This window comes from Lactuca serriola, chromosome 4 (genome assembly GCF_051521515.1).
Source record: "Lactuca serriola cultivar US96UC23 chromosome 4, Lser_US96UC23_V15, whole genome shotgun sequence".
NCBI lineage: Eukaryota > Viridiplantae > Streptophyta > Magnoliopsida > Asterales > Asteraceae > Lactuca > Lactuca serriola.
In genome coordinates this window covers 141,266,848-141,411,026 of record NC_136411.1, presented here as the reverse complement: position 1 = coordinate 141,411,026, position 144,179 = coordinate 141,266,848, and positions in this window count along the sequence as shown.

Sequence of the window (144,179 nt, the reverse complement as noted above, 5' to 3'; positions counted from 1 at the left end):
AGTATTGACCTAGAGTTGTGAGATATGGGGCTAAAACATCATTTATGAGCAAATAGTTGTTGTTTGAGCACCAAGGTTTGGACTTTACATGATTATCATGCCTGGGGAGGCCAGATCTATGATTGTATGGAATAGATCTGACCTCAAAAGTGAGTTTGAGTTTATGCATGGCATGGACTCGCCGAGTCTGAAGAACAGACTCGGCGAGTAGCATGAAGTTTGCCCGTAACCACTCAGGGAGTGGTCTTGCCGAGTTGAGGGGTCGACTCAGTGAGTCAGGGAGAGTCAAGGGGTGGGGTTGAGTCAAGCCTGAACTCTCCGAGTTGTTCTTGAGACTCGGCGAGTTGAGTCGTGGTGGTCCCGCGATTCATACTAGGTGGAAATCGTCGAGTTCGGGAAGCACTCGACGTGTCAAGAGAGGATCCAAGGGAGTCAGTGGACACGTATAGACTCGCCGAGTCGCCTTAGCGCACTCGCCGAGTCTGGTCAAAGTTGACCGTTGACCTTGTTGACTTTTAGGGTTGAGTTCAGTTGTATTTATGGGTGTATTACTTTGTGTGATTAGGCGGAGGCTAGATCACATTTATTCCGAGACAGATATTTACCGAGACACCCGAGGTGAGTCTTCTCACTATACTTTACCTAGTGTGGTAACAGAGTTAAGAGACAGAGTATTATAGAGTTATATGCCAGTGTGATTGCATGTTATTATGTGTTGTGGTTTATTGTGATATGTGATATGCATGATTCAGAGTTACAGAGTTGGGACTTTCGGGTCCCTAGAGCTAGGGCCAGAGGGCCCACAGAGAGTTGGGGCTGGGGGGCCCCACTGAGACACATTGACCAGAGGGTCAACAGAGTTACAACCTCGAGTGGCTATTATGTGATTATTGTGGTATTTTAGGGAAACTCACTAAGCTTATGCTTACAGTGTTCAGTGTTATGTGTTTCGGGTACTAGTGATGACCGCGGGAAGGCGCCGGCTTGATTCGTACACACATATGGGAATTGGATGTATTTTGATCTTGGGAGACATTGTGATTTGAAAACTTGATGTTATGACGTTTTGTGAACGAATTGTTTAATTAAAAATGTGTTTTTCAAAAGTGAAAAATTGTTTTAATTTTTTTCGGTGTTACAAGTTAGTATCAGATCCTAGGTTTGAGGGATTCGGGTGCACCTTCAGGCGTATCTGAACTCAAACTGAGGATTTGAGAAAAATTTTGATAATAAAACAAGTTTTCAAAAGAAGAACTTGCGAGATAAACAGAGCAGAGTCGTGTGTATGAACAGCCAGCGCCCGAACGGTGATTTCCCAAAATACCATCATTATAAGTGTTATAATATATGATGTGATATGTTATCTGATGAGCTATGATATGCATGCTAGAGTAGACTAGGTATTCTTATTAGGACTAGAGTGGCCTGATATGTGATGCCTGAGTCTAGGAGTGTTGCTGCTAGGAATATTTCAGAGTGGTTAGGTAGCAGCGAGGAGATTTTGAGAGATCTGTTGCGAATATCATATGATCAGAGAGGGTAGAGTGCTTGGGACTTGGGACTCTGGGAGGAGGACTTGGGGTGGATGCTGATGCGGTGTGGACGGTAGTATTGGCCCCGTACTACTGAAGACACCGAGTCAGTGCACAGTCCAAGTAAGAATCTTTGGAGTACCAGGGAACAAGTAGGATGGAGTACTCGAGTGTGAGTATACTCGAGCGAGTCCGTGATATTATTCTTATGTTGTATTTTAGAGAGAGAGATCATGGTTGGGACTCGCCAGACATCAGGGACCAGTGACACGAGGGATGAGGAGATCCGTAGGATCATCCAAGAGGAGGTGGTTGCGGCCATCAGGGCAGAGATACCAGAGATGTTCGGGTATATCAAGACCACGTTGATAGAGAGATTTGATGAGAAGTACCCTGCTCTTTCTGGGGCTGCTGTTGCTGCAGCCATAGCTGCGACAAGGCCGCAGGGTGGTGATGCGTTGCTGTTCCGAGAGTTCGGCAACATGAAACCACCGGAGTTTGACGGGACCCAGGACCCGATTACGGCGATGAGATGGGTTTCAAACATAGAGGGGTGTTTCTTCACTTGCTCATCTCCTGAGCATTTGAAAGTCCGGTTCGCGCTGAACCAGCTTTGCTTGGGGGCGAAGGACTGGTGGAAATTTGTGACGGCACACTATACGCCTGCTGAGCTTGCAGCAGTGACCTGGGAGAGGTTCACTGCTATGTTCCGAGATGAGTACGTTCCCCAGGTGGAGAGGGAGCGTTTGGCCTAGGAGTTTCTGACCCTCAAGCAGGGTACTGAGTCTGTTACTGTGATCACGAGGATGTTTCATGAGCGGGCGTTGTTCTGCCCAGAGCACGTGTCCTCCGAGCAGGAACGTATGAGTCGATATTTGAGCATTCTGAAGAGGGACATACGTGTGTTCGTGGCGAACTCGACGTACCGGACATTTGCCGAGCTTTAGGAAAATACCTGGAAGAGGGAGATAGAGTTGGAGACTCAGGCTAGGGAGGAGGTTGGGTCTCAGGGGAGAGATCGCCGACCGGCACAGTCCCAGCCGGTAGCCAATTGGGCCAAGCCCGCCGATTCGAGATCAGGGAACCAGAGGGGCCGCACTTGTGGCAAGTGCGGCAAGAGCCACGACGGAGTGTGCAGAGCAGGGTCTTGCTACAAATGTGGCAAGGAAGGGCATATGGCCAAGGACTGCCCCAAGGGGTTTGCAATATGTTTTCACTGCAACCAGACCGGACACCGGAAGGCAGAGTGTCTACTGTTACGGGGATCAGCACCGGGAGCACCTCAGGGATCTGCCCCTGCCGCCATCAGAGCTACCGAGAGTCGGCCAATGAAAGTCGAGGCACCGAGGGCACGAGGGAGAGCCTTTTAGTTGACCGCGGAGGAGGTTCGCGCAGCCCCCGATGTCGTGGCTGGTATGTATTCTTTCGTGTATTTATTTTGACATTGAGATATTCTGCTTATATTATGTTATGCGTAGGTACTTTTTCTTGTGAATTCTGTACCTGCCTTGGTGTTATTTGACTCGGGTGCGAGTCGGTCTTTTGTATCTTTGGCTTTTAGTTAGTATATCAGTGTTAGTCATGAGGCGTTGAGTCGGCCTCTGAGAGTTTCCATAGCTGACGAGAGAGTGATATATGCCACAGAGGTGGTCCGTGGGTGCGTATTTGAGATTTTCGGTGTTGAGTTCCCGATTGATTTGATTCCTATCGCGATGGGTTATGTCTGTGTCATTGTGGGCATGGACTGGTTGAGTAGATTCGATGCGGTTATCGACTGCGAGCGACAGCTAGTGACCATACGAGACCCTAGTGGGGGAGTTCTTACGGTGTACGGCGAGGGTACACGTTCTGGGTCAGCGTTTTGTTCGGCCGCTAGGGTGAGGCAGTGTCTACAATAGGGCTGTAAGGGCTTTGTGGCGTATGTGATGGACACGCGGGTTGATTCAGGGAGACCGAGGTCAGTTTAGGAGGTTCCGATAATGCGTGAGTTCCCGGATGTATTTCCAGAAGAGTTGTCGGGTGTGCCTCCTGTGAGGTAAGTGGAGTTCAGTATCGATTTGGTTCCGGGTGCCGCACCTATTATCAAGGTGCCCTATCGCCTTGCACCTCCAGAGATGCAAGAGTTATCCTCGCAGCTTCAGGAGCTGTTGGGGAAGGGGTTTATTCGGCCGAGCAGCTCGCCGTGGGGAGCGCCTATCCTTTTTGTCAAGAAGAAGGATGGTTCACACCGGTTGTGCAATGATTACCGGGAGTTGAACAAGCTGACGGTCAAGAACCGTTACCCGTTGCCGAGGATCGATGATATGTTCGATTAGTTACAGGGAGCATCTTGGTTCTCCAAGATCGATTTGAGGTCGGGGTATCATCAGGTAAGGGTGCGAGATGAGGACATCCAGAAGACAGCGTTCATGATTCGTTATGGGCATTATGAGTTTGTGGTGATGCCTTTCGGACTCACCAATGCCCCGGAAGTGTTCATGGATCTCATGAACAGAGTGTGCAGGCCAATGTTGGATCGGTCGGTGATCGTGTTCATCGACGATATTTTGGTGTATTCGAGATCCAGAGAGCAGCATGAGGAGCATTTGAGGGAGATCCTCGGAGTTCTGAGATCGGAGAGGCTTTACGCCAAATTCTCCAAGTGTGATTTCTGGTTGCGAGAGGTCCAGTTCCTAGGGTACCTCATTAACCAGAAGGGGATTTTGGTCGACCTGGCCAAAGTGGAGGCAGTGATGAGTTGGGAGGTACCAAGGTCACCGTCCGAGATCAGGAGTTTCTTGGGGTTGGTAGGCTATTATCGGAGATTTATCAGGGATTTCTCCAAGATCGTCGTGCCACTCACCAGGTTAACCCGGAAGCGTGTCGCTTTTTCATGGGGACCAGAGCAGCAGACCTCCTTTGAGATGCTTCGCCGGAGGCTATGTGAAGCCCCAGTGTTAGCCCTCCCGGAGGGGATGGAGGACTTTGTGGTGTATTGTGATGCATCGATCTTGGGGTTGGGAGCAGTACTGATGCAGAGAGGGCATGTGATAGCATACGCATCGAGGCAGTTGAAGCCTCATGAGACGAGGTATCCCACCCACGATCTTGAGTTGGGGGTAGTGGTGTTCGCCCTCAAGATTTGGCGTCACTATCTGTATGGGGTTCAGTGTACGATATACACGGACCGCAAGAGCCTGAAGTATTTGATGGATCAGCCCAACCTAAACATGCGACAGAGGAGGTGGTTGGACGTGGTCAAGGATTATGATTGTGAGATCTTGTACCACCCGGGCAAGGCTAATGTTGTAGCCGATGAACTGAGCCACAGGGCGGAGAGCACCCCGTTGCGAGATGTATGTTTGAGATTGACCGTGATAGCTCCAGTGTTGGACGCCATTCGTGGGGCACAGGCTGAGGCTATGCAGCCTGAGATGCAGAAGAAAGAGCGAGTTGTTGGGTTGGTATCGGGGTTCGTTACTGATGGTCGGGGGCTTATGACTTTTCAGGGGCGTATCTGGGTACCGTTTGTGGGAGGGACGCGTATCATTTCGATGGAGGAGGCTCATCGGTCGAAGTTCTTGATCCATCCTGGGGCCACCAAGATGTATTTAGACCTGAGGAGGGAGTATTGGTGGCCATGTATGAAGAGGGATGTCGCATGGTTTGTTGAGAGGTGCTTAACCTGCCGTAGGGTTAAGGCCGAGCACCAGAGACCGCATGGTAAGTTGCAGCCGTTGGAGGTTCCCGAATGGAAGTGGGAACAGATTACCATGGATTTTATCACCAAATTGCCAAGGACTGCAAGGGGAGTCGATGCAATTTGGGTGATTGTGGACAGGTTGACAAAGAGCGCCCACTTCCTTGCTATCAGTGAGAGCTCTTCCGCAGAGAAGTTGGCAGATATATACGTGAAGGAAGTGGTATCTCGGCATGGAGTGCCGATCTCGATTGTCTCAGACCGAGATGTGCGTTTCACTTCCAGATTCTGGAAGAAGTTTCATGAGGAGTTGGGTACTAGGCTGCATTTTAGTACCGCATATCACCCCCAGACTGACAGACAGAGTGAGCGGACAATTCAGACGCTCGAGGTGAAAGTATTGAGAGATGCTCAGGGCGTGTGTGTTAGACAATTCAGGTTGCTTTCCCCCTCAACAGGAGAGGTGAAAGTATTGAGAGATGCTACTTCGGATAGAGAGGGACCAGAAACATCAGCATGTTGTTGTTGAGCAGTTGGAGATACTAGAACTTCGGATAGCTTTGCCGTTCCAACAGGGTCGAAAAGATCATCATAATTTACTTCAACCAAGTTTAGAGGTCCTGAAGAAACAGGAATATCGCTCTTCATAATGGTAGTGGTTTCCTTAGATGGAGGGGTGTTGCGGATGTAAGAGTCATCGAATTTTACATCAAAACTTTCAATGATTAACCTTGTACGTCTGATGAGTACCCGATACGTAACCTTATTTGTGGAGTAACCAAGAAAGATACCTTCATCAAACTTTGGTGCAAATTTTTTAAGTTGATCTCAGTTGTTGATCACAAAACATCTACACCCAAAGATGTGAAAGAAACGAACATTTGGCTTTCGGTTGTTGAGGGCCTCATATGGTGTCTTGTTGAGGCGTTTGCATACGATGCTTCATTTTTAAACAAAGCATGCAGTGGCTACAGCTTCAGCCCAGAAGTAAAGAGGAAGATGGGCGAAGTTGAGCACGGATCTGGCTGCTTCAACAAGGGTGCGGTTTCTTCGCTTAACAACACCATTTTGTTGAGGTGTATACAAAGCTGAAAAGTTATGTGAAATACCTTTCGACACCAAGAAATTGTTAAGCGGATGATTGGTGAATTCAGTACCATTGTCACTGCGGATGCGTCTTATAGGAAGCTTGATCTGAAGTTCTATTTCTTTGATGAAGTTTATTAGAATCTGTGGTGTTTCTGATTTGAGTCTGAGAAAGAATACCCAAGTGAAGCGAGTGAAGTCATCAACTACAACCAGTATATCTTTTTTATGATGAAGACTGGCTACGGTTGATGGACCGCAGAGATCAATGTGAAGAAGTTCGAGTGGTTCGGATATGGAGGAGTCAATTACCATAGGGTGACTTGCTTTTGACTGCTTACCACATTCACAAGTAGGACATAGAGTCTCATTGTTGAACTTGAGAATGGGTAGGCATCTGACCAATTCTTCAGTAACTAAGGTATTGATGTATTTGAAGTTGAGATGAGCGAGCTTGCGGTGCCATAACCAATTAACTTCGAATATGACTTTAGAGAGGAAGCACAACTATGGTTTACCAATGATGAGAGAGACATCCATAGGATACATCGTGCCATCGGATCGTGACCTGATTAAGCAAGTGCTTCTATCACTTGTCATTATGTAACAGAATTGATCATCAAACTCCACTCGATGGCCTGCCTTACATAGTTGACCAAAACTGATGAAATTGTGTTTAAGGCTTTCAACATAGGCGACCTTCTGAATTGAGAAATTCCCTGTAGTGAGTATGCCATAGCCTCGTATGATGCCATTTGCATTGTTTCCAAAAGTGACATTTCCACCATTGCATATAGGCCTGAAATCCCGAAGGTATTTTAACCTTCTGGTCATGTGCAAGGAGTAGGCACTGTCGATAAACCATTCTTCTTCTTGATCCTCCTTGCACAAAGCCTATAGAAATTAAGTGGTTAATTTGGGCACCCAAGCGAGTTTGGAGCCCGGAGTCACATACGAAGTGTTAATTGATGCATGATGCGAGGTGGAAGAGATAGGTTTTAATTCAACTTTCAAGCCTAGTCCTGGGTATTTGAAGTTCTTTGGAGTTTTGTGAGATTGTGGATAGTTACGAGTTTTTTGGGAGAGATGAGATGTGTCATGAGAGAGAATTTTTTGACATTGACATTGACACGTGAACTTTATGTCATTTTCCTTGACATTTGACTTAGTCTGAGGTTTTGAAGAGAAAGTATGCTTTTGTCCAATCCGAGGATTGTGAGATTTGACCCTTTTGTTTGTGTGTCTCTAAAAGTGTTTTGTGCAGGTCTTGCAAGTGTTTAGACACATGCAGACCTTTTGTGATGTGATTTCTTAAACACTTGAGATGACCTTTTGAGTGCCGGAGTTGGGAAAATTCCTTTCCATTTTTGAGATTTTGAAAGTGACATTGGAAGGGTTGGAGTAGGTAGGATACCTTTCCATTTTGGATCATTGAGTGAATAGATTTGAAAACCATTTGATCGAAATGACTTATCCTTAAAGTTGGATGTTTTTTGAGTAATGTCAGAAATAGTGAACTCCTTCCTTTTTGTTTTCTTGGAAACAATTTTCTTGAAATGATAATTTGAGAAAAACAAGTTTTTCAGGACTTGTTGACTTTGGACATTTCACAGATTTCTTTTCTTTTGAACAAATTTCCCGTTGCTTCCCATGAGAACGAAATTCTTCTTTAAAAACTCTTTTTGCTTCGGTCTTAGGAGGACCACAGTCAGTGACATTTAATTGCGGTTTCCTTATATCTCTTGAGGATTTTGAAAAATAGTGTCTCGATGCATCCGAACTTGAGAATTCAGGACTTTGAGAACATTGACCAATTCAAAATTTTCAATTGGTAATTCATGATTAATTGGTTCAATAGTCGCAGAACTTTTGACTACGGTCAGCAATGTAGTGCTTTGGACTACCGCAGAGTAAGTCTTGGTGGACACTTCGATGGGACATTTGATATTGGGAAATGGGACGGATTGTAGTTCATGACTGCGGTTAGAAACATTGCAGTCAGACTGCAAGGATGGGAAGTCTAAAGAGACTTCAGGATTTTCAATAACAATTTCCCCATCGACTACGGATGATGTCTGAGAATTTGTGTTATCAACATGAGTAGGAAATTCAGGGAGAATTTCTTCTATAACACAATTATTACTCAGATCATGAAGTTTACCAAAGTGGGCTTGGCTATCCTCAGGAAATGTTTTGTTATTGACCGAAAATAAGAAGTTGCGGTCTGGTGGAACATAGGGACGTTCCGGTGTGAACCGAGGTGAGGATTCCATTGCGGTTGGATAACCATTGGACCAACCCCAATTATAAGTGTTATCAACATTCCCATTATTAACAAGATTCTCAATGGCCTCAGTTTCATTAAACAACTTTTCAATTAAAAGATTTAAGCGTACAATTTCATTCTGTACTAAATCTCTCTGATTCAAGGCTATTTCTAATTGTGTTTCACTTAACATCCTAGCATCTTTTTCTAGCATTAAGTCCTTCTCTAACATTGCCATTTTGTGTCTCTTATTGTCCAAACGTCCTCTAACATGAAACATCTCCTGCAAATCCATGTTCTTCTCATCTAGGGCTTTATTGTAGTCTGTAAGGATGGCAACACAAGTATCATTGAGTATGTCTATGAAAGGTTGACAATCATGCATGTTGTAATTTAAAGTTTGAATCATAAGTTTTACGTATTCCCAATGCTGAGAGTTCCATCTTTTGCCATATAGAAATGGTTCTTCTTTAGATTGGTTGAGCCATCTTCGTCAGCAGTTGCTACCATACAAATCTTGCCTTTTCCTTTATTGAGAATATCTTCATCATCTTCATCTCCTAATGACCACACTTTATGATTCCTTTTCACTTGAGCAACGTAGGCCTTTCCCTTTTCTTTATCTTCCAGTTCTTGAGCCATTCTGAGATAGAAGGCTCTATCTTTCACTACGTTTGCCTTACAATCTTTGGCAAAATGGTTTTCCTTGTTGCTCTTGTGACATATAATAATGTCACTCTTGTGTGCTAAAGAGCTACCGGAGTCAGTTGATTGGGACTGTAGTGGTACTTCTTCGGGCTGTGTTTGTTGAGGCTGCGGTGGAGGGAGAGGATTCTTGGTGGAACGGAAGTGATTGTTTTGAAAGTTGCGGTTGAAAGGTGGTCGATTGTATTGTTGGTTTTTGCGAAATGAAGGTGGTAAGCGATTGAATTTCTGACTGATAAGAGCAATGACATTCTGAAACTCTTCTTCATCGTCATATTATGAGTCAGCTTCATATGACTACGGTGGTGAGTCATACGAAGTGGGATAGGTTTGAGTGTGAGGTGATTGTGCTACTAATGCAAGTGGACCTCCGAAGTCTGAGCAGTCCTTGAGTATGGTGGAGTCTTGAGCTTGCAACTCTCCATAAAGCTTATAGAGAGATAATGAGTGAATCTTCCTGTCACCTTGTACAATCATTTTGGCTGTTGTTCAGTGTCTTCCTAAGCCATTAAGAAACTGTAGATTTTTTTCATGATTGCTGCGGATGGCACCCGCATTGGACAGTTTTGTGACGATCAAGTTGAATCTCTTAAATGAGTCTTCAAAACTTTCACCAGAGTGGGCTTTGATGTTGTTGAATTCGTTGAGTGTTGTAGTGAGCTTCTTGTCTTGAGCCTTCTCTGAACCTTTGTACAAGTTTTTGAGAACATCCCAAATCTCCTTTGTTGATTTGCAATTTATGATGATGTCGAAGTTTTTAGGAGCAACTCCACAAGAGATTTCATAAAAGACAATACCATCATTTTCCATCTTGTCTAGATCATCTTTGGTGGGAAGGTTCAAAGCTGGTTGACCTCCTCCTAGCCTTGTTGTGGCTCCATCAGTTTGGACTGGTGTAATGACTGGAACATGGGGTCCTTCTTCTATGGATCTCCAGACATCTCTACCAAGTCGTCTGAGATATCTTTCCATCCTCTGAGACCAGTGATGATAGTCATTTGCAACAAGTATTGGGGCTCGACTGGAACCACCAACACTGTTGGAGACATTTAGTGATAACGATTGTGCCATTTTGAAGAATTTTTTTTTTTTAGAAATGAGCTTCAGTGGTATAGAAAGCTTTTTCAAAAATCAGAGTTCCGATTTTCAAAAAGCAACCACTATGGCTCTGATACCAATTCTTGAGAGAAAAACTTTGAAACACACTTGAACAAAGATTAGAACAAGTAAATAGCGGAATAGTTAAGCTCGAAGGATCTGTTAGCTCAACAATAATATTAATCGTTAGAGGTTAGTGAGTTAGATGCGGAAAGTAAAGAAATGTAAATGACAACAATTGTTATATCAAGTATACACATAAGTTGATTCATAATGAGGAATGCATTCAAACCAAGTTAATAAGGAAGATCAAACTTAGTGATTAAGTCTCAAAGACTTGCTCCGGAGAGAGGTTATAATCAGATATGTTTCAGTAATAATTGAGAGTAAGAAGTGAAGAGTAGAGAAATATAGAAGATAACTTTTGAGTAATGTATTCAGAATAGATCGTAAGTTATCAGTGTTTGATACAATAGAATGAGCTCTTATTTATAGAGCCTCATGAAGAACACTAGATTACAACTCTATGGTAGCCATGCAAGGCATACCGGACAATAGAGTGAATTACAATAAGACAAGTAAAGTAATCTATCAATGATGACTGCAGTAGCAAAAGACTCTGATTACGGTTGCTGATGAAGAGACTAACTGCGGGTGCTGAAGAGGTTGTGGTAGCAAGCTTGGATGCGGTAGCAGTTGCGGTAGTTGAAGTTCAAGAGGGTCACTTTCATTTGGGAAGAATGACCTAGTTATTCTGGAAGTGAAAACATGCAAAGTGAAACACAAGAATAATCGAATCAAATATGGTCTTAGAACTTATGCATATAAATAGAACATCTTTTATTTATCACCATATTGATTACACATTATTCATTGCATACTATTTCAAACTATCAACTTTATACTTGAATTAAAACAATAGTTGTCCCATGCTCCAAGCATGTACACTATGGTTTTTTCCTAAACAGTTGTCATGCCATACACCAAGTATGCACACTATGTTTTTCCAAACATCAGTTATGCCATACACCAAGTATGCACACTAAGTTTGTCTATGATCTTTACTATGTGAAATAGATCGATAGAACGTAATTCCAATGATACTCATTTGACAATCCCAAATCCTTACCCTAGATGCAAGAATTCCAAATTCCTGCCATTTACCTAAATCTATTAGATTCTAAACTTGTATGTATTCGTCCTCTTGTAATGATTATGCACAAAGTCACAAAGACTTGTCAACAGACATTACAGAGTATTCCAATGGAGATCAACTCCATGGAAACGAAGTCTCATATTCAAAGTTCATTGCTTTGAACAATCTTCTTGCATTAAGTTTCCTAATCTTACATAGATGTAATGAATAACTTCCACCTATAGGAACATATCCATATTCCCCTTTTGACTATTAGTCCTGAACAAGAGCTGCATCTTTTCAGAATATGTCAATATGGTCCTTCAAAAATTAACGTTATAGTTTCAACTGTCCCTGAGCAACCAATATTTGGTAAAACATAGATTGTCCTCAACAATTCCTCAAGCAAATTAGTCATATCCAGTTCTAGTACTGTTTCCCTCTTAATGCTCTGGGCAAAATTTAGAACACATGAATATTATTGCACATGCAATCGATCCTATATCTGAAGCATATGGGACACGATTCATAAAGACATGATACTAGACCAGTCTTTTGCTATAATATTTCTATTTCTATTTGCCAAGTTCTCATAATTCATGTAACACCCCAGATTTCCAGGTATTATTTATTCTTGTATTTTTGGGTGAATTGTGAGGAGACTCGGCGAGTTGGTGTCCAAACTCGCCGAGTAGGATCGCGGTTTTGGGCGCGGGTTTGCGTCTGGACTCGGCGAGTTCAAAAGTGGACTCGGCGAGTCCACGCTGTTTAATGAAACCCTAATTTCCAGGGTTTGAGACCTATTTAAAGGGGCTTATGGCCGTCATTTGCGGCCACCAACCCCTAGAGAGAAACCCTAAAGAGATTTGAGCGTTTTGGGAGAGAGAAGAGGCCATTGTTGACCCTTGAAGCTTTGTTTGGCAAGGCAAAGGAGATTCTAGCTATGAGAAGGCAAGGGAGGTGGACATCTTTCGATTTTGGAGCTCAGAGCATCATCTTGGGGTATATTTGGCTCGCTTTTTCTGTGGTTATGTTGAACATGGGGGTTTAGGGTTTGTTGACCCCTTTGTTGGTTAGATTTGATGTCCATTTCGTCTCTATTTGTGATGAGGCTTGAGATGAGATCCATAGAGGTCCAGGGAAGCTTTATTCCTTCAGCTTTATGAGGGTTCATGAGAGTATTGACCTAGAGTTGTGAGATATGGGGCTAAAAGATCATTTATGAGAAAATAGTTGTTGTTTGAGCACCAAGTTTTGGACTTTATGTGATTATCATGCCTGGGGAGGCCAGATCTATGATTGTATGGAACAGATCTGACCTCAGAAGTGAGTTTGAGTTTATGCTAGCATGGACTCGTCGAGTCTGAAGAACAGACTCGGCGAGTAGCATGATGTTTGCCCGTAACCACTCAGCGAGTGGTCTTGCCGAGTTGAGGGGTCGACTCAGTGAGTCAGGGAGAGTCAAGGGGTGGGGCTGAGTCAAGCCTGAACTCGCCGAGTTGTTCTTGAGACTCGGCGAGTTGAGTAGTGGTGGTCCCGTGATTCATGCCAGGTGGAACTCGTCGAGTTAGGGAAGCACTCGACATGTCAAGAGAGGATCCAAGGGAGTTAGTGGACACGTATAGACTTTTAGGGTTGAGTTCAGTTGTATTTATGGGTGTATTACTTTGTGTGATTAGGCGGAGGCTAGATCACATTTATTCCGAGACAGATATTTACCGAGACACCCGAGGTGAGTCTTCTCACTATACTTTACCTAGTGTGGTAACAGAGTTAAGAGACAGAGTAGTATAGAGTTATATGCCAGTGTGATTGCATGTTATTATGTGTTGTGGTTTATTGTGATATGTGATATGCATGATTCAGAGTTATAGAGTTGGGACTTTCGCGTCCCTAGAGCTAGGGCCAGAGGGCCCACAGAGAGTTGGGGCTAGAGGGCTCCACTGAGACACATTGACCAGAGGGTCAACAGAGTTACAGCCTCGAGTGGCTTATTTGTGATTATTGTGGTATTTAGGGGAAACTCACTAAGCTTATACTTACAGTGTTCAGTGTTATGTGTTTCAGGTACCAGTGATGACCGCGGGAAGGCGCCGACTTGATTCGTACACACATATGGGAATTGGATGTATTTTGATCTTGGGAGACATTGTGATTTGAAAACTTGATGTTATGACGTTTTGTGAACGAATTGTTTAATTAAAAATGTGTTTTTCAAAAGTGAAAAATTGTTTAAATTTTTTTCGGTGTTACAATTCATATTATGAAAGGGATGTCGTAATCATAATCGAATTTTAGAACGCAAATAATGGACCCATATATAGAATTTATTTATGTTCAGCCATTCCAGCATAAAATTCATATATATATATATATATATATATATATATATATATATATATATATATATATATATATATATATATATCATTGACTAAAGATGATTAATACTTCAATCTAAGCTTTTAGAATTGAAATGAAGTATAATTTCCTCTCCCTTAATTAAAGCAAAACAAGTTTTTCCCAATTGAAACCTTTTGTTTTCTATAACATTGCTAACTTGCAACACTTATTATAATTATCATGCTCCCACTTGCATGATGATTATTAGAATAACACTTATGCTCCAACTAGTTTTGACATGTACTCAGAAATCAGTTGGACTTCTAGAAATCAATACTTTATTGACCTTCTTACCAAAGTTTATATTCCTCATACGAGATGATTTGATAAAACTTTATCAAAATCATACACCTTTCCTTAGATAGCACACATGCGTGTCTAAACAATTTCAGAACAATGAAAAGGGATGACATAATCATAGTCTCAATTGTTTAGACCTTTTCCATTTCTCACAAGTCCGTGTTAGTGTGCCGGTTAACCACACACGCTCCACTAACGACTTTGAGAATGAAAATATCAGAATTGCTATCTAGTTAAAATCTACTTAGTGAAAGCATTGCCTCACCATCATTTTCATGAATCAGACAGAAACCTTATGACACTTAGCGTTTATGGTGTATGTGTTCCTATCCGTGTGAATTTGTCAAAACCATAATCACAGGACAAGGTTAGTGACAAATCCAAACTCTTATGGATTGAAATTGTGCAATCTTAACTTCTTGCCACCTGGCAGCACAAGGGCCTGCCATTGCTTCCAAGTTGTTATGAAACCAATTGAGAACTCTCAAAACTCATAGGCAAAGCCAACTTTTATTGGAAATGGCACAGAAATATAAATATGTCAACACGATAGGTTATAAACCTCACGTCATGTGCTAGTGATAAACTACAGGCTTTTACTCTTGATTAGATCTTGAAGTTTTTTCAAGATCTTTAAGAGTCCCACTGTGATCTTGACACATAAGACTCACTTGCCAAATATTTAAGAGATAGTACGGATTCTTTATCAAGACAAACACTTCACACAATTGGCCTTAGTTGGTCTTTGTTTTATCCAAAACATCACAACTTACCAATTTCAAATGTACAAGAGTAGGACACTTTTACTCTAATATTTGACAAGTTTTATAAACTTTTCTTTAAGATATGTTACTCAAGTTACAATCTTGGAGTATGACTCTAAGACTTGTTTTGGAATGAAGTATAACTCATCTTCTTGATTTAAGCACTTCAACAATTCATGATTCCTCTTCTTATCCATAAGAGTGCACTAAGATGTCCTTAGAGGACCAATTGTGATATGGTTTCTTAATCATTAAGATCATCACTAAACATGATACTAAAGTACTCTCCCATCTTTTCAGATTTGAGAAACTTTTATCCTTCTGCCTAATTTGATTCTTCTCATTCGTTCTACCATACATCGAAACTTTTTCCAATGTTTCAGAATTATATTTAAACTGGTATGTATAACCATATTTACTAAACTTTAGTAAATCATGACGATTATATCGATCTTTTGTGGTGGACTTGACCAGTGCACAAGAATATGTACTCGATCCCTTAGTCCTTCACTTGACGCACATACACATGTTAACAAGAAATTAGTCTTAATTTTCCAAAGCTGAAAGTTCTCTTTCATCATGCTATACAACTTGCATGATTCCATGTTTCAGTCCAATTGAAACCTTGGGTGATGAGAATCTTTCCTTATTTGTTAAATTTAGACACTACCACAAATGAAAGACTCAAATTCACATTTCCATTATTGCTAGAAACATATAAACATCAATTTTACATAAAATCCATTGCAAGGAGATATAAACTAAAATAAAATCAAATTTTTATTTATTTATAAAATGCAAAAAAAACTTTTTCCTTACAATGTAACTTTAAATGGAAACTATGCCATTACATATTTCTTAGCAATCTATCATAACTCTCTAAGTAGTAGCTTAAGAATCCGATCTTTGAACCATGCGATTGAAATCCATCTCCGCGATCAGATTCAACATACTCTTTCTTTAAGTTCCCTTCCCTTTGCATGAACCTGCTATACATCAAAATGTATTATGAATCTTCAAATAGGAACTTAAGAGAGTTAGATAGTAGACTTACCTGAAGCAGAGTCAAGCTTTTTTACTAGACCTTCTCTCAGATCTTTCAGGTAGTTAGGGCAGCTTTGCAACCAATTCCCCTTCCTTTTGGCAATAGAACCATATTGATCCTTTGGGAATGGTACACAAGACTATCTCAGAATTAGCCTTTCTCTTTACCATCTGGTCAACCGAGTTGACTATGGCTGATCCCTTTCCATTGGGAAGAGAAAGCTTTTTGGATGTCCAATGTCACCAATTGTCAATGTCCATGATAGTTTGGGAAGTTGATCTACAAATCAAATATGCTTTACCAGAGCTCCAAATCATTTTTGATTCTGCAACACCATGCAAATAGATAAGATCATTAAGGGTCATGTCATAGTATTTTACATAGTAGTCCCAAAGGACACTCAATATGTGACTTAGAAAGTGATTCAGCAACCAACTTTCTCAAGACTTTGACACCTAACTCTCCCAACTTGTCAATATGTGACTTCATCTCCAAGATGTGATCATACATAGACCTTGCTGGCGAATAGGGTTTGATTGGCCTTGAACTTGTGGGTTAGGGAGAATAATTGGAGGAAGTGGAGGATTTGAAGTATGATTTCCATGATCCAGTCACGGGACATCATCTTCATTAAGAAGGCTTGTTCCTAGAGTTTTGGGAAGATCATAATTGTCTGAACCAGACATATTTTGCGAGATATTCAAGGTAGTTGATTCAAAGTCCTTAATATAACACCCAATATGAAATATTAAGGCTAGGAGCCAACACAATATAATATAACTTGGAAGAGGGATGTCGTACTCCAAGCTATAAAGTATTTAAAGGTAGGCGAATGACGATTCACCAATTTCCACCATGAAAAACGAAATAAATTATTAGGTTTTAACTGATTCTGAAACTCCTAGTTTCTTTGAGATTCATTGAAATTTTCAATGTCATGTTTCAATCTCGAGTGTGCCCTTCAGGTTTTGTAACTGGGATGCCGAGGATCACAAAACATGGTGTGAAGTAACCATGCAAATTACTTGGTACCCTTAATGTATTACACCTCAATCGATGTGTTGGTTAACCACACGCACTCCATCGATACTATGATAAACATTAAGTTACCCTTTGCCTAGCTTTTTAAGTCTAGCTAGTGTGTCGGTTAACCACACGTGCGCCACTAACCGACTTAAGCAAAGTGCAAAGTGTAATTTCATGGGTTAGCACCTTATTCACATTTTCCTAAAGTAACTAAGATTGGGAATTATAAAAAAATTTAGTTACTTTATATTCATCATTAATACTTTTAATGACGGGAGAATTCTAGTCCTTGTCCTACCCATTCGGCTAATGACCCTCCACCGATCAAGGAAGCGGTGGGTGACCGTAGACAGCCATTAAGCTGCCATTTATAGGGAGCAACCTTATAACCCCCGCCCCCCTTATAGACCGGCTTCGTGAATGAGGCGTACTAACGGTAAAACGACTTTTTCTTATACATATATAATTGTTATTAAAATTATAATATTATAAAGTATAAGTGTTGAATTTTAACTTTTAAAGTTGTAGGGAAGTGACTTTACATGTTCCAAAACTTGAGGGAAAGTTTTGTAACTTTCAAAACTTTTCATCTTTCATAACTTATGATTTAAAAGGTTTATTAAAATGAGATACTTTTCATTTTATGTAACCTATGTGTTTCTTTAATGGACTTTAAAAGAATGACTTGTGGTAATCCATAACTTGAGGATAGATTATGGATTCCATTAAAACACATAATGATCAAAAACTAAACAAACAAGAAAGTTACAAATAATTCCTATAATCTTCTAAACTCATAAGTTCATGCACATGCATATCAACAATTTCAAGAATCATAAAATTAACCATATAAAACTTGAAATTTTGATAATAGCCATTGAAAATGGATTAGCATAACCATTACACCATCTAAAACAAGTTTTATAAGACCAAAATAGTTTAGGGTAATGTTTCTAGTCTATTTGCAGCAGCAAAAGTTGAAAAACTGCACTCTAACAAGCCAACTCGCCAAGTGCATGAACTGACTCGTCCAGTTGGTTGAATATAGGCATGGACTCAACGAGTCCACTATCCAGACATCCAATTTTTCGAGTTTTTCAGCAAGTTTGCATCAAATATCAAGAAAACAAGCCTAGGCTCTGATACCACTATAGTGTTTTGAGCATTCTAACACTCCCAAGGTGTACATGCAACCCTAGAAACCTTGGATCTATGTTTTACTATGATACATGCAACAATTTTTTTCCAAGGTTCATAACCTATCTAGCATACCATGGGGAACTTTTAAACATAAATGCTAGAACAAGAACATATATTTTGTAGTTTGGATTCCTTGAGAACCTTGTGAGCCTAGCACCACAAGTGTGATGCCTCAAATTTCTCACACAACACTACAACTCTTGGAATAGGCTTGAGAGAAGTTCACTTAACCTCAAAATCGGCTAGCCCTCTAACTTGTACAAGTAGTAGTGCCGATTTTGGTTTCATAGTGTTCTTTATATGGTTGTGGCACAATTAGGGTTACACCATGTAAATCCTAATTGTCATGGCTTTTCATATTCCACGATCCATGGGTTTGTAACCTTCATGGATTATCCATGGAGAACCTTATGGGTTTTATCCCAATCCATACAAACCATGGATCACTAGCCTACTATATAAGAATAGATTATATACACAATCTACCCCATATATTTAATTAGTCTCTTTTTGATCACTTAATTAATTTCAAATCAATTCGTTGATCAGTACTAATTAAATAATATTATTAATATATTAGAACTTATAATATATTAATAATACTTAAGTGTCCCGTCTCTCATTTAGTCTATCCAAGTGTTGCAATGCCATGCAATCCAAATGGACCATGCCAACCAAGTCCAGTACATCCCAGAAATAGTTATGAACTTAGACACCTAATCCAACACATTCATGGTAAAGGCCCAGCCCGATTGAGAGTGGAAATTATCCATATCCGTATGAAAGCTAGCATCAGTATACCCCACTACTCTCAACTCATCACTCCCACCAAGGGTAAGGACCCAGTCCTTAGTCCTCCGCAGGTACTTAAGATGCTCTTCACCGTAGTCCTATGAGCCTTGCCAGGTTTCCCCTGATATCTGTTGACCATGCTCAAAGCAAAGGACACATCAAGGTGGGTACTAGTCATAGCATACATGATCGAGCCAGCCGAAGCATATGGTAATCGACTCATCTCAGCTATCTCAGCCTCTATACTCGGACTCTGAGCCTTGGTCAGTTTGGCATTATGCTGGATGGTAAGTCACCTTTCTTGGAATTCTGCATGTTGAACCTCTTCAACACTTTGTCCACACAGGTGCTTTGACTAAGTCCAATTAGTCTTTTACTCCTTTCTCTCAATATCCTTATCCCTAGGATATAGGTAGCTTCTCCAAGATCCTTCATAGCAAAGCACTTCCCAAGCCAGGACTTAACCTCCTGCAAGGTTGGGATGTCATTTCCTATGAGTAGTATATCATCCACATACAGTACCAAAAAGCTAACTATACTCCCACTAGCTATGGCATATACACAAGACTCGTCTTCGCTTCTCTAAAAACCAAACACTTTGACTTTCTCATCAAAACAAAGATTCCAGCTGCGAGATGCTTGTTTCAATCCATAAATGTTTTTCTCAATCTTGCGCACTCTATTAGGGTACTCTACACTGACAAAACCCTCTGGCTAACTCATGTAAGCATCCTCAGCCAACATTCCATTAAGGAAAGAAGTTTTGACATCCATTTGTCATATTTCATAATCATGAAAGGCAGCAATGGCTAGCATAATCCTAATAGATTTAATCTTTTCTATTGGTGAGAAAGTTTCATCATAGTCAACTCCCTTAGTTTGAGTGAAACCCTTTGCAACCAGTCGCACCTTATGTCACACCCCAAAACCAAGAACGGCGGAAACATTCTAGGGCGGAGGACATCATGTAAAGTATCACAACACAGTAAGAGTAAACAAGCATACAACATCATCCATTGCATTAAATATATAATTTTAATACAAGCGGGTTCTAAACAGTGATAGGCACCAAAAATAATGTAAATCAAAATAATAAGATGAGTCTTGGATGGGCTCCATCTTCTCAAAAGCTAGCCTCGGTACCTATCTACTGTCGACCTGAGAATACAAGTTATTTTGAAAGAGTTTATCAGCATTAAGATGGTGAGTTCATAAGTATTTTAGTGTCGGTGTTTGTTATCAAAACGTTTGAACAATGTCTCAAGTGTAAGTTTGTAAAATGTATGTAAATGTTTGTAAGTGTTTGTAAAAGTTTGAATCTCTCAGAAAAACCTATATTTTCTATTAAAGTAGCCTTCTACCAAGGCTTAGCTGTTTTGTATGTTCGTTTGTTGTAAAAGTGTGTAATTTCCCAAGTGTAACTATCATTAACAAAATATAGTTTGTACATTAATGTTTAAGTGACATCATCACTAAATATATGTAATGGGTAAATTACTGTAGTACTGTAGTGTTGTATTATAGGAACTACTGTTGTACTAACTACCTTAAACCGGATTTATATTAAGGTATCATGTGATTTATTGTACCATACTATCGACTGGATAAACAACGACAAATGTAGGTCGTAAAAAGAAATGACGTTTGGCACCCGCAGACCTGCAGTTCCGGCAGTAGCTAGCAGCAAGGTGTAGGATAGTCAATCCAGTACAGATCTATACGCAAACTCACGCTCTCCCTTCAAGAGACTCTGGCTACAACTCGGGCCATGACATTTAATTCATGCTCCGATTCATATCACAATAATTAATGTATTCTTGTATATGTAATGTAATGAACTGTTCTAGTATAGTTGTATATGTTCTTTCTCTAGTATAGTTGTATATGTTCTCCTTCTAGTATAGTTGTATATGTTTTGTATGTAGTATAGTTGTATGTGTTCTTTCTCTAGTATAGTTGTATATGTTCTCCTTCTAGTATAGTTGTATATGTTCTCTATCTAGTATAGTTGTATGTGTTCTTTCTCTAGTATAGTTGTATATGTTCTCCTTCTAGTATAGTTGTATATGTTCTCTATCTAGTATAGTTGTATATGTTCTTTCTCTAGTATAGTTGTATATGTACTCATAGTAATGTAATGTATATGTTCTCATAGTAATAAGTATTGACTCATAAATGAACTGACTCATTGATCTAGCAATAGTATAAGTATGATTCTGCGCTACCCCGATGGTAGCCTATTAATGATGTCACTAGTACGCATGAATATGGAAGCAGTTTTATGTCTATATATGTACACATGATATATAATTAATATTTAAAACATTTAAAAGTATTTCAAAGGTTAATTAAAGGGGTATGAACTCACCTGTAGTGAGTGGTTCTGATGACAATGTTGGATTAGATGCTAGGTGTCAAGTGGTGACTTGAGTACACACGCGAATCCTATTTAGCATATATTGTACATATATGATTAGAATTAGTATTATGAACGACTAATTAATGTATTGGGACCACCTTAGGGACTAGCAAACACTTATAATGAAGTGTTACAATCACATATGATTGTATGAGGGTTTATAAGGCTATACAAGAAAGTGTATGGCCAAAATACACACTATATGTGTGTGTGCGGCCAGGTGTGCGGCCTAGTGTGCTGCCAGCACATGTGTGCGGCCAGGTGTGCTACCAGATGGTGCGTGCTGCCAGAAACATGGTGTTCATGGTGTTCTTGGTGTTCTTGGTACCTTTTATGAAGATCTTCAAAGAGAATGGATGATACTTGAGAGGATTTCGAGTTCTATGCTTGAAGAAGTGAAATAAGTGTTAAAAAATGACTAAGTATGGTATATATAGGTGGAGTGTGCGGTTAGGAAGAGTGTGAGGCCGCAAACACAAGTGTGTGGCCGCACATTCCATGTGTTGGAGTGTTTGGCCCGATTTTGATTCCTACACTTCGAGTTAACCCTTTTTAACACTCCTACCTTGATTATATCACATTTAGAACACTTCATTAGGCTCTAAAGGGTACTACCATATAGTAATATAAGTCTAATATTGGAAAGAATTGAAGAGTGTACGCGAGAAATTTTCGGGTTGTCACATCATCCCCCCGTTAGAGGGAATTTCGTCCCGAAATTTGAGTTTAAGCTACTAGGTCATTACAAGTAACTAAGTAAAGAGATGAGGATATTTCAGTTTCATCTAATCCTCTCGCTCCCATGTAAATTCCGGTCCTCACTTGGCGTTCCAGCGAACCTGCACAATCGGGATGCGGCTTTGTTTCGTCTGTTTGACTTCACGGTCCATGACTTCTCCGGGTTCTTCCACGAAGTTGAGGCTCTCGTTGATCTCGATCTCGTCGAGTGGAATTACAAGAGTTTTGTCGGATAGACACTTTTTCAAGTTGGAAACGTGGAAGGTAGAATGTACGTTACGAAGTTCGTTCGGTATATTGACTTTGTAAGCTACTGGGCCAATTCTTCTGAGAATCTCGAAAGGCCCAATGTACCTTGGATTTAGCTTTCCACGCTTTCCGAAGCGTATTAAGCCCTTCTAGGGTGAGACCTTCAATAAAACACGGTCGCCCACCTGGAATTCCAACGGTTTTCTACGTTTATCGGCGTAGCTTTTCTGTCGGTCTCTGGAGGCTTTCAATCGTTCACGGATCTGAACGATCTTCTCCGTCATTTCCCGAATGATTTCCGGGCCTGTGAGAGCATTGTCAGAAGTTTTCCCCTTAGCTAACTGGGTGTCACCCACTTCAGCCCAACACAGAGGGGATCTGCATTTCCGGCCGTAGAGGGCTTCAAATGGGGCAGCCTTGATGCTCGTGTGATAACTGTTATTGTAGGAAAATTCGACAAGGGGTAAGTGAGTATCCCATGCCTTTCCAAAGTCAATCACACAGGCTCTCAACATATCTTCCAGTGTTTGAATGGTCCTCTCACTTTGCCCGTCTGTCTGAGGGTGGTAGGTTGTGCTCATGTCTAGCCTTGTTCCCAGGGAATGTTGCAACGATTGCCGGAATCTTGAGGTGAACCTACTATCTCTATCGGAGATAATGGATATAGGAACACCATGCAGTCAGACGATTTCCCTAATGTATGTTCTCGTAAGTTTCTCCATCTTATCAGTTTCCTTGATAGGTAGGAAGTGTGCATACTTGGTCAATCTATCGACGATGACCCATATGGTATCAAGTCCACCCGTTGTCTTGGGCAACTTGGTTATGAAATCCATAGTGATCCGCTCTCACTTCCATTCTGGGATCTCTGGTTGTTGCAGTAAACCAGAGGGTTTCTGGTACTCGACCTTGACCTTTGCATAAGTAAGGCATTTACTTACGAAGGTAGCAATCTCTGCTTTCATATTAGGCCACCAGTATAGCTTTTTAAGATCCAGATACATCTTATCCGAACCTGGGTGGACGGAATATCGAGTGTTGTGCGCCTCCGTCATGACCAAGTCTCGGAAACCACCGTGTTTCGGGGTCCAGATCCGGTCCATGAAATATAGGGCTCCGTCACCCTTGGCTTCTAAGTTCTTATCCATTCCTCTGAGGGATTCACTCGCCATATGTTTAGGTTTCATAGCTTAGAGTTGGGCCGCCTGAATTTGTTTAGACAAGTGCGAATGGATAGTCATTGTCAACGACTTGAGTCTTCGACCAGAGTATTCCTTCTGACTTAGGGTGTCTGCTACCACATTGGCTTTACCCGGATGATAACGAATGTCACATTCGTAGTCATTGAGTAGCTCGACCCACCGTCGTTGACGCATGATGAGCTCCTTCTGATCGAATATGTGTTGTAAACTCTTGTGGTCAGTAAAAATGGTGCTTTTTGTGCCATACAAGTAATGTCTCTAGATCTTCAGGGCAAACACAACTGCCCCTAGCTCAAGATCATGTATGGGGTAGTTGACTTCGTGTGTCTTCAGCTGTCTCGAGGCATAGACGATGACCTTACCCCGTTGCATCAGGACACAACCGAGCCCTTGGTTTGATGCATCGCAATAGACCACGAAGTCTTCTATCCCTTCGGGTAGGGATAGTATGGGTGCGGTGCACAAGGATCGCTTGAGAGTTTGGAACGCTCTCTCCTATTTCTCTTCCCAGTCAAAGGCCACGCCTTTCTGGGTTAGTTTTGTAAGAGGTTTCGCAATACTGGAGAAGTTCTGTATGAATCTGTGATAGTAGCCAGCAAGGCCTAGAAATTGATGAATTTCTGTAGGCGTCTTTGGTGTTGACCAGTTCCCAATAGCCTTAATTTTGGATGGATCCACGTGGATTCCCTCTTCGCTTACCACATGTCCTAAGAATTCGACTCTTCGGATCCAAAATTCACATTTCTAGAACTTCGCATAGAGTTTCTCCATTCGTAAAGTTCTTAAAACTTGTCGTAGGTGATTGCCATGCTCTTCCTTACTCCTGGAGTAGATCAGAATGCCGTCGATGAAAACAATTACGAACCGATCCAAGTAAGGTCGGCATACTCGATTCATCAGATCCATGAAAACTGTGGGTGCATTGGTCAGTCCGAATGGCATCACCACGAACTCGTAGTGTCCGTAACGAGTCCGGAAGGCTGTCTTTGGAACATCCTCCTCTAGCACTCGTAACTGGTGATATCCGGATCTCAGATCAATTTTGGAAAAATAATTCGCCCCTTGGAGTTGGTTGAATAAATCGTCGATGCGAGGCAGAGGGTAACGATTCTTGACCGTTAGTTTGTTGAGTTCTCTGTAGTCGATACACATACGGAATGATCCGTCTTTCTTCTTAACGAACAAGACCGGTGCTCCCCAAGGTGAGAAACTTGTTCTTATAAAGCCCTTGCTGAGTAGTTCGTTAAGTTGACGAGATAGTTCCTGCATCTCTGCTGGTGCTAATCGGTAGGGCGACTTAGCTACTGGGGTAGCTCCTGGGACTAAGTCGATTCTGAACTCGACCTGTCGTTGTGGAGGTAATCCTGGTAGCTCTTCTGGGAAGATGTCGGGAAAGTCGCTCACTACTGGAATGCTCTTTAGTTCCTTCATTTCGAGGCTCGTATCGACGACGTGAGCAAGGAATACATGGTATTCTTTACGCAGATACTTCTGTGCTTGAATACTTGATATAATACGAAGACTCGCACCGGGTTTCTCGCCGTAGACGATAAGAGTTTCGTTAGACGGAAGGTTTAAACGGACTGCTTTTACGTAGCACATGATGTCGGCGCGATGAAGACTTAACCAATCCATGCCAATGATAATGTTGAAGCTTTTTATTGAGACTGGCATAAGGTCGATTGGGAATGAATGGTTATCTAGAGTTAGGATACAACCTAAGTATATGTTATTCATACTTTCAGTTTTTCCATCTGCCATTTCTACTGTGAATTGTTCCTTAAGTGTGTGTGGCTGTTGCTTAAGCATGCGGGCAAATTTATGGTTCACGAAGCTTCGCTCCGCTCCACTATCGAATAGAATGCATGCATAAAAGTTATCTAGGAGGAACGTACCAGTCACCACTGACGGTTCAGCAACTGCTTCCCCATGGCCTAGTGCTAGTACCCTCCCTGCTCCTCCAGCATTCTTCACTTTGGGGCAGTCCCTCTTATAGTGGCCTGCTTCGCCATATCCATAGCAGTTCGGGCTCGTGCCAGAGCCGGGGACTTGGGTGATCGGCCTCGCCGGGGATTTACAGAAACGGACCGTGTGTCCTTTTCTGTTGCAGTTAGAGCACTACATTTCATGGCAGGGGCCGTTGTGGTGGAAGTTGCATTTGTTGCACTTAGGCAAACTTCCAGCATACTGCCTCACCAGAGCAGTAGCAGCAGCAGGGGTTATTGCGGCATGCACAGCCGCAACTTGCTGCTTTTTGGCAGCTCACTGTTTCTTCTTGTCTTCCCAGAACTTCCGCTTAGTGTCAGCGGGTTTGGAGGGTTCCGGGATGGCTAGGGTGGTTGTTGTTGCAGGGGTTTTGACTCCATGGTCAATGAGTCGCTATGCCAGTCGCTTGGCACTATCGAAGGTAGCTGGGTTTGATGATAGGACATTCCCCTGGTACGGAGGCACTAGCCCCCACAAGTACCTTTCGATCTTTTTCCCTTCAGTGGGAACCATATTAGGGCAGAGGGTCACCAGTTCGCTGAATCTGGCGGTATAAGCGACTACGTTGGTGCCCTTCATGGTTAGGCTCCAAAGCTCCTGCTCCAATTTTTGGATTTCGTCCCTCGGGCAGTATTCCTCAATCATGAGGTCCTTCATGGTTTCCCAACCCATATCATTCGCCACTACGAGAGTCAGCGCTTTAACGTGGCCGTTCCACCACGTCAGGGCCTTTCCTTCAAAGGTGCATGCGGCATATTTGACTTTGCTCACAACAGGGCAAGAACAGATTTCGAAGACTGATTCAGTCTTCTCGAACCATTGCGAGAGGGCAATGACTCCGTAGGTGCCATGGAAGGACATCAGCTTACAGTTGGTGAAATCCTTATAGGAGCACTCTCTCGCGCGCACATGGATTTCAGCATGAGTAGATTCAACAGGGGTTCCACCTTGGCTGTTGTTAGTTTAGTGATATTGAGCCATGGCAGTTGCCATGGCCGTAGCTACTGCAGCATTCAGAGCCGCAATATCGATGACCGGAGGAGGAGGTGGTGGAGGTGCAGGGTTACGTCTTGTTGACTTACGAGGAGGCATCTTTCAGCTATAAGTTTATAAAGACAGATACAATGGTAAGAATCAATTGTAAGCAAGTTGAGAGTGACACATGGACTAAATAGCCATAGTCCAATAGTTGAATGAGTGTACGAATCGAATTCACAATAGGGAAGAATAGTAGGAAAAACGCAAGTGTAAAGATTTTCTCACAGGTTAGTTAGCTGTCAATATTACTGGTATTATTGATGTAATGTGTTCGGGGAAAAATTGACCTAACAGTAGGTATTACATCATACCATACAGAAAAGTTTGACAGTTACTAGATTCCTAGTTAGCGTACTGAAAGTTAGGAATATTTTACAGACAAACGTTACTAAAAGCCCAGATACTAAAGGTTATTCCTTAAAAGACAAAGATGTACTAGTCATCTTCTAACGCCGATGGAAATTCCTAGGGCGAATCCTCATATCTGCCAATTGACGAACCACTTCTCGGAAGTCTTGTTCGTGAGCTCTTTGGCGAACTCGAAGTTCTGCGACTTTGGTGGTCAATTGATGTCGCAGTGCGTCATTGGTTCTCCTCGTCCCTTCGAGTGCTTCTTCCAGATGTCGAATGCGGACGGTATTAACGCTTGAGTTGGCATCAATTACCATGACTCGGTCGATGGCTGCTCGACCTTGTTCGACGTTTCGAGCAATTCTACGGACCATGACGGGCAGAGCTCTATCCGCAGAACCACCTTCGCTAACGTTGTAAAAGCTTCGGTCCCCAAAGTAAGGTAAGGGTTGACCCTGATTGTTGCTCCAGCGATTCAAGTTGTTTACCCACAAGGGTGTGGGACTTGGAAAAGCTGGTTGGGGATTGTTGTTTGGGGCTTGACCTACGAGCGGTAGGTTGTTGACTTCAGGCTCGGAGTCGGATACATCAGAAAAGCCTTCTACGAGGTGATCATCCAAAGGGATTGGATGCTCGTCTTCGGGCTCTTCTTCGATCCACCCTGCATTGCCTTCATTTGGAAAGTACGGGTCGCCGTGATGGAATCCAGCCATTTAAATCTACGTGAGAAGAGAGGTATAAGAATATAGTATATATGTAGCTAGTAGTAGTACAAAATACACCCATAGTATTTTAAGTTTAGGTTCTACTGATCTTCTTGTGGTATTGTTGGTTAGTTTTTAGACTTGTTAACATATCACAACCATTCCAGGGCATATGCTAATCACTCCTCGGACCATCATAGTTGATCAGGCTATGCCATTCCCAGAACTAACCATACATCCCCGAGCTCACTTGTGATATTTAACAATCGTAATACTTTTGTTTTTGTCATTGTGACACTGATTTTAGTATCAATGCAGATATTTAAAGTATATACACTTAGTCAGAGTGCTTTAATCCCAAATGGGTTTATAGTTAGTATATCTTTTATGGGTTGATATACTCAATTCACTATAAACAATGCTCTGATACCAATATGTCACACCCCAAAACCAAGAACGGCGGAAACGTTCTGGGGCAAAGGACGTCATGTAAAGTATCACAACACAGTAAGAATAAACAAGCATACAACATCATCCATTGCATTAAATATATAATTTTAATACAAGCGGGTTCTAAACAGTTATAGACACCAAAAATAATGTAAATCAAAATAATAAGATGAGTCTTGGATACGCTCCATCTTCTCAAAAGCTGGCCTCGGTGCCTGTCTACTGTCGACCTGAGAATACAAGAAATTTTGAAAGAGTTTATCAGCATTAAGCTGGTGAGTTCATAAGTATTTTAGTGTCAGTGTTTGTTATCAAAACGTTTGAACAATGTCTCAAGTGTAAGTTTTTAAAAATAATCGTTTAATTCTTAAAAACACTTTGCTTAAAATCTCATTCATAATCGAATTACAAAATAAAATTCCATTTTCACTTGCATAATAAACCAGGATCCTCAAAACATGACTCTTTCTCTGGTGTGTACAATCGAGCCGGTGCCGTCCCGTCATCCTAAGAGAAACCTGAAACACATAACACAAAACACTGTAAGCACGAAGCTTACTGAGCTCCCCAAAACACCACACATAACACATATTAGCCACTCGAGGCTATAACTCTGTGGGTCCGTGGACCATACTCTGTGAACCTTCCGGTTCTAACTCTGTGAACCTTCCGGTTTTAACTCTGGGAATCTTCCGGTTCTAACTCTGTAAACATGCACAGCATAAATAACATAGAAATAATGCAGTACAACACGTAACATACACAACATACAAATACTCTGTCACATAACTCTCGTTACCTACTCAAGGTAAAGTATAGTGAGAAGACTCACCTGGAAATCAGAAAGCAATTATCTGCACATGCGAACCTCGGACTTGCCACCGCCTAACACATAAGGCAAATATCTCTAATTAGTACTCGAAGTCCCAACTCTAATTAACCGGCGAATACTCTTTCCCTCTCTAGTTAGGTAATGGGTAAAAGACCATTTTACCCCTCCCTGACCTCTATTACCTCTGTTGACCAAAACTCCCAAAGTCAACATAAGACAACTCAAGTCAACGGTCAACACTGACCAGACTCGGCGAGTACACAAGAGTGACTCGGCGAGTCCATGCGGGTTCTCTAAATCCTTTTTAAACCTCTCAGACACGACGAGTTCCCTCTCCACTCGTCGAGTTACTTGGCAACAAAATGCGGGGCAACCCCGACTCGACTCGTCGAGTTTGCCTATGGACTCGGCGAGTTGCTCCCATGACAACCCTCATCTGACCTTCTGAGGTCAGATCTGCTTCACCAAACCATAGATCTAACTCCCTCAAAGCCAATAACCACGAAAAGGTCGAACCTTGGGCACTCATGCAAGGTTCTACAAGCTCATTTGGGTGAAACCCTCCATTACATAACAACCCTAGCTCAAAACTCCAAATAGAATGCATAAAGCAGGATGGAAGGGACTCTCTGGACCTCTTTGGGTCCAGATCTATGGCTTCACACTCAATGGGACACTATACTCCACAAATCAAGCCATACAAGAAGCTAGAAAACCCTAAAATCACCAATCTTACCCAAAACAGAAAAGGGAGAACAATTTGATACCTCAATGGTGAAGATGCAAGCTCAGAAGCTCTGAATCGACACCCCCCTTGACCTCCCTTTGCTGGAAATGACTACTCCATTGCACAACCACCTCAAGAATGCTCCAAAATGGCTCTTCTTCACTCTCTCAGCTCTCTGGTTCGATAGGAGTCTGTCAAAGGTGTAGGTGGCCGCCACTGAAGGCCATAAGGGCCTTTAAATAGGTCCCAAACCCGGACAATTAGGGTTTTCCATGACAGCGCCGACTCGGCTAGTCCAAATACCCGACTCGTCGTGTCCCTTCATTAAAGTAGTCCCCAAAACGCGATCCTACTCGACGAGTTGAGGCGTCAACTCGCCGAGTCTCCTCATTCCCCAATATAAAATACTCAAATTCCCATATCTGGATATCCGGATGTTACAATTCTCCCCCACTAGAATCAGACTTCGCCCTCGAAGTCTCACTCTGGAAACAACTCCAGATGCTGCTCACACATCTCGCGCTCCGGCTCCCAAGTAAGCTCTGACCCCTTCCGGTGTTGCCACTGGACCTGCACCAGAGGCACCTCTTTGTTCCTCAGAACCTTGATCTATCGATCCCGAATAGCCACCGGTCTCTCAACGTAGTTCAGGCCCACATCCACCTGAATATCCTCTAATGGCACTACTGCCGACTCCTCGGCTGTACACTTTTGCAGCTGCGACACATGGAAAGTGTAATGGATCTGACCTAGCTCTACAGGTAGCTCCAACCGGTAGGCTACCCTGCCTACCCTCGCGATCACCCGAAAAGGACCGATATATCGGGGCCCCCAGCTTGCTCCTCTTCCTGAATCGGATCACTCCTTTCCAAGGAGAGACCTTCAGGAGTACAAAGTCACCGACCAAAAATTCGAGCTCAGACCGGTGCCTGTCCGTATAACTCTTCTGGCGACTCTGAGCGGTCAACAACCTCTGCCTGACCTGCTGTATCTGCTCTGACATCTGAATCACGATCTCTGTACTTCCCATCACACGTTGCTCTACCTCTCCCCCGCAAATGGGGTCCGATACTCCCTTCCCTACAACGGCTCAAAGGGTGGCATACTGATGCACTAATGATGGCTGTTATTGTAGGAAAACTCTGCCAAGGGAAAATACGGGCCACAATTCCCCCCCCCCCCCGAAATCTAATACACATGCCCGAAACATATCCTCGAGCATCTGAATCGTTCGCTCGCTCTGAAGTGTCCGCAAACATCACCATGGTAAACTCTAGCTCATTTCTCATATTCATCTTCGATACCGAGCACCAGGTCAGCTTTTGGCCCCACAGCTGAACCCCCAAAGGTCACACATAACATGATCCAAAACATCTCACTAACTTCCTCCCCGTGACCACTATCACGGCCCAGTGACACGCAAGTCATGAAATTCCCTTTTTCCTCATAAAAAAATACAATCCAATCGAAGATCGACTTAGCTCTAACCTCTGGCGTCTGCAGCGCATATTCTCCCACATGCCTCGCTGACCCTCCCGACAGAGACGGAGAGCCCAGTCTTGCCCCGGTTTAACCACTAGGCTCCAAAAACTCAACACTAGGGCTACTCAAGCCTAAAACTCTTCTGCATCATGCACTTATCGGAGAACACTCCATCATCACACTCTCTTGCCGTCTAGTGGGTACTATGGCTTCCCACAACATTACAACAGCCTCTGACTAGTGAGTACTATGGCTCCCCGTAGTATCACAACGCTAACTAACTAGTGAGTACTACAGCTCCCCGTAGTACCACGACTCCCTCCCTCTGACTGGCAAATACTACGGCTCCCCGTAGCATCACGACTCTCTCTCTCTGACTTGTGATTACTACGGTTCCCCGTAGCATCACAACACCCTCTGACTGGCGAATACTACAGCTCCCCGTAGCATCACGACTCTCTCTCTCTCTCTCTGACTCGTGAGTACTACGGCTCCCCGTAGCATCACAACACCCTCTGACTGGTGAATACTACGGCGCCCCGTAGCTTCACCCTATACTCTCATTCTCATTACAACGCCACATTATGTTCACTAACTCATGCACCAAAGACTATCATAGATAGTTACACACACACTTGCCCCGATATGCATTACAGACTCTGGCGGCAACCGCCATAACACAGAACCTACCTCTGCGGAGATCCACTTCCTTAAATAATCCCTCTTGATGACAATACACGAAGGGCTCCCACTGGAACCGTGGATACATGATACATCACTAGTCATCTTAAACCCAAGACTCTAAATAACTCTGAAATCGGGACGCTATACGCGGAAACCACGAAACACCCTAACAGAGCATCACAATGTCCTGCCTCTACCACTGATTCCCTTACTCCCTGCACCATACACATACAACAATACATTTCCTCTGAATCCCATAATAATTTCCTATTTCACTCAATAAGCAACTTCAGTGCATCCAAACACTCAATTGGAATACAAGGAAGGCGCTAACCCTTCAGAACACACTGATGATCCTCCGAAACCCTTTCCACTACTGCTCAAAATCCAAGCAAGAATACACATCCCAGCCCGGGAGTTGGCTATTCGACAATCTTCTACCCATATTTCAACCCAGAAGTTCTCAACTGCCCATACCATCATTACGAGTCTTCCACTTGAAACTACTCTGACCACCACCAGATTCCTGACCATTGACCACCCGCCGTGGGGACACCCATCCTTCTCTCATACATATACCACATGCATTATCTCGCCCTGCACCTTTCCTTGATCACCAATGACCCTGATGTCTTGAATTCAAGCCGCAGGTTTCTTTATCCAACCCCTAACCGCTCTTGCACAAATCTCCGGTTCTCTCAATAAACCACCCGGTTCTCCCCCACTTAGGGTTCGAACCATAACTATCTGACACATCAACAACCTCACGAACTATTTTCACCAGCAATAACGCACCTGCCCCTGGAAAGTGCTACGCAACGCCCGATAATCCCCTTTAAGGAAATCAGTCGATCTCATAACTCTGAACCTCAGATGAAATCCTCAAGAACTTCTCATCACGACTGCCTCTAGTTGTTCCAAGTCTCGTACCAATCCAATACCAAACAACTCAACTATCCAATAACATCACTGACTCATAGACTGGACCACGAAATCATCATACTCCCCCACCTCGACTCATCAACCAATGTTCCAACACATGGATCATCCCAAGAATAGGGACCCACTCCCATATTCAATACCCAACATAGATAGAAAAACCACTGCACTGATTAACTCGACTAGACTCCCCACTGATACCTCTACAATACGCCCTACTATACTAAAATAGGTGTAACGTAGTCCTCAACTATCTCAGTCCCAACTAACTATCTGCTCATGGTAAATCACTGCCTCGCGGCACACATGCTACCTGATACTCTGATGGAAAATCATCATCAATGACAACCTGTAGGGTTTACCCCCAAACCCAAAACTTAAACATCATGCCTCTCATGTTCCGCACACAAACATAAATAGCACCACCCAGGTCATAGAAGGTGACATCTCCTCTATCGACTGATTGCTCAACTCAGACCGAAACTCTCCCCTCCCTCTGACTCCTTACCAAAATACTCTGAAAGGCTCTCGACCTCCCTCTCAAGGGACGCCTCTTCGAACTCAATCATGGCCCACAGGCCTAAAACCCATAGCGTCCAATCTCTACCTCATCAATCGTGACCGGATAACCGGAGAACCACAAGCATCATTCACTACGAACCATGGTACTCATCCCATCACATCTCTTCTCAATATGCTCCGATGTATGGTACCTGAACCATAGCATCGCTCCTCCATCTGCTCCGATGTATGGTACTCGAACCATAACATCATTCCTTCATCCGCTCCGATTTATGGTACTCGAACCATAACTTCACTCCTCGATCCGCTCCGATGTATGGTACTAGAACCATAGCATCACTTCTCAATCCACTCCGATGTATGGTACTCGAACCATAACATCACTCCTCAACCCACTCCGATGTATGGTACTCGAACCATAACATCACTCCTCAATACGCTTCGATGTACGGTACTCGAACCATAACATCACTCCTCAATACGCTTCGATGTATGGTACTCGAACCCTAACATCACTCCTCCATCCCCTCATTAGAACCTTCGGAATACTCCATGTATCAAGTATGGGTCCTCTGCTTTCAGTAGTACGGGCCCATACTACCTGCCACATCTACCCATACTTTCCACACGGACTATCCCGGAGCTCCTAAGTAGCTGCTCGACCTTCTCATTCACCAATTCCGTCGCGCGCTCGCTCCCCAGCGAAATTCTCTACTCTGCCAGCGCACTCATCTGGCTAAGGTCACTCCCTAGGCTCTTCCTAGATTCCCACACTTCTCTGCCATCAGCTGCTGAAGAGCTCCTAATGATGCCAGCCATCTACCTCCTGAATATCGTCATATTCGCTTGGTAGCTGACTCCCATCATCGAGAGTTCCACAAAGCACGAAGCAAGCAGCATTCGAGCATCGAAGAATATATATGACTCACTCTGGGTGATAACTCCGCTTGCTCTGCTCATCCTCGAAAGTACCACCGAACTCTGCAACTCTTCCCCTCGCGGGTTCTAACTATTCTTTCTCTAAGTACCATGGTACTTATCTAGGTATCTCGCGTAGATTACTCCTCTACTGAAATCCCCTAAAGGATTCCAACTAAATATTCTCACTCATCACATACTCAAAAGTACATCGCATATAACAGCAATTCCTAGGCTAAGGCATCACAAATCAGGCCACTCTAGTCGTAAGATATGGAATACCTAGCCTGTCTCTAGCATGCAATAATATCTCATAAAGTGCATCATAAATATCTCATAACACAAAAGTAAGGGTATTTTGGGAAATCACCGTTCGGGCTCTGGCTGATTGTACACACTGCTCTTTCTCGCTTTCTCTTTGAACTCTTATTCGCTTTAGAAAATTATTTCTTTGAAAACTTTTCTTAATTCCTCAGTTTGAGTCCAGATTTACCCGAAGGCGCATCCGAATCCCTCAAACCAAGGCTCTGATACCAACTTGTAACACCGAAAATTTCAAAACAAATTTTCATTTAAAAATAATCGTTTAATTCTTAAAAACACTTTGCTTAAAATCTCATTCATAATCGAATTACAAAACATAATTCCATTTTCACTTGCATAATAAACCAGGATCCTCAAAACATGACTCTTTCTCTGGTGTGTACAATCGAGCCAGTGCCGTCCCATGATCCTGAGAGAAACCTGAAACACATAACACAAAACACTGTAAGCACGAAGCTTAGTGAGTTCCCCAAAACACCACACATAACACATATTAGCCACTCGAGGCTATAACTCTGTGGGTCCGTGGACCCTACTCTATGAACCTTCCGGTTCTAACTCTGGGAACCTTCCGGTTCTAACTCTGTAAACATACACAACATAAATCACATAGAAATAATGCAGTACAACACGTAACATACACAGCATACAAATACTCTGTCACATAACTCTGGTTACCTACTCAAGTTAAAGTATAGTGAGAAGACTTACCTGGAAATCAGAAAGCAATTATCTGCACATGCGAACCTCGGACTTGCCACCGCCTAACACATAAGGCAAATATCTCTAATTAGTACTCGAAGTCCCAACTCTAATTAACCGGCGAATACTCTTTCCCTCTCTAGTTAGGTAATGGGTAAAAGACCATTTTACCCCTCCCTAACCTCTATTACCTCTGTTGACCAAAACACCCAAAGTCAACATAAGACAACTCAAGTCAACGGTCAACACTGACCAGACTCGGCGAGTACACAAGAATGACTCGGCGAGTCCATGCGGGTTCTCTAAATCCTTTTTAAACCTCTTAGACACGATGAGTTCCCTCTCCACTCGTCGAGTTACTCAGCAACGAAACGCGGGGCATCCCCAACTCGACTCATCGAGTTTGCCTATGGACTCGGCGAGTTGCTCCCATGACAACCCTCATCTGATCTTTTGAGGTCAGATCTGCTTCACCAAACCATAGATCTAACTCCCTCAAAGCCAATAACCATGAAAAGGTCGAACCTTGGGCACTCAAGCAAGGTTCTACAAGCTCATTTGGGTGAAACCCTCCATTACATAACAACCCTAGCTCAAAATTCCAAATAGAATGCATAAAGCAGGATGGAAGGGACTCTCTGGACCTCTTTGGGTGCAGATCTATGGCTTCACACTCAATGGGACACTATACTCCACAAATCAAGCCATAAAAGAAGCTAGAAAACCCTAAAATCACCAATCTTACCCAAAACAGAAAAGGGAGAACGATTTGATACCTCAATGGTGAAGATGCAAGCTCAGAAGCTCTGAATTGACACCCCCCTTGACCTCCCTTTGTTGGAAATGACTACTCCATTACACAACCACCTCAAGAATGCTCCAAAATGGCTCTTCTTCACACTCTCAGCTCTCTGGTTCGATAGGAGTCTCTCAAAGGTGTAGGTGGCCGCCACTGAAGGCCATAAGGGCCTTTAAATAGGTCCCAAACCCAGACAATTAGGGTTTTCCTTGACAGCGCCGACTCGGCAAGTCCAAATACCCGACTCGTCAAGTCCCTTCATTAAACTAGTCCCCAAAACGTGATCCTACTCGATGAGTTGAGGCGTCAACTCGCCGAGTCTCCTCATTCCCCAATATAAAATACTCAAATTCCCATATCTGGATATCCGGATGGTACAATATGTTTGCTATCTAGTATAGTTGAATGTGTTCTTTCTCTAGTATAGTTGTATATGTTCTCCTTCTAGTATAATTGTATATGTTCTCTATCTAGTATAGTTGTATATGTTCTTTCTCTAGTATAGTTGTATATGTACTCATAGTAATGTAATGTATATGTTCTCATAGTAATAAGTATTGACTCATAAATGAACTGACTCATTGATCTAGCAATAGTATAAGTACGATTCTGTGCTACCCCGATGGTAGCCTATTAATGATGTAACTAGTACGCATGAATATGGAAGCAGTTTTATGTCTATATATGTACACGTGAAATATAATTAATATTTAAACGACCTTCAGACGAGTACCCGATATCCTATCAGACCACATCCAAATCGAGGAAAAGGAAACAAGGTGGATAGCCTTCCTAAGTCTTTTAAACATTACTTATATAACTATACATATACGGGCATGCAATTTATAATAAGTGTAACAAAGTTTAAGTAAAAGTATTTTATACGTAAAAGAGTTTGTAAAACAGTTTGAAGTAAAATAGTTTGATAAACAGTGTGAACAGTATTAAAATCATTGGTTTTATAGTTATTAATCACATGTGATTGATGTAATAACTATAAATATTCAACTTGTAACCCCCCCCCCCCCCACAAAAGCATTTAAAACATTTAAAAGTATTTCAAAGGTTAATTAAAGGGGTATGAACTCACCTGTAGTGAGTGGTTCTGATGACAATGTTGGATTAGATGCTAGGTGTCAAGTGGTGACTTGAGTACACACGCGAATCCTATTTAGCATATATTGTACATATATGATTATAATTAGTATTATGAACGACTAATTAATGTATTAGGATCACCTTAGGGACTAGCAAACACTTATAATGAAGTGTTACAATCACATATGATTGTATGAGGGTTTATAAGGCTATACAAGAAAGTGTATGGCCAAAATACACACTATATGTGTGTGTGCGGCCAGGTGTGCGGCCTAGTGTGCTGCCAGCACATGTGTGCGGCCATGTGTGCGGCCAGGTGTGCTGCCAGATGGTGTGTGCTGCCAGAAACATGGTGTTCTTGGTATTCTTGGTGTTCTTGGTACCTTTTATGAAGATCTTCAAAGAGAATGGATGATACTTGAGAGGATTTCGAGTTCTATGCTTGAAGAAGTGAAAGAAGTGTTAAAAAATGACTAAGTATGGTATATATAGGTGGAGTGTGCGGTTGGGAAGAGTGTGAGGCCAGAAACATAAGTGTGTGGCCGCACACTCCATGTGTTGGAGTATTTGGCCCGGTTTTGATTCCTACACTTCGAGTTAACCCTTTTTAACACTCCTACCTTGATTATATCACATTTAGAACGCTTCATTAGGCTCTAAAGGGTACTACCATATAGTAATATAGGTCTAATATTGGAAAGAATTGAAGAGTGTACGCGAGAAATTTTCGGGTTGTCACACCTTGTAATTGTGCACTTTCCCATCCATGTCGGTCTTCTTCTTGAAGATCCATTTGCACTCAACCATCTTACGACCTGGTACATTGTCAACCAAGTTCCAAACTTGATTATCATACATGGTTTGAATCTCACTATCCCTAGCCTCTTTCCATTTAGCAGACTCAAGGCCTACCATGGCTTCCCTATAGTTGTTAGGTTCATCAAAATTTACCAGTGTACTATCACTGATAAATGTATCACCTTCCGTAGTAATATGGAAACCATAGTAATGCTCAGGTGGATTCCTAACTCTAGTGGAACGCCTCAGAGGTACAGACTCGTCAGATGGTTCACTAAGAGTCTCATTCTCAAGTTGATTGCTAGGGTTTGAGGTTCCTTCACCACTTGACTCTTGAAGCTCTTCAAGGCCAATTTGCATCCCACTGTTTCCTTGGCTTATAAATTCTCTCTCGCAAAAGACTCCTTCTCTTTGCCACAAAGACCACATTCTCACTGAGTCTGTAGAAGATGTAACCAAAGGATTTATGTGGGTAGCCGATGAATATACACCGCTCACTACGAGGTTCGAGCTTGTCCCGAGCCTCACGTCTCACGAAAGCCTCTCAACCCCAATTCTTGATGTGGTTTAAATTAGGAACTTTCCCAGTACACATCTCGTGACGTGTTTTGGAAACCTTTTTGGTAAGGACTAGATTTAGGATATGGGCGACAGTCTCTAAGGCATACCCCCATAATGAGATTGGTAACGAAGCTCGACTCATCATGGAACGAACCATGTCTAACAAGGATTAATTGCGCCTCTCAGCCACACCATTAAGCTGTGGTGTTCTGGGAGGTGCCAATTGTGAAACAATTCCACATTCCTTAAGATAGTCAAGGAAATCTGTACTAAGATACTCTCCTCCTCGATCGGATCGGAGCATCTTAATGTTCCTGCCCAGCTAATTATCCACTTCCTGATTAAACTCTTTGATGAGAAAACATCTCTTGTTTTACAATATTCAATATTTTATAAAAAATCACTTTCGATACTTAAAATTACTAATCCATTCATTTTTTCATGAGACATTATTCTTCGGAGATAGGAGATAGGATTTCAAGAGCTTCAATTTTGAAAAAAAATAATTTCTACGAAACCAACGGTAACCAGGACCCCTCAACAATATCATTTATGCAATCAACATATTAAGGAACATATCCATTCTTCTTGCATACTCCATTATTTGATTAGATGTCCTAGGACTTTCACCTTTATATGCTTTCATCCGAAACATTTTCTGCAAAATTGGCAACTCACTAAATAAACTAATTACATCAACATCATATTTTTCACCGTATGTAAAATTGGAATCAATATTTAAAAAAACATTTTTAATTCATTATCAACTAAACAAATTTATTTGGAACTATCAAACAAAAAACCAAAAATAATTTCAAAATATTGTATTTCATCAAATTGTTTTCTATTATAAATTTCGGTTTTAGGAAATTCAAGTTCATATTTGAGATATTCAAAATAAAATAAAGTCAAAAGTTTGGCTCTTAATTCACAAGCAGATAAGAGCACCAATCACATACAAAAATTAGATACCATGATTTTTGATTCTTTTTTATTGTAACCAAATAGATAAGAAATAAAGCTAATTTTTGAAACAAACCTAATGAATAGATTTCGAAATTGAACTCATCCACTCCTGATTTCTGAAGTAGGTGTCGAGCATAAAAAGAGGAGAAATCGGATTTCTGAAACAGCCAACAAAAACGAATCACACCCAAATCAGTGAATCCCTAAAGAAGAAATAGAGAGGAATTCAAGCTTCCAACAAAACTTAATAAACAGATTTCAAAATTGAACTCATGAACCGATCCTAATAAGATTTATGAATCAGACAACAAAAACAAATCACACCTAAATTAGTGAATCGGTAAAGAAGAAATAGAGAAGAAATCAAATTTTCAACAAAGCTTAATAAACAAATTTCAAAATTGAGCTCATGAACTAATCCAACTCTGATTTCTAAAGCAACCAAAAACGAATTGCACCCTAATCAATAAATCAGAAATTCAGAATCAGCTTTGTTGTATCATATTATAAAAAAATCAAACCTTCAAACCAGAACAGATAAAAGAAATCGATGCTATATCGTCACAGGTAAGAAATTCAGATTTGAGCACTGAGAGCTATGTATTATCGATTTATAGACTGAAGGTGAAAAACAGAGAAATTTGTTCTTACTTTTTATTTAAGGGAGATGTATTCTAGGTAGGAATTGATTTCTCCCATCTACACCAACGCCAATGGGTCTCTAGGAGGCAGGAGCAACGGACGTTTGGTTTCTCTATGCGCGATTGATGATTGTGTGTCGCTTGCTTTCACCCATCTTTCTTTCTCACGTAGTAAATAGATAACAGATAGGGGCAACGTTCTTGGGCAATTTCAGTATATACTATAAACTGGACTTTTTTATGCCCCTGAAAATTTGATGCCCTGGGCCTGAGCCCAAGTCGCCCATGTATTTGGGCCGACCCTGAGAATCGATATGCAACAAATTATTTCCTATGTTTTCTACGACCGACATAGTTTCATGTACACCATCACAAGGTAATGCTTTAAAATAAAGAACATTATTATAAAAAGCATTAATACCACCACATTCATTATCAAATGAAAAAGTAAATCCTTGTTTGTACAAACCGTGAAAAGAAATAATATTTCTCGCCATTTTAGACGAGTAACAACACTTATTCAAATCTAACATTAACCACTACTTAGCAACAAATAATAAACTCCAATCTTGGTGACAGGTGAAGCTTTGCTATTCCCTATGATCAAGTTTATTTTTCCGTGCTCCACGTCCTCACTTCTTCTTATGCCTTGCAAATCAGAACATATATGAATAGCAGAACCTGTATCAAGGACCCAAGAATTAGTATGCGGTGAGTTATTAGACAATATTGTGTAAATACATGCATGGGTGGGTTTGACCTTCCCATCTGTAACATCTTGTAGTTACTTAGGGCAGTTTCGTTTCCAGTTTCCCTTATCATGACAATAGAAGCATTCAACTTCCTTTAGGTTGGAAGAAGGAGAGACAGAACCACTTTTGGTTCCACTCGAAGAGGATCCATCAAGATACTTTCCCTTGGTACCCTTCGAAGGGGTCTTTACCTTCTTCCCTCTACTTTGCCCAATTGCCACTTTCGGTGGTCTTCAAAAGTCCTTGAAGCTTGTTGAGTGTAACCTCCTCCTTGTTCATGTGATAGGTCATTCAGAATTGATCATAACAAGTATGTAAGGAGTGCAGTATGATGTCAATAGCCAACTCCTCAGGGAAGTTCACATTCAACTTCAACAAACTGTCCATAAAGTTTTGCATTTTCTGCATGTGGCCCATGATGGATTCACCATCGTTCATTCGGGTTGTTATCATGGAAAAGATGATTTCATAACTCTCTTGACGAGCACTGTGATGGTAGCGGTCCATCAGGTCCATGTGCATCTCAAAAGGGTAAAATTCCTCATAGGACTTCTGGAGTTCAGCTGTCATTGTGGCCAACATGATACATGCCACCTTGGTGGCGTCTCTCTCATGTGCCCTAAAATCAGCGATCTCCTGTGGAGTAGAAGTAGACTCATCAATTTCTTTCAGCTCCTTTTCGAGGACATATTCCTTGTCCTCGTAACACGTGACCATCCTGATGTTCTTGATCCAATCATTAATGTTTGAACCATCAAAGATGACTCTCCCACAAAGGTTTATGAGAGAGAAGGAGCCGGTAGGGTTTGAGCTAGAAGCAACATTGTTGGAAGACAATTTTAGATTAGATATAGAATCCTTAATAAGACACCAAAATGTAATATTAAGGCTAGGACTCAACACAATATTTTATAACTTGGAAGAGGGATGTCGTAATCCAAGCTATAAGATATTTGAAGGTAGGCGAATGACGATTCACCAATTTCCACCATTAAAAATGAAACAAATTATTAGGTTTTAATTGGATTGAAACTCCTAGATCTTTTGACATTCATTGAACTTTTCAATGGCATGTTTAAATCTATATTGTGCCCTCTCAAGTTTGTGACTGGGATGTCGAGGATCACAAAGAAAGTGTGAATAACCATGCAAATTAACTTGGTACCCTTAATCTTTATCACGTAAACAATGTGCCAGTTACCCACGCGCGCTCCACCGATCTATGATAAACATTAAGACACCCTTTGCCACTCTTACTAGTCCATGTTAGTGTGTCGGTTATCCACACACGCTCCACCAATGACTTGGTAAGTTACAAAGTGTAATTTCATGGGATAGCACCAAATTCACATTTTCCTAAAGTAACTATGATTGGGAATTTATAAAAAGGTCTAGTTACTTTATATTTGTCATTATACTTTTAATGAGAATTATAGTCCTTGTCTTACCCGTTCGGCTAACGACCCTCCACCAGTCAAGGAAGCGATGGGTGAGAGTGGACACCCATTAAGTTGCCATTTTATAGACAACAACCTTATACACCCGTTATAGACCGACTTTGTGAATGAGGCTTACTAACGGTTAGACTGACTTGATCTTATATATATATATATATATATATATATATATATATATATATATATATATAGATATATATATATATATATATATATATGTATATATATATACATATATATATATATATATATATATACATACATATATATTATTAACTTATAATACTATAAAGTATAAGAGTTGAATTTTAACTTTTAAAACTCTAGGGTTTGGAATTAAAGTGTGTGTGAGACTTTACGAATTCCAAGACTTGAGGGCAAGTTTTGAAACCATTCAAGACTTTTCATTTCAATAACTTGTGAGTTTTAATGGTCTTAAAGAAAAGACTTTTGGAATTTCATAACTTGAGGACAGGTTATGGAGTCCATTAATTGGCATTTAGATCAAGAATTACACTAACAAATAATTTTCAAATAATTCCTAGGATCTACTAAAACTCATAATTATGAAAATTCATATCAAAATTTCAAGAATCATATAAACATATATAAAACTTGAAAATTTGATAATAACCATTGAAAATGGATTAGCATAATCATTACCACATCAAAAACAGTTTTTATAAGTCCAAAACAGTTTAGGGTAATGATTCTAGTCCATTTCCAGCAGCAAAACTCAAAAATCTACACACAGGGCCTCCTACTTGTCGAGTGTAAGAACCCACTCAACGAGTAGGATGAGTTTACACTTGGAATCATCATGTCCCCCCATGGACTTGGCGAGTCAATTGAACAGTGAACAGTTATTCGACTTTTTCAAACATTTTGCATCAAGTATAATGAAAACAAGCCTAGGCTCTGATACCACTGAAGGGTTTTGATCATTCTAACACTCCTATGGTGTACATGCAACCCTAGAAACCTTGGATCTATTTTTCTCTATTATACATGCAAATTTGATTTTCCAAGGTTCTCAACCTAACTAGTATGTTATAGGGTACTTGTAACATAAAAACTTAGTAGAATAACATACCTTTTCTTGTGGTTGATTGTTTGGAGTCTTAAGAGCCTAGCACCAATAGTGTGGATGCCTCAATTTGAATCACAAATCACCAAATCAACTTGGAAAACTTGAGAGAATAGTATGCACTAGAGAGCTCTTTATACAGTATGGAGGATTAGGGTTACATCCATGTAAACCCTAATACTCATGACCTTTCATTTCCATAGTATCCATGGGTTAAAAACTCCATGGACTATCCATGCAAGCTTAGCCCATCCTAAATGAACTTGGCCCATTCTATATATATAAGAGTCCATATTTAATTAGTTCCTATTGATAACTAAATTAATTCTAAATTAATTCTTGATCAATACTAATTAATTAATATGATTTCATATTAATATATTATAACTAATATTATATTAATAAATCATAAATATACTATTCTCAAAAGATTATCCATATAAATTGTTTTGGTTAAGTGCAACCCAAATGGATCATGCCGGGTTAGGTCAAGTACTTACCAAATATAGTTACGGACTTAGAGACCTTATCCAATAGTTTACAAGGAACTGAGTGCATTGCATGTGCAGGAATGTACCACATTACTTTAATAATAACATGGGACCATAAATGTTGGATTATGCAAGATTGGACTAGTTTGTGTCAAATTTGTTTGCTTTTTTATGCGCAGGAATGGACAAAGTAATAAAAAACTGAGGTCCACATTATTTTGGTCTTTGTATATCATGTATATTTTATGATGATGTACCATATTACCCATTTGTGTACATGCATGAAATAATAAGGAAACCAACCTAGTATCATCCAATAATAAGGAAACATACTTGCTTACATTTCAAATTCAATGCATAACTTAGATAATCAAGTATGAATCGATTGAAACCATACATAAATTAAAACTACCATTTATCAAGGGATCCAAATCTTAAAACAACATAACCATATTAAAACAAGATTACCAACACTATCTTAGTGTATATGAAGAGCTTTTTAAGTTGAATACCTTGGTTCAAGATCATCACCCACTCTCTTACCCAAATTTAACTTCAAGATTCTCTATGACTTTCTTCTGCGAATCCTTCTCAATAATTCAAATATTTTTGGTACTTGTGGGACCTCTTAACTTGAACATTAGTAGCATTAACCTCTTTAATATGAACATTACCAACATTGATCTATTCAACTTGAACATTAGCAGCATTATCCTCTTCAACTTCCACATCATTAAAAAAATCTTCAATGTCAATTCCATTATCATCTAATCACTCTTCAACTTGCACCCCACATAATCCCTCTTCAACTTGGACATATTCCTGAACCTGTTTTTAAGTAATTTGCACCTCAATTGGAGTTAATTGAATTTCATCATGTTCTTGACCTTCATTTGCAGTTACCTGGATAGCATGGTGAATGATTGTTATATAATTCATGAAAACCTAAATTTTATGTACAATAGAAATAAAATGTAAGTAGTGTAATACATTAACATTTTGTTTCTTCCTTGTCTTCTTTACATTAAGTTTTTGGGATCTTCCCATAGAACAAGTTGCATTATTGTGATCTGGTTGCTTGCAAATGCTACACTTCAGCCCATTCCAGTTTTGGAAACCTTCTTGGTGCCATTAGTAAGTTTTGAAGCCTTTTTCTTTGGTGTCCGTATTTTGCCATTATTTTTTGTGACATCCTTCTTCCTTTAATAGTTGGTCTTCTAAGCATCCTTCTATTTATAGGGGTAATGGTGGTGTGTATTCAGTTTCTGGCAACATGTTAGACCCATTCATCCCTACAGTTCTATACTTATATGATTTATTATAGGAAGTGCTATTGAATATTTTGTTGACATAATCTTCCACATTCCTATTGAGATACACCACACTAGCAACAGAAGGGACAACTATATCCATTGAGTTGTCATAACCTACATGGGCAAGTTATCTTCTTCGAATCAACCTCATATGCATATCCAATTCCTCTCACCTCAAATTGATTCAAACCACTTTGTAGTACAGTGTAATTTCTCTAATAGACCTTTAGTTTATTGAGTATCTCTCTTATTTCTAGGAATACTCAATTTCCCCATGCTTATCCCTTCAACTTTAACTTACATAATTTTTCCATCATATGTAGTCTTAATTCCGCTAACATTGTGATAAGAGGCTTTTTTCTAGCAACCACTATAAGGGAACTGAAGATTTCACACATACCATTCACTATAGCAGCACAACATCTTCCAGGTTGGTAAAATGATAATGATCAAGTCTTAAGGTCTTTGTCCATCAGGTACTTATGAGCATTTGGATTTATCATCTCAACCTCTTTCATTGCAATTTTGAACGATTGTTCAATTTTTGATCTAGGAGCTCTCCAAAATAAGGTATTGTAGTTGGAGCCATTATAATGTTTCTGCAAATTTTGATTGATGTGTCTAGAACATTGTCTGTGCTCTACAAAGTGTAGAATCTCTTTCATAGATTCTATCAAACCCTATAACAACAAATCTTAAAAAGATTAGACACCAACAAACAATGCATAGATAATGAATAATACTATAACAAAAAAAATTTAGTAAATACCTTGTGCTGATTTAACATTAAGTTGTATCCATTTCCTAACTGCAATAGTAAATCATCAATCAAATTATCTAAAACCCACTTCCAATTCTCTCTGTTCTCAACACATACTACTGCCCAGGGAATGGGATATATTTGATTGTTTGCATCTCTGCCAAAAGCACATAGTAATTCTCCCTTACAAATGGCTTTCAGAAAACATCCATCAAGTCATGTTATCCTCCTACATCCCTCTATCCATCCTTTTTTTCACTCCATCAAAGAAAACATAAAATTTACTAAAGTACTTCTTCCCATATGACATCTTGACATCAATTTTGACAGTTGAACCTCAATTTGATGTCCTAATTTCTTTTCCATTGACCATAACTTTGCATAATGTTCCACAAGAGTTCCATCGGTTAGTTGCAAAGCATATTTCTTAGCCCTCGTACAGTTACCAAAACTGACATGAATACCAAACTTCCTAATAACTTCTAATCTTAATTTTCTGACACTCATCTTTTGTCTGTGTAAGATGTTTTTGGCATAATGACTTCCTATCCATGAATATGAAACCGATGAACCTAACTTAAAGTTCCTAACACAATTATGTGTTAAAGCTCAAATATTTAATCTGGAAATTGTCTTCATCACTCATCCATGATGCCCATAATGATTGGCTTTATATGTTACAAAAAATAAGTGGCGGAGAAACATAACCTTAAGTTTACATGCAACCTATTGGATCTAAGTTTTCTCTATTTGTTACAACAAAAAATTAAACATGAAAACCCTAAAAATACCATACGGTTTTTGAAAAACACAAAGGGATTAGGGTTTACATACGTTTTGATTATTTTCGTAAATAATCAACAAAATCCAACTTGAACAAGATCTAGAAAGCAAGCACCAGAAATCTCGTGCCTCTGATGGCTCACACCCAAAACCCTAGAAAGCCTAGAAAGAAAAGGAGAGAGAGGGTGAAGAAGTAAATTTTCTTCCTAATACTCTTAGGAATGTCACCTTGGGGTCCTATTTATAGTTTAGGTAACTTGTAGGCAAAGCAAGATTTGAATTGATTAAATAATATATTTAATCCTAATTCAAAAATTTTCCTTTTATGCAACCAAGAGGCTTCCGGAAACCCTAGAAAGACTTTCAATTTCGTTCTCCCCTTGGATGATTCTAGAATTGCTTCTTTTGTTCAACTATTGAACAATTACAATTCACCCGTTGAACATTTAATATATTCAAATTAATTTCATATTAATTCTGGTTAATAATTAATTAATTCTAATTGATTTATTTTTAATTACAAACCTTATAAATTAACTAATAAATTATTTAACTATTGAGCTCATGTTAGTTTATTAATCACATAAAAAATTAACATATCAATTATTTATTCCCAATTAATATATTAATCACATAATATATTGACAAAGCATTTATCTTTCCATCTCCTAATATCATTTCAAGCTATTTCTAGTTATGAGGGCAATCTAAAAGGACTATGCTTCTATTTTCAAATTTATATCAATTTATTTATGAGTAGGACCGGCCCAAATACATGGGCGACTTGGGCTCAGGCCCAAGGCATCAAATTTTCAGGGGCATAAAAAAAGTCCACTTTATAGTATATGCTGAAATTGCCCAAGAACATTGCCCATATCTGTTATCTATTTACTACGTGAGAAAGAAAGATGGGTGAAAGCAAGCGACACACAATCATCAATCGCGCATAGAGAAACCAAACGTCCGTTGCTCCTGCCTCCTAGAGACCCGTTCGTGTTGGTGTAGATGGGAGAAATCAATTCCTACCTAGAATACGTCTCCCTTAAATAAAAAGTAAGAACAAACTTCTCTGTTTTTCACCTTCGGTCCATAAATCGATAATACATAGCTCTCAGTGCTCAAATCTTAATTTCTTACTTGTGACGATATAGCAGCGATTTCTTTTATCTGGTCTGGTTTGAAGGTTTGATTTTTTTATAATATGATACAGCAAAGTTGATTCTGAATTTCTGATTTATTGATTAGGGTGCGATTCGTTTTTGGTTGCTTTAGAAATCGGAGTTGGATTAGTTCATGAGCTCAATTTCGAAATCTGTTTATTAAGGTTTGTTGGGAATTTGATATCTTCTCTATTTCTTCTTTACCGATTCACTAATTTAGGTGTAATTTGTTTTTGTTGTCTGATTCATAAATCTTATTAGGATCGGTTCATGAGTTCAATTTTGAAATCTATTTATTAAGTTTTGTTGGAAACTTGAATTCCTCTCTATTTCTTCTTTAGGGATTCACTGATTTGGGTGTGATTCGTTTTTGTTGGCTGTTTTAGAAATCCGATTTCTCCTCTGTTTATGCTCGACACCTACTTCATAAATCAGGAGTGGATGAGTTCAATTTCGAAATCTATTCATTAGGTTTGTTTCAAAAATTAGCTTTATTTCTTATCTATTTGGTTACAGTAAAAAAGAATCAAAATTCAAGGTATCTAATTTTTGTATGTGATTGGTGCTCTTATCAGCTTGTGAAATAAGAGCCAAACTTTTGACTTTATTTTATTTTGAATATCTCAAATATGAACTTCAATTTCCTAAAAAACATATTTATAATAGAAAACAATTTGATGAAATGCAATATTTTGAAATTATTTTTGGTTTTTTGTTTGATAGTTCCAAATAAATTCGTTTAGTTGATAATGAATTAAAAATGTTTTTTAAATATTGAGTCCAATTTTACATACGGTGAAAAATATGATGTTGATGTAATTAGTTTATTTAGTGAGTTGCGAATTTTGCAGAAAATGTTTCGGATGAAAGAATATAAAGGTGAAAGTCCTAGGACATCAAATCAAATAATGGAGTATGCAAGAAGAATGAATATGTTCCCTAATATGTTGATTTCATAAAGGATATTGTTGAGGGGTCCTGGTTACCGTTGGTTTCGTAGAAATTGTTTTTTTTCAAAATTGAAGCTCTTGAAATCCTATCTCCTATCTCCGAAGAATAATGTCTCACGAAAAAATGAATGGATTGGTAATTTTAAGTATCGAAAGTGCTTTTTTATAAAATATTGAATATTGTAAAACAAGAGATGTTTTCTCATCAAAAAATGCACAAGGACATCATTTTAGGGGATTTTTTTTAGGTTTTTTATTGTATTATTTGTTTGATTCCAAAATTTGTTGCACTTTTGTCTTATAAATATTTTATGCATTTGTCTCTAGTATCGTATTGTACATATATAAGGGCATAAAATTTTTATCTCGCCCGGGGTAGTAAAAAACAATGGACTAGCCCTGTTTATGAGCTTAAACACCTTAATCCAACACATAACCTGAAGTAACACTTACCCTTGCAATAATGTGCGAGAAACCTTGTCCTTTCATTTTTAACAAAGTATAATTGGTACCCATTGGCTAAGGCATAGTTGCACAACATAGTTTTTACTTGAGCCAGATCTTTCAATCTCATTCAAATTATGGGCTTTTGTTTCTTCTAGTGTGTTGGATCATTAAAAATGGCATGAACTTGACTTCTGGATTCACTTTCATCCTCATCTTCTATATGATAGTTGGTATCCTCTTGCTTCCCTTCTTCCTGGGTACACAATGTGTCAAGAATTCATCATTACATGTCCTATTCATAATAACAATTTCCACATTAAAATCCACTATCATATCCATAAGGGTACCTATGTCATCATCCCCACCACTAATACAAGAATCATGGTCATCATTTCCTCCTTCTAACTCAAGCACATCATCTATTCCATCACGAATATGGTCCACATAAAGGGATATTTGAGCATTAGTTCCATATGCATCAAAGATAAAACCTGCATATTCCATTTTATTCTGGATAGGCATAAGGCCACTCGAAAGCTAAGCACCCGAAACACATTAGTCTAAATGAAAGTTATGGATATCGTTGATAGCTACGCGTGGATGTAAAACCTATCAAAACCGGAGCTCATATGCGCAAGTTATGAATTTATTAAGAAAATAGAAAAATCTGCGTGCAGCTGCGTGCAGCTGCGTGCGCAGAAAAGATGTGCGGCGTGCATATGACATCAACACAAATCCCAACATGTGGCACAACTTACAAAATGACATGTCAGCAAGCTGACCATTTGTAAACCCAATGACCCATGTCCCGTTATTCTCACTTCCTAATCCTAGATCTTTAGAAATCTTTGACAACAATTATCTATATTTATCCCTAAGTAATTAGGTACAACAATATGATAATACTTCAGACACAGCACAACAATACAGTATTACTTAGGGTAAACACGACAGTATCCTAGCACCTTTGGGGTAGGCACGAAAAGTACAATGGTACTTTAGAAAGGCATGGCAGTATAATAATACTTTTGAATAAGCACAACAAGTCGCAACTGATTGTTTCATACATCTCTCACTAAGCTATAACAAACAATATCTTAAACAGCCCTATGACAGCCTCGCATCTATTATTTTACAAAGCCCATTACTACCCTATCATATTACTAAGTATAACATATGATTAGGTCAAGTAACAACCATATCACATAGTATGAGTATACTAACACAACAAAAATAGTGCACATAGCACCTAAGCATATAGGCTACTTTTATTTATGTGTAAGTTTGAAAGTGACTATGTACTCACTTGACTTAAGTAGTGACCGGAGAATTGCGCTCCACAAAATTCCTTGACTTATCATCTGATGTTACTTAGATATGACTGTCACTAAGTTTTACTCTAATATTCTTAGCGGAAAATGATAGTCTAGATCCTCACTAATCCTAATGTCTACATCAAGATCTATCAGGTATGGAACAACCAAGTAGGATCATATTCGAGGTAGGATCTGTTTGGTATATAGAGTGTACTATTTGGAAATCACACTTTAAACACATCACTAACAAACCTTCTACTCGAAGGCTACTACTTGTCGGGCACTCAAGGGTCGTAGGGCTTCATCGTTATACTAGAAACAAAGGATATTCGGATATAATGTAGATAGCACTCTAGGGATTGAGATATAGGGGTGGGAAACGAGAAGCATATGTAGAGGCGGGTATTTATAGCCGAAAAAAGATATGTGTGCCGCACACTCTGTCGGTGCACACTATACAAATGGTTAGGCTGTTGACATGTCGTTCTGTAACTGGTGCCATGAGTTGGGATTTGGGTGGATATCAGATGCATTCCACACATCTTTTCTTTGCGCGCAGCTGCACGCAAATTTTTATGTTTTCTTAAAAAACGCATATCTTGCTCAGTTGAGCTCCAGTTTTCACAACTTCTATATGCACGCATAACTATCAACGATATCCACAACTTTCATTTAGACTGTATCGGCTATTTTTTAATTTATTTTTAAAGGTATATTTTTAATAGGCGTAGACTATTAAAGATTGTTAAAAATTCATAAGTTTCTAATATGATATCGATTCTCTACTGTGTTTAAATTGATAAAGAGGTAATGAAGAGATCTTCAACTCTCATTTATATGGTTTTCATAACAATCGACCGACCTTTACTTCGGTTTCTGAGCTGTATACCGCTAGGTGGAAATATTAGAATAATCATTGCTTCCTCTCATTAAGTTAGGTCTACGCATTCTTTATTTTCATGGAATCCATATCACATATACTATAACTTTGGTTAAGATTATCAAAAAGTCAATTTTAACGCTTCTAATATTCAAATTGACTAGTTCGAATTTACGGGTGTTATTTATATATATATATATATATATATATATATATATATATATATATATAAACGATTAATACTATATATAAGAAATGTCGGTCAAATCTCTAGTAGAAACAGTTGTGAAAGATGGTGGTAGAGAAGTAGTGGTACTTATGGCAGAGGTTTCGAAAATACCATGATTAATAGAAACTGGGTTTTCTTTGTTCGAGACTCTTTCACCCATGTTGACATTTGTGTCACACACCAAAACCGGAACGGCGAAAACGTTCAGGGGAGGAGGACGTCATGTACAGTATCACAACAAAGCATAGTAGTAAACAAGCAACAACATCATCCATTGCATTAATAATATAATTTTAATACAAGTGTGTTCTGTGAAATTTATAAGACACCAAAAATTGTAAATCAAAACAAAAGATGAGTCTTGAACGAGCTCCATCTTCTCAAAACCTGGCATCGATACCTATCTACCGATGACCTGAGATACAAGTTATCTTGAAAGAGTTGATCAGATTTAAAGCTGGTGAGTTCATAAGCATTTTAGTTTCATTGTTTGTATGAAAACTTTTATAAGTGTTTGATGTATAAGTTTGTATATGTTTGTAGTAAATGTTTGAATCTCCTAGAAAATCCTATATTTTCTACTAAATGTAGCCTTATACCAAGGCATCGAATGTTATGTATGTTTGTTTCTTGTAAGAGTGTAATTTTCCCAAGTGCGACTATAAGTGCATTGGGAGTGTTCTAGACTTGGTTCCAAGGCTTAGGAAGAAGTTAGGGCAACTTTGCACCAATCAATAGGGTTTACGGCCCAAGGAGATTGCCTTGGCCGTAAACTCTCTTTTGAACTTGATTTCTTGATGTTTTCAAGGTGTAAACTAAGTGATTCAAGCATATAACAAGCTAATGCAAGTGTACTTACAATATAGAAGCTTGATAGGGTGTTTAAAGTCCAAGAACACTAGTGTGTGTTCTTAGTGTTCTTGGTGAAATGAAGAACACTTGAAGATCTAACAAAATGAAGACATTTCATGGATGAAATCATGTACAATCACTAGATAAGGAGATGTAACAACAAATCAAGAGAAGAAATGCTTACATTTTTGGAAAATCGAGATGAAGATCTTTTGATACTTGAGAGAGAAATGGGGTTTCTTTGACTTGAAATGAAGGAAATTATCAAAAAGGATGTAAACTCATGCTTATAGCATGAGTTCACGGCCAAGGTTGAGTTTATGGCCCAAACTCATGAAGTTTGGCCGTAAACACATTTTTAATGGGGTTTAAGGTTTGATTGATGCACAATAACCTTAGAAGATACTTCGTTTCATTTTTTCTTTTGATGCATTAAGATTAAAAACACCCAAACGGACTCTAAACAGAGCTAAAAGTTAGCAGAAATAAGTCTAACTTTGATTGAATGTAGGGTTTGTACAAGATAGAAATTTAGGGTTGTCACATTATCCCCCCATTAGAGAGAATTTCGTCCCGAAATTAGAGTTTAAGCAATAAATAGTTACAAAATAACTAAGTGAAAAGATGAGGATATTTCTGTTTCATTTGATCATCGCACTCCCAAGTGAATTCAGGTCCTCGCTTGGCATTCCAGCGAACCTTCACTATCGGGATACGGCTTTGCATCGTTTGCTTGACCTCTCGGCTCATGATCTCTATAGGTTCTTCCACGAAGTTGAGGGTCTCATTGATCTCGATTTCCTCGAGTGTGATTACAAGAGTCTCATCGGACAGATAATTTTTCAAGTTCGAGACGTGGAAAGTAGAATGTACGTTTCTGAGTTCGCGGGGTAGATTGAGTTTGTAAGCTACTAGGCCGATCCTACCGAGAATCTCGAAAGGCCCTACGTATCTTGGATTTAGCTTTCCACGCTTTCCGAAGCGTATCAAGCCCTTCCAGGGTGAGACTTTCAAAAAAACTCGGTCTCCCCCTGGAATTCCAAAGGTTTCCTTCTTTTGTCTGTGTAGCTTTTCTGTCGGTCTCTAGAGGCTTTCAATCGTTCACGAATCTGAACGATCTTCTCTGTCGTTTCTCGAATGATCTTCGGACCTGTGAGAGTGCTGTCAGGAACTCATCCTTTAGCTAATTGGGTGTCGCCCACCTCATCCCAGCACAGAGGGGATTTGCATGTTCAGCCATATAGGGCTTCAAATGGAGGAGCCTTTATGCTCGTGTGATAATAATTGTTGTAGGAAAACTTGACAAGGGGTAAATGAGTATCCCATGCCTTCCCAAATTCGATCACACATGCTCGCAACATATCTTCCAACATTTGAATAGTCCTCTCACTTTGTCCATTGGTTTTAGGATGGTAGGTTGTACTCATGTCCAGCCTAGTTTCGAGGGAACTTTGTAGCGACTGCTAGAACCTCGATGTGAATCTACTATCTTTATCTGATATAATGGATATGGGAACACCATGAAGTCGTACTATCTCCCTAATGTAAGTTTTTGTTAGTTTCTCCATCTTGTCAGTCTCTTTGATAGGTAGGAAGTGTGCAGACTTGGTTAACCTGTCAACAATCACCCATATGGTATCGAGACCACCTATTGTCTTGGGCAGCTTGGTTATGAATTCCATCGTGATTCACTCCCAGTTCCATTCAGGTATCTCCGGTTGTTGAAGTAAACCTGATGGTTTCTGGTATTCGACCTTAACCTTAGCGCAAGTAAGGCATTTACTCACGAAGGTAGCAATCTTTGCTTTCATGTTAGGCCACCAGTATACCCTTTTAAGATCTAGATACATCTTATCTGAACCTGGGTGGAAGGAATATCGAGTGTTGTGCGCCTCAATCATGACCAAGTCTCTGTAGCCACCGTGTTTTGGTGTCCAGATCTGATCCATGAAATATAAAGCTCTGCCACCTTTGAGTTCCAAGTTCTTATCCATCCCTCTCATGGATTCACCCGCCACATTTTCACATTTCACAGCGTTGAGCTAAGCCTCCTTAATTTGTGTGGACAAGTGTGAATGGATAGTAATAGTCAACGATTTGACTCTACGACCAGAGTATTCCTTCTGACTTAGGGCGTCAGCTACTATGTTGGCCTTGCCGGGATGATAAAGAATTTTTTGTAATCACTGAGTAGCTCGACCCACCATCGTTGTCTCATGTTGAGCTCCATCTGGTCGAATATATGTTGTAGGCTTTTGTGGTCTATAACGATAGTGCTCTTCGTACCGTATAGGTAGTGTCTCCAGATCTTCAGAGCCAACACAACCGCCCCTAACTCAAGATCATGTGTGGTGTAGTTGATCTCTTGTGTCTTCAGCTGTCTCAAGGAATATGCAATGACCTTACCTCGTTGCATTAGAACACAACCAAGCCCTTGATTCGATGCATCGTAGTAGACCACGAAGTCTTCGATTCCTTCTGGGAGGGATAGTATCGGTGTTGTGCATAAGGCACGTTTCAGATTTTGGAACGCTTTCTCTTGCTTCTATTCCCAGTCAAAGGCCATTCCCTTCTGGGTCAAAGTCGTAAGAGGTTTCGCAATTCTAGAGAAGTTCTGAATGAACTTACGAGAGTAGCCAGCAAGACCTAGAAATTGGTGAATTTCTGTAGGCATCTTCGGTGCTGACCAGTTCTCAATGGCCTTGATTTTGGAAGGGTCCACATGAAATCCCTCTTCAATAACAATGCGACCCAGGAATTCGACTCTTCGAATCCAAAACTCGTATTTAGAGAACGTCGCGTAGAGCTTCTTTGATCGTAACGTTTACAAGATCTGGCATAGATGCTTACTATGCTCTTCCTTACTACGAGAGTAGATAAGTATGTCATCTATGAATACAATAACGAACGGATCCAAGTAAGGACATCATACCCTATTTATTAAGTCCATGAATATTGCAGGCACATTGGTCAATCTGAATGGCATCACTACAAACTCGTAGTGTTCGTAACGAGTTCGGAAGGCTGTCTTCGGGACATCTTCGTCTAGCACTCGTAACTGGTGATACCCGGATCTAAGATCTATCTTCGAAAAGTAATTCTCCCCTTGAAGTTGGTCGAACATATCATCTATACGAGGCAGAGGGTAACAATTTTTAATGGTAAGCTTGTTGAGTTCCCTCTAGTCGATGCACATACGAAACGATCCAGCTTTCTTCTTGACGAACAAGACCGGTGCTCCTCAAGGTGAGAAGCTAGGTCTAATAAAGCCCTTGCTGAGCAGTTCGTTAAGTTGACCAGACAGTTCTTGCATCTCTGCAGGTGCTAGACGATAGGGCGATTTGGCTATGGGGGGTAGCCCCCGAAACTAAGTCGATTCTAAAATCGACTTGACGTTGTGGAGGTAATCCTGGGAGTTCTTTTGGAAAGATGTCTGGAAAATCGCATACTACCGGGATGTTCTTAATGTCCATCATCTCTTGGCTCACATCTACAACATGAGCAAGGAATGAGCGACATTCCTTTCGCAAGTATTTCTGGGCTTGAATACTCGAGATGATACGAAGGTTCATGTCGGGTTTGTCACCATAGACTACTAGAGTTTTGCCAAATGGCAGATTAAGGAAAATAGCCTTTTCATAACACATGATTTCGGCACGATGCAAGCTCAACCAATCCATGCCGATAATGACGTCGAACCTTTTAATTGAGACTGGAATGAGGTCGATTGTAAATGAATGGTTATCTAGAGTTAGAGTACATCCTATGTATATACTGCTAGTGCTCTCCATCTTTCCGTTAGCCATTTCTACAGCGAACAGTTCTTTTAGTGTTTCTGATTTTTGCTTAATTATTTGAGCAAATTTTTGGTTCATGAAACTCCTCTCCGCTCCACAATCAAACAAAATGCATGCATAAGAGTTATCGAGGAGAAACGTACCAGTGACCACTGTGGGGTCAGCAGCTGCTTCCTCGTGGCCTATAGCCAAAACTCTTTCTACGCCACCGGCATTGCCTGCTGTCGGGCAGTTCCTTTTGTAGTGGCCCACCTCACCACAACCGTAGCAAGCCTGGCCTACACCAGCATCGGGGACTTGGTTGATTGGACTCGCCGGAGCTTTGCAGAAACGGGCGGTGTGCCCCTTCCTGTTACAGTTAGCACACTGCATTTCCCAGCAGGCTCCTGTTTGGTGGAAGTTGCATTTGTTGCACTTGGGCAAACTTCCAGCATACTGCTTTACCGGAGCAGTTGCGGCAGGTGCTATCGCAGCATGAAATGCCATGACCTGCTGCTTTTTGGCAGCTTTCTGCTTCTTCTTGCACCCCAGAACTTCCGCTTGTTGGCAGTGGATTTGGAGGGTTCTTAGATGGCTAGGGTTGTTGTTGTTGGCAATCGGGTAAGGACCCCATGGTCAATGAGTCGTTGTGCCAATCGCTTGGCACTATCAAATGTAGTGGCGTTTGAAGCTAAAAGATTCCCCTAGAATGGAGGCACCATCCCCCAGATGTACCTCTCTATTTTTTCTCTCCGTGTGAATGATGTTGGGACATAGGGCCACCAGCTCGCTGAATCTGGCGGTATAGGAAACTATGTCGGAGCCCTTCATGATTAGGCTCCATAGTTCTTGTTCTAATTTCTGGATCTCGCCCCACAGGCAGTATTCCTCAATCATGAGGTCTTTCAGTGTTTCCCATACCATATCGTTTGCCACTACTAGAGTTATTGACTTGAAATGGCTATTCCACCATGTCAGGGCTTTTTCCTCTAAGGTGCAAGCAGCAAACTTGACCTTGCTCCCTGCTGGGCAGGAGCAGATCTCGAAGATCAACTCCGTCTTTTCGAACCATTGCGAGAGGGAAATGACTCCGCCAGTACCTTTAAAGGACTCTGGCTAGCAATTGGAGAAGTCCTTGTAGGAGCACTCTCTCGAGGGCAAGAGGATTTCACCTTGAGTAGAATGAACAGGTATTCCACCTTTCGCTAGCACTGGTAGAATGCCGCAGCTACTGCAACATTTAGATCTGCCGTATCGATTTGTGTAGGAGGTGGTGGAGTTGTTTCAACGATCAGAGGATTACGCCTTGTTGATTTGCCAAGATGCATCTTTCAACTATAAGATTAACAGATGAACTTAATGGGTAACAATTCAATAGTGAAATAATGATCGAGCCCCATGAACTAAATCGCCATAGTTCAACAACTAGATGAGGGTATGAGTTCTAGTGATACAAGAATGAAAGCATTTGGATAAGGATTTCTAGAAGATTAGATATCTCTCAATAATATCGGTTTTACAAATGTAACTAGTTCGGGAAAAATGACCTAGAAGTAGGTCTTACATCAAACCAAGATGGGAAAATTTTGTTAGGAGTACGACCTAATCAACACTTAACAGATCCAAAGTCTTTACAAAGATAGGAATTTAAACTAGAGTTTTTACTTAAACTAAGTTATATCCAAAAGAGAGAGTTAAGTAGGCTCTATCTATGACGAGAACCACTAGAATGAGTCCTTGACTCTAACAGACGGCGCTCCATGTCTTTCATGCGCCTTTCAGACATTTCCTGCCGAGCTCGAAGTTCCCTGGCTTCAGCTTGGGATGCAGCTAGCTGTTGCTGCAGAGCCTCATTGGTTCTCCTAGTCCTTTCCATAGCCACTTCGAGATGGCAAATGCGGACCGTGTTAACACCCGAATTAGCATCAATTTCAATGACTCGGTCGATGGCTGCCCGACCTTGCTCGACATTTCGAGAAATCCTACGGACCATGATGGGTAGGACTCAGTCAGCTGAGCCTCCTTCTCTTAAATTGTAAAAGCTTCGGTCTCCATTGAAGGGTAAGGGCTGACCCTGCTCATCACTCCAACGGTTCGATTTTGTCGCCCACAAGGGTGTCGGACCTTGAAATGCTGGTCGGGGGTTAAGGTTTGGGATTGGAGCTACTTGTGGTAGGTTGTTGACGTCGGGCTCGGAGTCAGAACCATCAGAAAAGCCTTCAGCATGGTGATCATCCAAAGGTTTTGGATGATCATCTTCTGGCTCTTCTTCAATCCACCCTGCATTGCCTTCATTTGGGAAGTATGGGTTGCCGTGGGGATGGAATCCAGCCATGTTATCTACCCAAGAAAAGGGATAAAGAAATAATAAATAGACATACTAATTAGATAATTATAAGATGATCTTTATCTATTACTTCAATACTTGTATAGTGTATACCAGTTATATTTAATCAAAACAGGATAGGCCTTCGAATAAGTGACACTAACTCCAAACCCACAACCAAACAAGGATCAGGGAGTAACACAAAGATAACATATTCTAATTTTATGACATCCTAGTTACATATAACCTTAGTGTATCCACTTAGTAATTATTGACCTACTAATAAAGACCTTTTTAGTTCTCAGATAAGGATTATTATAACATAAAATACTCCTATAGTATTTTAGGTTTATGTTCTGTTCTAATGTTTTCATTGTAGTAGTGTTGCTAAGTTTTTAGATTTGTTGCCTCATCACAACCATTTTCGACCATATGCTAATCACTTCTCGGACCAACATAGTTGATCAGGCTATATCACTCCCAAAACTGATCATACATCCTCGAGTCTACTAGTGATGTTCAACAATCGTAATACTTTTGTTCTGTCCTAGTGACAATGATTTTAGTATGAATGTAGGTATGTATACTTGGTTAAATATTTTAATATTTAAAAGTATAAACACTTGGTCAGAGTATTTTAATCTCGGTGTGTTTGTAGTTTGTATATATTTTATGGGTGATATACTCAATTCACTATAAACAATGCTCTGATACCAATCTGTCACACCCCAAAACTGGAACGGCAGAAACGTTCGGGGGTGCAGGACTTCATGTACAGTATCACAACAAAGCATAGTAGTAAACAAGAAACAACATCATCCATTGCATTAATAATATAATTTTCATACAAGTGTGTTCTGTGAAGTTTATAAGACACCAAAAATTGTATATCAAAATAAAAGATTAGTCTTGAACGAGCTCCATCTTCTCAAAACATGGCATCGATACATGTCTACTGATGACCTGAGAATACAAGTTATCTTGAAAGAGTTTATCAGATTTAAATCTGGTGTGTTCATAAGCATTTTAGTTTGATTATTTGTATGAAAACGTTTGTAAGTGTTTGATGTATAAGTTTGTAAAAGTTTGTAGTAAATGTTTGAATCTCCTAGAAAATCCTATATTTTCTACTAAACGTAGCCCTATACCAAGGCATCAAATGTTTTGTATGTTTGTTTCTTGTAAGAGTGTAATTTTTCCAAGTGCGACTATCATTAACCAAAAATATAGTTTTTGCATTACCCCTTTATGTAAGAAGATCACAATGTGAATGCAATGGGGAAATAATAAAGTATTGTAATGTTGAATTATAGTAACTACTGTTGTACTAACTACCTTAAACCAATTGTTATTTAAGGTATAATGTGAAATGGTTGCACCATACTTTCGACTAATAACACGACGATGAAAGACGTCAGAAGAAAAGACATTTGGCACCCATAGACTTGCAAGTCCCACTGTAGCAAACAGCAAGGTGTAGGATAGTCAATCTAGTATAGATCTATACACAAATTCACGCTCTCCCTCAAGGAGACTCTGGCTACAAAACGAGCCATGGCAGTAATGCCATGCCCCGAAATAATGGTTCACATTTATGTTATAGTATTCTTGTATATGTATTGTATATACTAGTGTAATGTATGTTCTCTCTGTCTAGTATGTAGTGTGTTCTCTTTGTTTCTCATCATAGTATGTTCTCTTGTATAGTGTATAATATGTATGTATCTCATTATAGTATGTTCTCTTAGTTTATCGTAATAGTATGTTCTCTTAGTTTCTCATAATAGTATGTTCTCTTAGTTTCTCACAATAGTATGTATTGACTCATGTATGAACTGACTCTTTGTATGTTTCAATGTACTAGAAGTAATGAGTAGTGTGTTCCTACAATATAGCTATTATAGTTTATTAGTAAAGTTGTTTGTTTAACTGGGTGTATTGAACTGAGATAAAAGCATTTATGTCTATACATATATATACATAATATATAACTAAGGATCAAACGACACTCGGAAAAACAACAGGGCACTCTAAGTGCAAAACCAAACACGGAACAGGAAATAAAGTGTGTTATCAGTCCTAAGTCCTTCAAACCTTACTTATATAACTATATATGCATTAGACAAGGTTTGGACAATATATAAGTGTAAAAGAGTTAAAGGAAAAGGTTTGTCATGTAAGAACAAGTTTGATAAATAGTTTAACATGTAAAAGAGTTTGATAAACATTTTTAAGTAGATTGATTGATAAAATAACTAAAAGTGTAGTAAATCCATTTGTTTGGTAGTTATTAATCACATGTGATTGATATAATAACTATAATGTTTCAACTTGTATTCTCCCCCATAAAATCATTTAAAATAATTTAAGAGGTAGATTAAGGGGTATGAACTCACATGTAGTGAGTGGTTTGGATGAAACTTATGTATAGGATGCTAAGTGCCAAGTGAAGACTTGAACACACACACGGATCCTAGTTAACATATAATGACACATATATGTATCTAATTAGTGATTAAACAACTAATTAAGCAAGTATAGACACCCTAGAACATGGAAAACACTTTGATTTAAGTGTTATAAGTACAAAAGGGTTGCATCTAAGGGTTGTAGGGCTTCACCTTGGAGTTTGCGGCCCAATAGCAAGTTCCCCATGAGTTTATGTCCCATGGGTTTATAGCCCAATGCGTTTACGGCCGTAAAATCATGGTACTTTATACCGTTTGATGTTTAAGGTCCTATAAGTGCATTGGGAGTGTTCTAGACTTGGTTCCAAGGCTTAGGAAGAAGTTAGGGCAACTTTGCTCCAATCATTAGGGTTTACGGCCCAAGGAGATTGCCTTGGCCGTAAACTCTCTTTTGATCTTGATTTCTTGATGTTTTCAAGGTGTAAACTAAGTGATTCAAGTATATAACAAGCTAATGCAGGAGTAGTTACAATATAGAAGCTTGATAGGGTGTTTAAAGTCCAATAACACAAGTGTGTGTTCTTGGTGTTCTTGGTGAAATGAAGAACACTTGAAGATCTAACAAAATTAAGAGATTTCATGGATGAAATCATGTATAACCACTAGATAAGGAGATGTAACAACAAATCAAGAGAAGAAATGCTTACATTTTTGGAAGATCGAGATGAAGATCTTATGATACGTGAGAGAGAAATTGGGTTTCTTTGACTTGAAATGAAGGAAAATATCAAAAAGGATGTAAACTCATGCTTATAGCATGATTTTATGGCCAAGGTTGAGTTTACGGCCCAAACTCATGAAGTTTGGCCATAAACACCTTTTTAATGGGGTTTAAGGTTTGATTGATGCACAATAACCCTAGAAGATACTTCCTTTCATTTGTTCTTTTGATGCATTAAGATTAAAAACACCCAAACGGACTCTAAACAGAGCTAAAAGTTAGCAGAAATAAGTCTAACTTTGATTGAATATAGGGTTTGTACAAGATAGAAATTTAGGGTTGTCACAATTTGCATCCGTATCAGATATGTGTGCAAGGATGCCTAAGGTTCGAAACTCCTCATTAGATGACTTGGTTAACGAAACCTCGGGTGGTATGACCGAAGTCTTCCCAGGAGTTGATATTGTTGTTGAGTCACCAAGAATAGTATATGTGTCTACTATTGAATTTTTCACAAAGCTACTTGAAATTGATATCTCCTCGAAATTCGATTTGACAGGACATTTCTTCTTAGATGAAACATTACCCATATGTGTTTCAGGAACTTCTTCGTCTTCCATGGAGTCATCCTGAATAATTAACTTTCTCTTCTTTCGTTTCTTTGAAATATGTTTAGCAACACCCTCAGCTCTTGGCTTCTTAGAAGATTGAGAAACAGGTACAAGTACTTCACGGATGATAAGACCTTTCCGAGTTGCATGAGTATTTGAAACCATTAAAGGTGAAAAGCTTAATGACCTTTTAGGAGAATTTCTTGACCGGTGAGCTATCTTTTTAAGGCGCTTGAACACACCGGATTTTGAAGGAACTATCTCCTTTGAAGGCTCAACTGTTTCAGATTTAATAGCCTTTTCTGATTTCTTCGAAAGTTTGACTCCCTCTCCAGCCTTTTTCTTTGGTGACTTAGTCACTTTCTCCTCTTGAATAGATTTCGAAGGACTAGTTTCAAAAACCTTCTTTGGCTTTTGTGATTTCTTTGAAGAAACTTCATGAGAACGTGGCTATAAAACTCCAGTCTCGTCAGTAGGACTAATTGTCTGTAAATATGCCATTAACACAAGATTCAACGGATCAACCTTTTTGAGCATTCCATCCAGAATCCGAGCAACTGATGGAAACACATTCACATCATCTTCCATAGCTATTGGCATTGTTGCAAAACTCGGCCTACTCGGTCGAGTACTCGGCCGATTACTCGGAATCGGCCCTCCATCGAGGCGAGTAATGTCAACTCGGCCAAAAAACTCGGATTTTGTCAAAATCGGCCAAAAATTGGTTAAACTCGGTCAAAAATCAGACAAACTCGGTCAAACTCGGACCTACTTGGTCAAACTCGGTCAAAAATCGGTCAAACTCGATCAAAGGATCAAAATTGTCATAAAAAGAGAAAAAAAATCAAGAATTTCAAGATTAATATGTATAATGCACTTAATGATTTATTATTTAACAGAAACATGTGATTATGACTACATATATATCTTAAATTTTCAGTAATTATCCACGTAGTGAGACAATTATGTGTATTTCAGTTATTATGTATTCACATGTATCTAATTTTGGTTATATATTTCAATCAAATTATGATTTTAACTTATGATTTTGACATATATAATTTTCCAAAAAATATTTCTACATGAATTACCGAATCCGAGTACTCCCCGAGTACTCCCGAGTACTCACTACTCCCCAGTCGGCCGAGCAGGTACCGAGTAGCGAGTTCTACAACCTTGGCTATTGGGTAGTGATACTTTACAAACTCAGCCTTTGGTTCATCAGTAACACCTGAATACCTTCTTTCTCATTTGCATATCGAAGAATTAGACTCCAATACCTAGCACAAGAAACACCATCCACTGCATTGGTATTATCAACGCTCTTCAAGAACTCCTTCCACATCTGAGTTGCATAATCCAAGGATAGGTCATAATATATGCCAGCAAGAATAGCATACACCTACAGTCTTCCTTTATCCAAACCAACACTTGGACCAGTCAGACATCGAAGATAAATGCCAAAGAGAAAATTCCGGATACTAGGAAGGCTAGATTTCATAAACTCGCTAGTCTTGGTAAGAATGGGTTGATAACCCATCTCATTGAAAATCTTAGCAAAAAGCTTCTTGGACAATCCAAACTTCTTTTCGTTCACCAGATTGAATGTAACTGTGTCCAATGTCTTGTTGTATGTGGCAGTGGAACCAGCAATTGAGAGCCAAGACATTGGAACTTCAAACGAACTAAACATCGCAGTAGACAAAACCAAGTGTTTTAGAGAAACAATTAACATCTTGAGTTCCTCTAGATAAATAGAAACATCACCATCAACTTGATAATTCATACTTTAGATCTACATAATGGGTTGAGAATGTATGTCTTCAGTGGTGTTAGATTGAAGAGCAGCCATTGTTATGGTTTTCTTGAAAGCTTTGATGAAAAGAGGAAAAAGAGGGCACAGATCATCTTTGAGTATGTTTGGAAAGCGTAAAGTTGGAAAGAATACACAATTGCCATTTTTATATGTATCCCTAATTTGAATCTCAAACGGTTGCCATCAATTAACATTACATGTGGGCCTTGAAAATCGCACCATTAGTCGTTAAAGACACCATGTCAGATAAAGTGATTAGCACAGTTTCCTAGAAACGCGCATAGTTATCAAACCATCACATCAAAAGTCTCTTCGTGAGTACCCAATAGATAAGGACCAAAACCTTAGGAGTGGAGGTTTGGCTCTTTTGCTTTTAGGTTTTAAAACGAAGTCATGTGCCAGACTTTCGAAATTATCAACCTGAGTTGGTAATACTTAAAACCTCAAGGATTTCATGAGTGTAGTGTGCCAAGGAAAAGATAAGAAGCAAAATAAGAAAATCTTGGACCTATGATATCGAAAACATAATTTCTACATAAAAGCCGATAAATCGCAGGCAAAGATTTCTTCACTAATCATCAAGAGAGATGATCAATAGCTTGTGTGGATTCCCGTGAATTACAATTAAATATTTGTTGAGAAGTATCGAAGGGCTTCTTTTAGCATGGCTTCGAAGGTGGCTTTAGAATTTCGTTACATTGCACAACTAAGCATATGTGTGACAAGTTGTAAACGAAACTACCTGTTTGACCACTGTAGTCAGTGACAAGTAAGCTTTGAAAGATTTATCTAGTAACAAAGGTTGACAATGATACTCAGATAGAAATCATATTCTTGAAACCAAAATAAGTCCTAAATCTTGTTGGGTAACAAATTTTTTGGGTTTCGAACATTTGATTAAGATAACTACAAGGGAAAGAATATGATTTTGAGTATCGAAAACTGGTATTGAAACAAAGGTTTCGTTAATTTTGGAACAAAATTCCCCGTCAATTCCTTGATTTGGTTCGATACTTAGGGTTTCACTTTCATCACGTTCTCATGATGTTAGATCATAAACATGGAGTTTTGATATATCAACATCCTGATTGGTTTTTACCAGAGATCTCTTGGACATATGTCTTTGTGTGTGAATGTGTAAGAATTTTGGGATGAAAAAGATTGGGTAAAAGAAAAAAATGTACCTCTGTTATGATTGGACCAAGAAGTAAACTCTTAACTCATATGAGAAGAGTAAGGTAGCTCATGAATGACTGAGAAGATAGCCTAATTGGGAAGGAATTCTCAGAATGAGAAAACCATTAAGACTTCAAAGCTCATAGCGTTATCGAGGCTTGGGTCAACATGTCGTAGCATGCTTCTAGGGACATCTAAACTAGTACATAGTTTTCAAAAATATACCTTCCCTGAAAGCAGCAAGAACGTACCAAGAAGACCCTTCATTCGTTGTGATGTCAATTAAAATCTTCGCTTCATCTTCACAACAAATGTAAAATCATACAAGAAAATATGGTTTTGGATTATTTTTATAAAAAGAAAATAACAAAAATAAGAAAATCTTTTTGATATTTTTGAATTTTTCAAAATAGAAAAATAAACCACAAATATTTTTGGTATTTTTGATTTTTCGACATAAAAGTAACAAAAGATAAAATACAAATATTTTTGTTGTTTTTGATTTATCGACATAAAAGTAACGAAAAAAAATTTAGTACCAACCTAAAGAAAATTTGTGAATAAGCGGATTGTACATGATGTCGAAATCGAAGTGTGTCAAAGCGCTGAACGTGAACAGTAACCTCTGAATGATGAACTGTGTCTTCTGAATGAACACATAGCACCTCTGAATCTACACCTTTGCACCATTTTCCCTATTCATTTATTCTAAATAAATCCTAGAACAGAATTAGCTTGTATCAATCCCAGTCCATTTAGTATTCTTACAAACGACACTTCATCCAGTGGATTTGTAAAAATATCAGCATGCTGATCGGTTGTTTTTACAAAGTGAACTCCAATATTTCCATCTTCCACATGATTCTTAATGAAATGACAACGAAGTGCAATATGATTTCTTTTCAAATGTTGCACTAGATTGTGACAAATGCATATAGCACTTTGTGAATCACAATACAATAGAATCTTCTTCATGTTTATAGCATAATCACGTAATTGGATTTGAATCCAAATTATTTGTGAAGTGCAAGCTGCGGCAGCAACATATTATGCCTTCGCTATGGAAATCGAAACACATGTTTGTTTCTTCGATTTCCAGCTTACAAGCTTCCCATTGACATCCGCCACTTGTATTTTTTCGATCAAGACTACAACCACCCAAATCAGTATCAGAAAATGCCTGTATGAAAAAGCCAGTTTTCGAAGGATACCACAATCCTAACAAAATTGATCCTTTGAGATATCTAAAAATATTCTTCACTGGGATTCGATTGATATCTGGCACAATTACAAACATAAAACATAATATCAGGTCGACTTGCCATAAGGTAAAGTAACGAACCTATCATGCTTCTATACAAAGTAAGATCAACAATAGGTTTATCTAACGAATGATTGAGCCTTGTTCCAACCGCCTATTGGTACTCGTAACTTTGTGCTATTCGTCATCCCAAATTTTTCAAGCATATTCTTTGTGTACTTTTCTTGATTGATAAAAATTCCTTCTCTGCTTTGACAAATATTCAATCCTAGAAAGTTGTTTATTTTTCCCATCATGCTCATCTCAAATTGACATTTCATCAGATTTTCGAATTCACTAGACAAAGCAGAGTCAGTAGAGCCAAAAATAATATCATCGACATAAATTTGAACAAGCATAAGATGATTCCCCACCTTCTTTCGAAATAGTGTGGGATCAACTGATCATTGTTTAAATTTCGATTGCTTTAAAAAATTGGTAAATGTTGCATACCATGCTCTTGGTGTTGTTTTAACCCATAACCAACTTTATCTAACACATTACAATTATTAGGATATTAAGAATTGATAAAACCTGGTGGTTGTTCAACATAAATTGTTTCTTCGAGAACTCCATTAAGAAATGCACACTTCACATCCATTTGATAAACATCAAAATCCTTGTGTGCTGCATAGGCTAAAAAGATTTGAACAGCCTCGAGTCTTGCGACAGGGGCAAAGGATTCCTCATGGTCGATACCTTCTTGTTGAGATTAACCTTTAACTACAAGCCTAGCCTTATTTTGGATAATATTGTCTTCTTTATCAGTTTTATTTTTGAAAATCCATTTTAATCCAATCAAAGATACATCATTTGGTTTTGGAACTAAACGCCAAACTTTATTTCTTTCAAATTCAGCCAACTTAGATTACATAGAAACAATCCATTCAGGATCATCCATATCAATTTTGACTGTTTTTGGTTCAGTCTTCAAAAAAAAGACATTGAACATGCAAAATTCTTGATGAGTATTGAGTACCTCATTTTTAGCATGAAGTTGAGCTCTTGTAATAACTCCATCTTGAGGATCACCGGGAACTTGTTCCTTTGGATGATTTCTTGTTCATTTTTTCCAATGGTGGATATGCTGGATTAAAATCCAATGGCGCATCTTCGAACATTTCATCATTCTCTGAACCAGCAACAAAAATATTATCTTTTAAATCATGAAAAAGTTTCATTTTGATTATTATTTGACATATTAAGCTCCCCCTCGACAATTTCATTTTCAGGTTGCTCCCCCTCAACATTATCATTCATTCTCCTATTCTCCCCCTCGAAAGAATGCTCCCCCTCAACATGAAAATTTGAATGTAAGTGCTTCCTCTCCACTTGATCATTTGGCATACTTTCATTATTTCTAGGAGAATGAGATGTCGAATTTAAATCAACATCATCCTGAGTAAGTGTCGTAAAGTCAGAATGTTTTGATGATTCATGTAGTTGATTATCCTTAGCATTAACTTCAGCATCAACAGTCCTATCCGGAACACCAAAAATCAAATCATAATCAAAATCAGACGAATTATTACGATCAGATTCATCTTTTGATTCATTAATAATTGGTTTTTGTTCAAAACACTTTTCAACTTGTTTGATATAATAATCATCGAAAGTTAGATTAAATGTTTCTTCAATTTTCCGAGTTCGTCTATTTAATACTCGATATGCAACCAAATTATGAGAATAACCCAAGAAAATTCCTCCGTCAGCTTTGGACTGAAATTTCGAAAGATTATCCTTGAGATTCATTATAAAACACCTGCAACCAAAAACATAAAAGAATTTGACATTAGGTTTTCGGTTATTGATAATTTCATAAGGAGTAATGTTGAATCTTCGAAGAATAAACGATCTATTTTGTGTAAAACATGCAGTAGAGACTACTTCATCCCAAAGATATTGAGGCAGATTTGCATATATGAGCATCGTTCTTGCTGCTTCACAAAGAGAACGATTTCGCCTTTCCACAACACCATTCTGCTGAGGTATGTAGGGTGAAGAAAAATTATGTGAAATTCCTTTTTCAGTTAAAAATGAATCAAGAACATTGTTCTTAGATTCTGAACCATTGTCACTCGTGATTTTTCGAACTTTCTTCTTCAAAATTGTTTCAATTTTCTTGATAAAAGCAATCATTACTTGAGAAACGTCAAATTTTAACCTGAGAAAATAAACCCCAGTAAATCGAGAAAAATCGTCAGCAATAACTAAAATGTACTGTTTCTTGATGAGAGTTTCAACAGTTGATGGTCCACAAATATCAATATGAAGAAGTTCCAATGGTTCAACAGTTTTTGAATCGATGACTATTGGATGTCCTTGACGATGTTGTTTCCCTTGTTTGCAGGCTGCACACAAAGTATCATTATCAAATTTTAAGACAGGTAAGCATCGAACAAGATCATTTACCACAAGTTTATTAAGATTTTGAAATTTCAAATGTGAAAGTTGATGATGCTAGAGCTAGCTAATATCAAATGAAGCTTTTGATAGTAAGCACACCGAGTGACGTCACAACTAGCATTTTTAGCTAGGAAATTATGTTAGCATGTAACCATCAACTCTTGTAAGACTTGTACTCTAAGCGATATCATGTTCTATGCTCAATCGAAAACATCCATTTGAATTAAAACTCGTGAGTGAAGTTCAAAACTAAATACAATACATCCCATATACTTAACTATGGGAATAAAACCCCAAATATCCCAGTTCGAATTTAGTATGGACTAGGATCCTCTTACTGGGCCTATGGGCCAGAAAACTTTCTATTTGTTGATTTTGGGCCAATGAAGTCCATTTGGGCTCTAGTTGGGCCCACATTCTTCAAACCATAGCAATTGGGCTCTGTTGGGCTTAAAGTCACCCACTTAATTGTCAAGATCCATAATGGGCCGTGAACCCCATCCTTCCTCATTCTTGACCCACTTAAACTAGAAAAAAAAAGGAAAATAAAGGGATAATTGGAGGCGACACCTCAAAATTATGTTCTGGACTTCCACGCTAATTATCCCTCAAGTAACCAAGTAATCTAATGTTTCTACGCATCTATCTTGTCATCTCTCTCTTCTCTTCCTCTTCTTCAATTCTCAGCCCAAGGACATACACCACCACCTCCATTTTTCTCTCACACTCATTCAAACATTTCTCTCTAAGAGAAATCAAAGGAAACTTCTATATTCTTCCTTGAATTTGTGAAGTACTTGTGTGTGTCTCAAGGAAAATATCTTCAAGCATCAAACTAGGTAAGATACTTCACCTTCACTTGGATACATTCACCTTATGCTTAGATCCTCATCTAATCATCACAAATCTTGTTCTTATACCCTTAGAATCAACATATTTTCGAAGGTCTCTTCTCAAGAACACTTCTAGGGCCGACATATTCTCATTTCCTCACCAAAAACAGAAAACTTCAAAGCAATGTGAGTTCATACCCCCTTTTTTTTATTTTTACTTTGTTTTGGGGGAGAATACAAGTTTCTTTGTGTATATCTATGTGTATATGCATGATTATGTGTGTTTGCATGATTTATTTGGTGATTATGTGCTGTTTACTTCATCAATCTAAAAATATGTTAAGAATATGAAGTTTATCACTTGGATCTTCATAAAAACCTTGAGATAAGTATGTTTTATCACATATAATACATGTAAACTTTTAGATCCGGGATTTATACACTTCAAATAGCAAAAACAAGTGTTGTCTTCAAACATGGATAACTTAAACTCAAAAATCAGCCTTTGATAGAAAATTTTTAGTCTAATTTTGGACTATTTTGACCACCTTAATGATAATATTTTTCAAAACTTTTTTACATGAAAAACGCTCAGGTTTATACCTTTAAAATGACTACTCTCACGTTTTCATACGACTTTTCTACACTTTTTGGCGAATTTTACAAAACTTCCTATCATATTTAAAATAATCTCGGACCAACCTGTGAAGGTGAGCAATTTTACACTGATTTCAGGCCATTAAAAATTATGAAGAAAATTGTGAATAAAGTAGACAAAATTTCCAAACTTCCAGAGTTTACGGATCCAAATTTTGACTTACGATGATTTTTCTACAAATTTTCCAACAACCGGGTCAGAACAGTCAAAAACCAGAAAAATGCGTATTTTCACAGAAATCAAGCCAAAAATGATATTTTTGACAAAATGGGTTAAAAATGTTAATTTTTACCAAAAACTAGCCATAAATACAAGTTTTGAAAAAAAAATGGGGACTAAAATGTTATTTTTACTAAAATTGGGCCTTAAGTATAATTTTTTAGCTTAATGGGCCAAGAGTGTCATTTTTACAAAAAGTAGGCCTTTTATGTCATTTTAGTAAATAATTGAGCTAAAACTAGCAATATAATAAAAATGGGCTAATTAGGTCATTTTCATGTTTATTGGGCCTTAGTGACCCATCAATATGTTTGATAGGTCCCGAATACTATTTATATGTTTATTGGGCCTCATCGACCCATTAACATGCTCGACGGACCTTGGATACTATTTGCGTGCTATTAGGGCCTATAATACCTTGCATGTGAAATGGGCATTAGTTGTCCTTTTAAATATATTTTGGGCCCATGTTATATAATCTCATTTCTTTCGGGCCTGAAAATGACTCTCGTGTTCAGTGAGACTCAGTGGTCCGCAGACATGGTTCATTGGGCGCGGAATGAGTTTTATATGTTTCTCTTCGCGTAAAATCCGATTAAGGATCTAGTGAGAGTTGTTGGTTGACACCTATTGAGTATACGATCGTAGCCTGTAGTTATAACCAAAGTCTCTTGGAGGGAGAGCGTGGTTTTGTGTATAGATCTATACGGGGATGAGACCCCACACCTGAGTTGTTCGCTACAGTTAGACTACATCAGTCTAAGGTAACGACAACCTTATTCTATATTCCGTCGGCGTCCCAAAGACGCCAAAACAGGCGAAATTGCCCTTAATTAGGATGGTTATGACGGCTCACTTAGAGCAATTACAGTATGAAATTTACGGGAGACCATTCTTTTTCTTTATTTGATTACTATGGAACATACTCACACTGGTACTCAACCTCGGGGGTTGGTACGACAACATTCTTTTTTTACAGGCAACATTGGGTTGTTTGGGGACTTTCCTTTTTACATCCTCTTTGTTTAGTTTTGGGAATCTTCTAAACAAAAACACACATGCATTAGTACAAGATCAGACATAAACATACTAAACTATTTTAAGGAAATACAAGATTTTCTTGTGATTACAAAGTTCTACAAAACATTTTCTCAAATTATCCTTATGAACTCACCAACATTTTTATGTTGACCCTTTTAAATTAACTTGTATTCTCAGCAAACCGTTGAAGCAGGTTGGGCTGAACAGTTTAGTGGGTGTTTTTATTATATTTTGTTCATCATACTTTAATTATTTTGGCATGTAATATTCAAACACAATACTCAATATAAACAATGTATGTTGTTATATTACATGTGTGATGATGATGATGTTATGTTTCAATTATATACTATGTGATGATAGTACAAGGATGAAGTCACACGCAAGCCCCCGGACGTTTCTGCCGTCTGGTTCTGGGGTGTGACAGATTGGTATCAAAGCATTGTTTATAGTGAACTGGAATATCTAATCATACATGATATGCAACTATAAATACAATGCGACTAAAACACTTGAGTAAAATGCATACCTAGGTGTACATTAATACTATAACCCTAAAAGTCTTTGGAGGAAATTGAACATCGTGGTTAAACCCGGACAGTTATGTAGTAATATTGGGTGTAAGTATAGCCTCATCAACGATGTATATTCAAAATACGACCAACATGTGTTTGGGAGTGATCATGTTGGGAAATGAATCTAGAAACTTACCTCATATCCAAAAAGCTCTAAGGAACCCAAACATAAACAATTAAAATACTATAGGAGTATCTTGGAATGCTATTTACATACTCTCCTTATACATTTGTCACCCTTCCATTTCTCGTGCAGTCATCATGGAAGAGTTTCAGCAGGGTATCCTTTACTACCCGACCCTAGTGGCTAATGGGTTGCTTGAGGGAGACCCTGTCATGATTCCAGGGGAAGACCCAGGCTTAGGACCTGAGGAATATGTGGAGACCGATTATGATTTCGAGGAAACCGATGAAGATGTGGAGGAAGTAGAGGACATTACGGAAGTCCCCAACGAGCCTCCCATTTAGGAGACGTCACCGGACCACCACGCAACACCGAAGGATTTAGGCGATCGTGTGCGTTATTTGGAGGAGGAGGTTGCCGCCCTCAGGCTGCAACTCTGGGCAACAGAAGGTCGGGCAAAGCTAGCAGAGTATGATAGGGACACGGTCAATAGAGAGAGGAGCGAGTTCGTTGACCGTGTGGCAAGACACTTCGGCATTTGATCACCTATCAGACCCTTGACGCTTCGACTAGGATTAACTTCGTCTACCACCACTACTGCTAGGAGGCCTTGTTATGTTCTACTATATGGACTATCGACGACATGATTAAGTGATTACACTACTCATGGATTCGTTACTCTGTCGGATTTTATATCATTTCATGTATTGTATGCCTTATGTAGGCAAATTTTCATGTACTGAAAAGATTTTCATTAATGAAAACGACTATATATTTTTCTCATGATGTTGTATTCTGTTATGTGTTCTACTACTTTTATTACATATTGATTATATGCACTCACTTACTCATGCACAACCGAATCACTGAAATTGTTTTATATTCACGAAATCCTGAAACCGGAATGCACTAGATACACACCATCTCTCTGTTCCATGACGGAAGATGTCATGAGGGAACCCGCATAGGAATAACCACACAGCGCCACCACCACCGCCGCCTCCGATAGAGAGGAACTCTGGCGCACTCCAAGCGGCAGTACTAAATGTCGTCACTGCAACACCGGCGCATATTCATAATGGAAACAATGGAGGCAACTGGCAAGGAGCTGGAAGTTCGAATAATGGAATGAATCAAGGACCTAATAAGGTTTGTACCTACAAGGATTTCACAAATTCCAAGCCTCGAACCTTTAATGGAACAGGAGGCGTGATAACCCTGAAGTGGTGGATAGAAAAACTTGAATCGGTGTTCGAGATCTGCGGATGCCCCGAAGAATGCAAGGTGAAGTTTGTAGCTTGCACATTTGTGGACCAAGCACATTCTTGGTGGAATGGACATGTGGAAGCCATGACACTTACAATGGAAAATGGTATGCCATGGGAGGAGCTTAAGGAAATGATAATGGCTGAATATTGCCCAAGAGGAGAGATCCAGAAAATGGAGCAATAACTGTGGAATCTTATAGTGCAGAACAATGACATGGATGCGTATATCTCGAGGTTTAGTGAATTGTCACTTTTATTCTCGGGTATGATTACATCTAAAGGAAAGAAGATTGAAAGGTTTATCTGGGCCTAACCTCTCCGATTCAAGGAAATGTAATCGCAGCAAGCCTTAAAATGTACAACAGTGCTAAGAGACTAGCTAAGAAGTTGTACGACCATGGTAACAAAAAGGGTGCTAAGACTGGGGAAACAGAAGTCAAGAAGGAGAGAAACAAGAAGGAGAGGAATAACAAATGGAAAGGGATACAAAACTCGAGACCATCAAATAAACAACAGACGGTAGCAGTCCATGCTGCTACTACCTAAGTTGCTCCAACACCACATGCTCCAGCCTCATCTACACCAACTGCTGCCAGACAATACTCAAGGACCCTACTCAAGTGTAACAAATGCAATTTTCACCACCATGGAGAGTGTAAAGAGATGCATTGCACAAGTTGCAACCGTAAAGGTCATACCGCCCGATACTACATGGCTCAGCCCCAACAAAACCAATAGTCAAACAACAAAAATCGCAACAAGAATAACTGTAATAACAATGTAGGGGCCAGTTACACTTGTTGTGGGTGTGGAGAAACTGGCCATTTCAGACGAAACTACCCCAAAGCCAACAACCATGGGGCAGGAGGATCCGGAAGGATCTTGACTTTGGGTCAAGGTGAGACAAATCAAGACCCGACGGTTGTTATTGGTACATTCCCACATAACAACACTTACGTGTGTATCTTACTCGATAGTGGAGTTGAGTGAGGCTTCGTTAGTAAAAAATTCAAACACTCACTTAAACAACAACCCCAGAAGCTAAGTGAAGCCTTCACGGTGGATATGGCTAATAGGAAAACCAAAACAACCAAAAATGTTTACGTAAAGCGCACATTAACACTAAACAACCATACATTTCAGATAGACTCAATGCCAATAGACATTAGGATCTTTTGATATGATTATAGGCATGGTTTGGTTAAGCCCCTACCATGCCGACATTATGTGCCATGAGAAGGTCGTTCGCCTTCACCTCCCTAACAAAGAAACCCTAATCATCTACGGCGATAAGCTAGACGTCAATCTCCGTCACATCTCGTGCATCAAGGCATAAAAGTGCGAGCACAAGAAGAATCTTTCTTTTCTCGCGCACATCGTAAATAACCAGAAAGAGGAGGTAAACATCGATCGCATTCCGGAATTGCGGGGTTTTCCCGACATATTTTCTAAAGATCTTTCGGGAATACTACCTGAGAGACAGGTTGTGTTTAGAATTGTCCTTGTACTTGGGACAATGTCAATTACCAAATCGCCCTACTGGTTAGTCCAGCAGAAATGTAAAGTTATCAAACCAACTAAGTGAATTTCTGGCTAAAGGATTCATCAGGCCAAGCTTCTCACTCTGGGAAGTGTTGTATTGATGTCAAGAGGAAAGACAGATTCTTCAGAATGTGCGTCAACAACCGAGAGTTGAACAAAGTCACCGTCAAGAACTAATACCCACTCTCACGAAATGACGATCTATTTGACCAGCTTCAAGGAGCTCGTTACTTCTCCAAAGGAGATCTAAGATCCGGTTATCATCAACTCCGAGTCCAGGGAGAAGATATTCTGAAAACCGCTTTCCAAAGTCGATACAGTCACCTTGAATTCGTTGTTATACCCTTTGGTCCGACGAATGCCCCTTGGTATTCATGGACCCCACGAGTCGAGTTTTCCACTCATTCCTAGTCAACTTTGTAACTATTTTCAATCAATAACATACTCGTCTGCTCTCGAAACAAGAACGAACACAGTCAACACCTAAGAACGGCTTGGAGGCATCAAAGCCGGAGAATACCGCGAAGGAAGCGCAACATGGAATGGATAAAAATATCGAAGCCAAAAAGACGAAGCTTATCACTACATAAGATGGATCTGGGCCCCCAAGATTTGGAGGATTCAGAGATATAGTCATGAACAAAGCCTATAAATCGCGACAGCCCGTCCATCTAGGTTCTGATAAAGTATACCTGGACAACAAACGATATTATTAGGGGCTGAACATGAAGGAAAAAATTACCACTTATGTGGAAAAGTGCCTCACTTATGCTAAGAGTAAAGTGGAAAACCAGAAATCATTATAGAAACGCCAAAAAAGGTTATCCAAATTAAGACAAGACTCCAAGCATCGTGTGACCGACAAACGAGTTATGCTAATAAACGATGAAGGCCTCTGCAATTCCAAGTAAGAGATCAAGTGCTATTAAAGGTCTCACCCTGGAAAGGGATGATCCATTTTGATAAACGTGGAAAGTTAAATCCGTGATACATCGGACCGTTCGAGATTCTTGCCCGAATTGTTCCAGTGGCCTATAAGCTGCAGTTACATGCGGAGCTCAGCAATGTACACCCCGTGTTCTACATCTCGAATCAGAGAAAAAAAGGTATTTAGCTAATGAAACTCTTTTCATTCCTCTAGAAGATACCGAAATAAACGAGAAACTCTTGTTCGTCAATGAACCGGTCGAGATAATGGATAAGGAAGTGAAGCGTACGATGTAAATTTTTATTCCAATTATGAAGGTTCGATGGAGCGCTAAGTATGGACCGAAATTCACATGGGAACGCGAAGACCAGATGAAGCTGAAGTACCCTCATTTATTTTCTCATTTGTGATCCTTCCTTTCAAAAGAATTTCAGGACGAAATTCCCTCTAACGGGGGGGGGGGGGGGGGGGGTGATGTCACAACTAGCATTTTTAGCTAGGAAATTATGTTAGCATGTAACCATCAACTCTTGTAAGACTTGTACTCTAAGAGATATCATGTTCTATGCTCAATCAAAAACATCCATTTGAATTAAAACTCCTGAGTGAAGTTCAATACCTAATACAGTACATCCAATATACTTAACTACGAGACTAAAACCCTAAATATCCCGGTTTGAATTTAGTACGGACTAGGATCCTCTTATTATGCCTAATGGGCCAGAAAACTTTTTATTTGATGATTTTGGGCCAATGAGGCCCATTTGGGCTCTAGTTGGGCATATACTCATCTCTCTCTTCCCTTCCTCTTCTTCAATTCTCGGCCCAAGGACATACACCACCACCTCCATTTTTCTCTCACACTCATTCAAACATTTCTCTCTAAGAGAAATCAAAGGAAACTCCTCTATTCTTCCTTGAATTCATGAAGTACTTGTGTGTGTCTCAAGGAAAATCTCTTCAAGCATCAAACTATGTAAGATACTTCACCTTAACTTGGATACATTCACCTTATGATTAGATCCTCATCTAATCATCACAAATCTTGTGCTTATACCCCTAGAATCATCATATTTTTGAAGGTCTCTTCTCAATAAGACTTATAGGGCAGACATCTTCTCATTTCCTCACCAAAAGCCAAAAACTTCAAAGCAATGTGAGTTCATACCCCCTATTTTCGATTTTTACTTTGTTTTGGGGGGAGAATACAAGTTGTTTTGTGTAGATCTATGTGTATATGCATGAATATGTGTGTTTTCATGATTTATTTGGTGATTATGTGTTGTTTACTTCATAAATCTAAAAATATTTTAAGAATATGAATTTTATGACTTGGATCTTCATAAAATCTTGAGATAAGTATGTGTTATTACATATAATACATGTAAACTCGTAGATCTGGGATTTATACACTTCAAATAGCAAAAACAAGTGTTGTGTTCAAACATGGATAACTTAAACTCAAAAATCAGCCTTTGACATAAAAGTTTTAGTCTAATCTTGGACTGTTTTGACCACCTTAATGATAATATTTTTCAAAATTGTTTTACATTCAAAACTTTCAGGTTTATACCTTTAAAATGACTACTCTCATGTTTTCATACGATTTTTCTACAATTTTTGGCGAATTTTACAAAACTGCCTATCATATTTAAAATAATCTCAGACTAGCCTGTGAAGGTGAGCAATTTTACACTGATTTGAGGCCATTAAAAAATATGAGGAAAATTGTGAACAAAGTAGACATTTCTCATAAGCTTTTTTGATTTTTTGTTGAGAGAATTTTCTTGTTTGAAAAGATTTCCCTTTTCCTTCAAGCCAATGATCTATGTTTTTCACATTTGATCGACCCTTGGTATACGAAACTTTGAAAGCTTGTTTCACAAGAGAATTAGGAAAATTCGGTTTTTGAGGTGTGAATTTAACATATCTTTTTTAGTTAAGTTGATCATGTTTTTTATTTTCAACCTTTGATTCAAAACGTTTTTGTGTAGGATTTCGATGTTGAAAAGATGGTGAGTTTTTTTGTGATTGATATGAATTTGAAAAACCATCATTGAAAAATCTTGTTAGTTTAGTAGAATGAACCTTCTTTAAAGATTGTGAATTCGAAAACTCCTTTACATTCGATTTTTTATTATGATTTTGTGACAAAAACTTTGTTTTTTGAATTTTGATTTTCCAAAAATCATTTTGTGAAGTTGATTGAGACAAATGCTTTTTAGATAGAGCGAGATTTTTCTGATCAACTGAACTTGATGAAGACATTGTCTTAGAGTTTTCAGAGATGGTCTTTTCAGTCTTTTTCTTTTTCAAATCGTTTTGTTTGTCTCAAGACTCAAAAATTTGCCAAAAAAGTTTCTTTCATGCTTGTCTCTTTGAAATTCCATTTTCTTTTGAAAACTTTTCAATTTTCTCATTAAACACTTGTGAATTTATTTTATCATTTGAAAACACAATTTATCATCAACTTGTCTCTTTGAAATTTCTGATTTTGCTACCCATTTTCGTTGTGGTTTTTGTCTTTGAAAAGTGTATGAATTCGTGGTAAGATTGTTTTCGACAATGATTTGGTTAGAAAAGAAACCTTCATTCGATGTTTGCTTATTATATTCTTCGATTAATTTGTTTAATTTAGGTTTGATGTCATCGAAATTTCTAGTTGTGACAAACACTGGGTTTGGAAAGATAACATCATTTATACACTTGAAATTTGGATACACAACTGAATGTGTTCCTAAGTAATGAGCACCTTTTTTCTTTCATCACTTTGTTGAAATTTTCTGTTTCACCATACACCTGATCAACAAGAACTCTTGGAATTTCATATATTTTCGAAACATCATTTGTTGTGGTTGTTTTTTTTTTTTGAAATTTCATCATCACTACTATCAGTTTTACTATCTTTGATACATACATGATCAAAATCACAAACATTTGAATTTGAGGATTGATCAGTGTCAGTCTTAACCAACAAATCATTATATTTTTCTTTGCCTTTAGTCAAAGATGTGACATTAATGACAGGCAACTGAGAACAATCGATAGATGATGGGTTTTGAGCATTCTAACAGTCCTATGGTGTACATGTAACCCTATAAACCTTGGATCTATGTTTTCTTTATTATACATGCAAATATTTCATATTCCAAGGTTTCATCCTAACTAGCATAATATGAAGCAACTATACTACAAGAATCTAGTAGAATGACATACCTTTTGATGGAGCTCGAAGTATTGAACCTTTAAGAGCCTAGTGCCTCAAGTGCTGCACCTCAAATGGTTCACACAACATCAAGAACTCTTGGAATAACTTGAGAATAAGGATACTTGCACCAAATTGGTTTTTCCCTCTTGTGTACTATAAACTAGTGCCTAGCCCCCTTGTGTACACGCTCTAGTACCCATTTCATGAACTAGAGACCTCTTTATATAGTGTGGAGGATTAGGGTTAAATTCATGTAAACTCTAATACCCATGGCCTTTCATTTCCATAGGATCCATGGGTTAAACACTCCATGGACTATCCATGAAAACTTAGCCCAACCTAAATGAACTTGGCCCACCATATATATATATATATATATATATATATATATATATATATATATATATATAAGAGTCCATATTTAATTAGTTCCTTTTGATCACTAAATAAATTCTAAATTAATTCTTTATCAATAATAATTAAATAATGTGATTTCATATTAATATATTAGAAATTATAATATATCAATATAACTCATAAGTATCCTTTTTTCTCATTTTGTCTATCTAATTGTTCCGATGCCATGCAACCTAAATGGACCATGCCAAATCGGGTCAAGTACATACTAATTATAGTTATGGACTTAGACACTAATCCAACAATAGATTCTTCTTCCTGAATTTCACTAATTTTGCTAACATTATCAAAATTATCTTCAATATCAGCAAAATTAGATTGAGAATCTGATTTCGAATTCTCAGTGCTTTTCAAAATCTTCGTTTGTTCATTTCTGGTTAGGGTATCATTCATAATGTCAACTAATTCATTAGGATCCACATATTTATCTATTTTCACAATTCCAAATGCAAACCTATTATCAGGAACTCTATCAAACTCAGATATTGTCTTTTCACAATCATAGGACACACAATCAATCTTTTCTCTTTCAAAAACTAAGAATGGTAATAACTTCCTAAGTTGTTCTTTGCTTATGTTAGAAGAGTGATGTAAAACTGTTAATTTTGCATACAACCTTTTAGCAGAGTTACAATAAATGTTTCTCTTAGCAAGTAACATCCTAACTTCATTGTTCAAATTATCTATCACACAAGAGATTTGTTATTTGTAATTCAAGATATTCTACTCTCATTTTCTTCGAATCCAACTACTTCTGTGTCTCTAGTAATTGAGTACTAGATTTCTTAGCCTCATTACTAGTATAGATAACCAAATTATCAAAATAAGAAACAGTTTCATAAAAAGCAGAAAATTCAGATTCATAAGCATTCAAAGGAATATTATAAGATTGAAGTATAGAACGTAACTTCGTGGTCATAGGTGATTTGTCTCCACTTTTTGTCATAAAGCAACGACTAGTTACGTTTTCTTCATCTTTTTCCTCAAACTTCACATATGTCACTCTATGCATAGAATTATGCATCTCTTCATCATCTGAACCTGCGGACCAAATCTGATAAGTCCCATCTTCATTCCCTTCTCCTCTCGCCACCAATGACAAACCTTTTGCTTTTGCTCTCACCTCTTCCAGGCGTTTGACATAGTAAGCTTTGTCTTTGATCTTATTCTTCTTTTCCTCTTTCTTTCGAATCATAAAATCATTTGCCATGTGATTTGCACCATGACAATAGTGACAGCCGACACCAGAGTCACCTTTGAGTTTCTTTTCGACGTTCGAATCTTCAGACTTTGATTCTTTCTTTTCGAACTTCTTCTCCTAATTCACTTTTCCTGCAAAACTCACTTTTGCTTCACCAGTCCTTACTTTCGAACCAAATGTCTTCTTATAAAATGTATTCACTTTGTTGTTCGAATAAAAAGCAATGGCTTCGTCATCTGAGTTAACAATAAGATCTTCATCATTAGAACTCTCCCTTTTAGTAGCTTCTTTCTCAGATACTTTCGAAACTAAATCAAGTGGTCCTCCCAAGCATATCTTCTATTCTTCAACCATTTCAATAACTTCTAGCTCATGAGTTTTCAACAAATTGTAAAGATCATTCAGAGTTGAGGTATTGAAGATCTATTGAGTTTGAACCATTAAACTCCATGGTTGACCTGGTTATTCCATTGCGATTGTATTTATAGATGAGTTCATTCAAGCGATCGTAATAAAGTTCGATGGATTCACCTTCCTTTTGTTTGAAATCTTTCAATTCTACCAAACAATTCTTCACATAATTGATTTTCTTCTTTTCACTCCGTTGAAACTTCTCTTTGAGAGTATTCCAGATTTCTTTTGTTGATTTACAACTACGAACGTAGTTATAAACAACTGGAGGAAGAGCACCACAAAGCTCTGTCATACACATATTCTCATTCTTTTTCAGTCTTGCAGTTTGATCAGAAACACTTTGAGTTGAAGCAGATGAACCAATAGTTTGAACATTCGTTGGAGGAAGAACATTTCCATCAATACAATCCTAAAGCTCTTCATCCAGTCCATTCAATTATTCTTCCATGCGATCATCCCATTGATCATAATACTCTGGAATAAGCATAGGAATCCTTGTTGAAGATCCTAGCAAATGAGAAAAAGACGTCATCGTGTTCATATTGAAATTCGCCATTGATATACGGATGAATTCTCGGAAAAGCTTTTGAAATATGAGAATTAAGGGATGAATTGTTCAGAAAAAGCAAACAGAACACTCGACTAAACAAACTTGTTGCATAATCGAATCACAACTGAAGATCAAAGATGATTTTGAGTATCAAAAGTGTGGAAACTTTTAAATCCAAGATGAGACTCAAAATATGATCGATACAATATGAAAATCAGATCATTGCAGTATCATTCCTGCTCCGATACCAATTGTAGAAGCTATTTAATCGAGTAATGAAACGAGATCAGGAATGGAAACTTCTGGATTTCCATTCCCTCCACCAGATTTGAAATTTTTTTTCACAACTAGCAAATTAGGGTTGAGATTGTGATTCTTGTATGAGACAAATTCCCCCATGTAACGTTGCAAAACCCGATTTATTGAAATTCAAACTACAATGTTATTTAAGTTCATACGTACACATATGGCAAATCAAGCTGAAATAGCCTCGTTCAAGCCTAAAAACTTGATCTAATAGATAAGTCCAATCCATTTTGGGTTTTGGTCCAAGAATTCTTGACCCAACACCATATTGGGCCGAAAACCTTTCTTTGGGCCCTATTGGGCCGATAACCCTTCATTGGGCCTGATTGGGCAGAAAACCTCTATTGGGCCTTCCATTGGGCCGATAACCCTTTATTGGGCCTTATTGGGCCGAAAACTTCTATCGGGCCTTCTCTTGGGCCGATAACCCTTCATTGGGCCCTATTGGGCCGAAAACTCTTTTTAGGCCAAGCCAAAAATCGAAAACCATTTCTTTTGGGCCTTCCTTTCTTTTGGGCCTTCCTTTGGAAAGAGGAGTTGCCACCTCATTTTTACCCAACATACACAAAGGCTTTGGACTCCCATGTATCCACACATGTATCTTATCAAACTCTAGAAAAGTCAACTCCTCCCTTCCTCTCTCTTAAATTCGGTCGACCACCCCCCACCCCAACACCTCACAATCTCATTTCTCCTCACTTAGTCTCAAGAAATTTCTCCCACTTTTTCTCTCAAAATCTCAAATTTCACTCATTCTTCCTATAAAGTTCATGGGTGTGTGTGTGCCATTTGCAAGGATCCTTCTTCCAAAAACTCTTAAACTTGGTAAGAACTTCATGTAACCCTTGTAATTCTAAAACATTTTTATGATGCCAACTTCTTGTTCACACAATTTTGTTGTGTGTTAAGTTCTTAGAAAAACCCTTGAAATTTTCAAGAATATCTTCAAGTGGTGCAAGGCTAGGCTTGAAATCTCTTCATTCTCCTTTCTTCCTACCACACAAACTCGCTTCACACCCCACTATTTTTGTGTTTTTCATACTTTTTTTTGGGGGGGTGGGGGTGGGGAATACAAGTCAAATCTCGTTTACCCATTGGATATTTGCATGTACCTATGTGTTATGTGTTTAACCTTTGGATAATAGCACACATCTTGGTTGTGTGTTGAAAATAGAACTAGAACTTGTGCAAAAAGGTTTTTATCTTATGTTTCTTCATAAAAATCGTGGGTAATGTGTTTGTTAATATATATATATATATATATATATATATATATATATATATATATACATATATATATATATATATATATATATATATATATATGTATGTATATAGCATGAAAACTTATGGTTATGGGTTGTACATTCAAAAATAGCTAAAATATGAGTGTTGGGCTCAAGCATGTTAACTCTTGGAACATATACATTTTTAAACACTTATGATTACACAAATATTGGAATCTAATAAATTTCAATATGCATTTTTGTGAAAATCATGACATGCTAGAGTCACAACATGCTTGAGCATGTACCTGTGTGTTATGTGTTTAACCTTTGGGTAATAGCACACATCTTGGTTGTGTGTTGAAAATAGAACTAGAACTTGTGCAAAAATGTTTTTATCTTATGTTTCTTCATAAAAATTGTGGGTAATGTGTTTGTTCACACACACACACACACACATATATATATATATATATATATATATATATATATATATATATATATATATATATATATATATATTGCATGAAAACTTATGGTTATAGGTTGTACACTAAAAAATAGCTAAAATATGAGTGTTGGGCTCAAGCATGTTAACTCTTGGAACATATACATTTTTAAACACTTATACTTACACAAATATTGGAATATAATAAATTTCAAGGTTTCTATATGCATTTTTGTGAAAATGATGGCATGCTAAAGTCACAAAAAAGTAGTATATTTTGTGTTCCAAAACTCTTAAACTAAATTTTGGTGTGTTAAACAAACTACAAAACTTGATTATTTTGGTAAAAATAATTTTTACTAGTAAAATAGTCGTAATATGTTGTTACCATTTTAATGGTTTAAAAAGGATTATGTTATTTACATAACATATATTACAAGTAGACATGTCGATTAATGATTATTTATAAAAAGTGTTATAAATAATTTAACCAAAACAGTATACAAAATAGAATTATATGACATTAATTTGCCTGTTATAATCTGTCCATCATAAAGCTTTTAAAAGTACAAGTTATAAGTTGTATGTCATAAAGCTGTAAAACGCGTGTCATAAATGGCAGTCATAAATTTACACTAGTAATGTCATTGTCATTATTCAATAATGGGAGTCAGAGTTCACGTAAATCTGTTACGGCTCTTGTCAGACTTTCCTTCACCGTACCTACCTAGAGTACATCGTAAGTCCTATAGTTATAACCAGAGTCTCCTGGAGGGAGAGCGAGGTAATTGTGTATAGATCTATATGGGGTTGACACCCCACACCTGAGCTGTTCGCTACAGCTCGACGGGGCCAGCCTAGGGTGACAAATATCTTACTGAAATTGACACCTGAAGAACGTCATGACAGGCATATCAGTCACATCAAGCATTGTTGTAATGACTCACATAGGGATTAACAACATTATTTTAGATTTACGAAAAGTATACACTTCACTGGTTTTATAAATACAAAACTACGCTTCATTTTTCAGTACACTATTACCACCACTCCAGTTGTAGGGTTTAAGACTACAATTTTTTATACAACAAAAAATATGGGATTTATGGGAACCTACACTTTACAACTACAAACAAAAAAAACAAAGTACATGCATGCAATTATTCATAGTTTTAGAATGAGACTCACAAACCATTTTTCACAGAAAATATCGGATTTTCTGGAGCCTTAAATTTTTTTTTACAAACAATGATGTTACAAACCCTTTTCTTACAGAAAAGCTTATGAACTCACCAACATTCTAAGTCGTCGCTTTTCAAAACGACTTGTATTGGGACTCCGTGAGCAGGTATTTGGGCCATGGATCTTGGATATTTGCTGTATTTTGAAACTTCATACATTATGTCATTTTTGTGTAATTTCATGAACATATACAACATGTACACAATGTAAGTGTGTTATCTTAATGTATGATTTTTGGTTGATATGCTTCATTCATATTCAATTGTTGTGGTACTATACAATGACGTCATCTGCCCTCAGACGTTTCCGCCGTCCTGGTTCGGGGGTGTGACAGTTTTCTATAAGTTTTCTTATCTATACTATTTATATGATAATTTCGTATACACCTCCTTACTGCAATACTAGATATTGGTTAGCCGATTTTCGAAGAAACGGAGCTTTAACTAAGGAATAAAGGTTCAATCATGCTCATGCACAACATAGAAATATCATTGAACGTGCTTATGGTGTATTCAAGGAGATATTTCCAGTTTTAAAACATATGGCTCCTTATCATTTTCCAGTGCAAAGAGACATAGTCATTGCTTGTGTTGTGGTCCATAATTTTATATAGAAATACGATATTCAAGATGACTTATTTACGAACTTTGAACAAAACACTATGGTTACTCCTAATGTGTGAGGTGGAGGAAGTGAGGGCCAAATCATACAAGGCGTAGAATGGGGTTCAGAAGTTGTTGACTATATGACTACTTTGTGTGACCAGATTGCTAATCAGTTACTTTCTAATAGTTCACGTTAAATGATGTACTTTTTTATTATGTATGACAATGTGTATTTGGATTTTGTATTACACTTTGTATTTGGATTTCAAATTATGTATGTTTAACTTGGATTTTATGTGATAATTTTAATGTGTATAATTATTTTACCCAGCATAAGGGACAACACAAGGATACTATGGTCATTTTTATCATTCAGCACCATCAGTCAGATAAATAATCAAACATCATAAACTCAGTCAGATGTGGACTCGGTCAGCACTTCTAACCCAGTCAGCTTCTAACTCAGTAAGCTCTAACCCAATCAAGAACTATTAAATGACCCCTAAGTGTTTACAACCATTAAACATTGTAAATGTTTAATTTCTAAAATCTACGCAACCAAACTATAACTCGAATTCTAGTAACGGTTACTGACTCATGGTTTTTGATAAATAAAAAATAATCAATATATAATGAACAAAATAATAATACTAAATAAATATAAATTAAAAAATATGTATAACTATAAACGGGTTGGCGGGTTGTAAATGAGTTATCAATTTCAACTATAATCCAACCCATTTAATTAAACGGGTTAGACTTATTTACCCATTATATACATATATTAAAACTCAAACACGCCTATGAACAGTAAATTTGTATAGTTTAAGACTTTCACCACAACAATTTGTAGATAATTATTGTTTCGTCCTTCTGCGTTTTAAACATCTCTATATGCTAATCCATCCAACCCTTTCTTCTTCATTTGTCTCCGACTGTCTTTAAGTCTCCCGACGAATTCTCATGAACATCTTAATATCATAATCTACAAAACCATCGACGTCGCATTGTAAATTCCTCAAGCCCTTTCTTTTTCATTCTTCTCCGACTGTCTTTGTTTGAGTCTGGCGACGACTTCTCGTCCAAGAATATAGGAATTTGATTCTCTCACTAAAAACCTCTTGCGCTCTATTGCCGCCACCGGACACCCGCAACCAAGCGCATGTACCTTAGAAATTTCGGTATATTGGTTTTTTCAATTTTCTTATGATTTTCATTCAATTACACTTCTATCTAATCCTATTGTGTTTTTGAGCGATGTATCCAACTTTTTGGGTTTCACGATAGACGATTTTCCACCCAAGAAATCAGGATACCCATTTCTTCGTCAACCACCTCCGCGCTCAATTGTCTCCACCAATCGCTTGTGCTCTATTTTTGTTTGGAATTTCGATATGTCATATATTGTTTGTAATTGATTTTCATTTCCTCTATGATAATGCTCTTCGTTTTGTTTTTTGTCCACTTTTAATCAATTAGGTTTTGATTTTGATACATAAGGTTTAACATGCAATCTCTTTCTCTCTCTTAATTGCAAACAGTAGTTAGATAGTGGTCAATATAAATTTGCTTTGAACCGTATAATAAGTGGAAATGTGTATTTTGCATTCCAAAGACGATTGTTAGTTTGCAGTGCAAAAAAAAATCAATTATCTATGGATGAATTAGAACATAACACGTTAAGTTTTATATTATTTTCATTGCATACATGCCTCAATAAAAGTGATCAGCAATCACATTTTCAGGATAATAATGTGTCACTATTTACATATTTTTTGTCTAATTGGTATCATTATACTTCTTTCATAAGAAGATCCAATTATTTAAATTCAAAATCTTTTACTTGATACTCAATCCATTGATGTTTTGATTTTTACAGATCCACCATGTCATGTTTAAATAACATCGAATGTAGTTATACAATAGTCTATCGTGTCATGTTTAAAACCTTATGCGTTTATCAAATACAGTTAATGAGAAAGGAAATTGGGAAGCAACCTTGATCTCAGACCTGTGATGAAACTTCTTGATGCCATATCTAGACAAAAAGTAGTATAACCATATGACAATTGAGGACCCAAACAGTAAATTTGTAATCTAGAAAGCTATTAGGTTTCAATTCGCATTTCTTAATATTTAAAGAGAAATGAGGTAGAGTTTATACATTCAACCCCTTCTTTTACTATTCTACCCTTTACCATCACAAATTCTTACTACTTTACTCTTGGTCAAATACTTTTTTGCAATTCCAACATAACTAAATCAAAGAAAAACTTGCCTGGTTCTTAATTTTTATGCAAAATTTCTTCACATCCTTCGAAATATTAATTGCAACTTCTTTCATCCAAAGCTCTTCTTCCTGTAAAAAATTAAAATAAAAACTCCCAAAAATGCCCTTGAAATCATGGAAAAACTTGTTAGGTTCTCAATTTTGATACAAAATTTCTTCACATCCTTTGAAATATTAATTACAACTTTTTTCATCCAAAGCTCTTCCTCCTATAAACAATTAAAATAAAAAACTTCCCAAAATACCCATGGACCTCTTTTTGTACCAGATATTATCCAACAATACATTTATATAGGGTGGTTATCGATGGTATTGAGCGAGTAGTTGCTTTTCTCACTCTCGCCTTTAGCCTCCCTTGACTCACCTTCTTCGTCTCTCTTTTCAATACACACGTCTTGTTTTTCTGTTGAACAAATAAAAAAGACAAAATCAACTATATTCTCTTACACAAAACAAATGTCTTCCAACTTCTAAAATGAACTTACAAATGAATATACCAATAAGGATCAAACAAACGATTCCTATCCAATGTTACAAATTAGTCTCCTTTCCTGTACCGTATTGGAAATCCTCAAAAAAATTCAAAATGTAATTTTGATGACTATGCCATTTTAGAGAAAACAACAATTACTTAAATAAATGAAAGTATTTTGTTGTAATATGGAACAATATAAAAGTATATTGCTATTTTCTAGATCCTCTCTTTCCAAGTTCATTCAATCTACTACTGATTTCTAACCCGCAAGATAAACTTCTAGAACCCTACAGCATGCCTCTTAAACATCAAGTTATAGTAGACTTCATAAAATAAACCCTATGAATTTATTTTATGTCAAGGCAACAATAATTTCATATCAAGCCAACAATCCGATAATATGGTAATTACTTGAATATGTGCTTGAAAAGATGCAATTCGAAGTCCTACAATTGTATTTGAATAAACAACAACCAAATCAAACAAAATAATTTGTAAACCAAATACAACCAAACATGATATCTCATATTGACAAATGTAAGAATAGACAAAAAAAACCTTTTCAAATTACTAAATGTCTCGGTTCATATTTTATAATTCTAAGATGAAAGTTTGCCAAATTACAATAATGCCATTAATCATATTTTGTAATTTTAGAATGAAACTTTGCAAAATAAATAAATAAATAAATAATCTTCCCCTTGTCATATTTTATAATATTACACGAAATCTAATCAAATTACTAAAAGGCCCGTAAATGTATTTTTAAATTTTAGACATAAACTTTCCCAAACTTATACGTTCATATTTTATAGACAAAATTGCAAAAATGGTTCTTGTGGTATGCATTTTTTGGGGTTTTAGTCCAAACATCGATTTTTTTTTTATTGGTAGTCCTTTTGAGCTGGTTAACTGCAGTTTTGGTCCCTGTCCAAACTAAAAAGACTATTATACCCTTAATGAATTTATTTTTCATTTTTCTTTCACTTTTTAAAATTATTATTATTATTATATATAAAACCGGACCCACCTCTCTCTCTCTCTCTCTCTCTAGAAACCGGTATGCCATCGTATTTTCCCTTTCGTCATTTCTTGTTTAACACACAAACACATAGCTACCCACCACCGTTAGCCACCACTATCCGCCACCACCACCATCAATTATTCTATTTCTATCTCTCTCTCACTCTCACTATCCCCTCTCTATCACTCTCTCTATCACACACACTCTTTCTTATCCCTCATACACGCATCAAAGAAGATCATCTTCATTCAGTGTTGACCGAAGATCTGACGATAATTTGGCAGCAGAAGGAAAAGAGACCGAGTGATAAATCGATCGATCGATACAAAGGGAAAGAAATCATGGGTCAAGGAAAAGGAAGTGGCTGCAAAAAATTGGCAGGGGCTTTAGATCTAGATGCAACTTTCTGGCGACGGTGAAGCAAACCACACTCCCCAATTCATCTTCTCCAACCAAACCCCCTGGTTGCAGCCCCAAATAGGTCTAATTTCTTCCAATTTTTTGTGGTTGTGCTCCAATGTATCTAAATCCTTGTGTGAATTTGTGGTCTCGCTCATTCTTTCCTTGCTCCAGGTGTTGTTTGGCTCTGATGAACTTCTTCTTACCCTCTAAATCCAACACGAACCCATGGTTTCTCTGTTTCAATTTGGATGCAGATGATGGGGATGGTTGAGATTTATCAAACACAAATGATAACATGCTTGTAAAATCAATCGACGACTAAGGTTCTTGAGGCCCACCTCATCGTCTCCTTCTTTCTTTCCCCTTCATTTGTTCCCTTTTTTCTTTTCAGTCCATCGTCTTGAAGCAGTGAATTGGATGGAGAATATGATCTGGGTATTTATCATTTTCAGTTTATGAACATATTTAATGTTTTAGGGTTGCAATTGGGTGAATTGGATGGAGAATATGAACTTTGATGCACAGAGAGAGAGAGAGAGAGAAAGAGAGAGAGAGAGAGAGAGATGGAGATGTGGGCCCAAATTACTTATTTATTTTCTTTTTCCTTTAAATTAAATAGAAAAAATATAAAAAAAAATATCAGAAAGGGCATTTTAGTCTTTTCAATTTTCAGAGGGACCAAAATTACAAGCAAACATGGTCAAAAGGACCACCAATCAAAAAAAGTTAGGGTTTGGACTAAAACCTCAAAAAAATGAATACCATAGGGACCCTTTTTGCAATTTTGTCTATTTTATAATTCTATGAGGAAAGTTAGCCAAATTACAATAATGCGACTAATCACATTTTGTAATTTTAGAATGAAACTTTACAAAATATAAATAAATAAATAAATAGACTTCCACTGGTCATATTTTATAATATTACACTAAACTCTTTTCAAATTACTAAAAGACCCGTAAATGTATTTTTAAATTTTAGACATAAACTTTCCCAAACTTATATGTTCGTAGTCATATTTAATCTGTTATACGAATGGTCCTTGTGGCATTTTTTTTACAAAGAAATGGTCATATTTCAATAATTTGTTACGGTAATGCTTGGTGTCAAAAAAATTTAAATGAACTTTTCAAATAAACTACATATAGATCCGTCAAGTCAATGGAAGCATTTATCATATATTTAGCACCATTTAAGCTATGTCCTTACCTATCTTCTAAGGTGTAGAATATGTAACAATAAAAATTAAATGCATTTATCATTTTGAAAAAAAGCGGCAAAAAACAGCAAATAGCATAGCTTTCCTTATTCGTTTCAGAGCCTCTATGTCCACAGTCTTTTCCTCCAAGCACTTATTATTTGGAATCAAACAATTCGAGCTCATAAGGTATGTCAATTGTAAACTCTTTCTTGCTCTCATACCATAGCAACTTTCTCTAATCTTTGTGAATATGTGCAAATTCCCACCACCATCATATTAATTCCTTCTTTCTTCATTTCTAAGAATCTCTCTTTCACGTTTCCGCCGTCTTTTCCTCCGAACACTTACAATTTGGACTCCAACAATTCCAATTGAGAAGGTATGTCAATTACAAAACAATTGTAATCTTTTGTTGTATCTATGAATTTGTTTGATATCAAATAATATTCAATTTTGTTCTTTTTAATGTGTTTATTGTTCATGAACTTTATTATCATGTTTTACTTTGTAATTACATCATAACCTTTCACTATATATTTCACTATAATAAATATGTTACAGAAATAGCCCTTGTTGCAACAATGTGTTACAAAATGGTCTGCCCTTGTGGCAACAATATGTTACAAACAAGGTCTCATGCCTTTTTCACTAAAAACTCCTATAGATGTTTGTCCTGTCGTCCATCTTTTAAACTTTTTTTTTAAATGCAGTTGACATGGTATTGTGACTTTGATCTTCGTGCCAATAGAAATAAAGTTTTATTCTTCATATTACCCTATTGAGACAACTTTGCATTGACCCGTGGTTACCTACAAGTTCAAACACTAGTTTAATTAAAAAGATTCAAAATCTCAACCCAACCTACTATTTATTGGGTTGGGTTGGCGGCTTCAAGATAGGATTGTCATCCCTAGTATTAGCGGTTGCCACAAATACGTTTTACGAAGCGAGATGTAAAGATTGAATTGAGAGGTTAATCAATGGATAAGGTACCTCCGTCATCGATCACGTAAATTAGGGATAAATGTAACACCTGTTCTTCGGGGTTAGGAGTATCAGCATTTAAGATGAATAAACATATAGCGAATTATTATTTTGATGAAGTTAATACAAAAATGTAATAATATAGTATTTAAGATATTAAATTAATTAAAAGTTGGATTTATTAGAGTTTAATTAATTAAAAAGATTTAATTGGGATTTAAAATTTACTAAAGATTTAAATAATCTTAAAATTTCATCAAACACTTAATATAATCAAAAAAATATTTCAATGATTTGTATTACAAAAAGGAATTTAATAGTTTCTAGGAAATATTAAAAGTAATTAAAGAAATAAGATTTATTACTATTCAATTAAGGGAATATACAATATTAGGTGGCTAAACATGGGTTTTGGAGACGAAACGACAACAACCAAAACCTCAGCGAACAAATCTGTAAATTCCTCATGAAATAAGTTCAACAACACGTGAAGCCGTTTGTCGTCCCTTTCAGAGCTAGACTTAAGGCGTCGTTTTCTGGATTTCGATTTAGGCCTTCGACTTGTTATACGATAGAAAGGGAGAAGATTTTAGCCCCAAACAATCCACATCTTTGACTATAAAAGCTTGCAAACCGATAGGACTACAGATGAGGAAGTGAGTGAGGTCGGCTAGGTTTTTTAGTAAATCGATTCATGGCTGTGAAGTGAAACAAGAGAATATCGAATTCAGACATATCTTCCTGGTAAACCTTCTTTTTTATGTACGAATCCTTTACTGATTCCGAATTAAACACTGCAATACCCTGATTCTTCATTCCTTATTTGTGAAAGAATAGCATGTATATAAACCCTTGTTTCAAATCCATAAAATCAGAAAAAAAAAAAAAAAAAAAAAAAACCCGGAACCTTGTGCATGGATATCTTTGAACCTTGTGTTCTTGTACTCTACGTGTTCCCTGGGTTAAGTTCCTGTAATCTACTTTAGTTTATCCTTGAAATTTTATGCAACTCTTAAACCCTTGACGCCTTGATATCCTATATTATTGCTGACAAATTCACCTTTAGTAAGTAGAAGTAGCACCAGAAATGGAAGCTTGGTCAGAGAATGCGATGCCGGAGAATAACCAGCCACCAGGAAACGGCGGTGCAAGTTTGAGGTATTGACATTTAACTATTTTGACTATTTCTTGAGATGGTACATCCTCTCTTTTCTCACTATATGAATTGTTTTATACATATTAAGTTTTAGGTTCAAGATTAGAATTTATGTCTAGAGATCTAACAATTCCGAGTAAAGACAATAGATAAATATGTATAAAAATGAAGTTCTAGTTAACACTCACTTATACGTCTTTTTTCTTATTATATAAACAATTATATATATATATATATATATATATATATATATATATATATATATATATATATATATATATATATATATAAAATTAATTGTTTATATAATAAGAAAAAAGACGTATTTGATTATTATTTTGTTAACAAGTCAGTAAATGGATAGACTATCTTTATACAAGATTTGTTACGAAGGCTTATTGTTGGATTATTATAAGCAGATCGATTATATAATGTTTATGACGTCTAAGCAAACTATCAATTATATGAATTGGACCATAATTATAATATTAGGTGGAGATTTACAATATTATTATGCCTATTTTTTTTTTAAATTTGGAAATCTCCTTATAATTACAGGACATTGGAGAGAATTCGCTGCTTAAGAATGTATAGGATCAGAAATTTGATAACATGACTATATTACGAGGACCAGAAAATAAAAGTTCTTCTATATTTTAATGCTATCATCCTCCTACCCACATATTAAATGGTGACAAGTGGATTAAAATATTATCAATTTCATTAAATGTGTAAGATGAATACATACATCTTTATAAAACTACATTTTTATGCTTCCTATGTGCTAAGTTTATAATATACATGTAGCGTAGGCCTGAGAGTATGTGTCTGCGTGTCGTGTATTCGTGTATGACACGAATTTGGTAAACACGAGCACGACACGAATTATAAAACGTGTTTGGGGTATCAAACACGAACACAACATGTAAAAAATTAATGTGACACGTGACACGACACGAATAGACATGTTTTTTTTAGCCGTGTTACACGAAAACACGAAAAAACACGAATAAACATGTTTTTAATGGCTTTTTTAAAGCTATGGCTATAAACTATTTATTAAGTTTTACGAAATGGTACCTAGTATATTATAAATACAAAATTTAACCCTAAAGTATGTATGTGTATATACATGTTTATACGTGTTTGTACATGTCACGTATCAACACGAATTTTTATCGTTTCTTATATGTGTCTAAACAGGTCATTCGTGTTTGACACGTGTAAGACACGAAACACGAATTTAAAATACATGTCAGGCACGAATAAACACGAAACACGAATTTCTAAAACACATACACGAAAAACTCATATCGTGTTCGTGCCGTATTAACCGTGTCATGTATAAAATTGCCAGGTCTAATGTAGCGTCTTTATGGTTTATGATAGGGTTTTTTTTACTGAAAATCCAATAAATCGATAGTAAGATGAATACACACATCTCTATAAAACTATATTTTTATGCTTCCTATGTGCTAAGTTTATAATATACATGTTGCGTCTTTATGGTTTATGATAGGGTTTTTTTTACCGAAATGTCCAATATTTTTTGTAAGTTTACGAAATAATCTTATTTTTTATTTTACAATGAATCCTAAAATTCAATAAAATGTTGAATACTTATCTTTTTTCTCGGTTCTCTTCGAATTTACATGTAACAAATTAATTTGAGATTATTTCGTAAAATGATCTAAAATATTAAAACTTTTATGCAAAAAAAATCTTCTTGTTTTACTATCATTATTATTATTTTATTAAAACCGTAAATAAATATATTATTTTTTAAATTCTCTATTATTAATGATATTAAATAAATACATGTATAAACATATTTACAAAATTATTAAATACATTAATAAATACATTTTTATCATGTATTTATATATTATTATATCTTACAAAACATTTTTAAAGTTCTTTTTCAAGTTAAAATGATCCAAAATATTAGACTTTTAATCAAAAAAAAAAAAAAAACCGTTATGATATGGATGCAAGGTGATATGTTGTTGGTAATTTCTTATTATTCCATGTAATAAAAAACTTACTTGGTAAAAGTGTTAAATTTGTTTTAATTATTTGTGATGTCATACATAAATGAGTACACTTGTTAAAAAGGAAAATGGTGTGTGCAGGGGCGGAGCAAAAAATTATTTTTAGGGTGGTGTTTACAAAATACAATTTTTTTTATGTATAAGAAAAACAAATCTAAAAAAACTAAAAACTAAATAAAATTATCTAAAAATGAAATTATGCAAATTTATAAAACTTGAGCTGTGAAATATATAAAATTTGAAACCTAACTTACTAAAAGAATTGAACTTCTAAATATGAAGGGTCAAAATGTAAATTTAAAAATGAATTACTTAAAAAAACTCAAATGTAATGGAAAAGAATTGAACATGAGTGCTTAGGAAAGAGATACAATGTCTTACGAATTGAACTACAAATGTCTTTTAAATAAGCTGCATCCAAATAGTGTTTTACTTCTGCAAAAAAAAATATGAAAATTTGAGGGTGGGCCTAGGCCTACCCTAGCCCTAAGGTGGCTCCGCCCTTGGATGTGTGATAACTTATATCAAAGTCACAACGAGAAACACCAACTATTAACATGTGTTAGTGATACTGGGAAAAGGTATGAGAGATGATAAGAGTTTGGTTCCGGTTTAGTTACTAACGGTTTGGTTCCGGTTTGGTTTCACGGTTTGGGCTTTTTAGGCTCATTTTAGTCAAGTCGATTAGATTGTTAAAAAAACTGCTATATTGTTACAACAACAAAAAATCTGCCAAATATTATTAAAAAAACAGCAATATTGAAAACATCAAAAATAGTATAAATTGTACCAAATATTGTTTAAAAAATGATATATTAAAGTTGTCAAAACTACCAAAACAATAGATAAAAATGATGGGTTTTGGTCCTAAGAACATCCTATGTGCTCATACAAACCCTAATGCTTGGATCTAGGTTTCTCTATTGTATATGCAAGTTATCCAAGACTATAAACCCTAATTCTAGCATATGGAAATCGATATTAACATATAATTAGGTTTAAGATGTTACCATGATTGTTATGTAGTAATAACAATCCCAATTCATCCTTGAATTGACTTTGGAAGGCTTAGAGTCACAAGTGTCACTCCTCTAATGGTTCACAAACACCATAAGCAAGAGGATGAAGAGGAGAGAGGATGGAGGCTGCCCTAAAACGTGTGTAACCCTAGAATAAAGCTTCACCACGTTTTTGAGCCTTAAGGGTTCTATATATAGTGAGGCTATTAGAGTTATCTAACAAAGAAACCCTAATTTGGATGCTTAAGCCCTAAGTAACCCATGGAGCCCTTTCCTTAAGGCCTTGGACGATTTCATATGGGCTTCCCCCATAGAATTCGTCTACCTTATAATAAAAAGCAATCCATGGCCCAAATTGCAATTATCTTATAATTACAATTCCAGTCCCTTAAGTTTAATTAATCTATTTTAGTCACAAAACTAATTACCAATTAATTATTGACTAATATTAATTAAACAATATGATTTCTCCTTTAATATATTATTCTCATAATATATTAATAAATCATATTTAATCGTTTCTCTCCATAATTCATCCTATCAAATTGCTTTGGTGAAGGCAACCCAAAAGGACCATGCACCATCGGGTCAAGTACATACCAAAATAGTTATGGACTTAGACACTAATCCAACAGTCTCCCACTTGGATAAGTCTAATAACTATTATGCGTATGACTTCAGATCCTGATTTGCAATCGTAGCTTTCCAAAGCCGCTGTCAACTCTAATCATATCAGATACACGTGTCCTTAGATAAGGGATCATATATTCCTCCATTCTAGATATCATATGAGATATGATTTCAAATCATTCTCTTTGTACTATATCTCGATTTCCGATTTATGACGACTAACTAATTGAACAAATCAAATTAGCCCTAGCCCGGCCGAGCATTTACGTTTGTCATCACTAAACCATCGAGGGGCCCAAAGATATCGCTTTTATCCTACTTTTGATAAAAAGGAACAGATAAACTTTGATACAATGCTTGCTTGCACTCTCTCACCGAATTACACACAACAATATGTTTTATAACACCAAGTTACTAGTGTGTTTACATATTATCAATGTGCAACCGATTTGCAAGATACAACTCACACATCTTGGTTTCAAGAATATAAGATGTTATCGTCTCACCAATCACTCGTGATACAATTTCATGGAGTGATCCAAGTGAGCATGGGCTTAATCCAATGCTCAAATTCATATTCATAAGCACTCATGAACGTTGCAGCAAATATTTGCTTATGTCTAATGCTATTTAGACAATCCACATACTAATTCACGACAGTCTTCATTCATACCTACTTCCAACATATGAACGACTGTGGCCTGTTCGAATTATTTGACTGTTCTAAAGCAACTAAATTATTCAGGAAGTCAAAACATGCAAAGTGAAACACAAGGATAATACTAATCCCATATGGCCTCAAACCTTTGAGCATAAATAAAACACTTTTTATTTATCACCATATCGATTACTCATTATTTGTTGTTTCGGTTAATCAACTTGTTACTTGAATTATTACACTTGTCCCATGCTCTTAGCATGCACACAATGTTTACCTATGGTTCTTACTTTGTGAAATAGATCAAATTGAACACATTTCCAATCATTCTCATTTCACAACTCCAAATCCTTTTTCATAAGTGTAAGAATATCAAATTCTTGCTACTTATAGAATATGCTAGATTCTAACATTCTATGCAATGATCCTTTTGTAATGTCACTACACCAAAGTCACAATGACTATTGCCAATGATATTACAAAGTCTTCTATCGGAGATTGTTACAAGACAAATCCTTAGATACGATGTCTCTCACTCAAAGTACATTCTTTGAACATCCTTTTGCATAAAAGCTTCTAATCTAGTCATAGATTTTCAATATTCAATTACCAATATGGACACGCTTCCATATTTTCCATATAACAACTCATTCTTAATAGAATCTTATCTATTCGTAATGATGTCGATATGGTCCATCCAATATGGAAACATTTCCATAATTTCCATATGACAAGTCATTCTTACTAGAATCTTTTCTATTCATAAAAATGTCGATATGGTCCATCCAATACCATGCTTCCAACTACTCACAAGCGACCAATCCTCGTCAAACTTTGGATTGTCCTTTGATAGTTGTTTAATTATTTTAGTCAAAATCAATTCTAGTCCCTTTTCCCTCTAAATGCGCTAGACATTTGGAAAATTTTAGAATGGTCAAACATTAAAGCATTTGCAATCGATCCTATACCCGAAGCGTATGGGATACAACGCACAATGTTTTATTTGCTATGTTCTCAAAATTCGAATTGTGAAGAGGAATGCCGTAATCATAATCGAAATTTTAAGAACACACTATGTACCCTTGACTAAATAAAGCATAATATTCTCTCCCTTAATTATAGCAAAACAACTTTACAACCCTTACGACTTTGCAAGGTATAACTCTTGTTTTTTATAATTAATATTGCCAACTTGCAATACGTGCCTTAATAATCATACAATCATAACATTTATGCTCCCACTATCATGATGATTATTATAAAACATAACATTTATGTTCCCACTAGCTTCGACATGTATTCATAAACATCTTAACTTTCAGAAAAACAATACTTATTGAATTTCTTAAGTCCATGTTTCTAATACTTAATGCTTTGATAATCTTTTATCAAGGCTTTTTGAACTTATACACCTTTGCCTTAGATAGTTTATATGTGTGTCAAAATAATTGCTAAACCTCACAATTCGGATTATGGAAAGGGATACCGTAACCGTAATCGAATTCGAGAATGCAATTTTACAATCACTATTTTCTTAAAATCTTTCTTAGTGAAAGCATTTCCTCACAATCATTTTCATGAAGGAGGAAATCTTATGACACTTAGATTTAACGGTGTATTTGTTCCTATCCTTGTGAATTTGTCAAAACCAAAGTTCACGACAAATTCAAACTCATATGGACCGAACTTTCTTAATCTTGATTTCTTGCCTTATGGTAGCACAGCTTCCCACCATGTCTTCCAAGTAGTTAAGCAGCTCACCTTTTCTTATCAATGTACTTTCCATTGATCAAGGTCCTTGCCTTTTATGCATTCAAATGAGAACTCATAGGGCTCACATGGATAACTAACTCAACTGGAACAACACATAAACAAAATAATGTTAACACGATAGGTTGTAAACCTCAACTCGTGTGCTAGTGATGATCGATAAGGTTTATTTGATTTGTTCTTGAAACCTTTCAACACCATTAAGACTCCCACTGACTCCTTGACATATAAGATTCTCTTGTCAATAACCATTTCTTGACAAACAAATATTCAAGAGTTAGTGTAGCTTTTATCAAAACACTTCATAAATTGATCCTAGTTGGTCTTTGTCTTATCCAAGACATCACAACTTTCCACATTTGATGAATGTTATAAACCTTTTTAATAGTTGTCACTCGTTATCACAATCTTAACTTTAAGACTTGTTATTGGAACGATGTACCATTGACTTCTTGATTTAACCATTTCTTCAATCCTTGATTCCTCTTCTTAAACATACAATTGTACTAAGACTCACTTAGAGGATCAATTAAGATATGGTTCTTAATCATTAAGACTTATCGTAAAACATAAAAGCTACTCTGCCTTCTTCTTAGAATGGAGAGACTTTTATCTTTCTGCCTACTTGATTCTTCTTATTCGTTCTACTATTGATTTAAACCTTTTTCAATCAATCTAGAATTACACTTAATCTTGTAAGTATAATCACATTTACTAAACCTTTAGTAAATCATGACGAATATCATTGTTACTCTTATGGTGGACTTGATCAACACGCAACTTTGTGTGCTCGATCTCCTAGTCCCTCACTTGACACTTTGTCAATGAATTAGTCTAATTTCCAAATATGAAATTTCTCATTCATCGTGCAACCAAGTTGCATGATTCCAAGTTTCTGTCCAATTGAACTTGGGCGATGAGAAACTCTCCATATTTGGTAAACTCTCGACTTTCCATAAATAACATAATAAGAACCAAATCCATTATTGCTAATATTCAAACATCAATTTTTTATATACGCCATTGTAAGGATAAATAAATAATATAAAATCAAAATTTATTTTATTGCGGAAAAATTTTGTCCTTACAATGCAATTCATTGAAAAACTATGCTAATACATCTTTCTTAGCAATCTAATTCTAACTCTAAGTAGTAGCTCAAAAATCTAATCTTCGAGAAATGCGATCGAAGTCCATTCCTTCACGGTTAGATTCTGCTCACTTCTTCCCTTAAGCTTCCTTTCTTTTCTTCGATCCTACAAAACATCAATTGTAACGGATTTTACCTATATTAGAGCCATACGTTTCGACTCTCCCATCTCTTAGATCTCTTAGGTAAATGGGGCAGCTTCGTCTCCAATGCCCTTTCACTTGGCAATAAAAGCAAATTGACTCTTTTGGAACATGACATGGAACTAATTTAGACATTGCCTTTCTCTTATGATCAAACCTTTCGATCATAGCATGTCTTCCGTTGCCATTGTCTTTATCCATAGAGGTCTTGAAGGCAGATTCACCAATCAGCTTTGCTTTTCTATTGCGCCAAACCATTGCTGATTCAGCAGCAATAAGCATATAGGTGAGATCTATAAGGGTCATGTCGCGGTTAATCATATAGTACTCTCTTATGAACTCACTATATGAATTAGGAAGTGACTGAAGAACCCAATGAACAGCCATCTCCTCACAGACAATGGATCCCAACATTCTTAGCCTATCAATGTGTGACTTCATCCCTAGGATGTGTGCACACACCAGCTTTCCTTCTTTATGTTTACTTGCCAAAAGGGCTTGAGTGATCTTGAACTTTTCAAGCCTTTGTACTTGTGGGTTAGGGAGAATAATTTGAGGAGGAGGAGGAAGTGAAGTATGATCTCTTGTTCCTCGATCGAATCGTGGAATATCATCTTCATGTGGAATGCTTGTTCCACGGGATTTGGGAAAACCATAGTTGTCGAACTTTGACATCTACAATACGAGAGAAAACGAATTCAAGTTAGTTGATTGATTGAGTCCTTAGTAAATCACCCAAATGAGATACTAAGGCTAGGACCCAACACAATATTCTACAATTCGGGAGAGGGATGCCGTAACCCAAATTGCAGAACATTTGAAGGTAAGTGAATGACGATTCACTAATTTCCACCACGAAAAATGAAAAACAATTTAAGCTTTAAATCTATGAAAACTCCTAGATCCTTTGAGATTCATTGAACTTTCAATGGCATGTTTAAATCTCGATATGCCCCTCTTGTTTGTGATTGGGATGCCGAGGATCACAAAGCGGGTGTGAATAACCATGCAAACTTACATGGTGCCCTCACATGTTACAATCACTTATTCGATGTGCCGGTAAACCACACATGCTCCACCGAACTATGACAAACATTGAGTCACCCTTTGCTACCTTTGCTTAGAACCATTTAGTGTGCCGGTAAACCACACACGCTCCACTAACGTCTTTGTGAGGGCACAAAGTGTAATTTCATGGAATTCCATCAATTCACTTTTGCCTAAGTAACTAAGATTGGGAATTTCATGAAAACATTTAGTTACTTTAATAATTCATTATACTTATAATGGAAGATTTCGTCCTATCCTACCTATTCGGCTAACGACCCTCCACTAGTCAAGAGTGCGGTGGGTAAGAGTGGATACTGATTCAATCGCCATTTTATAGGCAATTTCCTTAAACACCCCTTATAGACCAGCTTCGTGAATGAGGCCTACTAATGCTAAGACTGACTTTTACTCATAGATATATATAATGTTAGACTTTTAATGTCATATATATAGTATAAGGTGTATTTTACACTTTCAAAATACTAGGTGGTCTAATTTAACAATTATACTTTTAATTCAGTTAAATTGTAAACCTAAACTTTTATGGATTTATTAAACCTCTTTTAATTATACACCTTAATTAATTAATAAAACCATAAGGGTGTGATTTGAACTTTTTCAAAACAATACTAGGGTTTTAGAATTTAACATTCCTAATTAAACTTTTAATCAACTTTTAAATTCCAAAACTTGAGGGCAAGTTTTGAAACATTTCAAAACAGTAGGGTTTAGCATTTAAATATAATCAAAATTAAACTATTAATTCAAAATTTAAATTCCAAAACTTGAGGGCAAGTTTTGAAACTTTTTTCAAAACATTAGGGTTTCAACTATTTAAATTTCAAAACAACAAAACTTTTGGGTTTAAATTTAAACTATAAAACCTAAAAGGGAAAATATGAAACTTTTCATAACAACAAGGATCAAATAACAAATAATCTAAATTAACAATTAATCACATAATTATCCATATTTGATTTATTTAATGATTTCTTGCAAAACAATTTATCAATTTAGTCAAAATAATTAATCAATTATCACATAAGGAAACAATTATCTTATTAATTGATAAATATTTTCAATTAGATGAAGAATATAGTCAAATATATCATAAAATCGGATTTATATTGATCTAATATGATAAGGTAACTATCCCAAAGCAAAAACAGTAAGAAATCCCGAGATATACTCCATCTGACGAGTTGACTCGTCGAGTCAAGCTTGGACTCGTCGAGTCTGCATGGACTCGGCGAGTTCAGCTATTGACTCGGCAATTCCAGCCTCCAGAAACCAAAAAATTGAATTTTTTAAACATATCAAACATCAATACAATAGAAACCTATCTAGGCTCTAATACCACTGATGGGTTTTGGTCCTAAGAACATCCTATGTGCTCATACAAACCCTAATCCTTGGATCTAGGTTTCTCTATTGTATATGCAAGTTATCCAAGACTATAAACCCTAATTCTAGCATATGGAAATCGATATTAACATATAATTAGGTTTAAGATGTTAACTTGATTGTTATGTAGTAATAACAATCCCAATTCCTCCTTGAATTGACTTTGGAAGGCTTAGAGTCACAAGTGTCACTCCTCTAATGCTTCACAAACACCATAAGCAAGAGGATGAAGAGGAGAGAGGATGGAGGCTGCCCTAAAACGTGTGTAACCCTAGAATAAAGCTTCACCACGTTTTTGAGCCTTAAGGGTTCTATATATAGTGAGGCTATTAGGGTTATCTAACAAAGAAACCCTAATTTGGATGCTTAAGCCCTAAGCAACCCATGGAGCCCTTTCCTTAAGGCCTTGGACGATTTCATATGGGCTTCCCCCATAGAATTCGTCTACCTTATAATAAAAGGCAATCCATGGCCCAAATTGCAATTATCTTATAATTACAATTCTAGTCCCTTAAGTTTAATTAATCTCTTTTAGTCACAAAACTAATTACCAATTAATTATTGACTAATATTAATTAAACAATATGATTTCTCCTTTAATATATTATTCTCATAATATATTAATAAATCATATTTAATAATTTCTCTCCATAATTAATCCTATCAAGTTGCTTTGGTGAAGGCAACCCAAAAGGACCATGCACCATCGGGTCAAGTACATACCAAAATAGTTATGGACTTAGATACTAATCCAACAAAAAAGCGCTAAATGAAAATAATAAAAATTGCTCTATTACATCAAGCATTGTATCGATTATGATTCATACAGTAAATGGGCTTTTAAATTTATTATATAATCTAATTATCTATATGAAAAAATTAGTATATAATATAACAAAATACAATTATATATAAAAAATTTAATATATATATATATATATATATATATATATATATATATATATATATATATGTATGTATATAAACTATACAGCTGGTCCGGTTTTTATCCGGTTTGAAATCTTAAAAACCGTAAGCCAAACCGTTCACTACGGTCTGAAAAGTTCAAAACCGCAAGCCAAACCATAAATAAAAATATATATATCGTAAAACCAAACTGATGACCGGTTTGGCCGGTTTCACGGTTTCAAACCAAACCGCAATAACCCCTACCTTATGCCCTATACCATTATCCCAATTCAGTTTGTTCTTTCTAAAAGGGTTGAACTTTGTGAAAAGGACTAGATGTAAAACCGGTGTATACACGGGGTGACTAAACAAAAGATTAAATATTAAAATATAAACGCTAAGTATTTTTTAAATAAAATTTTGAAATAATAAATGAAGAAACCTATTAATTAAAAATTGAAAGAAACGAACAATTAACATGTGGATATTATTTGTTTCAAAAATATAATAAAATGACAAGTGTCAAAACTAATGAGAGGTTGACGCGTGGCAAAATGAATCTTTATTTATTATACTTGATTAGTGTTTTATAAATTGGTTACTATTTGTGAAATGGTAATGCCTTGTGAAAGGGTTTGTATTAAGGACTAATGGGAACTAGCTAGTAAAGGTGTCATAAAACATGTGCTTAATTGAGTTTTATTGGTTACATTGCTTTCGTGATGGGACAATTATAAATCTTTGTATTATATATATATATATATATATATATATATATATATATATATATATATATATATATATATATATAGTGTTGTAAAAGTAAATTACTCGGCCGAGTACTCCCTAGTCGACCCCTTACTGTGACATCCTCATTTTTCACGGCCAGAAAAGACCGATTTGTTTACGCTTTGTTTTATAAAATCAGAGTAATCTTTTAAAGAAAACGGTTGCGAAATTTGTTCCCAAAACAAGATATGATAATAACTTATCAAAACATTTCTCAAAGAGAATGTATTTTCATTTAATAATAAAACCTCAGGATGTCATTTTCCGATACAGACAAATAAGCATAAACAGAACTTACATTTAATTACATTAATGATTTATATCTCCTTTAAATCTCTCTGTGAAATATGTCTTTGTATCGATACCTGTGATACAAAGAAAACCGAGTGGGCTAGGCTTGGGAGTCTGGTGAGCATATAGGGTTTTCATCCCGCAATGTTATATCATATATTTATAAATATAGAACATTCAACTCGGTAATTACTTACCGAGACGAGTAACAAAATCTAAGTACTCCCCGATCGGCCCTTACTAAAACAAACAATTTGTAAAACTCAGACAACTCCGTAATTAATATGTATAATAAACTAAACGAGTTATTATTTAAAACACACAAATGCGATTATTACTATATATATATATATATATATATATATATATATATATATATATATATATATATATATATATATATATATATCTTAAATTTTCAATTATTAATCACGAAATGAGACCATTATGTGTTTATCATTTTTGTGTGTTCACATGTATCTAATTTTTTCATATATTTAATCAACATATGATTTTAGCTTATGATTTTCACATATATAATTTCCTTAAAAATATTTATAAATGAATTACCGAATTCGAGTACTCCTCGATATTCGCTACTCAGTAGTCGACCGAAGGAACAAGTATTGAGTAACAAGTTCTACAATCTTATATATATATATATATATATATATATATATATATATATATATATATACATATATATATATATATATATATATATATATATATATATATATATATATATATATATATATATATATGGAAAAGTTCAATAGAGAACCATAATTATGGGTTATTCAAGGAACCAAATCTTTTTTTTAATTTCTACAGCTTATTCTTTATCGAAAAAAAAATCTAAAAAATATCTAAATTCATATATTAACATTGTGAATGTGAAAAAATATTTTTCAGATTCACCGTGTGAATCCGGATTTACGTTGTGAATTTTCGAAGATTCACATTGTGAATTTGACGTAAAAAAAATCGAATTTTATATCATTGGAAAAAGGATAAAAAGTTATGAATTTCTATATTTTTAGTTTTTTTTTTTGATAAAAAATAAGTTCTAAAACTTGAAAAAAAGCTTGGTTCCTTAGTTAATTATGGTTCTCTATTGAACCTCACCCTATATATATATATATATATATATATATATATATATATATATATATATATATGGAATCCGTCACTAATACTTTTTTTATAATTAGTTTTTCTAAATAAATAAAATGTGATTATTATATAAAAGAAATTAAAATGCAACTACTAATTTAAAGATTCATATTCAACTACCAAAATAAAGATTCATATTCGATTTCAAAGAATCGAAAAACATTACAAAAATCAAGTGTCATTCTAAATCAATTTCAAAGTATTGAAACCAAGTCACAAAAATCAAGTGACAAAGTCTAAATTGATTTCAAAGTATCGAAACCAAATAACAAAAATCAAGGTGTCAACGTCTAATTAGTTGGGTAGTTTACTTCCTTGGGTGAGTTTTAGGATGTCATTATAAATCTTGGTGATTTCTTGTATTTGGGCCTCAATTTCTTCACGTTTCGCCCTGGACTCATCATTTATCTCCTCATGAATACGGTCAACAAAATCCTACAAAACAACAATAATTAAGTTTACACATAATTAAACATGAAACCATATATCCAATAAAAGGCAACATACTTTCAACTTGAAAAAAACATAAATTATTAATACTAGCAACATACTTTCAACTTGAAAAAAAGTACAAACAATTAAAAGCAAAAATAACTAAGTTTAGACCTATATAAACTCCAAGTCATATCATTCAATCAAAGTACTATACCTTCAAGTTGAAAATATATATCAACAAATAACAACTTAGAAATATATATCAACAAATGGCAATATACTTCCAACCTGAAAATATATATATAAAAATAGAAACATACTTCCAACCTGAAAATATATCAACAAATAGTAACCTACTTTCAACTTGGAAATATATATCAACAAATAACAACTTACAAATAACAATGTACTACCAAATTGAATTCCAACATATGGAGGTGTTTATATTAAAGTAGTTAGATAGTGAAAAAGTAAAAACAAACCTCTACATTGTCCGGACTTGTACTTGTACTTGGGGCTGCTTGAGAAGGCATCAGAAATAGAGCCAAATCCAAGTACTCGTCCTTTTTGACACCTCCAGTAACTTTAACCCAAAGTTCATGATCATACGGAGGATGGCTATCAATATCATCACCATATTTAGTCACCATAGCATCCACATCTGCATCCTATTTTATCATAAACCCAATAATGTCAATTAAGATTAAATATATAACATCATACTTAATTAATTACTTTATTAAAGAGTCAAAAAATATGACACTCATCATAGCTTTACAAATATCTTACCAATTTGTCCCTATGATGAGAAATTGGAATAGAACCACAACAGTGTTTTGAAAACGAACTGTGTTCCATTTTGCTTCTATTTACCTTTCCTGACTCCGACTTATGTTTCCATTTGTAAGATTGTACGTCAAAGTAAGATGATATATATATAACTATATGGTGTAATAAAGAGATGAAGTAAATAAGACTATATGGAAATGGTCAAAGTAGAAGTGAAAGTAAGATGCTATAACAGGAAGTACAATGCTATATTAGACCATTTAGATAGACAAAAATTATTTCTTACAAAATAGAAAAGTAAACTACTATTTAATGCATATAGATAATTAATCAGATTTGATAGTGCTTTTTCTATTTTTTTTATAAATTGTAGGTTTGTATGATGGAGTAAGGGAAATAATGGATTGGTTGATTCCATTGGCATGAAAAAGGTCTTCCTTGTTTAACCAATGGAATGAACTAAACCAATACTTTCCTTGAAACAAAGATTATACAAATATACATATACATTGGTATTTATTTGCATCTAGATTAATCATGACCTTAATGCAAGAAAAACAATGTAAAAAATAGATTCACTATGTCACAATCACACAAAATCAAGTATATACATAGAACAACAAAACAGAAAATAATTATTGAAACATAGCTAATTAGCTTTTTGATGACCCCAAATTCCCATTATACCCTTCCCCTTCTGTTTTTTCCTCCTAAAAAATTATCAGTGAGTATTGCTACTTTTGCATCATCTTTCCCGTCATTTTTTACAAATAGTACGAGATTTTAGCAGCCATTTTTGAATTATTCACAACAATTTTTGAAGTTTCACATCAATGTTTGAAGTATTCAGAAATTACTTTCATGGCATTCAAAATATCCAAGGAATCAAAGAGACCATGTTACAGAAAACAACCACACATGTTACAAAAAACAACTAAGTCCAAGAAATCGGAATAATATACGGTTACTAACGGAATCGACTATGGAGTGGTAGAGATCGTCTCTGCCAGAGACGGGTGAACTTGCGGGCGAAGGATGGACTATTGGCGATGGAGCGGCGTAGCTTCTTCGTGGGTTTTGATTTGGATGTCTCTATTTGGGAGATAGTCCCTTGGGAGGGAACTGAAAAATAACCAAGAGTAAGAATTCGGGAAAAGGAAGCGGGAATAAACAATAGGGAAAAAGAAAACAACGACTGATCTAGGGTTAAAATCAGGGGCACATTAGCTACGAATTATTTCCATCACTAATCCCTAGCTAATCCGTCACTGAAATCCGGATTCCTTTATTTATCACTTAATTTGATTTCCGTTGTTAATCCCTATGAAATCCGTCGCTAATTTAGCTAGGGATGTCATCCGTCGCTGATTCTGTCAGTGAAAGTCAATTTTCTAGTAGTGACCAAAATTTGGATACCTTTAGAGAAGCCGCACTTGTCTATCTCTCTTCTTGTTAATTATGAAATAAGTGATTTATGATAATTTGTGGAAGAGTTCCCTTCCTTTATATAGGCATGGAAAAGGTTTGAGGCTAACATTAGTAACATGTCGTTTGTAATCGTCTGACAAATAGTTGCAAGAGCCATCCGATCCTTCTTTCCTCCATTTTTATAATTTGAATTTCATTCGCACACTGTCTTTGCAAATTCATTCGTATTTTTATAGCCCAAACCGAGTATCTTAACTTCGTAATCATTGGATAATATAATGTATTCTTCTCATATTTTTAACACGAACTCCAGCAATAGCAACTATACTTTGCATACAAGTTACGAAACTCACATACCACTTGTTGGAAATTAAAAGGATTAAATGTATGCTAATAACTGGAGGTAAACTAATTGCTTAATTTATGATTTTTTAAAATCATAACGTTATAACATAGAGAAATAAATCGGAATGCTACAGGTTTTCTACAAATGGAATTACTTACAATGCTTGGAAACTAGTTCTATATATAGCCTACAATTTATTATATTAAATTTCTAATATACACTACGCTTCCATTATCTAACTGCAAAGTAAATCAAGACATATCTCCTTACATATCTTGGAAATATATTTAATATCTTGTAAGATATAAAAAATAATATTTAGTAGAATATAAAAAATATGGGATATGCCAATTATTTATTCATAAAGAAAACCATTCTTACATAAAGTTATCTCTGTAGTGAAAGAAAAAGACTATCCTTCCATTTTATTCTTCCAAAGAGAGAGAATCTTTATACTTCCACAAACGTATCTTTTGTTGCGATTAATACTTGGAGAGATGTCTAATACATAAAGTTATCATTCCAAGGTTTATTATTTCACACAAACCATCATAACCCCTTTCTTTAAGAAGATTTAGTCAAACTAATTAATTTGGCTTTATTCCGAATTAAAATCCAAATGTATGTTTCATGCGCCAACTTCAATGGGGGCAATTAGACATGTTACGGACATCTTGATGTTCAAAAAAAGCTCGAGATTAGTCTTATGAGAAATTTATGAGAATATCTTACTAATATCAGCATACAACATAGTTTTCAGCTTTACAACATAATGATTTTCTGATCTCTAAGTTTTGGAAATCTTTGATCAGTAGCCTTCACTTCACATTTAGAATTTGTTTAATTGATATTGGGGATTTGTTTTTGTAAAAAAAAGTATAATACCATTTGAATGATACCAAAAGTGAATCCAAGTACATTTGGAATCTACAAAGGTGGTATCAAGACAATCGTTAGATAAAACATAGGTAACTTTGTTAACGAAAGGGACATAAAGAGGCCATTGAATTGTTTGTATAATTGTATAAAGTCATACCACAATATTAAATTCACCAAGAAGAAGTCCATAAAAGAACCAAATGAAAACGCTAAGGGTGAGAGCTACTGATAGTAGAATTGGCATGTACTCTATGCTTATTGTTTTAATCTTTCGTCGCTAGAAAATAATATGAATATCATAGATACTAAGAAATCTCACCGTGTAAAATGTAAAAAGAAAAGATTCATCTATTACACGGTTAATATTAGTTTATAATCCATATATAAATATCATAACTCCCAAAGGTGCTACAAAAACACATAAAGAAAACACGAGGTAAATCTATGCAATTATCACGCCATGAGTAACTCCACTTGTAAGGAATTGAGTGAGAACAACAAGCAATCTGAAACCAACAACTATTAGAAATAAACTTAGCCAGACTCTCCATTTTCATAGCCAAGGTTTAGTGTGTTAATTTAAAATTCCTTAATAATCATAACTGCCATCATTATGTTTCATTGTGAAGTAAAGATAGGAAAATACCCGAGCCATATTTTGTATATAGAAGAGAAAGAAAAACATATATACAACGTCTCGATGAAGCAACCAATAGAGTTGATGGTGATGAAAAGCATGATGTTGGACATAAGCAATATGTAGTATAATAAATGGCAATGAAGAAGCCCACAACATATGGTGATGAATTAAACCTTAAAGACCAACGGTTTATAAAGTTTACAAGAACAAATCAACTGAAGGATTTTAGTTGGCATATGTTGTGGGCTTATCTAATTCCATGATTTATACTATATATGTATTGCTCAAGTCTAATGTCATTCTTCTAATCAACATCAACTCAATTGGTTGCATCATCAAGGCATTCTATATATGTTTCTTTCTCTTCTATGTACCAAAGAAGGCTTAAGTATTTGCTAATCTTTACCTTAAAATGAAACTTAATGATGGTAGTAATGATTATCAATGAAGTTTAAATTAACATGCTAAAATTTGGTTATGCAGATGGAGAGTCCAAAGTTAATCTTATTACTAATAGTTGTTGGTTTCAAATTCATTGTTCTTCTTACACATTTCCTTGCAAGTGGAGTTACTCATGGCGTGATAATGGGATGGATTTGCCTCATGTTCTTTTATGTATTTTTATAGCACCTTTGTGAATTATGGTACCTCTATATGCATTAAAAACTATTAACCTTGTAATAGATGAATCTTTTCTTTTAACAATTTACATGGTGAAATTTCTTAATATGTATGATATTCATATTATTTTCTAGCGACAAATCATTAAAATAAGAAGCATATAGTACATGCCAATTCTACTATCAGTAGCTCTCACCCTTAGTGTTGTCATTTGGTTCTTTTATGGCCTTCTTCTTGGTGACTTTAATATTGTGGTATGAATTTATATAATTATACAAACAATTCAATGGCCTCTTTATGTCCGTCTCTTTAACAAAGTTACCTATGTTTTATCTAATGATTGTCTTGATACCACCTTTTGCATATTCCAAATGTACTTGGATTCACTTTTTGTATCATTCAAATGATATTATAGTTTATTTACAAAAACAAAGCCCCATTATCAATGAAATAAATGTCTAAATGTGAAGATAAGGCCACGGATAAAAAACTTTCAAAACTTAAAGATCAGAATATCATTATGTTGTAAAGTTGAAAATTTTGTTGTGTGCTAATATTATTATGATATTCTCATAAAATGCTCATTAGACTAATCTGGAGGCTTTTGAACATCAAGATTTCCCTATCGTGCCTAATTGCCCCCATTAAAGTTGGCACATGAAACATACACTTGGATTTTGATTCAGAATAAAGCCAAATTAATTAGCTCGACGAGATCTTCTCAGAGAAAGTAGTTGACATGATATGATTAAAATATAAACCTTAGAAAGAAAAGTTTTTGTATTAGACTTCCCTCCATGGAATAATACCAAGAAAATATACCATTACTGAAGTATAGGGTTTCTCTCTCTTTAGAAGAATAGAAAGGAAGGATAGCATATCTCTTTCGTTGGAAAAATAACTTTAGGAAATGATAGTTTTATTTTTGAATAAATAATTAGACAAAAAAACTAGATATTATGTTTCTAGGATATAAGGAGATATGTATTTATTTACTTTGAAGTTGTATAATTGGATTGTAATGTAAATTAGAAATTTCATATTATGAATTGTAGGTTATAGATAGTAGTTTCCAAAGCATTGTAAGTAATCCTAATTGTGATGTTTGTTTTCATTCCTAGTGAAGAGTATAAAACGTGTAGCATTGCTTTGTCTAATTTATTTCTCTATCTTCCATAACATTAAAGCTCTTACTTAACCATATAATTTACCTCTAATAATTAGCATACATTTAATCCTATTAATTTCAAAAAAGTGGGTATGAAAGCTTGGTAGTATGTATGCAAAGAATGGCCTTTATTTTTGTTAATGGTGCTAACAACTAGATACCCAAAATTTCAGATATATGATTTTTTGTATCCAAATTTATATTCAGAATTTTAGATATTCGAAATTCAGGTATCTGGAATTTTTTATTTAGATTTGGATACCAAAATCATATATCCGACATTTTTTGTCAAATATATTAAAAACTTAAGAAAGGAATTATAAATAAACATTATTCAATACTACCAACCTACATAACTTTACTATTACAAACCACAACAAATATTAGCTTTTAACTACTTTTTACCACTAGTTCAAAGTTCAAATCAAACCATATAACTTTAATACTAAAAGTTTAAAACAGTCACATCCTTGATAGCAAGTCAACAAAATCCAAGCAACACTTAAATTGCATCACCCAAAAATGTAGTATTTGAATTCTTAATAACTTGCTGCAACAGCCAGTAGTCCAATAACTATAGGGTACATTTTTTAAGGATAGTTATTAAGAGCAAGTTGCAAACAGTCAAACACACCAACACTCAGGAACTTTGAGAAGCATTATGTTGTAATCCAACATCAAAAACATAAATATGACACATAAAATAGAAAATATACACATAAATATATAAAAGTCAAAAACAAAAAACATACCCATAAACTAGCCTTAATAACTAATAAGATTTTAATATTCACTCCTCATTTAATTCACTTTCATCTATGATAATGATGTGTTGCTCCAAAGTTATGTTTTTCAAACCTATTAGACATAAAAATTAAGATATCATAACTATATATAATTAGAATTCAATAAGAATATTTACGAGTTACAAACAACCATTTGCTTCCATCTTCTCTATCTCAAACAAAATATCATCAATCACAATCGGATTACAAGAAGAACGTAACCAATCTTTTGCACAAATAAGTGATTCCACTATTTGGAGTTAAGGAAGAACATAAAGAATCAAACACTCATCCCCGATGCTAAATGTCGACTCTGAGGCAACTGTAGAAACCAGGATAGCAAGAATATCTTGGGACATCTTAGAATGAATTAGGTATCTACATATTTTAATTTTCCACCACTTCAATATGTTAAAAATTGTCCATTGGTTCACGTTCTTCCCCCCCAAATATTTATCTAATTTTGTTTTCTTTAAGATGCTATCCGAACTTCCCATTTTAATTTTGTTGGTCATGATTACCTCAATGTTTATTACCACATCATCCCCCAAACAGAATTAGGATCAGAAGGGGAAGATGTAGATGACACCTCACCATCCTTCTCATTCTGAGGGACAGAAGACTGATAAAAATCAAATAAAGAACATATGTTGTGATCCTAGCTGAAAATGAAAAGATTCACACTATATTCCTCAGCCTTTATAACAACCCACTGAATATATTGCCATTTACGCCTTAGATCGAGAACTAAGCCAATAAATATAAATTGATCAAGATTTGTAATGTTCCCCCAATACTTGTTGTATTTCAGTTTTATTTTTTCCATGGCCATGATGGACTTGTCGGGATGCATGGTGAAACCATCAATTACTTTATGAATACCATATATCTCATGTGCATAAGCATTTGAAGTTACATACTTGGAACCCAAGAACCTCGATGTAGCATCAAGAAATGTCTTCAAAAAAGGCAATAAACTTTGTACATTTGTCACACCCCGAAAACCGAAGGCAGAAACATTTCCGGGGTTGACTCCACGTTGAGTATCAAATCCAATGAACATAGTAAGTAAAGTAAAACAACCATTACATTACATAAGGAAAAGTTTTACAATTGTTTCAAAACTACAGTTATACAGTTGTGATACATAGTATATAATAACAAAACGAGCGAATGTTCTGCGCACTCCATCCTGGAACAAAATGATCTTCGGGTACCTGTTCTAACGTTGACCTGAGAACACAAGCGGTTTTGAAAATCAGCATAACGCTGGTGAGTTCATAAGCGGTTTTTGTTTTCTGAAAATGTTCAAGTTTCCTTTCTGTTTCTGAAAATGTTACACACACACCAAGAAAATCCCATATTTTCTTAAAAGGTTGGTTACTGTTTTTCAACATGTAAAGTAAGGTGAAGTTGTACACTGAAACACGTTTATTCATGTGAAATTGTATAGTTAGGTTATCTGGTTCATTATACTGTTCTGGTTATGTACCAATGTATTCCCAAAAAAGTCCCATACTTTCCTGATTGTGTGTTACCAATTGTAAAAGATGTAAAGTTATCTGGTTTGTTATACTTTTCTAGTCACGTTCCCCAGGAAAGTCCCGTACTTTCCTGAATTGTTGGTTATCAATGTAAAAGATGTATTCTGTAAAACGTGGTTATGTTCAATGTTTTCCCCAGGAAAGTCCCATACTTTCCTGAATGTTGGATATGAATGTAAAAGATGTAAAAGATGTATTATGAAACTTGGTTATCCTGTAAAATGTACTATGTTGTTCATTATTACTATTAAGTAAATCTCTGTTATCCTAATTGCGAGTTCCATAACCATACGATAGACTAATTGTGGCAATAAGTAGTCCACATCACCTTATCACTTTCATCACCCTTGAACCATTTCGGTTCGGCTGTAGCTAGCAGCCAGGTGTGGGTAGTCAGCCCCGTATAGATCTATACACTCAAGTCACGCTCTCTAATCCCAGAGATTTTGGTTATGGGTGCAGTCCTCCACTCGTGTATCTCTGTGGAGTGTTCGCCGAGGACGTGTCTCCAATCATACCGGACTAACAAATTTTACTAGTAATAATATGATAATCCCACACTTGCGTAGCTTTGTGAAGTGTAACCGAGGACAAACAGTGTACAAGTTTTATGTCTCAAATGTTCTAATGTCATGCTTTTAACTGATAAAACGTGGAATCCATTTGTGAAATATATAAAACACAACAGTTTATAAACCCATTTCACAAATATATGTTTACTTGATCTGCATGTTCAAACGGTTATCAATTGTATCAATCAGTGTTAAAAGCATATAAAATGTGAAACACACACACAAAAACAAGTTTTGAGTACAAGAAATCCCTTGTACTTTGCTTGTGTTCCCCCCTGAAAACAGTGAAAACAGTGAAAAAGGGTAGGGGTATGAACTCACCAGACGAGGAAATGCGATGGTTTCAGACACTAAATGTTGGTTCGAGGCTTGATTACTCGCAAGGTTCCTATGTAAAATGGAATAATGTCCAAATATATCTAATTAGATTCACAAATACTAATTAGATGGAATATTACACTCCAATGAGCTAAAACACTTCAAAACGAGTGTTTGGAGTGACCCGGGTGACATCTACGGACGTATAATGGTACGAGGGACTTGGGATTTGTGTTTACTCCCCAAGAGTAAACATTTTTGGGAGTTTACTGCCATAAAACTCATACACACATGAGTTCATGGCCGTGAACTCATGTTTGGGTGGTTTTGGGTGTTTAATGACTTGTTTGGACATGGGGATTGCTAGAATGAATTTCTCAAATACCTTGGAATGGATTAAATGGACTTATACCATATTTAAGGGAGTTCACGGCTGTAAACTTGGAGTTTACGGCCGTAAACTCTCCCATGTACAAGTATATTTATTTTGTGGTACAAGGAACAATCACATGTGATTCTAGTTAATTTTCCAAGCCTTGGGGTGAAATTGGGGCATCATTTGACACATATATAAGAGTTTACGGCCCATGAATATGTACTGGCCATAAACACTTATTAAGAGGATGTTTGATGTGTTTAAGGTCCCCAAACTATTTTTAGAGGGTTCTAGGATTTACCACAAGGCTAATGGTTAAGTTTCAAGGCATTCTAACATGTCTAAAGGTGTTTACTCCCCATGTTTGAGGGGTTTACGGCCCAAGAACATACCTTGGCCGTAAACTCATGTTAATCCCTCAAAATCCAAGCTTAAGATGTTCCAAGTCTAGGTTTGCAAGCCTCAAGGTCGTATCTAAGTCCCAACAATGATTTGGAAGGGTTAAATTGCTCAAAAACCCCATTATTATGTGTTTACGGCCCAAGCTTGCTCCTTGGCCGTAAACACATGTTAAAGGTCCTAATTCACACTTTAAACATAGATTTGAAGGCTTAAGAGGTTGAATAACAAGCTAAGGAGGTTACCTCTATGATTTGGAGCCTTAAATCTTTGATTTTGGACCTTGATCTAGGATGAGGAGAGAGGTTAGAGAGAGAGTAGTGAGAGAGAGCCAAAAGCTTCAAATGGGAGCTTAGAACACTTTAAATAATGTTCAGGAATTGGACACGGTGAAATTCTACCCGATACTGGCTTTAGACGGGGCTTTTGGTCGCACCCGACCAAGTTGCCGTGACCCGATATGGTCGATTCTAGAAATGTTCCGATCACTAAATTGGGGTGTTAGAATGATTTCTAAATGCATTAAGACACCGATTAAGTCATTTTAGATCAATATAAATAAATGACTTAATTAAACGACAAAATCGGAATCGGAATTGAAAACGACGTTTGCTTGATTGGATTGGCTTACGATTGAGTTACAAGAAGTATATGGAATTTCAGGTTGTTACAACATTCATCCGATCCACATCACCAATTGAACCATATTCACTCTTTTTTAGCTACTTGATACAATTTTAATCTTTGAAAAAAAATTGAGAAAGCTTTCATATATTTAATAGCAAACTCATGCATTAGTATGTCGATTTCCATCGTGTTTGAAGCCCTGCGGGAGAAGATCTCAAATATTTCACATGTGTATGGATTTTCTTTATAGATGAACTCAAATCATGTATACAATCGTTAACAACTAAATTTAAGACGTGAGCGACACATCTCATATGAAGAAAATATCCCTTCAGCACGTTACTTTCCTAATGGTTAAACACCTTTTTGAAATGGTTAATTAATGGCTATGCCATTCGAGCTAGCATTATCCGCTGTTACTGTCAATATGTTTTTTTGATCCCCGTTGGATCAAGAATTGCTCACGAACGGTTAGTAGCTATGTCATTCTAACTAGAATTATCCATTGTTACTCTCAATATGTTTTTCAATCCCCATTTGATCAAGCATTGTTCAACCGCTCTAACAATTAGTACCCCCGTATGATCAACGATTAGATAAAAATAGATAATTATTTTATACAAACTCCAATCGTCGTCAGGGACTAATTAGGAGATGACTGAGAACTTGGCTTATAACAACCTACACATCTTCAGGGACTAAATTGTAATACTCTCAAAAGTATTTGCATTTAATTGTGGTCAAACTCTGTTGTAATCTATAGTCGACAAGTCCATATATTACTCCGTAATTCACGATCTCCTCTGTATATGTATTCACCTCTGTAAATGAAAGAATTCATTCAAGCCTATTGATTCTCAAATCTCAATATGGTATCGGAGCCTCACCAACTCTAGAGAGTCAATCGATCCTTTCCTTTTTCCTTCTAATCATCTTCATCGTCATCACCATGACACAAAAAGCCCTAATACAAATCACCGCCTCAAACCACTTTCCTATCAAATTACTCAATACCAACTTCCCTGTATGGAGGCGACAAGCGACAAGTACAGTCCACACTTATTGGGCTAGGTTTGGATTATTACATCATGGGGGCGACTGATCCTTCGGCAAAAACCATTATCGACAAAGACACTTTCAAACCTAATCCTGAATACACGACTTGGTATCGCCAAGATCAAGTAATATTCAGCACAATTCTCGGCTCATGATCAGATGCAATCCAGCCTATAATTGCTTCTGCATCTACTGCAAAAGAAGCATGGAATCATCTCAACACAAGCTATACAAGCACCTCTCGCTCAAGAATCATCTCTCTAAAGTCCAAACTCGCTAAAAACCCCAGAGGAATTCGACCCATCAACAAGTTTTTTAACGAGATGCGCTCCATTTCTGATGAATTAGCACTTGCTGAAAGTCCAATTCATGATGACGATCTACTGGTGCACATACTCAGTCAACTCGGTGATGAATACAACTCAATCACCGCTACAATAAAAATCCGTGAAAACCCAATCACTTTTCTGGAGCTGTTCGATAAACTCGTTGACTTTGAACGAGCCCTAAAGGAATCGGAGCCCACAATAGCACTGATGATTGTTACAACAAACTATTCTCAAAGACAACCCCATCGCAACAAAAACCGTTCCTCATCTGACCACTCAAACCGTGGCAATCGCTCACTTGGGTCCAACATGCACAACATCAATAAAAAAAATCGATTTACTCGAAGCAGAACCAACAAGTCTCATCTTTTTTGCCAATACTACAACATACTAGGTTAAGAAACACGTGAGTGCAGGAAACTTGCCATATTCCTAAGAGACAACAACATTAATGTCCCTAACAGCCCTATTGCAAATGTAACATCTTCAAGGACTACAATTAGTCCTCATCGCCAACCATGGCTTGTTGACAGCAGTGCATCACATCATCTTACATCTGACCGGTCAACCCTACACTCTGTCTCTGAATATGGGGGACCAGATGAAATCATTCTCAGTGATGGTACAAATCTCTCTATATCTCATACCGGTCATTCTAAATTACACACCTCATCCCGTTCACTAGCCTTACCTAATATTCTTTGTGTTCCCAAACTTCAGAAAAATCTTTTATCTTTTGGCAAATTATGCCGTACTAATGATGTTTCTGTTGAATTCTTTCCCTTTTATTTTTTGTCAAGGATCTGGAAACGGGGGCGCCTCTCACATGGAGGGAGAACATCAATGATGTCTATTATCTAAATCGCTCAACCTCATTACCGCAAGCCAACACCACTCAAGTCAACACCACTACAAAAGTCTCACCTCTGGATTGGCATCACAAACTCGTACATCCCTCTGTCCGCATCTTCAAACAACTCTGTCAAAAATTAGGACTCAAGTTTAATTCACTGTCTACTTCTAATTTTCATTGTCAGTCATGTGCTATCAATAAAATTCATAAGTTGCCCTTTGGTCAAAACTCCTTTATTGCAACTAAACGATTACAAATTCTATATTCTGATGTATGGGGGCCTGTTCAAAAATCTATCGATGGCTACTTGTATTATGTTGTGTTTGTGGACTATTACTCAAAGTATGTCTGGCTCTACCCGATAAAACAAAAGTCTGATGTCTCCAAAATCTTTCCGCAATTCAAACACCCATCATATCTATCTTTAGTGACAACGGAGGTGAATATCAAGGACTTTCTTCTTTCCTTCAATCCATCGGAATCTCCCATTACACTACACCTCCACACACACCCGAACAAAATAGGGTCACTGAACGTCGCCATCGGCACATCATTGAGACTAGACTTGCACTTCTCCATTATGCGGGTCTTCCACTTACCTATTGGTCTCATGCTTTTCAGACTGCAGCTCATCTCATAAATCGTTTACCTACTCCAATTCTTAACTCCAAGACCTCGTTTAACACTCTTTACCATATCAACCCGAACTACACTAAACTCAAACCTTTTGGGTGCCTCTGTTACCCTTGGCTGCGCCCTAACTCCACCTCTAAACTAGAACCTCGCTCACACCCCTGTCTGTTCCTCGGTTACTCAACTGAAAAATCAGCCTACAAATGCCTTCACCTCACCACCCAACGTCTCTATCACTCCCATCATGTAGTGTTCATTGAGGACCAATTTCCCCTTAAAACCTCAACTCAACAATCTCCACACTTACCTTCTGTAGCTGAATTTCTACTGTCTCACAAAACCAACTTCCCAGACATGCCATCTCCCTCTCCACCTGTGCATGAATCCACTTCAAGTACCTTTCAAAACCAATCAAGTCCACATCAACCGCCAGCAACATCACCTTCACCCATACCCAGTGTTCAGCATAATCCTCCTACTAATTATTCATCTTCCGCCCCTGATTCCCCTCCTCCAATCGTCACTCCCTCAACACTCTCGTCCCCTATCTCTGCCCCTACACTACTGGATCCTCCTACACCATCCTCACCTTCCACTCCTGCCACTTCCTCACCACCTTTAGAAAAATGCCAATGAAAACCCAATCCCAAATACTATAATCCTGCCTACATAAACCATACAACACTTCACCCGCTACCTATGACTCTTGAACCCAACACTCATAACCAGGCTTCCAAAGATCCTCGTTGGAGTGAAGCAATGGACAGTGAATACAATGCGTTACTTCAAAATCATACGTGGGAGGTCGTACCATCAACCAACCACACTCCCATTGGTTGTAAGTGGACTTTTCGTATCAAACGCAACCCGGACGACTCGATTTATAAGTACAAAGCCCGTCTCGTGGCAAAAGGTTATTTACAACAATACGGGAAAGATTACTTTGACACTTTTAGTCCCGTAACCAAACCAGTCACAATTAGAGTCATTCTCTCCATTGCTTTATCTCGAGGTTGGTCACTGCGTCAACTTGATATTAATAACACCTTTCTACACGGTGCTCTTCAAGAAGAAGTTTACATGCTTCAACCACCGGGCTATGTGAATCCTCAATTTCCAAATCACATATGTCGATTAAAAAAATCTCTATACGGACTCAAACAAGCACCGCGAGCTTGGTACATGGCTGTCGCATCGTTCCTCATTGAAGCTGGGTTCCGAAAGTCGCTAGCTGATGCCTCTCTTTTTCTGTACAATCGTGATGGTGTTATTTCCTACTTCTTGGTTTATGTCGATGACATTGTTTTAACAGGTAACAATCCAAGTTTTCTCAACAAATTTGTCACAGATCTCTCTACCGGATTCTCTCTCAAGGACCTTGGTCACCTCAACCACTTTCTAGGCGTGGAGATAATTTCAACAAAAGATGGTCTGTTCTTATCTCAACACAGTCACATACGTGATTTACTTATTCAACATGGCATGGGTGGTGCAAAAAACTGTCACAACACCGTTAAGTCCTTCTCAGGTTCTCACAACCAATGATGGAACTTCACCGGTAGACCCGACTCCATGCCGAAAGCTTGTTGGATCCTTACAATATATAGCCTTTACAAGGCCAGATATCTCCTTTGCGGTCAATAAACTCCTGCAATTTATGCACTCACCAACACAAACGCATTGCCAAGCTCTAAAACGACTACTCCGATACTTAAAAGGCACATTGTATCATGGATTAATTCTCAACCGAAACTCTCCGCTGGAACTCCATGCCTTCTCAGACTCCGACTGGGGTGGAGTTACAACCGCCGGTCACTCAACTACCGCCTACCTTTTGTATCTTGGCTCCAACATCATCTCATGGAAATCAGCCCGACAAAAATTAGTTTCACGCTCGTCTACTGAAGCTGAATACAAGGCTCTTGCAAATACAGCTGCTGAAATCTCTTGGGTCCAAAACCTTCTTGCTGAATTGGACATTGGTATTAAACAGCCATCGGATTTATACTGTGACAACACTGGTTCCACCTATGTTTGTGCTAACCCTGTATATCACTCTAGAATGAAACACATAGCTTTGGACTATCACTTTGTGCGTGAAAAGGTTGCTATTGGTGAGTTAAAAGTTCTGCATGTCAACTCCAAAGACCAACTCGCTGATGTCCTCACCAAATTTCTGAATCGAGCACCTTTTTTGTCGTTCAGAACCAAGATTGGAGTCTCTGACGGATCCTCCATCTTGAGGGGGCGTATAACAACCTACACATCTTCAGGGACTAAATTCTAATACTCTCAAAAGTATTTGCATTTAATTTGTGGTCAAACTCTGTTGTAATGTATAGTCGGCAAGTCCATATATTACTTCGTAACTCACGATCTCCTCTGTGTATGTATTCACCTCTGTAAATGAAAGAATTCATTCAAGCCTATTGATTCTCAAATCTCTATATAGCTCACCTTCTCTCTCTCTCTCTCTCTCTCATAAATATACACATATAAATAGACACATACCTCATTCACATGTCCCTTCTTTACACGTCTTAGTTGAGACCTACTCGATCCCCCAATAATATATACACGCAATTTCAAAATAATGTTGCTAAAGGTATCACCGCTCATGCATTTTGAATGACATCCGTCAACTTTTTAGTTTTTTTTTTTTTTTTTAAATCAATATAATTTAAATTTAAAACAAATTACTTTTACCGATAACATCAAACATAACTTGGTGGCTAATTGCTTAAAATTCTCATGAAAACTCTAAAACGTCACCAACTAGTAATTACGTGAGACACACATCAAACACCAAAATTGAGGGGTTGAAAGGTGTATAATCGAAAATTGATGTTCAATTTTCGGTTACAACTCATAATTAAGAACGATATTAAATATAATGTCGGTTACGAATTTTGTTTTAACGACAATTTGAATGTTTGTTGGTTATGGTTTGTAGTATAAATACAATTATTCTGCAACCATTTGAGACACACTAATAATGCAACCAAAATCTTTTATTCTCCATTTTGTCTTTTTCATTATTTTGTTATATCGAAGGTATAATCTGGGTCTATTGAGTGTTCGGTGGTCTTGAATAGTCAATTCGAACTATTGTATCATGGGAAACAAACACCCGGAGTGGGCGAATTCGTTCTAAGAACAATGTGTTTAACACATGCCTTAGTTTTTCAATTTTTTTGTTTATTTTCAGACGTTACCGTAATATAATTCCTACAATGTTAAAACAAATTCGTTTGTACGAAACGAAAATAAGTAACAAATATCTATCAAATTATGTCTTTCTTTTGTTATAGAGCACGAAAAAATAACTCTTCTTTTTTTTTTTTTTTAAATTTTTTCTTGATAAATCTCTTTTACCATTTGCAAAATCGACTTTATAAAGGAAGAGTTTTCTTATGGAAATATTTATATTGGTTAGCAAAGAGGAAAAAAACTACATTTTCTTTTATTTTGTTAGTTGTGGTTTCTCACTCATGAACATATCATGAAACTAATGAGCCTACTCAACCCATTTATTTGAAAAATCAATTTTTATGAGCATAAAAGAAAACTAGCAGTAAAGAATATGTTAAGATTTAATATTTTTTTTTACGTAAAAAGGAAGAGTACTTTGTTCACTTTTGTCATCTGTACTGTCAAGTGGTAGACAAAGACTATTTAAGTTTGTTAGCATCTAAATTTTTCTTGGGTGGCTTGTCATAGAAAAAAAAGTTTGACTCAAAAAATAGCCTGCTCATTTTGTTTAAGCAAGGAAATTTCGGTTTTTTATTCGATTTTAACGGCAACAAGAATACGAAAACTGCATAATTTTTTTTTTGCTTAATAGGTTATGGTTATTTAACAGCCTACATTTAAAAAAAAAAGGAAATTTGAGTTAGTTTGCTCAAAAACTGCTTTGATTTTCAGTGGTTTTGTGAAAAACAACTTTAACTTCATAAAATAGCTTAATTCTTTGAAAAACAACATAGTTTTAACAGGTTTTGCTGAAACACACGATTAGTTTGAGTTTTGAAAAAAATAAAACAACCACTTTTTAACAGTTTTGCTGCAAAATTGCATCAGTTTCTGAAAAATAACTTTGATTTAATAGCTTTTTTCTGAAAACAGTTTTAATCACTTAAAAACAGCATTAGTTTTGTTGGAAAATAGCAATTTAAGCAGTTTTACTGGAAAAAAAATAGCTTTGGGGTTTGGAAAGAAAGAAAAACAATTTTAGCTGTTATTTGTTAATAACCAATTTTGGTTTTGCTGAAAAATAGTTTTCTGACGTAAATTCTTGAATCAGATTTGTGTATATTTGATTTATGTCGAAGTAAGAGGCTTAAATATTGTATCTGAAAATAGTGAGTCTAAACACTAAACTTTGGAATTTAAACGATTTCAGAAATGGCACCACATAATGTGGCTATGATTTCCAAAGTAAACTCTATGAATGCTCACTCCATTGATGTATGGATTGATACGGGGTGCTACCCGTCAAGTATGTTCAAAGAGGGAATGGTTCAAGAACTTTAAAGTGGTGCATATCTAATGCTTTTTGTCCAAGTTAAGGTAGAAACAGGGCCGGTCCAAACGTATGTAAGGCCTGGGGCGAAAAGAAAAAAAGGGCCCCTCAAATACAAATAAAATAAAGATTAAAAGAATATCATTTATTCTTCGTGGTCGATTAGCAATAACAAGTAAGCCAAATTGTTTATCTTTTGAGCTAATTTGAGTTTGAACCAACTTTAAGCCCTAAAAATCATTTAGGTAATAATTTTTTTTTAATAATATACACTACATAGCTCATAAATTTTGGGCCCCTAGAGACGTGGGCCCTGGGCGGTTGCCCGGGTTGCCCACCGTTTGGACCGACCCTGGGTAGAAAGTTATTCTTGAAATTGTGATTCTATACACTAAAGTTTGGTGTTTAAATATTCCAGAAATGATATCACCTATAAAAGAGCAAACACCTAATAATGTGTTCCAAGGATTTGGAAGAACTTAGTCTTTGGATGGTTGTTGAACAATCATGGATTTTGCTTGGTGTTTGAGTCCATTAAGTTTGTGTTAACCGAAAAGGGCAACCTAATAATGTATTCCAAAGATTTGGAAGAACTTAGTCTTTTGATGGTTGTTGAACGATCATGAATTTTGCTTGGTGTTTGAGTCTAATAAGTTTGCGTTGACCAAAGTAGGCAAGGGCTATGCGGATGGTGGAATGTTTAAATTCCATGTAATGGCTAATAAGCCTAAAATTAATGACAATAACCCCTCCACTTACTTACTTGTTTGAGTCTTCTAATGTGTGGTATGCTAGACTTAGACATGTTTATTTCGACACATTAAGACGGTTAGTCAAATTTGAACACATACATATAAGTCAAAATATGGATGCAACACATGTGTTGAATCAAAGTTAACATGCCAATCATTCAAGTTCATTGAAAAGGAAAGTATACCCTTGGATGAATTCACACAAATGTGTGTGATATGAGTTGAATCCATATAAAGGTGGAAATAAGTATTGTGTCACTTTTATTGATGATTGCACTAAAAAGTAAAGATGAAACGATAGACAAGTTGAAAGTGTATAAAAGTGAAGTTGAGAATAAACTAAAAAAAAAAAAATTAAGTACTAATATGTGATTATGGTGGTGAATATGTATATCACCATCCAATGAATTTTGTGCGAATCATGGTAGATTAATGCACCTTATTCACCACAACAAAATGACATTGCGGAAAGGAAAAAACATACCTTAAAGGAAATGATGAATTTCATGTTGTTAAGTTTTAAGTTGTGACCTTTAATTGGGGGGGGGGGGGGGGGTGGGGGGTTGTGTTATCAACTAATTACCTTTTAAATAAGGTACCCCAAAAGAAAACAAATAAAACACCATCCAAGGTATGGTCGGTATAAAACCATCTTATAAATACGTTCAAATGTGGAGGTATCTTGTAAAGGTTGTTATACATAACCCCAAGGTTGTAAGGATTCAACACTAGATTGTTGGTTGCATCTTTATTGGTTATGTACAAAACAATAGTCATTATTAATTTCTTGTAAACAACTCTAAAATAAAGACACAATAATGGAATTAAAAAATGCATCATACTTTGATAATGTGTGCTCCAAAACAGTTGGGCACAAAGAATCCCTTCATGAAGAAGAAATTGAGGAAGAAATAGATCATGATGGAGTAAAATGGTATAAGTGAGAAATCATTTGGAAATGATTTCTACATGTATATGGTGGAAAGAGAGCCTCAAACTTTCAAAAAGGAATTCAGTTCCCCTAAAAGACCTCAATGGATAAAGGCAATTAGAAGTGAAATAGATATGAGAATCGGTTAGAACATAATGGTCTTCCAAATCACACATGAGAGCTAGTGGATATACCTCTAGTATGTAAACAATAGGCTATAAATGTACTTTTAAAAGGAAAATGAGAGCAGATAGATCCAAAGAATATGAAAATCGGTTAGAACATAATGGTCTATGATTTGAAAAGAAATATGAACTGATTTCTTGTTTGGAAATTTAGAATCAAATAATACTTCTAAACTCCAAGAAGCTATTTCCATTAAATCCAATAATATTGTTTGAAATTCATCAAAACAAGATAAAGGATTTTGATGAATATTAAGATATTCAACATGAAGTTGAAAGGACTATGCATTATGAAAAGATGAGTATCTAAATTTGGAATCAAATGATCGTTTCATAGAAGATCATATTGGATTAAGTTGTAAAAACTAATAATGGTTATATCATTTGAGCTACTGAGTCTGAAAAATCACTGTGGTTTAGTGGGTTTCCATGTGAGGAGTAAGAGCTGACGACATTTTGTTTCATTCCCTCGAAATTTGGAAGTATATCATTTTGATATGAAACTAAAACTTCTAAACATATATTTAGAAGTATAGATCTGCATGGAACTACCAAGCAATTATGTTACCCGAGGGAATGAAACAAAATGTGTAAATTGTAAAGTCATTATATGACTTAAAGCAAGCTTTGGAGCAACGAGTATTAAAAGTTTGAATATGTCATTCAACATCAATGGATGTGATGAAATAGATCCATATAAATGACACTTTAAAATGCTATTCTATTTTATGACATAGTAGGATCCTTGAGATAAGATGGTTAAGAATTTTACATGTATATGGTTAAACCAAGAAATTACATGGAAAAATACAATATTTGCAACGAAACTCATGTATGGTATATTCATAATTACATCTGCCCAAAGTTATTGTGATTCACAAATACATGTAGTACATATGCTTATCATATTATGTTGAAACAATTATGCATATTCAATAGTGATAATTATGGTGTAGTAATAACCATATTGATAATGGTTAACATTTGTTGGAAAATATAGGAGAACAAGTTGATCCAAAGTTGGACATGAGCCAATAACTCCTATATATGTAAATAATGGTGATTCTAGACATATTTTTCAAAGACCTTACACCATTTAACAACGACTCTGAAGATGAATTATCTTTAATAACTAAATAAAGTAAAAATAAAATTGTAGATCCTCTAACAAATTTTTTGAAATGAGAGGTTGTTATGAGGAATGTGACTAAAACCCATGAATTAATAAGTTATTGCGAAGGAAAACCTAACCTAGTTGACTGGAGATCCCATGATCTACGTTCAATGGGACAACCTACTTGCATATAACATTTATGCATCACTGTGGAGGCTATCCCCCAACCAATTCTTAAAACAAGCAGTGATACAGGTTAAGCTTATAGTTGTGGGTCATAAATTGGAAATCATTACAAATTAGCTTTTAATGATTATTATAGAATCACATGTATGAGAGAGAAGTAGGGTCGCCTTAAATTGAATTATATAGGCACATTCATAAGAGCTTTTATAGAACCAATCAAGTGTCCACAACAATAACAGACACATCAATGAGAACCTAACTAGGTAAGAGAGAATCATATGAGGCACATATTGCTTATTTACACAAACGGCAGAACAATTCAAGGAAATCAAGTCTACTGGTTAGCTAGTAAAATAAGTATGTATCTAAAGGGAAGGTTCAAAGGGTAACACCAACCTATCCTATGCATGACTCAACTGCTAGATAATATCTAAGTAGCTTGAAAATGTTTGATGAAGTTCAATTCATGTAGGAAATTGTTGAAAAAATAATTGGTGAATTGAAACTAATCACCAAAGTTGAGGGGTTGAATGGTCCATAATCGAAAATTGATGTTCAATTTTCAGTTACCACTCATAATTAAAAACGATATTAAATATAATGTCGGTTATGAATTGTGTTTTAATGACAATTAATTGTTTTTTTGTTATGGTTTGTAGTATAAATACAACCATTCCACAACCATTTGAGACATACCAAAAATGCAACCAAAATCTCTTCTTTTTTATTTTCTTGTTATATCGAAGATATAATCTAGGCATATTAGGATTCGGGTTGTCTTGAAGAGCCACTTAAACAGTTGTATCATGAGAAACAAACACTCAGTAGCGGACAAATTTGTTTTAAGGACGTGTCTCAATTTTTCTGTTTTCTTGTTTGTTTTCATTATCGTAGTATAATTCATATATATATATATATATATATATATATATATATATACATATATATATATATATATATATATATATATATATATATATATATATATTCACAAACCAATAAAACTTAATTAAGCACATGTTTTATTACATCCTTCCTAGTTCCGGTTAGTCCTTAACGCAAACTCACCACCTTATGCCCTTTTTAAGAGAAATTAAATTGCTTCCTACTTTTTATGCCTACAAATATTCATACCCAATAAAATTATGACAGGTGTCATCGTTCCATATTTTTTTAACTAACTCATTAAGGCTATATTAGGAATATATCAAATACAATTAAATTGAATGGTGATTTGTCATAATTTTAATGGGTAGAAATGATTGTAGGCATAAAAAGTAAAAGATAATTTAATTTCTCCCTTTTTTTTTAATTACTCTTCTCATAAAGCCTTACTTGTTCAAAAAGCATTACTCCTGTTCACAAAGCACAAACATTTTCACAAACAATAACCCTTTCACAAGTGTTTTATTACCCTTTCGCACTATCACTTAGCACATGCCAATACTTGGTCTTTCTCAATGTTACTTAGATATATGTCATCACATATCATTTCCTTTTTTTTTTCATTTTAACAAGTATACTAATTTATTGTAAGACATGATAAATAATTAACAATAATCGATTTAACACCTTTAACATGTATACTCTTTATTGCACGAAATAATAAGCAATTAACAACATAACACCTTGCATGCAATTATAATCCACAAATGAAGACACTGCATATAGTAGTATATTATAAACTTAATTAACACATAGCTAGAAAAAAAAATTATGGACATGTGTGCTCAGAAAAATCATGTACTCATATTATTTTCAATTGAAATGGAAAACCCTAGTAAAATAGTCATGTTATCTAATTTGTGATCACCTACATTCTAAAACAGTGACTTCTCTCAAACGTCTTGAAATTTATAATAAAATTTCCAAATAAACAAATTGGGTTAATAATATTGTAAATCTCCGACTCCAAATCTCTCAAACACCTTAAAGCCACCTAATAATATGATCCCTTAATATTATAACGAGCAAAGTACCAAAGAACCCACAGCTACACCGCTTTTGGGGTAACATGGGGAAAATCGGCAAACTTTAAAAAATATGTGTTGAAAGTGTAAATCACCACAAATAGTAGAAAAGGTTGACAACCCCTAAAATTAGATGTCAAAAGTGTACAAAAAAAGGGACACCGGTGGAGAAAATCCAAAAATGTTGTGGCAATAATGTGAAAGTTGTCAAAGTTGAGAAAATATGGTGGCAAAATTCTAAAGGAGATTTTTTGTGTTTTTTATCTCACAATGTAAAAGTTTTGACTATAAGGACGAAAAGTGTCAAATTCGTTAAAGATTTGTGTCAAAAACACCAAATATAAAACTTTTCACTACAAGGATGAAAAGTGTCAAAGTTACTAAAGATTTGTGGCAAAACCCTAAAAGCACAAAAACTTAATCAAACACTAAAATACAAAATTTTTTGACTTTAAGGACTAAAAGTGTCAAATTCAATAAATATTTGTGGCAAAAACCTAAAGACATAAAAGTTACTGTTGCTAACTCACTTTAGATTTTATATATATATATATATATATATATATATATATATATATATATATATATATATATATATATATATATAGAGAGAGAGAGAGAGAGAGAGAGAGAGAGAGTTAAGTTCAAATGTTTTCACTATCTATTGTGTGCATGTATGATTGATTCTGGATCAATCGTTTTAGTTATTTTAAGAAAGTAATTAATGCTTATTAAATGCAGAAGATGTAATTAATACCTATTATATCTTTAACATATAATATGCATTAATTATTTTTTTTAAAATAAATAAAATGATTGGTCCAGAATCAGTCATGCATGCACACAATAGATAGTGAAAACAAAATAACCTAACCCGATATATATATATATATATATATATATATATATATATATATATATATATATATATATATATATATATATATATATATATATAGGGGATAGAGAATATACTATACAGCCCCACCTAAACTTAGGTACTAAAGCTCTAAAATATGTCGTTTTAACATGCTAAATATACCCGGTTTGGTTTTATTTGGTAAATATATCATTCTCCATAACATTTATTTCTTTCATTATCGTTTTATCATCTCCGTTTTCTTTCCTCAATTATCGTTTATTACTTCATCCAAGTGAACATTACTAAATCCTAAACCTAAACCTAAACCATAAATTTAAACCCTAAACACTAAAGCTAAACCTTAAACTCTAAACCTAAACCCTAAACCCTAAACCTTAACCCTAAATCCTAAACCCTAAACCCTAAACATAAACCTAAACCCTAAACCCTAAACCCTAAAGCCTATTGTGCCGATCTTGAATTTACATCTTGAAGTATTAATCATGAATCCATTAATCGTAATCTTTATATAGTAAACCAATGTATTTTCAAGAGGTTTAGTACCTAAGCTTAGGTGAGGCTGTAATGTATATTCCCTTTTCCCATATATATATATATATATATATATATATATATATATATATATATATATATATATGTAATTTGTGTCAAAAACACCGAAATATAAAATTTTTCACTGCAATGACGAAAAGTGTCAAAGTTACTGATGATTTCTGGCAAAACCTTAAAAACACGAAAATTTAATGAAAACACAAAAATGTAAAAGTTTTGATTTTAAGGATTAAAAGTGGCAAATTCATTAAATATTTGTGGCAAAAACCTAAAACCATAAAAGTTACTGTTGTTAACTTCCTTTAGATTTAATATATATAGATAATTTTTTTTAAACGGCAAATTAACTAACCTACTCCTAAATAACCACCTATATATAGATAATTATGGTCCAATTCATAGTAGTCATGAACATTATATAATTGATCTGCTTATAATAATCCAACAATAAGCCATAGTAACAAATCTTATAGAAAGATAATCTATCCATTTATTGATTTGTTAAAAAAATAATAATCAAATAACTATTTTTTCTTATTATATAGAAAATCTTCATCTTCCTATTCTAATAAATGAATAAGTTTATTATCCTATTGACAAATGTTTTAATATTAGAAATTCTAATTAATGTCATATGTCATCTATCATTCCACATGTCAACCTAATAATTATCCATTTTAAATTAAAATTTTAAATTTTCCACTCTAATTACATTAAATTAATAATTGATTTCATTTTAAATTTCACACACAATTATATTAAATTAATAACATTAGAATAAAAAATAAAATAAAATAAATATATATTATAAGGTGATATAATTTTATTTATTTATTTAAATCAACGATTATAATTTTATATAACTAAAAAAATATTTATTACATTATAATTTATTTAAAATAGACTATTTGAAATAACTTATAATAATTTTGAGTTTTTCTATGAAAATTTAATTAATTTTATAACCATTGTTCTCGCGGGGGCTATAAACTAGTTAATTATATATAAGTGAGTAGAGTTGGCAAAAATTGACCAAACCCACCAACCCAACCCGAACCCAATCCAAACTTAGAGGGTTGGGTTGAGATTTTCAACCTATTTAACTTAAATGAATCAACCCATCTAACTCATTTAATTAAATAGGTTGGGTTGGGTAAAAATTATCAACCTGATTTCAACCAGTCAACCCATTAAAATTTAATATATATATATATATATATATATATATATATATATATATATATATATATATATATAATTTAACAATTATTTGAATATTATCATGTATTAATTTGTAAATTATAATGTTGCATTATTATTATCTATGTTTAATAAAATTCAATCCTAACTTCCATCATTTTTAGGGCCGATAATACTGGACACTCTCTAAAATCACTATGAAACTATATATTTTTAATGTTATTTGAACAATTAATTTGTATTTATGAATTAGGATTATGCTTTTGTCATAATTATGAAGATTTAATTACGTTTTATAATTTAAGTGGTATAATATTTAATTATATAATTTATTTAATTGATTTTAAATAGGTTAACTAAGTTTAACCCATTTATTTATTAGGTTTGGTGTGTAACTACATAAACAGATCAACCCGGTGACAACCCTTTTATATGAAAGGTTAGGTTGGGTTGAAAATATCAACCCATTTAAATAAACAGGTTGGGTTGGATTGAAATTTTCAACCCAGTTACTAAATGAGTTGAACTCGAACCCAATAAACCCATTGCCACCTCTATAAGTGAGTGTTAACTAAAACTTCATTTTCATACATATTTCTCTATAAGTGAGTGTTAACTAAAACTTCATTTTCATACATATTTCTCTATAAGTGAGTGTTAACTAAAACTTCATTTTCATACATATTTATCTATTTTCTTTACTCGGAATTGTTTAGATGTCTAGACATATACATTCTAATCTTGAACCCACAAAATTAATATGTATAAAATAATTTATAGTGAGAAACGAGAGGATGTACCTAACCCTGCCACGCAGTATATATGCTGTACACCTACACCCAATGCAATAAACCCAATTCCTAAAAATTTGGTAGTAAAAATAGTTAAATGTTAAGACTGCGAGATATGACCCCGTTGAGAGGAGTTACGACCGAGTTGGACCACCCTCAACGGTGTGGTAACGGGAGGAAAACCCCCCCACCCTATCCCGACGCGTTATGTGATCTCCTTTGTTGCTGTGAAAACAAGTTTGTAATGCGTGATTTTGAATTGGAATGGTCAAAACAACTGTTTGCAAACAGTAAAAAAAACATTTTGAATTTTACCAACACCGTTATACTATTTTCTCAATGTATTCAAAAATCAATTTATTTTTCAACCAAAATACCGAGCAAAAACCAAACACCCTTCCACTCACAAACAAATACATCCGCTCCGATCGGATTCCGCGCAATATGATAATTACATGAACCTGTCAACACTCTATACTCACTATAAATACCATTTCAAGGAAATTAATTTAATCCCACCGCACTCCCAATGAAATTTCGTACATCACCCTACATATACAACAAAACCCAAACGTACAATAAAACCTTTTAAATACTTCTTCTTCCATGCTACAAACAGCTACCCAACCACCACCCACATAACTATTGCAAGACACGATTGCCGAAACGCAAGAGGGATGTAGTAGGAGAGGGAGAGGGAAAGGGAAATAGAAAAGGAAAGCGATCGTGGAAAGTGGGGAACCTCCATTATGGTAGACACTGAATGAGGAGTACGCTTTAGGGACCGCATGTTGTGGGACTTGAAAAAATAAACTTATAGGAAATGATATGAGGAAAATGGGTTTTTGGGAAGCCGTATGCTCGGAAGATTTCACACAAATTTCACACAGTTATGAAGAAACATCCGTATCGTAATACCGATATGCTTAATAGCAAGTGGAATCGAATCAGTCGTAGGTGCACCAAGTGTAAGGTGATCTACAACAAACTTTTTTCGCAAAAACAAAGTGGTGCCAATGATTTTGATTTGTTCAAAGCTGTGAGAGAGCAATATTGATTCGAAATCGGTTATGTTTTCGAGTATGAAAAAATAATGGAGATTGATAGAAAAAGATCCAAAATGGACTAAAACTCAAACATCATCGGTGGTAAAATCGAAGAGGTCTCGCAATTAGAGTTCGTTAGGCGTCTTTGGAGTAGGACTTTCGTTTTTATGTTTTTAAATTAGTAATATTGTATTTTTTTTCTTTAATGTTATTTTTTTCATGTAATGTTATTTTTTCATGTAATGTTATTTTTAGTTTTTAAATGTAATTTTTAATTTATGATTTATTTAATTGGCATGTTTTGTTAATTTATGTTTGTTTTTATAAATATTAAAATATAAATCGAAAAAAGTAAAAAAGTAAATAAATCGAGAAAAAAAATGATGATTTGAAAATTAGTAGGTGTTATAATTAAGGGTGTTTAAAACTAGATATCCGAAAATTCGAAAATCCGAAAATTCAGATAATGGATTTTTGGTATCTGATTTAGTATCAGAAATTCCAGGTATCCAATTTTTGGATGGTAAAACTGGATATCCGAAAGGCTTACTTTGGTTCACTATCATCAATCCAATTAATTAAATAACTTCTATTAAGTTTTATTAGCATTGATTTTTAATTTAAGACACATTAAACTATCAACCCACTACAAGGAAAAAGAAAATTAGCTGCGACAAAAGTCGCCGGTAAAAGGTCTAGCTGTCGCCGGTAATAGTAATAGCGGCGACACGTTGCCGGTAATAAATCGCCGCAACTGCTTCGTCGCTATTGATCAAATTGTCGCGGCTAATGATCTAGTCGCCGGTAATGAGAATGTTACCGGTAATAACTATTTTCATTTTTTAAGAGATCTCAACCGTTGGATTAGATACTCGATCGAACGGCTGAGATGTATAAGAGAGGGTAAACGCGGATTCGGGTGAGATGCCTTTAGCGGCGACACAATTACCGGCGACACAACCCTTTAGTGACGACTCTACCATTTGTTGCCGCTAAAGGTTCTCTTGCCGCTAAAGGCATTGTTTCTTGTAGTGGTACCCCGATACGATGATAGCCTATTTGATTAAACTTAAATCAAACAAATTCAAAACCATCGATTATCGATTTGAGACACATAAACCACTGAGGCATTAAGTGTTAACGAAAAAAATATTAACCATGAAACTCAATTCTTTAAAACATCAAGGACTCACAAATTAAATTGTTGTATATTAGAATACAGTAGCACGTTGTCATTAGAATATCATTAGAATATTATAGCATGATTTGAACAAAAGAAATATCTATCATTTTTAACAAATTGTCATGACATTAATTACCTAATAGTAGCATAAACCCATTAACCGTAATATTAAATCTTCCTAATTTATATTTTCAAATAATAGCATAACAAATTAAAAGAAAAAAAAAATAGAAAAGTGCATATTTTTGGATATCTGATATCCAAAATTTCCGAAATTTTATAAAATTAATATCCAAATCCAAATCCAAAAAAACGGATATCCGAAAATCCGAAACTTTGGATAATTTCTGATCGAATCTTCGAATACGGCTATTTTTGAACACCTCTAATTATAACATTTTATAAGATGCTGTCAATTCCTTCAATTAGTGTTATAACACCAACCCATGAATGACATGGCATGTAAAGTGATATCTTTTTGGTATGATAACATGTCTTAAGATGTTGGGCACCTCTAATAACCTAATAATACCTCTATAATAGGATATGAAGGGTTTAATATTTGCATAAAATTTCATTTAGTACTACTTACCAAAGGTGAATTTGATGAAGCCATTTCCTGCGGTTGGTTATTCTCCGGCAATGCATTCTCTGATGAAGCTTCCATTTTGTACTATTTACCAAAGGTGAATTTGACAGCAATAATAGGATATCAAGGGATTAAGAGTTGCATAAAATTTCAACGATAAACTAAAGTAGATTATATATAGAAACCCTAGAATACAAGAACACATGGTTTTCGCTCGAGAATTTGGGTAGCATGTTTCGCATAATCCCATGGCTGATTCAAAGAGATCCATGCATAAGGTTCCGGTTTTTTTTTTCTGAGTTTCTGGACTTGAAACAAGGGTTTATATATACATGCTATTCGTTCTCATATCAGGAAGGAAGAATAGCAATGTGTAATTCGAAATCAGCAAAGGATTGGTAGAATAAGGAAGAAGGCTTATCAGGAAGATGTGTCTGAATTCAATTCACTCTTGCTTCACAGCCATGAATCCATTTACCAAAAACCCTAGCCGACCTCCCTCACTTCCTTTCTCTAGTCCTATTGGTTTGCAAACTTTTAAGGTAAAAGATGTGGATCATTTGGGGCTAAAATCTTCCCACTTTTCTGTCGTATCAGAAGTCGCAGACCTAAATCTAAATCAAGAAAACGACGCCTTAAGGCTCTGAAAGGGACGACAAACGGCCTCACGTGTCGTTGAACTGATTTCTTTAAGAATTTACAGTTGTGTTCCCTGAGGTTAAGGGTGCTGTCCTTTCCTCTCCACAAGTATTTTTTGGTAACGAATCCGGAACTTTCAAGAAATTCGAACCTAGCCACCTAAAATTTTATATTCCCTTAATTGAATTCTAATAAATCTTATTTATTTAATTATTTTTAATATTTCCTAAAATTTATTAAATTCCTTTTTTTTATACAAATTATTTAATTATTTTTTTGATTATTTTAATTTTTAATTATTTAAGAAAATTCAGATCATTTATATCTCGTTGATTAAATTTTAAATCTCAATTAAATCTTTTTAATTAATTAAAAGCCTATTAAATCCAATTTTTAATTAATTTAATACTATATCATTACATTTTGGTCATTTACTTCATCAAAATAACTATTTGCCATATTTTTATTCTCTTAAATGCCGAAACTCCAAACCACAAAATATGGTGTTAAACGTTAACATCAATTTGTGTGATTGCTGACGGAATTACCTTATTCGTTGATTAACCAGTCAATCCAACGGCTAATATAACATATGTCATCGTAAAATGTATTTGTTGCGACGTCAATAGTTGGGACATGTGTTCCTGCTAATACCTAAAAAAATAGACCGCAAAGAATTTCCTCTGTTTTCACCAATTTATCGTTGCTAATTATAGACGTAGCCAAAGTTGATATCTTTTGTAAGTGGCTTCTTGTTTTTGCAAACAAAATATAGTATCAAGAATACTAGAATACTTTTTTTTTTGAACAGCCAAATATATTGAAAAAAGCAAAAACCAGCAGTGGCTGGAATAATACAGAACCAAAACAGGAATGATCAAAAACAAAAACAAAACAAAATGAAGCTAAACTACAAGGCTAACAACACCAAGTATAAAACGCCAGATTGCTATCACTAGAATGTTATCATTGACGGAAATTTCGCCCACAGCACCCATCGAATAGAGTGACCAACCTTCGAAGTTTCTCAATTCAAAATCAGGACCCATTGTTCAGCTATCACCCTGATAGGTTATGTCAACATTCTCCAACCCAGTATCAAGGGCAAAATTGTCAAGATTCACCCTTTAAAAAATTTGGAGATAACCAGGAAAAACTGGGAGTTACACACTTTTGAAGAACCAACTATCCACACATATGCAATCACTCTACCCATAGCAAGAAACCGACCGAGGACAAATGGACAAAGACCACATCCATTCCATGAATTCCATAGCAAAGGCAGGATCAACGGAACAAGATTGTTTCGGAACTTTAGCTTCTGAAAAGCACAACCAGACTTAAGCACAACAACATTATGTGATCATAGCTAAGAGACTTGATATTGCTCCTTGATGACCGATCCATTTGAGACGACACTCCAGAAAATTAGGAGGAAAACGAATCTCACAACAACCAAAAAAGAAAGAAAACATACTCATGCCCAAAGGAAATACCCTAACCCACTCACACACCCATGAATGAAGATACACGAAGGAAGTGCAACTACTTACAGACAACGCAGCTATAGAAGACTACCCATCAGAACGGAAACACACGCCAAATGCACACCTGTCTGCAAGAACGCACGACACAAAACCCCAAAGTACACTATATCAGCCCCTCCCCCTATAAAGATAAAAGTAAATAGGGCAGTAGTTTAAATTATAGATAGGCTTTGTATAAGTTGTATTTATCAGATCCTTTAGAATAGGATTATCAGTTGTAATTCTTGTAATGTATAATGAGACTAAACCCAAGAGGTTAATTACGCCACACACATTTTCTGACTTGGTATCAGAGCTAGATCCAAAGTCGAAACCCTAGTTTTCTATCCGACTCTTTGATCCCCCTTCAAAGAGTATTTCTCTTCTTTCTCCAACGATGTCAGCCCCAGTCAAGTCCTCTACCATCGCTACAGCTATATCTTGCAAGCTAACTCGCTCTAACTTCCTCCTATGGAAAGCGTAAGTGGTCCCTATTCTAAAGGGAGTCCAACTCTTCGGCCACCTTGATGGCACTACACCAGCCCCTTCAGCCATGATAACTACAGGGACGAGTACCACCGCGAAGGAAGTTGAGCCCCCAAAAGAATCCCCAAATCCTGAGGATAACGCCTGGGTCATTCAAGATCAGGCTGTGATTGGTGGTCTCCTATCCTCGATGACAGAGGAAGTTCTTCCCCAATTAATTCGCTGCACCAGCACTGCTTAGGAGCTGTGGACAGCGCTCCACACCATGTTCTCTGCTCAACACCGTGGAAATTCAATTCAGATTCATACATAACTTTCAACCACAAAGAAAGGAGACCTAAGTACTGCTGAATACTATCAGAAAATGACTGGATTCACCGATACAATGCCGAATATTGGACAACCAATGAATGATGAGGAAGTAATAGGTTATATGCTGGCTGGATTGGGACCATGACATGGCGATTTGTTTACTGCCATAACAGTTCTCAGCAACGAACGGAAGGTTACACTTCCAGAATTCTACTCTTATCTAATAGCACATGAGGCTCAAGCCACAGCCATGGGAAGCACTGTGGAGTTCTCATCGTCCGCTAATAACATCACACGTCAAGAAAATAACAATAACAACAGTGCACCTCGTCGCAGTTATAACAATACAAGTGGGTACAACAATTTCAATCAGAGAGGAAACCACAAAGGAGGTGGTTACCGTGGACGAGGTCGTCGGCGCAGTCGGAACAATGGAGGACCCCGCTGTCAAGTATATGGCATACCTGGTCACACAGCCCTAACTTGCAGGAACCATTTCAACCATACTTACCAAGCAGAAGACTACCGTGGGGCCAATAGTGTGACATCAGCTGGATATAATTCAGACCCAAACTGGTTTGTTGATTGTGGAGCAACTGATCATCTAACCAATGAGCTTGATCGCCTCACTGTCCAAGAACGTTACCATGGCAAAGATCAAGTTCAAGTCGCTAATGGATCAGGTTTGTCTATTTCTCATGTTGGTCATTCAGTAATTCCCGGTTTAACTAGACCTCTCCATTTAAAAAATATCTTATATGTCCCACACATTAAGAAAAATATTTTATCTGCTCAGAGACTTATGTCTGATAACCATGTGTTTATTGAACTTTATCCTAATGTTTTCTGTGTTAAGGACGTAGCCACGAAGAAGGTTCTTTTACTAGGTAGGAGCAAAGGCGGTCTCTACCCTATACCTATTAGTCGTTCTAAAAGTCTTCTGCATTGTCATGGTTTATCAAGTGTCAAAGTTTCTTCATCTCAATGGCATCGAAGATTTGGTCACCCCACTTCAGCAGTTGTCAAGACTATTTTAAATTCAAATAAGTTAGGTTGTTTGTCTAGTAATGAGTCATCAGTATGTGATGCTTGTCAATGTGAAATGAGTCATCAATTACCTTATAATACTTCTGTCCGTGTCTCTACTTGTCCTCTTGAACTTATTCATACTGATGTTTGGGGACCCGCTCAAGTATCTAGTGGGGGTTTCAAATATTATGTTAGCTTTCTAGATGATTACAGTCGATACACTTGGATTTACCTTATCAAAAACAAATATGATGTTGAACAAGTGTTTTATACCTTCCAAAATCATGTTGAACGATTTTTAAACACCAAAATTCGTAGTGTTCAGTCAGACTGGGGGGGGGGGGGGGTGAATATCAAAAACTACACCGATATTTTCAAAAAGTGGGAATCACACGTCGTGTCTCGTGTCCTCATACGTCCCCACAAAATGGAATAGCAAAACGAAAACATCGTCATATAGTTGAAACTAGTCTGGCTCTATTAGCTCAGTCATCTCTTCCCCTTCGTTATTGGGATGAAGCCTTCTTGACTGCGTGTTATTTGATTAATCGTATGCCTACCAAAATTCTTAACAATATTGTACCACTTACACGCTTGTTAAGAATCAACCCCGATTATTCATTTCTTATAGTTTTTGGTTGTGCTTGTTGGCCTAGTTTATGGAAATATAATACTCACAAAGTCAGTTTTCGTTCCACATTGTGTGTTTTTCTAGGATATAGCTCTCTTCATAAGGGATATAAATGTTTAGATAGGTCCACAGGTCGCATTTATATTTAAGGAGATGTCGTGTTTGATGAAAATCGATTTCCATACGCTCCTATACATACTCTACCTTCTGTCTCTTCTGGCTCAGAACCAATTTTGTTTCCCCAGTCTGATCCGGCAGTTACTAATGATCACATGAGCAGATATGACTTATCTATTTTGTTAACTAACAATTGTGATGCAGATACAACTGTACACCTACTGCTACACAACAAGCTTCCACTTCTGCACCAATCATTGTTTCAGTATCACCTCTGCAGGTACCCACAAAAGAATCCACATCAGCAACCACGAGCCCTGCTGCTGTGCCAGATACAACAACCTTGTCATCAGTCACTGCACCAACAACTGAACCTCAGGAGCCTATGTCACCAGCCACCTCAACGTCCATGTCACCTCCACTTGTTGATCTGTCGCCACCTGTACAGTCCACTCCAGAAGCTTCTCCACCAGGTATGACCATGCGTGCTCGTCTGGGAAAAACTTTCCCTAAACAGTTCACAAATGGCATTATTCGCTATGATCTTTCTAAAAGAGCTTTTTTTGCTATCACCCCTACTTCTTATCGAGCTGCTATGACTGATCCTGCTTGGAGAGCTGCCATGGAAGCAGAATTTAAAGCACTCAAGACAAATCAGACATGGGTTCTCGTTCCTAGACCCACTTGTATTAATATTGTTGGGTGTAAATGGATTTTTAAATTAAAACAAAACCCGGATGGTACTACTGATAAGCATAAAGCACGGTTAGTTGCTCGTGGTTTCACACAACAATATGGTATTGATTAGCAAGATACCTTCAGTCCTGTAGTAAAGCCTGACACTATTCGTTTAGTCCTCTCTCTTGCAGTCTCTCGTGGCTGGCATCTTCGCCAAATTGATGTTAACAATGCATTTCTTCATGGTTTTCTAGATGAAGAAGTATACATGCACCAACTGCCTGGTTTTGAAGACTCCACTCATCCTCAGTATGTGTGCAAATTACGCAAGGCACTTTATGGCCTCAAACAATCACCTAGGGCTTGGTTTTCTAGGTTAAGAGACTAGCTTCATCAACTTGGTTTTCGATCGTCTAAAGCTGATACCTCATTGTTTATTCTCCATTGCAATCAGGTCACTGAACTTATGTTGGTGTACGTCGACGATATAGTTATTGTGGGAGGCTTAGCTATTTCTTAGGTGTTGAGGTGCTTCACAATTTAGGGGGAATTACCTTACTTCAGCACACATATGCGACTGACTTGTTGAATCATACTAATATGGTGAATTGTAAAGCTGTCACCACCCCAATAATGGTCAATAATAAACTATCTAGCGATGATGGAAAACCTCTGAATGAGGAGGATACGTTCAAGTATAGAAGCATGGTTGGAGGTTTGCAACATCTCATGCTAACTAGGCCAGATATTTCTTTTTCTATCAACAAAGTCTGTCAGTTTCTGGCTAGACCTACTGATATTCATCTTGAGGCTGTGAAGAGAATATTGAGGTATATTAAAGGTACAATTACTACAGGGATGCATATTCAAAAATCGTCCTCCACATTATTGAGTGTGTTACAGATGCGGATTGGGCAGGATGTCTGAACTCTAGACGATCTACAGGAGGATTTGCAGTATTTCTAGGTCCTAACTTGGTTTCATGGAGCTCACGTAAGCAACCAATAGTCTCTAGGTCAAGTACTGAAGCAGAATATAAAGCCTTAGCAAATGGTACAACAGAAGGAACTTGGATTCAGACAATACTAAAGGAGTTAGGTGTCAAACAAACTCGAGCTCCAATACTTTGGTGTGATAATCTGGGAGCCACTTATTTAACAGCTAATCCAATTTTTCATGCACGAACAAAACATATAGAAGTCGATTTTAATTTTGTTAGAGAAAAGGTAGCAATGGGAGCATTAGATGTTCGGTTTATATCATCAAATGATCAAGTTGCAGATGGTCTCACAAAGCCTATGACTAGAAGTATGTTGGAGAAGTTACGATACAATCTGAACCTAATTACGGTTGAGATTGAGGGGGAATGTAAAGATAAAAGTAAATAGGGCAGTATTTTAAATTATAGATAGGCTTTGTATAAGTTGTATTTATCAGATCCTTTAGAATAGGATTATTAGTTGTAATTCTTGTAATATATAATGGGACTAAACCCAAGAGGTTAATTACGCCAAATACATTTTCTGACCCCCTAAACACGTGAACATATAGATATGGGATCAAAACGCCAATCCATCCAACCGATTGTATTGTTTTTTATTATGGAGCTTATCCATAAATGAGATAAGGATTGAATTTCATTTGACAAACCTTTATGAGAGCGTATATCATTGGAATGAGCCTTCAAGTTCCTGTGTTTCCAAATGATCCAAATATACACCAGCATGATGGATGATTGTATTTGGGTAAGCCCATTGTTATTAGAGACGTTGTTTTTCCAGAAGAGCAAATCAGGAACTGATACCAGTGAATTAGGGAGAAGATACCACCAGGTTTTGAGATTACTCCACACTTCAGCTGAGATACTACATGATAGGAATAGATGATCTGCTGATTCTGTTACTTGATTACATAGGACACACATGTTACTATTTCCAATCCCCCATTTTAGAAGGTTCTCTCTAGTAGGGAGCCTATTGTGGGCTAGCCTCCAAGCCATAATATTGACCTTCCTTGGGACTAGGTTATTCCAATCCCATTCTACCGGAGACTTAGGTAAAATAGAATTGTCAATGTGAAATCTTAAAGAGGACACCGTATATACTCCAGATGATTCCAAACTCCAACTCCACGATGGCTGCTGATTAGACTGGGTCTCTATAAAAAGGCTTTTGAAGTTGATATGAACTTTCAAGAGGATTGCAGGTAAATTTTCTATAGTGCCCCAACAAGAGCCTTTGTGTTTAGCCCTAGATGGGGCATTAAATCCACCATCACTACCATATATTGCCATGATCACTGATTTCCAAAGCTCCTGCCTATCATTCTTGAACCACCACCACCATTTGCCAAGCAAGGCCAGGTTTTGGGCATTGAGACTACCAATGTTTAGACCTCCATCTTCAGTTTTAGTGAGAACCTTTTCCCATCCGATCCAAGCCATTTTTTCGTTCTCTATTGAACCACCCCAGAAGAAACACCATCTCATTTTTTCTAAGGATTTT